Source organism: Punica granatum, chromosome 3 (assembly GCF_007655135.1).
Source record: "Punica granatum isolate Tunisia-2019 chromosome 3, ASM765513v2, whole genome shotgun sequence".
In the NCBI taxonomy this organism is placed as follows: domain Eukaryota; kingdom Viridiplantae; phylum Streptophyta; class Magnoliopsida; order Myrtales; family Lythraceae; genus Punica; species Punica granatum.
In genome coordinates, this window is record NC_045129.1 from 35,960,202 (window position 1) to 36,085,228 (window position 125,027).

At 38.0% G+C, this 125,027-nt stretch overlaps 14 protein-coding genes across 34 annotated transcripts in view; 9 read left to right on the forward strand and 5 right to left on the reverse strand.

Moving 5' to 3' along the window:
• LOC116200589 (glucan endo-1,3-beta-glucosidase, acidic-like) overlaps positions 1-1,805 on the reverse strand; it is a 4,808-nt gene extending 3,003 nt beyond the window's left edge. The window contains exon 1 of the mRNA XM_031531424.1: positions 1,449-1,805. Coding sequence (XP_031387284.1) covers positions 1,449-1,805 — 357 coding nt within the window. The remainder of the gene's footprint in view (positions 1-1,448) is intronic.
• Positions 1,806-22,069: 20,264 nt separating this feature from the next.
• LOC116199945 lies at positions 22,070-23,055 on the forward strand. Its single transcript, XM_031530540.1, has one exon. The coding sequence runs from the start codon at positions 22,362-22,364 to the stop codon at positions 22,842-22,844; it is 483 nt and encodes a 160-aa protein (XP_031386400.1). The 5' UTR covers positions 22,070-22,361; the 3' UTR covers positions 22,845-23,055.
• A 65-nt stretch (positions 23,056-23,120) lies between these two features.
• LOC116199816 (proline-rich receptor-like protein kinase PERK12) lies at positions 23,121-28,026 on the reverse strand. 2 transcript variants are annotated; one of them, XM_031530351.1, is made up of 9 exons: positions 25,950-28,023; positions 25,165-25,650; positions 24,839-24,925; positions 24,666-24,736; positions 24,496-24,572; positions 24,187-24,334; positions 23,920-24,081; positions 23,573-23,801; positions 23,121-23,485 (listed from the first exon to the last, which is right to left on the reverse strand). In XM_031530351.1, exons 1-9 carry the CDS (start codon positions 26,821-26,823, stop codon positions 23,442-23,444), a joined length of 2,178 nt encoding a protein of 725 aa, XP_031386211.1. In that variant the 5' UTR covers positions 26,824-28,023; the 3' UTR covers positions 23,121-23,441. The 2 variants fall into 2 exon arrangements, with proteins under 2 accessions (XP_031386211.1, XP_031386210.1); XM_031530350.1 differs by having other exon boundaries at positions 23,121-23,801; positions 25,950-28,026.
• Positions 28,027-31,264: 3,238 nt separating this feature from the next.
• On the forward strand, positions 31,265-32,089 carry LOC116200590. Its single transcript, XM_031531425.1, has one exon. The coding sequence runs from the start codon at positions 31,265-31,267 to the stop codon at positions 32,087-32,089; it is 825 nt and encodes a 274-aa protein (XP_031387285.1).
• A 1,166-nt stretch (positions 32,090-33,255) lies between these two features.
• On the reverse strand, positions 33,256-37,235 carry LOC116199877 (AMSH-like ubiquitin thioesterase 2). 5 transcript variants are annotated; one of them, XM_031530447.1, is made up of 11 exons: positions 37,079-37,235; positions 36,172-36,244; positions 35,751-35,837; positions 35,281-35,306; positions 34,850-35,126; positions 34,614-34,703; positions 34,408-34,470; positions 34,223-34,297; positions 34,022-34,138; positions 33,832-33,884; positions 33,256-33,717 (listed from the first exon to the last, which is right to left on the reverse strand). In XM_031530447.1, the coding sequence occupies exons 1-11, from the start codon at positions 37,144-37,146 to the stop codon at positions 33,543-33,545; spliced, it is 1,104 nt and encodes a 367-aa protein (XP_031386307.1). In that variant the 5' UTR covers positions 37,147-37,235; the 3' UTR covers positions 33,256-33,542. The 5 variants fall into 5 exon arrangements, with proteins under 5 accessions (XP_031386307.1, XP_031386308.1, XP_031386310.1 ...); XM_031530448.1 differs by having other exon boundaries at positions 34,022-34,084; positions 37,079-37,231; XM_031530450.1 differs by having other exon boundaries at positions 36,172-36,256; positions 37,079-37,213.
• A 2,488-nt stretch (positions 37,236-39,723) lies between these two features.
• Positions 39,724-52,716, forward strand: LOC116199908 (carbonic anhydrase 2-like). Of its 4 annotated transcripts, none has more exons than XM_031530492.1 (10): positions 39,724-39,895; positions 40,558-40,651; positions 48,656-48,717; positions 48,974-49,111; positions 49,612-49,660; positions 49,765-49,881; positions 50,444-50,497; positions 51,271-51,356; positions 52,123-52,228; positions 52,340-52,716. In XM_031530492.1, exons 2-10 carry the CDS (start codon positions 40,598-40,600, stop codon positions 52,502-52,504), a joined length of 831 nt encoding a protein of 276 aa, XP_031386352.1. In that variant the 5' UTR covers positions 39,724-39,895; positions 40,558-40,597; the 3' UTR covers positions 52,505-52,716. The 4 variants fall into 4 exon arrangements, with proteins under 4 accessions (XP_031386352.1, XP_031386354.1, XP_031386355.1 ...); XM_031530494.1 differs by having other exon boundaries at positions 40,563-40,651; XM_031530495.1 differs by lacking the exons at positions 39,724-39,895; positions 40,558-40,651 and adding an exon at positions 48,272-48,458.
• Positions 52,717-54,468: 1,752 nt separating this feature from the next.
• Positions 54,469-57,684, reverse strand: LOC116199833 (root phototropism protein 2-like). 3 transcript variants are annotated; one of them, XM_031530380.1, is made up of 6 exons: positions 57,367-57,684; positions 56,809-57,001; positions 56,641-56,710; positions 56,167-56,283; positions 55,304-56,029; positions 54,469-55,134 (listed from the first exon to the last, which is right to left on the reverse strand). In XM_031530380.1, the coding sequence occupies exons 2-6, from the start codon at positions 56,931-56,933 to the stop codon at positions 54,664-54,666; spliced, it is 1,509 nt and encodes a 502-aa protein (XP_031386240.1). In that variant the 5' UTR covers positions 56,934-57,001; positions 57,367-57,684; the 3' UTR covers positions 54,469-54,663. The 3 variants fall into 3 exon arrangements, with proteins under 3 accessions (XP_031386240.1, XP_031386238.1, XP_031386239.1); XM_031530378.1 differs by having other exon boundaries at positions 56,167-56,544; XM_031530379.1 differs by lacking the exon at positions 57,367-57,684 and adding an exon at positions 57,085-57,113 and having other exon boundaries at positions 56,167-56,544.
• A 3,240-nt stretch (positions 57,685-60,924) lies between these two features.
• On the forward strand, positions 60,925-63,642 carry LOC116199821 (polygalacturonase-1 non-catalytic subunit beta-like). The gene is made up of 4 exons (XM_031530359.1): positions 60,925-61,203; positions 61,305-61,759; positions 61,969-62,671; positions 62,771-63,642. The coding sequence occupies exons 1-4, from the start codon at positions 61,123-61,125 to the stop codon at positions 63,449-63,451; spliced, it is 1,920 nt and encodes a 639-aa protein (XP_031386219.1). The 5' UTR covers positions 60,925-61,122; the 3' UTR covers positions 63,452-63,642.
• Positions 63,643-69,803: 6,161 nt separating this feature from the next.
• On the forward strand, positions 69,804-72,551 carry LOC116199829. The gene is made up of 4 exons (XM_031530372.1): positions 69,804-71,033; positions 71,146-71,343; positions 71,434-71,525; positions 71,630-72,551. The coding sequence occupies exons 1-4, from the start codon at positions 70,233-70,235 to the stop codon at positions 72,345-72,347; spliced, it is 1,809 nt and encodes a 602-aa protein (XP_031386232.1). The 5' UTR covers positions 69,804-70,232; the 3' UTR covers positions 72,348-72,551.
• Positions 72,552-78,468: 5,917 nt separating this feature from the next.
• Positions 78,469-81,706, forward strand: LOC116199832 (pre-mRNA-processing factor 17). 2 transcript variants are annotated; one of them, XM_031530376.1, is made up of 2 exons: positions 78,473-80,335; positions 81,337-81,706. In XM_031530376.1, exons 1-2 carry the CDS (start codon positions 78,570-78,572, stop codon positions 81,341-81,343), a joined length of 1,773 nt encoding a protein of 590 aa, XP_031386236.1. In that variant the 5' UTR covers positions 78,473-78,569; the 3' UTR covers positions 81,344-81,706. The 2 variants fall into 2 exon arrangements, with proteins under 2 accessions (XP_031386237.1, XP_031386236.1); XM_031530377.1 differs by lacking the exon at positions 81,337-81,706 and having other exon boundaries at positions 78,469-80,339.
• Positions 81,707-82,148: 442 nt separating this feature from the next.
• Positions 82,149-85,219, forward strand: LOC116199856 (dual-specificity RNA methyltransferase RlmN). Its single transcript, XM_031530414.1, has 9 exons — positions 82,149-82,458; positions 82,538-82,620; positions 82,705-82,807; positions 82,936-83,033; positions 83,128-83,258; positions 83,361-83,469; positions 83,772-83,963; positions 84,049-84,185; positions 84,542-85,219. Exons 1-9 carry the CDS (start codon positions 82,215-82,217, stop codon positions 84,828-84,830), a joined length of 1,386 nt encoding a protein of 461 aa, XP_031386274.1. The 5' UTR covers positions 82,149-82,214; the 3' UTR covers positions 84,831-85,219.
• Positions 85,220-88,944: 3,725 nt separating this feature from the next.
• Positions 88,945-94,604, forward strand: LOC116199802 (RNA-binding protein 25). 10 transcript variants are annotated; one of them, XM_031530313.1, is made up of 9 exons: positions 89,340-89,506; positions 89,879-89,961; positions 90,143-90,246; positions 90,799-91,055; positions 91,241-91,393; positions 91,757-92,216; positions 92,394-93,059; positions 93,144-93,712; positions 93,851-94,604. In XM_031530313.1, exons 1-9 carry the CDS (start codon positions 89,480-89,482, stop codon positions 94,100-94,102), a joined length of 2,571 nt encoding a protein of 856 aa, XP_031386173.1. In that variant the 5' UTR covers positions 89,340-89,479; the 3' UTR covers positions 94,103-94,604. The 10 variants fall into 10 exon arrangements, with proteins under 10 accessions (XP_031386171.1, XP_031386181.1, XP_031386174.1 ...); XM_031530318.1 differs by having other exon boundaries at positions 89,364-89,506; positions 90,143-90,651; XM_031530319.1 differs by adding an exon at positions 90,580-90,651 and having other exon boundaries at positions 89,441-89,506; positions 89,879-90,246.
• A 1,879-nt stretch (positions 94,605-96,483) lies between these two features.
• Positions 96,484-98,059, forward strand: LOC116199898 (probable xyloglucan endotransglucosylase/hydrolase protein 33). The gene is made up of 4 exons (XM_031530481.1): positions 96,484-96,721; positions 96,859-96,959; positions 97,084-97,292; positions 97,491-98,059. Exons 1-4 carry the CDS (start codon positions 96,484-96,486, stop codon positions 97,885-97,887), a joined length of 945 nt encoding a protein of 314 aa, XP_031386341.1. The 3' UTR covers positions 97,888-98,059.
• A 143-nt stretch (positions 98,060-98,202) lies between these two features.
• On the reverse strand, positions 98,203-101,696 carry LOC116199839 (aldehyde dehydrogenase family 2 member B7, mitochondrial). Its single transcript, XM_031530389.1, has 11 exons — positions 101,526-101,696; positions 101,151-101,285; positions 100,856-100,998; positions 100,597-100,750; positions 100,277-100,506; positions 100,095-100,184; positions 99,583-99,756; positions 99,327-99,464; positions 99,077-99,214; positions 98,885-98,946; positions 98,203-98,776 (listed from the first exon to the last, which is right to left on the reverse strand). The coding sequence occupies exons 1-11, from the start codon at positions 101,614-101,616 to the stop codon at positions 98,503-98,505; spliced, it is 1,629 nt and encodes a 542-aa protein (XP_031386249.1). The 5' UTR covers positions 101,617-101,696; the 3' UTR covers positions 98,203-98,502.
• Positions 101,697-125,027: the final 23,331 nt, after the last annotated feature.

The window sequence follows — 125,027 nt, forward strand, 5'->3', positions numbered from 1 at the left end:
AAGACTTCAGATGGCTGTTTTCAGAAGCGTTGCTATCACGATCGGGATATTTGTTGGTATAAGTATCGTGAGTTGCTATCCAGGTGGACCGGATACTACAAAAGTGTTAGAAGTATGCAACGGTCAACATAACGATGATTATATGCTTGGTTTTAGCTACATAGAAATGCATCTAATCTCGGAGACCCCGCTCAGGGGTTACAGCTATTACATAGCATCCCCTTGGGAATTTGATATTGTCTACGGACATGCAGCATGTCGCGGGGAGCTTTCAGATGTCGGATGCAACGTTTGCCTAAATACTGCTTTTGACCAATTATACAATGACTGTTCTCCAATGCCTATCGGGGCTCAGATTCAACTTCAAGATTGCAGAGTAAGGTATGAGATTTATCCATTCATAGATAATTAGTACTCCAGGTGCAGGTGCAGGTAAACCGATCATTTGGTCTTCATTAGTTCTTACCCTTAAACCAACCCTTGCTTACATGAGAAATGTACAACAAAGCGAATAGTTATCGTCCTTCATATCCTATCTTTAACTGTAATTTACTATGGGTCCAAACTTCTGTAAATCATCTTGTGTTGAATCAGATTAATTAGCTAGCTTTTGCTCAAAGTGGCTCAATCCTCGTCCATCAGTAAGTTATTTCAGTCGGCTTTGAGCAACCTTGACTCATGCCAAGGGCATTCTACTGATTCTCTACTTCTGAGAATTGATGGCGCCCCAGTGGGAGTGTGCTAATCATATATTGGATAGATTAATGTACTTGGGACGATAAGTTATATAAGTTTCCTTTATCAGAACGGATGGGACCGGCACAAATCCGTCACTTGTGTTTTTACCACACTATCCGTAACGAAATAAACCTAACATTATGAAACCGAGATTTTTCCAGAACGGGAACCTATGAATGGCCTCTGGATATGCACTGATTTATATATAGAGAAGAGACAATAACATATGAATCAATATTTTATGGTGCAATTACAGCACTCGCACTGTCTTTGAATTGTGACGTGTTCAAATCACTCACACAGACTTATCCCACAAAAAAAAGGAAGAAAAAAAGCCACTTACCCCGACACTGTGATATGTTAAAATGTTCAGTTAAACATGTATGCTTATAGGACGCTCACAAACCTCGTATGTTAAAATTCATGTACTAGATCAGTAGGTAGCATGGGTAAAATTTGGTCTTTCATTGTCTGACAGCTATCGCTTGCTTCTATTTCAACCCCATTGGTCTTCACTTCGTCTCCCAGATGAATACATCATAAAACTCATAACGGGCAAGTCCATTAAGGTTGTTATAATGGGAAAAAGACACTTTTGCTGCAAGTTCTTAGCAGTGAGGCAGGAAGATTAGACCTTTTGATTTGGTATTTTAACTAGACACAGGAATACCTCAGATAAGAGTCACGGCTGGAATTTCCCTAAAGATTACACAGATTCTGCTCAAGCAAAGGAGAAAACATTGCCAAGCTTCTTCCCGATACTTTCCGAAGATCAAGTCATAGGCCTCTGCGCCATCAGCCCTGAAGATACCGAAGTGCCTCTCATACTCCGGTTCACCCTTCTCATTCTCATCAAACAGACCCAACAAGAATACCTTGAGCCCTGCCCTTGGCCTCTTAGGAGTGCCGAAATTGCCAGCCACCTGTCTCACTATGTTCCCGTTATAAACCAAGGCATTATCTGTGCCAGCTGCATCTCCGCCACCAACCTGTCTCCACCACCACCATCTCCATCCCTGGAAACCATTCCTTCTCCATCGAAAATGGGAACACATCAGCCTTCGCATCGAATAGGTTCATGTAGGTCAAATCTCCATCCCTGAGTACACTCCCTCCTGAGTACACTCCCTCCTTTGAACAGAGTAGTCCAAGGAGATGAACTTTGCATTGTTTGAATAGATAATATAGGGATACACATTCACCATAAAAGGCAAGCCCATGTCGTGAAGGAACTGCAGGAGAGGCTTAAGACTTAACAGAGGATAGTAGATTCAGGTCGAATCTCGCTGAGGATGGAGCGTAAGTGTCCAAGAAGACTGAGGCCACCAGAGGAGATGACAGCTTAATGCTTCCTGAGATTCCTAGGTTTCCTAAAGCTGTCGAGTGCAGTGTTTGAATGTCCACCTTGAACATATCAGGGAACTGACAGAAAAAATAATAATACAGCGACATCGTGGATGGGAACAAAAAGCCATTGGATTGACATAGTGGGCAACCTAGTTAGCCTCGCATAAGAAAATCAAAAAAAATTTCAATATCACAACTCCACCTCTGAACTAAGATGTATCATCAGTTTCTTTGTCATTAAAACTCCTTAGCTTATATCATACATTGGATTACCAGAAGCCTGATAGAAAAGCCAAGTATAAACGTTCAAATACTTGGAGGAAATCAAGGAGGGACAAAAATTCACTGCATCAACAACAGTATAACGCTGATGGCTACCTTATGCATATTTTCAGTAACATTAATTTATTGGATGATCCTTTATTCCTAAAGTGGTGGAACGTTCTGTTCCCATAGATATTGTCTGTGTAAAAGCGAAAAGCAAGCCAATACTTCAAATTTTTCAAAGAAAGCCCGAGGGAGGGGCGACAGAACTAGAAGACTTCAAATGGCTGCTTTCGGGAATGTTAATGTAGTAATTGCGATTGGGCTACTCTTTAGTTCAAGTAAGGTCGGCATACTGGATACGACAATAGTGTCAGAAGAATGCAACAGTCACCAGAACGAGGTCTATGGTCCTGGTTTAAGTTACATGAAAACGCATTTAGTCTCTGAGACCCTGCTCAGGGGTTACAACTATTACACAGCATACAACTGATATTGTCTATGGCCATGCAGCATGCAACGCGAGGCTTTCAGATATGGGATGCAACGTTTGCCTTAATACTGCTTTTAACCAGTTATTCGAGGATTGTCCTCCAATGGCTACTGGGGCTCAGATTCAATTTGGAGATTGCAGAGTACGATATGAGATTTATCCATTCACCGAATAGTACTCCAAGTGTAGGTGCCTAAGCGGACCACCTGGACTTCGTTTGTTTTACCTGAAACAACCCTCTTTTACATGGGAAACGTACAATAAGACGAACACTGTAGTCTTACACAAATTATGTTCATGCGACTCATTTATAATGTCCAATAAGATTCCGCAATATCATCTCAACTGAATCAGATAAATTAGGTGTTGCTAAGGTGGTTCAAATATCATCTCCCTCAGTGTGGGACCACAGATTGAACTTCAGTAGATATTGCCGATGCTGGTGGTTTCCAATGGCGGCCGTGAGCCACCTCGAATCGTGTCAAAGGGCATTCTCCCGACTCTCTACTTCTCAGCATTTGATAACATAGGTCCCAACGGGAGTGTGCTATTCCACTCCACCTTGCTATTTGAAATAACAAGTTCACCATATGGAAAAGCAAGTTAACTAATTATATATGCTAACGGCTTTTCTATATTTACAGCTGAATTCATAGTTTCATACTGTCGCATAGGGTACAGGTCGACATGTTGATGTCCACATTGGAAATTGGCTAAATTGAACCTATTTTATTTTCTTTCGGAACAGTCCTCTGAAATAAGGTCTAGGCTAGATTTTCCGTAGTATACGAGCTCAACAATCAAAACCATTCAGTGTACAATGTTCAAGCCCAAAGAAGTCATTGAATCCAACACTTAAAGGACGAGATATCCTTGACAAGATTAAATTTCAATAAAATCATACAATGTTTATGAGGATAGATGAATTTACTTCCAGTGATGGTGCGTCGATAGGCTTCTTTCAGAGGGACAAATGGACCAACATGAATCAGTCATTTTGCCTTCCTACCACACCATCGGTATCAACATAAAACTACATTATGAATTTGAGATTTTTCCGGACTAGAACCTATGAATGGCCTCTCTGTGTGCATTGATTTATATGTAGAGAAGACAGAGTAACATGCAAATGAATTTTCTATAGTACAGTAATAGTACTCGAATGGACTGAAATAAATTAAAATCTGCACACAAACTTGAGTACTCGATATGTTAAAATTTTTCAGTTAAACATGTACGTTATTATAGCATGCACACGGACAGTGATACACTGAAATCACACGCACACTGAGTGTAATACACTTGCTACTTCTTCAAACCTTTCGCCATCACTTCATCTCCCACAAATTTATCGTATCATCCAGAATAGGACAAGTCCATTAAAGTTGGCATAACAGCTAATCGATCCCGCAGATAGCGATATTGGACTGCTTGCCATAATCGATGGTAACAAGTAACTTAAAACGTCTTTTTTTTTTTTGCTAACCCGGGGTATCCGGGTTTCGCCCGACTAATCCCCGAGGCTCCGTGAACCCCGGCGGCGCACAGAACGGGTAATCACGCCAAAGGCGCTCCGATGGTGTTGGGAATTGGCGTATGCCCTAGAGACAATCTATCATCAGTTCTGTAATATGATATCTATTTCAGTATAATACGAGGCATATCTGTTATTGTGTAGATTGCGCTAAATATGATTTTACACAATAATGTCCTTGGAATAGTAGGTTCAATAGGCATCAAGTGTGACTTGATTGTGAGATCCTATAATTAATGAACATTATTCCTAAATGTCCATAGTCAAAGTATTATCGTTAATTAGGACAACGATAATACGGTTAGACTAGTGTGAGTGTTGATTGATGACCAAGTCTCATAGGTCATGGATATGGAGATATCAAATCACACCACATGTATACATTAAGAGTAATGTGTATTGGACTGACCCACCATGAGATTGCTACATGGTTTGTTACGTGATTGTCATTAGCATATCTCAAAGTGACTATAGTGTAATGGTCCTTTGACTTGAGGTCACCATAGATTCCTACATGTAATGTCATATACTTTGATACTGTCAAACGCCACTGTAACAGGATGGTTATAAAGACAGTTATTGGGTATACCACAGAGCATGGAGAGGAATGTGAGTGATCAAAATAGAATTTGTCCCTCCTACGAAACGGGAGCGATATCTCACGGCCACTTGGTGGTTAAGTCTAAAAGTGTATGCATACCCAAATGAGTCGATATAGCGATATCGAGCTCATTTGTTCTGATAGACTTACCCAGTAAACCAAGAAAGAGAGATATTGAGCCATACAAGGATGTCATCGACCATGCCTTGGGCTCAATAGAGATATAGAGGACAATGGATTATATTACACGGTAATATAGGTCACAAGGTTCGTCGAGAAATTGACTTTTCGATTACTTGAGTAACAGTGATGCATTGCTAGATGCCGCTCACTGTTTGTAATATTAAAATAGAGATTTCGATATTACTATCAACGTAATTGGGAACCTACAGGGTCACACACTACGACTAAATTGACGAGATATTTTGAAACAATAAAATCGTCTAATAGAGATTAGATGATTTATGGTGCGACTAATTAATCGGATATTTAATGAGATTAAATTTGTCGATTAATTAGACTCGATTTATTAGATTAAATGGACCAAATTGATGCACGATTAATACGGTGACACATGGGCCATACATATGTCTACATTTATACATACACATGGGCTAATTAAATGATGCCATTTACCTAGACACATGTCATGTAGGGAGCCCATGTAATTCTAATCCCACATCGGTGGGATTTGAATTTTCTTCCCTTCCTGTTTGTTATATAAAGGGTACAGAGCATACAAATATTATATAGATGAGATATATATGTATGCATGTGTTTGTGTACGTTTACATACACAAATATATAAGATATACATGTATGTATATAAATGGGCATAATTGAGTTGAATTGTTCAACTCATTAGGTCCAATTAAGTCTAATAAATTTCGAGAGTCGCACCAGTGTTTCTTTCGAGTGTTGGTCACTAGCACCGCCGATCTCGAAGACTCGTCGACAAAATCGGTGTGGACACCGGTAGAGGCGTCACGCGTGGGACGCTCGGTCGACAACTTTAAATATTCCAGGTACGCTTTTATTTACTCTTATTCTTCTAGTAGGTCTTGGAACTAGTTTCACGGGTATGAAATTTTGAATTTCTGTTCCTTTTTCGTTTCCGTTGCGCCCCGTGAAACTAGCAATTGGTATCAGAGACTAGCTAGTTAGAATCTGAGTAGATAATAGCATAAAATATGATTTTATGCTTGGTACTGGTATGATTATGTTTGATATTTGCGGTGCATGACTGTTAAACATGGACTATGTCCTAGTTATGTTAGTATAATAGTTATACGTGTGGACTATTATGTAATAGTTACATAATAGTGTATAGTGAGATCGATTAAATGTTAATCAAATCCCTCAAAATATTAAGTCCATATCCTTCCACCGTGTAACGCTCGTCAAGACCAAGATCGATGAGTGTGTAGACCTTGCCTTCGCAGGATGCCCTTATCTATCCTAGTAAGACGTTGTGTTTACCAGTGGGTCGGACTTAACTGAGCAAGCCTAATAGGATTAGGAGTTCAGAGGCATGTAGTTGGGCATAGATCTATAAGATAGATTTGAATAAAGGAGTTATTCACTCAACTAATCAAGAGTTGCATGTGATGCAATTGGGAAAGTGAGTTCCCTACCTAAATAGCCAGTTCTGGGTGAATCAGCCCTCGCTGACTCAGAGCTTGGTGAGATATGGATCTTGAGCTACTATGAGAATGATATTCTCTGAATCAATGTTGAGGGTCATTGATTTGATATAAATAGTGGGAGCAATATTTATAAAGTCCTCATTAAATATTGTTGTGTCATAATACTTATTTTGTATATTTCTATGGTAGTTACCATGGCAGGGAGCACTTCTAGTACTTTCTGTTTGCGATCCGTCCTTGATAAGGACAAACTGTCAGGGAATAATTTCCTTGGTTGGTATCGAAACTTGAGAATTGTTCTCACCCAAGAAAAGAAGCTATATGTCTTAGAGCAACCTCTTCTTGCGCCACCGCCTGACGATGCCCCCCAAGCTGAGAAAGATGCTTATAGTAAGCATCATGATGATGCCGTAAACGTCGGATGTCTCATGTTAGTCACCATGGACTCGGAGCTTCAGAAGCAACACGAGAACATGAAGGCGTACGATATGATCGTGCATCTCAGGCAGCTCTATCAAGAGCGGGCCCGACATGAGAGATTCGAGATCTCTAAAGCACTTTTTCAAGCAAGGTTGACTGAGGGTAGCCCGGTGGGTCTTCATGTACTCAAGATGATTGGGTACGTTGAGACTCTGGGAAGACTGGGATTTCCTCTTGGTCAAGAGTTGGCCACAGATTTAGTCCTACAGTCGCTGCCCAGCAGTTATAGTCAGTTCATTATGAGCTATAATATGAATGACTACAATAAACCATTGCCTGAACTGCTTAGCATGTTGAGAACAGCTGAGCATGATATCAGCAAGGGGACATCCGTTCTAATGGTCCAAGGGACCAAAAGAAAGGGCAAGAGCAAGAGTAAAGGCAAGAAGGCTAAAGGTGCATCCAATTTTGACTTGGGTGCGTTGAAGCCTAAAGCCAAGGTGGCGAAGAATGATTACTGCTTCCATTGTGGCAACACTGGACATTGGAAGCGGAATTGTAAGATATACCTGGAAGAGTTGAAGAAGAAGAAGGGAAGTGAGACTTCCACTTCAGGTATCCATGTTATAGAGATTAATGTATCTACTACTTCTACATCTTGGGTATTAGATACCGGATGTGGTGCTCATATTTGTGGAAATATGCAGGACCTAAAGGACAGTAGATCGTTGACAAAGGGCGAGGTGGACCTACGAGTTGGAAATGGAGCAAGAGTTGCTACATTAACTGTAGGGACTTATCACCTAGTTTTACCTACTGGGCTTGTATTAGATCTTAACGACTGTTATTATGTACCTGCTATTAGTAGAAACATAATATCTGTTTCTTGTTTGGACAAGAAGGGATTTTGTTTCACTATAAAGAACAAGTGTTGTTCTATGTACATGAATGATGTATATTATGGCAGTGCACATTTAAGTAATGGTCTGTATGTTCTTGATCTAGATACGCCTATTTATAATGTGGAAACCAAACGGCTCAAATCTAATGATTCGAACCCGACTTACCTCTGGCATTGTCGTTTAGGCCATATTAGCGAGAATCGCATCTCTAGACTCCATAAAGATGGATTACTGGACTCGTTTGATTTAGAATCGATCGAGACATGCGAACCTTGCTTAATGGGGAAAATGACTAAGGCCCATTTTACTGGAAAAGGTGAGCGAGCTAGTGATCATCTGGCTCTCATACATACTGATGTATGTGGACCAGTGAACAAGCTTGCTAGAGGTGGGTATCTCTACTTCATTACATTTACTGATGATTTCAGTAGATTTGGATATGTGTATTTGATGAAACACAAATCTGAATCCTTTGAAAAGTTCAAATAATTTAAGAATGAAGTGGAGAATCAGTTGGGTAAGAGCATTAAAGTTCTTCGATCAGATCGAGGAGGTGAATATTTGAGCTATGAGTTTGCTGACTATCTTAAACAGTGTGGGATTTTATCTCAACTAACTCCACCTGGAACACCACAGTGGAATGGTGTAGCTGAGAGGAGGAATCGAACTTTATTAGATATGGTTCGATCTTTGATGAGTCATGCAAACTTATCTGACTCCTTCTGGGGATATGCTCTACAGACAGCTGCTCTCATATTAAACAATGCTCCGTCGAAATCAGTTGAAAGGACACCATATGAGATGTGGTATGGGAAACGTCCCAAGATGTTTTTTCTAAAAATATGGGGTTGCGAAGCTTATGTGAAGAGATTGTCTTCGGATAAGTTTGGCCCTAAATCGGACAAATGTTACTTTGTGGGGTATCCTAAGGAAACTCGAGGATACTATTTCTATAATCCCATCGAGGGCAAAGTGTTTGTCGCTCGAACTGCGGTATTCCTTGAGAAAGAGTTTCTCTCCAAAGGAACTAGTGGGAGGAAATTAGAACTTGGGGAAGTTCTACCACAAAATGACATTGACCAATCGACGGGCGATGTTGCAGAACAAGTACCACAAGTTGTTGTGGCACAATCTTCTGCACAAGTGACACAGGAGCCTCGTAGGTCTTGTAGGATACGTCTTGAGCCCGAGAGATATGGATTTCTCGTGACTCAAGATAATGACGTATTACTCATAGATAATGATGAGCCTACAACCTATGCGGAAGCCGTAATAGGCTCTGACTCTGAGAAATGGCTGGTGGCCATGAGATCTGAGATGGAGTCCATGTACACTAACCAAGTATGGACTTTGGTTGATCCACCTGAAGGGGCAAAACCCATTGGGTGTAAGTGGGTCTTCAAGAAGAAGATTGACATGGACGGTAATGTGATTACCTTTAAGGGCCGACTTGTGGCAAAAGGTTTCAGACAAGTTCATGGTGTTGACTATGACGAAACCTTTTCCCCGGTAGCTATGCTTAAATCCATCAGGATCTTGCTTGCAATTGCAGCTTATTATGATTATGAGATCTGGCAAATGGATGTCAAAACTGCTTTCCTGAACGGGAATCTCCTCGAGGATGTGTTTATGACACAACCTGAGGGTTTTGTCGATCCACATTGTGCCGGAAAAGTTTGTAAGCTACAACGGTCTATTTATGGGCTGAAGCAAGCTTCTAGGAGCTGGAATCTTCGTTTTGATGATGCAATCAAAGAGTTTGGCTTCATCAAGAATGAAGATGAACCCTGTGTTTACAAGAAGGTTAGTGGGAGCGTAGTAATCTTCCTGGTGTTGTATGTAGACGACATACTTCTGATTGGGAATGACATTCCTTCCCTACAGTCTGTGAAGACTTGGTTGGGAAGGTGTTTCTCTATGAAGGACTTAGGCGAAGCTACCTACGTGCTAGGTATCAGGATCTATAGAGATAGATCCAGGAGACTGCTTGGCTTAAGTCAGAGTGCATACATAGATAAAGTGCTTCGGCGATTTAGCATGCAGGATTCTAAGAAAGGGTCGCTGCCTATGTTACATGGCATAAGCCTTTCGAAGGCTCAGTGTCCTTCTACTCGAGAGGAGAGGGACCGCATGAATAGGATTCCATATGCGTCAGCTATTGGATCCATCATGTATGCTATGTTATGCACTCGATCAGATGTCTCGTATGCTTTGAGTATGACGAGTCGATACCAATCAGATCCAGGTGAAAGACACTGGATTGCAGTAAAGAACATCCTTAAGTACTTACGAAGGACTAAGGAGATGTTTTTGGTATATGGAAGCGAAGAAGAGCTCGTTGTAAGAGGTTACACCGATGCTAGCTTCCAGACCGATAAGGACGACAGTAGATCGCAGTCAGGGTATGTGTTTTGCCTGAATGGAGGTACTGTGAGTTGGAAGAGTTCCAAACAGGAGACAGTAGCCGATTCTACCACAGAGGCCGAGTATATTGCTGCCTCTAACGCTGCAAAAGAGGCCGTTTGGATCAAGAAGTTCGTGACAGAACTTGTTGTGGTTCCTAGCATCGCAGACCCAGTGGATCTCTATTGTGACAACAATGGAGCCATTGCGCAAGCTAAGGAACCCAGGTCTCACCAGCGATCCAAACATATACTCAGACGCTTCCATCTCATTCGCGAGATCATCGACAGAGGAGATGTGAAGATATGCAGAATACCAACAGATGAGAATCTCGCAGATCCACTTACGAAACCTCTTGTGCAGCGCAAGCACGAGGCTCACACTAGATCTATTGGCATTAGACAAATGCCAGATTGGCTCTAGTGCAAGTGGGAGATTGTTGGGAATTGGTGTATGCCCTAGAGACAATCTATCATCAGTTCTGTAATATGATATCTATTTCAGTATAATACGAGGCATATCTGTTATTGTGTAGATTGCGCTAAATATGATTTTACACAATAATGTCCTTGGAATAGTAGGTTCAATAGGCATCAAGTGTGACTTGATTGTGAGATCCTATAATTAATGAACATTATTCCTAAATGTCCATAGTCAAAGTATTATCGTTAATTAGGACAACGATAATACGGTTAGACTAGTGTGAGTGTTGATTGATGACCAAGTCTCATAGGTCATGGATATGGAGATATCAAATCACACCACATGTATACATTAAGAGTAATGTGTATTGGACTGACCCACCATGAGATTGCTACATGGTTTGTTACGTGATTGTCATTAGCATATCTCAAAGTGACTATAGTGTAATGGTCCTTTGACTTGAGGTCACCATAGATTCCTACATGTAATGTCATATACTTTGATACTGTCAAACGCCACTGTAACAGGATGGTTATAAAGACAGTTATTGGGTATACCACAGAGCATGGAGAGGAATGTGAGTGATCAAAATAGAATTTGTCCCTCCTACGAAACGGGAGCGATATCTCACGGCCACTTGGTGGTTAAGTCTAAAAGTGTATGCATACCCAAATGAGTCGATATAGCGATATCGAGCTCATTTGTTCTGATAGACTTACCCAGTAAACCAAGAAAGAGAGATATTGAGCCATACAAGGATGTCATCGACCATGCCTTGGGCTCAATAGAGATATAGAGGACAATGGATTATATTACACGGTAATATAGGTCACAAGGTTCGTCGAGAAATTGACTTTTCGATTACTTGAGTAACAGTGATGCATTGCTAGATGCCGCTCACTGTTTGTAATATTAAAATAGAGATTTCGATATTACTATCAACGTAATTGGGAACCTACAGGGTCACACACTACGACTAAATTGACGAGATATTTTGAAACAATAAAATCGTCTAATAGAGATTAGATGATTTATGGTGCGACTAATTAATCGGATATTTAATGAGATTAAATTTGTCGATTAATTAGACTCGATTTATTAGATTAAATGGACCAAATTGATGCACGATTAATACGGTGACACATGGGCCATACATATGTCTACATTTATACATACACATGGGCTAATTAAATGATGCCATTTACCTAGACACATGTCATGTAGGGAGCCCATGTAATTCTAATCCCACATCGGTGGGATTTGAATTTTCTTCCCTTCCTGTTTGTTATATAAAGGGTACAGAGCATACAAATATTATATAGATGAGATATATATGTATGCATGTGTTTGTGTACGTTTACATACACAAATATATAAGATATACATGTATGTATATAAATGGGCATAATTGAGTTGAATTGTTCAACTCATTAGGTTCAATTAAGTCTAATAAATTTCGAGAGTCGCACCAGTGTTTCTTTCGAGTGTTGGTCACTAGCACCGCCGATCTCGAAGACTCGTCGACAAAATCGGTGTGGACACCGGTAGAGGCGTCACGCGTGGGACGCTCGGTCGACAACTTTAAATATTCCAGGTACGCTTTTATTTACTCTTATTCTTCTAGTAGGTCTTGGAACTAGTTTCACGGGTATGAAATTTTGAATTTCTGTTCCTTTTTCGTTTCCGTTGCGCCCCGTGAAACTAGCAGGTGGCCCCAAGGGGATTCGAAACCGGGCCTCGGTGCAAACTTAAGTGCACATTAACCACTAGGCCAAATCTCTTGGGGTTAACTTAAAACGTGTTAACTATAGGAAAAACCGATCATGGATGGGACCAAAATCATGGTTGGCATCATGAGCAAAAATTCTTTGTAGAATCCATCATGATCGTTCATGCCTAGAAAGTAACAAAGATTTTGATGGGACACTCTCAATTCTAAATTAAGATTTTCTTTCTCGAAATCCATATAAGGTCAAAAAATTATGCGTTCATATCGAAGCATTCACTTGAATCCATCGGTTCATTGGCATTTATATATAATTCATATATATAGTAAAAATTTAAAATACTAAGTTCTCTTTAGCTGTTATATATTATTTATTATCCAAGTAGAATCCTACTTCAGTACCTGCGACTTGATCGAAGTAAAAACCTAGGAATTCCATGATCAATCCTAGGAAAACAATCCATTGGGCAATAAGCATGAAGGGAGATCATTAATTAATTATGTGAACTTCGTAAAATGATCAAACAATCGCAAATTCCTAAAGTGGCAATCCCCCAGTTTGTGTGTATATATATGTAGGAGCAAATGAAATCTAGTACTTAGAGTGCTCAATGAAAACCTGGAACTAGAGGAAGGATGTACAGAACTAGAAGGCTTCACATGGCTGCATTAGAGAAAACCTCAGTTATCGCAGTCGGGCTGCTCGTTGGGTTGAATCTCATGAGTTGTGCGTATGTCAATAGTATGCAGTTATAATCAAGATGTGAAATATGGTAGAGCTATAAGCAGGGTGCAAAGTAATTTAATCCCTGATGATGGCCCGCTCCATGGTTATAATTATAATGTGATATCTCCTTGAAAATCTGATATCGCCTATCGGCCATGCAGCATGCAACAGGAAAATTTCAAAGACTTGCATTGATTGCCTAGTTTTCGCTCAGAATTGTTGCATTGTAGTAGGATTGTTGTAGGGGCTCAACTTCAGCTTCAGGATTGCAAGATAAGGTATGTTATTTATCCATTTGTAGAATGATACTCCAGGATCAAGTGCCGGGCACGTTCACCTCGAAAATTCTATGTATGTGACTACCATTTACCAGATGAAAGTTTTTTATGGTTTCATGGTGCATCTGAAAATTAGACATATTTCACATTATCTTTCATCCATTCTCTGCTCTCTTTTTAACCAGTCATAAATTTCACCCTAATCACCATCCAGGTCTACTTAGAAAACCGATGATCATATATATCAGTTTTGAGAAAACTGTGAATTTTGGGCACTAAAAGTGAATGTGAAGCTTTCTATCAGACCTACGAGCATAAGTGCCTTGTACATAGAAAATATAAAGTACAAGAACTGATCGTAAGGACACTGTGAGAATAGATGCAGAGAAAGGGATACAAATACAATCATCAAAAGACTGGACAGACAAACTAATACGGCGGAATTTAGTGTGTTGCGCTTCCAAACAATTTATTTGCTTTTGAAGAGGATGGTCCCTGAAGCTGAACTTGCTTTTGAGGTCAACTCGGTGGCAGCTGATTCACAGCTGAAGCCATTATACTACTACTCCGAGTGCTTGGTCTTGGTTCAGTTACTGCAGGCCAAAAGTTCCCCTGTGGGGGCAGAGCCCATTGCATTTGAAGGAAATTTGCCGAGGGGCTTCGTTGGTTAGCTGGCTTCAGTGCCACTCTCAGACTCAGCGAATGATTCGCCGCTGTTATTTACAATTTTCGGTAATAGATCTAAATTCTCAACGTATTCTTACAATTTTCATATATACGAAAGAAATATTCAGCCGTGTACTTACTGCAGAAATTCCGACATATAAGTAAAAGATAATAGAAGGGAGAGAGCTGGCAAAGGAAGTTGCGTGGTCCTTTTCTTATTGTCTCTGAGATATCACTTCTGCTGTTCCTTCCATCCCTTTTGGTTCAGTTTTATCTCCCTTGAGTTCATTGTATGACTCGTAACAGATGCAGGCATTAAAATTGTCGTAAGAGCTTCACTAATCGGACCTGGAGAGAGCATTGTTGGGTACTTCCTATCTAGAACTCCATCACAACAGAGCCTGCGCATGTACGGGACTGACTTAAACCAAGTGATTGAATGAAATGGATTATGGATGGAAAGAAAATCATGACTGGCATCGCGAGCACAAACCATGATTGCTAGAGCATAAAAATAATAATAATAATAATTGACTACCAAAAAAAATAATAACAAAAATTTTGATGTCACACCATCAACCATCCGATATATTAATTCTTAACCAAGTAGAATCATACTCTCTTTCCGGACATCTAATCGGAAAACCAATTATAAACCTTCAAGAACTGGGATCGTACATAGGAAAGAACTCAATTAGCCATAAGCATGCAAGTGAGATCACTAATTAAGTGAATTTAGAGAAAATTTATCAAATCATTGGAAATTCCTAAGCAAGCATCCCCCCTTCGTAATCGTATATATATGAATAAGCAAACGAAATTGAAGACCTGAGAGTGCTCGACGAAAGCCGGAAACTAGAGACGGCACTTACCAAACAAGAAGGGTGCTTCAATATGGCTACTTTTGCGAAAGCTGCAGTCATTGCAGTCAGGCTATTCTTTGGGTTGAATTTCGTGACCTGTGCTTATGCAGGCGGACCAGATACGAAGTTACTGAAAGTTTTATGTAATGATCAAAAGGATGAGAACGATGATAGGGCTATAAGCATCGTGAACAGTAGTTTAATCGACAATACCCCATTCAATGGTTACAATTATTACATATCATTTTCTTCGAACCTCGATTTCATCTATGGCTACGCCGCTTGCAATGGGAAGCTTGATTGATTGGGCTGCAAAAATTGCCTATTTTTTGCTTTTGAAAGATTGTTCTTTGAGTGTTCTAAGTTTTGCTCTAGGTGTCAACTCCAGTATCAAGATTGCAGAATAAAGTACGAAATTCCATTTATAGAATAATAAAACTTCGGGATTAGGTGCCCAGCAAGATATTTTTGCAAATGATCAGGTCTGGCTGGCGATACGTGGACCAGACTTTTGCTTATACGTGAAACATATATTGAACGTTGGATTCTTTCAAATACTATTTATGTAATTACCGTTTACCAGATGAAAGTGTTTGAGAGAATAAAGTACGAAATTCCATTTATAGAATAATAAAACTTCGGGATTAGGTGCCCAGCAAGATCTTTTTGCCTTCAAAATGATCAGGTCTGGCTCGCGATACGTGGACCAGACTTTTGCTTATATGCGAAACATATATTGAACGTTGGATTCTTTCAAATACTATTTATGTAATTACCTTTTACCAGATGAAAGTGTTTGAGGGGTTCAGGCTATACATCCAAAACAAGACATGTTTCGCATAATCTTTCATCCGTCCCCTGCTTTTCTTAGGTTGTCATTTCACCCTAATCACCATCTAATTCTATTAAAAAGAATCTGATACCTATATCAGTTTTGTTAAAACCGCAACTCTTCAACACTAAAAATTATATAAAGCTCTCGACTGGACCTACAAACCTTTACACGAAGAAATTATGATTAAGTGCACTATAAGATATAAAAGATGCAGAGGAATCAAAGGGAGTAATTATCAAAACACAGGAGAGCCAACCTAACATGGCGCACTTGGAAGTTCCGGGCTTCGGAGTATTTCTTTCTTCCCTATGCAAAAAGAAAGGAATAAAGGGCACCTTAAGGAAATCAACCAATAAAATGACCCCACAACCATAATCTAAACTTCTGGAGGAAAAGGTCTTGGATGTCATGTGGTGTATTTTATTAGACTCTGGATCATGCTCCAGGTAGCCTTGGTGAAAAGATAATTAAAAGGTCTGCGGATGCCGGACTCTGAAGGTTCCTGACCACTGTTCGTGGAACAGGAGGAAGGTACGGTTAGGCTTTTCATCGGACACAAGATTGGCTCATCCTGAAGTCTATTTCTGGCATGATGCTTGGAGCTACCGACCGGTCCCTTCAGTGTGTATAGAGTGCTCCGCAGAGGCTGCTCGTTGGAGCTAAATTTGTTTGTGGAACCTGGCGGCTTCCCTAGCTCTCATTTGAAGTTTCCTGGAGATAATACTCCGAGTGCTTGGTCTTGCCTCAAACACTGCACGGCAGAAGCTTCCTGTAGGGGTAGAGCCATCTGATTTGAAGGAAATGTGCCGAGGGCTTCATTTGTCAGCTGGCACAAATGTCATCCTAAGAGTGCGTTTGAATTTAGAGTTGAGTTGTGTTGAGTTTTGATTTTAATTGGTTTGTAATGATTGTATTGTTGAATTATGAGAAAAAGTGTGAAAAAATAATGAATAATTGAGAGAAAATAATGATTAAGTAATAACTGTGTTGTTGAATTGTGAAAAAATAATGAATAATTGAGAAAATTTAATATTAAAAATTGAATTGAATGATTAAAAAAATAAAAAAAGTAATGATTGTGTTGTTGAATTGAAAATAAGTGGAGTTAAGTGGAATTGAGTTAAAAAATTTATAAAAAAACAAACACGCCCTAAATCGGCTGAACGCTGAGATAAAATAACAAAATGGGGCTCGAATATATCAACTAGCAATTAACGTGAATTCTATGGAAGCGAGCTTGAAGCCAAAAGCTCAAACTCATTGATTTGTTTTTAATATTTCGATGTGGGATCTAGGATCCTTAACATTATCGGCTGCAAGGCCTCAAAGACAGTTTCATAATAAACATAAACAATCCAATAACACACATTTTCTACAAATATTTTATAAATACAATTCGAGCCCAACGTAAAAAATATAAGAAAAACATGTGTCCAATGCGCGCTCTAATATTCATTTCCAGCTAGCACTCTAGAAAGCTCAAATCTGAGAAAGGGTAAAGATGAAAGCCTTAAGTTCAATAGCCCGTAGGTAATTGATACCTAAACCAATTGAATCCACGCATGATTTTAATATCTCAAAATACGGTATACTCCCGGGCCCTTTCTCAGCTTCCGAGCATAGAGGCAGCTCCACCTTGGCATCCCCTTATTCCAGGTAGCCTCTCCTCTCGGTTGTGTTAATTTTGACCTAGGGCGCCACGGCATTTATCAATCTCCCAAACACTCGGTCCATACATATTACATATCGAACTCATCATGACCAAAAGCAGTTCGCGTTATATCGAGATTCCAAAATACATATATGTGACTTGAACACTGGCATGACCACAAATAGAGTTTAAACATTGTATACATACATTTCGAAAGGATGTAAATCCTCTATCCCATCTCCCTGTCTCATCTCCTATCCCATCAACGAGATCGTGCCACAATTCCAATCATAACGTTATAGAGAGAGGCATCTTCTCCCCACATTTTCAATTCCAAGTTTAACCTTTAAAAGCCATTTTATTATTATTTTTTCTTCTTTTATAAAACAAAATTAAGATAATATATGTGTGTGTGTGTATATGTATATATGTATGTATATACTATAAACTTTTCACTAGATCCTCCTATTTTTCGTGTGTGAATGCGTTGGAACAGTCCAGACTACCGATAAAGATGGAACCAAGATTTAGGAAATGCTAGAATAAATTTTTGATAAAGCAATGTTTATTTTCTTTATTACTTTCGTTTTTTTATTTCACGATGACTTGGAATGTGTAGACAGGAATATTTTTCATATTTTATTTTGTTATTTAAATCTAGTTTAGATCAACTAAACTAGATAGTAATTAACTTGATATTAAATTTATTTTTTGCAGATGTTTAATTTTAAAATTTATTGAATTTAATTATCTTAATGTTTGACAGTGATATGAACTTATTGAAAGTTATGGAATTTATTGAAAATTGAAATATTTGATTTATTATGTTTTCAAGGCTCATCTGTCTACTACGTTATCGTGTTTTGTAATACTATTATCGGCCGTTGCTAGACGGATATAAATTGGCATTGTGGACCGTTGCCAGCAGGTTAAACTGGCATAGTGGACAGTTATCAACAGGTTAAACTGGTATCTGGGCCGATTACCAGCGGCTAATCTGGTATTTGGGTCTATGTGACAGGACGAAGTATCACAGTAGTACAAGACAATGAGCATATAAGTTTGATAATCATCATTCTGAATCACTGAACTTCTGAGGATATTTGCAAATGAGTTGTATATGTATTCTTCAATGATTTATTAATTGGAGATTGTCTAAATATATGTTAAGTATATATCTATGAAAATTTCATTGCTGCATGGTTTAAGATAAACGTTTTGACCGAATTTATGAATGAGTTGTTTTTTTAAAAATATTGAAAAATATGAAGATTTTTTTGGTACTTGATCCGATAGAGGTGAGTATTGATTACTTGCAACCCCAAGGGATTTGACCTAGTGGTTAATGAGCACCCAAGTTTGCTCCGAGATCCGGGTTCGAATCCCCTTGGCGCCACCGGAGCGCCTTTGGCGTGATTACCCGCTCCGTGCGTCGCCGGGGTTCACGGAGCCCCGGGGATTAGTCGGGCGAAGCCTGGACACCCCGGGTTAGCAAAAAAAAAAAAAAGAGTATTGATTACTTGCTGAGCATGTTGATCTCTCACCCCTTTATTAAATTTTCACCCGATTTGGAGCCAAGAGATCACACCTTACATATAAATCCAAGATCCCCTCTTTGCACAACCGATGTGAGATTTGAGGGCATGACAAACTCCCCCTTTTAGCCCCAACGTCCTCGTTGGGTTCTTGGGCAGAGGCCACTAGGCTCTCGGATATATTTATTGGTTGTCTTTCATCAACATAGATAATTAGGAATGTAAACTATAGTTTTTTTCGGTAACAAACGAGGCCCATGACCTAATACAATGAAAAATGTAGATTGCAGTTGTCTTTCATCATTTGGATCGACTGTTGTAATGGAAGAATCTGCTCTGGCTTTTACTCTTTCTTCCATCCCTTGGGGGCCTGGATCGATCATAAAGAACGTCGTGATCGAAGCTGAGTCAACCTTGGCAGAGTGCAACATGTGATCCCTCTGCTAGAACGTTGTAGGGGAGCTAGCCTGAATTTAACTGTATAAGGACACTAAGGCTGCAACAAAATCCGTTTGAAATCCCAAGGTGTCCTCAACATGTTGAGTGAGCCTAATCGTAGCATCAACTTGCCTTGGCTGAGAAATGCTTACACTGCAGATAAAATCCAGTCACTTGACAACGCATTTTGTCAATTACATCACAACTCGTTATTTAATAGTGAGCAATTTAGAAATGTAATTAAAAATGATCAACGGTTTACGCATAAAAAATAACGAATTAAATTACATTATTAATAACTCTTAAAGATATAGCTAATATTTATATCATGCGTGGTTAGGGTCAAAAGTTTTATGTCCATATCTTAGTTTTCAGTTGATGAATTCATTGTTTCTTTCGCAATATTTAATTCTTATATTTTAATAAAAATTCAAAAAAAAATGCTAATAAGAACTATATTAAGCTTATTAATATCAATAGTTAATTGTTGTCCTAATACAATCAAACTTCATCCGGACACTTGATAGAAAAGCCAAGCATAAACATTCGAGTATTAGGAACAAGCCTCATTTCTCGATATTTATACAAGTGAGATCGATCATTAATTAATAAAATGATCTTAAAGATGATCGGAAATTTCTAAGCAGGCATAGCTCAGTCCATATATATTGGTTGGAGCAGGCGAAATCTAGCACTTGAGAGCGCTCAACGGAAGGCTGGAACTAGAGAAGGGACAGGGACTAAACGAGAAGGCTTCGCATGGCTGCCTTTGGGAAAGTCGCGATTATTGCAATCGGGCTATTCTTTGGGTTGAATTCCGTGAGTTGTAATTATCCAGGCCAACCAAATATTACTGTACGGTCACTATACTGCAACGATCAAAGAGATGAGAAGTATGAAAGGCCTGTATGGTATGTGCGTGGTTACTTGATCGACGGTACCCCATCCAATGGTTACGATTATTATGTGACATCTCCTTGGAAGACTAATATTGTCTTTGGCCATGGGGCATGCAACGGGAAGCTTATGAAGCTGGCATGCAGCGATTGCATAACTTACGCTTTCCAAAGATTGTACGAACGTTGTTCTAAGTTTGCCAGTGGCGCTCAAGTTCACTATCAAGACTGCAGAGTAAGGTACGAGATTTACCCATTTATAGATTGAACAAATGGTGCAGGATCAGGTGCCCAGCACAACCACTCGTCTTCAACTTGAACTGCTGCACACGATATGACCCGACTTTCGCTTACGTGCCAAACGTAGAACAGCAGATCAAGTCTTTCAAATTCTATGCATGTGGTTACCACATTACTAGATGAAAGTGTTTTTCAAGAGGTTTCAGGACTCGTTGTTTAAATGATCAATTTAATTTGTGAAAACTGCGATCGGCTCTTCAAAAGTGACAGTGAATACGAAGCGATGCCGACCGGGCCTAACCAAAGGTGTGCTATAGACGGAATATATATATAATGTATGAGAAGAAATGATCTATAAGGGCACTATAAGATATAAAAGATAAAATCTAAGGAGGCGTAATCATCAAAAGACGAGAGAGCCAACCTAACACGGAGCACTACATGGAAATTTTGTGCTTCCGAATATTTTCTTTTTTTCCTTTGGGAAAAGAAAGGAATAAAGGCACCCGTATGATTAAGGCAACCAAGCAAACATAATGACCCCACAAACCCATAATAATCCAATATGGCTCCTTCTTTGGGAATCGCACTGTTTCTTTACACCGATCCCCAAAAATTATCTCAGCCCACAACTTGGACTAGGACCAGCATTGACAAGATTTGACTATAATTAAGAAGATGATGGATGGATAAATCGTGTCTGCTTGGAAATAATGAGGACTTCATTGTCAATGAGAAAGCAAGGTACAAGATATACTCAACGAGAGATTAGAAGATCAACAAACAAGAGAAAGACATCAGCCAAACCGGAGATCTCGAGAAAATGTAGGCGAGGTTGCAACTCGAGCATAACCTTCCGTATATACTTTGCCGCCCAGTGCTTCAGTTTAAAGTTCTAAGCCTCCTGCCAACTTCCAAACGTCACTAAGCACGATCAAGTGACTCATCCAACGGCCCAAAAATCTCTAGCACATGACTGTAGAGACCAAACCCGCTTTTCTATTTAAACTCAGGAATTAGAGCAGAATGGAACGGCCTGTTATCGATGGGACTGAAACTACTTCTGGTTCAAACTAAAAAAGGACCGAATCGGAACAGTTCAGTCTGCGATGGGATCATTATCGGTCAAAAACTAAAGGATTGGTATCAAAATTTCCAACACATGGCCGTGAAAAAGCTCATGTGTACGCCGTTAAATTAACAATATGAAAGTGCAAGGTTTTCATTCCGACATTGAATCGCAGAAAGAACCAAGCTGAGGGGTAAAAGGCTGCTCTTTGTCTCTTAAGAGCCACTGTGATGTTGAAAGGCTCCAAAATCTCCCCTTTCTCTCCATCCAAAGCAAAGACCCCTATCAGAATATCTTTGCCTGTATAGAATTAATAACATCTCTTTATTAAAGAAAGAACAAATCTTCTCTTTATCTCTCTCTTTGAATTCAAAAATTATTTGAAAATGTAGACATCTGGTCCGACCGGGTTCAAGCTGATGTCGGAACAGGATTGGTCTCAGCCAACGAGAAAAGGATTATATACAGCATACGCATTCACACAGACACATGCGCCCAGTTGCCCCAGCAGACAGGCAACCATGTTGTTCTTCCTTCTCCCTCACCTTAATTTCCCTTTGCCTTCACTCAAAGAACATCACTCACATATAAGTCACTAAGCCCTCTCCTCTGACCGATTCATCTCCCCAGCACCACCAGCAGATCCCAAAAGGAGAAAAAAGAGCAATGTCTTCCCAGTTGCAGCAGCCTAATGTTCCGCAGCAGCCCGGGATGATGTCCCCGAACACAATCCCAGGGCAGCCTCAGCCTACGTACCACTCCCACTCGAATGGCTCATTCGGGACAGTCTTCATAGTCCTCGCCGTCATTGTTGTCATCTCTGCCATCGCCTGCTGCCTCGGGCGGTTTTGTAACCGGCGTGCCCAGGCATACACCGGGCCAAAGCAGCCCAAGCAGGCCCGGTCCAAGGCCAATCATGGTCATCCCCCTAAGGATCATGATGTCGAGTTTGGGTTCGACAAGAAAATGGGCCACGATAACCCGAAGCTGGGCAAGCAGAGCAGCCGTGTGGGGCAGGGCCCTCCCGATAAGGAGAGCGAGATCGAGTTCTCATTCGATAGGAAGATGAGGGCTCCTAGATCGGGCTATAAACCATCCATGGAAGGCGGGTACGGGAGAGGACCTACTAATCCCACTGATGATGTTTGAGCTCAGAAAGGAGCTGCTGTTATATAGAATCATTTCCCTGATGGTCATAGGATTAGCTCTCTTTTTTTTTAATTGTCCTTCGTCTATTCTAATATCCCTCTAGCATCCTGCTCGACCTGTAAGCTGATCATGTATGTCTTAATCCGCATCGGTATTATGTGTTACGAGAAATTCAGGGAAACAAGACAGATAGCCAAGTTATTCCTCCACACTGTCGGCCTGCTTAAGTTGGGATAGTTTTCGATGGAGGTGCAGAGACCAATCAGAAGACAGAAATGCCAATAGATATTGGATATGATAACAAATAACAATTGGTAAGTTCAATCTATAAGTCATTCTCAAAGGCTTGTCAAAATAAAGCCGATACACCAGTTCCAATTCTCTCTTCCGTAACTTATACATTATATATCTCCCATTAATCCCTCCCAAATACAAAAAGAGAACATTCGTTCTCAAGTTCGGATCATCCTTCACGAACCTACCTCGGTAACTTCCCTCTGATAAATTCAAGGGAAAGAAAAAACGCAATATTAAGACAGCAAGAAAGTGGTTTTCCTATACAATTATACTGAACAAACCTGAGGCACTTATTTCAGCTCAGACCTTCCTCGACAATGCTGGCAACAATGTTCCGGAAGAACCTGGACAAAAAGACGGTTAATTTAGCTTCATGTCCTAAAATCTCTTGGCAGAGTTAAGAGGGTTCATGGCTCGAGTTTCGGATTCACCACTTGTGTAATCAAACGAGTTCTCCCGTGACTTCCATGAGGTTGGGTTCGTCCCGCTGTACTCTCCACTAGTGCCGTATTCCATGCTATCATCGCCTCCGAGTGCCATTCTCCTAAACCTCATGATGTCTTGACTATATTGGCCTGAGTTATAAGCCGTACTCTGTCCGAGTTTGACCCCATTGGATAAATCGGACATCTCACTATCGCTGTCCAATGCCCTTAACACCTGAAACAAGCAGATATATCTCGTATCTCTTATTTCTGAAATCCGAAGAAGTGAAGTGGAAAAGTACCAAATCAGAATGTGTACTAGCCCCATTGATTGATCGGCGGCATAAAAGTACCTGGACCATTCGTGGCCTCTTTGGAGCTGAGTGGCGAATACAGGCAGCTGCAGCCTCGATCATTCTGAGCATTTCACTCTCCACGTAACTCTTTCCAAGACGCTGATCGACTAATTCGCTAACATCGCCCGTTTCAAGGGCTTGAATTAGAAGGGGACGCGCCTGCAAAATTCCTCTCTTTAAGTACTGTTCTTGATGTTCAGCTGGGGATGCCAACAGGAAATCGCACGTACATATGTCGAAAATGAAAAGGGCAGTCAAACTTACCCATTCAACTAAACTCTCATCACCTAAAGGCTGGCTTGCATCGACAGGTTTACGGCCTGTCACAAGCTCCAGTAGTACGACTCCAAACGAGAACACATCCGATCTGTCTGTTAATTTTCCACTAGATGCATACTCGGGTGCCAGGTACCTGGAAGCCCAGAAGCGTTCTTTTATGAGAAGAAAATCATAAAAGAGTATGGTTCAGCCAATAAAATCATTCAGATTTCACCACCTACATACTTTTAAGTTAGAACCAGTATTTCAGAAATTGTCCAAGATTTATGCTTATGTTGGACAATCTATACCTACCCAAATGTCCCCATGACCCGAGTAGATACATGAGTGTTGGAGTCATTGTTAAGTTTGGCGAGTCCAAAATCTGCAACCTGTAAATTGGGAGGGGCTATTCATAAGCCTTAGGACTTTGAAATTGGAAAAACAGCATTTTCCTTTTTCAGGCATATTAATGGTATACATGCCTGTGCTTCAAAGGCATCATCCAATAGAATGTTTGCCGATTTAATGTCCCTGTGAATGATTTTCGGATTACCTGCATGGGAGCACATCATGAACAAACAGTAAAGAATTCAGAAAAGAAAGTAAAATGGAAAATGGTCAGCAAAGGAAAAGGACAATTTAGAAAGACTCGTACAATCCTCATGGAGGTACGCGAGACCCTTTGCAGATCCTAAGGCGATCTTGACTCGTTTAGTCCATTCCAGTACCGGCATTCCTTTACCTGGCAGCAGTGACATCATATCACATTGAAATTCATTAATTTTTACGAGAAATGAACTCCCTATTCACAAAACTAGAAACATATTTTCAGTATTCCATTTTTCTCATATGGAGACTGGCAAAAATAATACGTAATTTGCTTAAGCTCACAACATCATTATATATGCCCGGTGAACAGCAAGTAAAAGGATTTTTCTATTACCGTGAAAAATTGGGAGTGACCAGTAAGAGTTCCCTTACCATGCAAGTGGTGCTCGAGGGTTTTATTAGGGACGAATTCATATATAAGCAGCCTTTGTTGCTCCGATATGCAATACCCCACCAAAGAGACCAAGTGCCGGTGATGAACACGACTAATAATCTCAACCTCTGCCCTAAATTCCCTCTCTCCCTGCCCACTTCCTGCCTTGAGCTGCTTAACGGCCACAACTCTTCCGTTGGGTAACTGGCCCTTGTACACACACCCAAACCCGCCCTCACCGATTATGTTCTGCCGAGAAAACCCACTAGTTATCTCCATCAACTCTTCATAGGTAAAAACACTCTTTGAGCCTCCTATCATGCCTGACTGATCTTGTAGCCCTCCACCGTGGTATCCATGTGCCCCCCTGGAACTCCCATAGCTGTTCCACGTCCCCGAGTGTGGGCCCTGTGAACCATAGTAGGAGTGACTCGATTGACTGGAAAAGCCCACATTCAGTCCGTTCTGCCCGTAGTAAGCTCCATCTACATGAGAAGGCATAATCAATGAAAGGTAACATCAAAAGTATTTGAGATGATTAGGTTGGCTGTTCTAAGATAAAACATTAATAGAAAAGAACGGCAGAACAGCTAGGGAATGGGATGGAATTACGGGACAAAGAGCAGTCAGTTCTAATGGGGCACGCGGTGAATAAGAAAGCCACGGAAATTCAAGTTCATGATATTTTTATCTATAGCTCAAATATAAAGAATGGGCCTACATGGTGATTTCGTTCCGAATACGTATCCATTTGTTATGTATCGAACGTGGCAATGGTGTTTACCTGCTTTCACAGCAAAGTTGGGTGGTGGCGCATACTGGGTCTTCGAACTGCCACCCTTCCTCTTTCTCTTCCGTACAAGCACGAACACCAGAGCAATCAACGCTATAACTAACACACCACCTACCGCTGCACCAACAACGGTTCCTGTTGACGTACTCTCAGTCGTTGACGAGTTGGATCCTCCTGAAGAGCTAGAGCTGCCTGAGGAAGATGATGAAGAGGTGGGAGTTGATTGTGATGTTTGATTCGAGGTTGGAGATGTTCTAGATCCCGAGGTGGCATTCCGAGATGGCGCAGGGGAATTGCTACTCAAGCTGGCAGTGGAGCCAGGTGGTGGAGGGGTTAAAGGAGGCGGTGGAGCTTTGAATTCTTGTGAAAGGGGTGGGGGACTAGCAGGGGAAGACGAAGAGGAAGGAGGAGAGCCCTTCCCTGAGGGCGGCGGAGATGATGTCGACGAACTTGAAGCCGGAGGGGAAGCTTGGGATGGAGAGGCGGAAGGTGATGGTGGTGGTGAAGGTGGTGGCAAATTTGAAGGTGGCGGTGATGATGGTGGTGGCGATGAGGGCAGCATCGATTCTGCAGGAGGTGATGGAGGGGGACTAGACTTGGCGGGCGGCGGCGGACTAGCACTTGCTGCAGGAGGAGATGCTGAACTCGGAGGCGGTGAGCTCGGCGGTGAAGATGAGGGGGGCGAGGTACTGTTGCTCGGTGGTGGGGTCTGGTCAGTGGAGGGGGTCGAATTACCCGGTGGCGAGGGAACGCTATCGGAGTTCGCAGCAAATTTATGGAAATCCAAGCTCGTGGAGTTCGACATCGAGGAATTGGTCGAATTCGAGTTCGAACTCGAAGAATTGGTCGAATTCGAGCTCGACATTATTTCCTATTCCCTTTCACAATGCTCCCCCTTTCGCTATACTTTCTTCACTCCTAAATCCAGGAATGATCCAATATCTTCCCTCCCCCTTTCCTAAAAACCAAACCGTGACGCAAGCAATAAGTAAAACCTATGATCCTAAGCAAACCTGATATCGACCAAGGCAAGAATAGAGCCGGCAGATTGATATCGCGACCCTAGCTGAGACGATCAAGGCCTAGAATTAATGCAAGATTAAGAAAGCCAACAAACAAGCAAGAAATGGGACAAGGCAACCTCTGCAGACAAAAGAAAATCCAAGAACTTGGGGTTTGTGCAAGGAGGAGGGATTCTGGCAACAAATTGAGGGGGCCTAAGTTTTAGGGGGTTGGGGTTGGAGAGGGAGACCCCAACAAAAAAGACGAATTTGAAAAAAAAATTAAATAAAAAGAGAAATGGGGAGATTGTTGGTGGCTCCAATTCTGCATCCACCACCTTCCCTTGAATTTCTCTGCTGTTTTTGGAATATATAAATGGTTTCAAATTTTTTTTCATTTTTCCAACCCTTTTTTTTTATTTTGGTCTATTATTATTTTCCCTCCTTGTTTTTGGGTACTCGCAGGCACGATTTCGTAAACGATACAGATTAACTGTCCTCCCTCTCCTCTCTTCTTCATCTTTCATTTCCTTTTTCTTCTGTATTTGAGCTGCTGCTCTCTCCTTGACTCTCTCCTCACCACGCATCAAACATATACAACACATAGACACACACACACACACGCATATGTATATTATGAGCCCTCTGGGCATTAGTTTGCCTTCTAAAGATACGAACCTTGACAAACCCACCTTCCATTAATGCCCAAAACAGGAAATTTACACCTTTAACAACGAAAGAACTTGGCATACCTATACACAACAGTCCAGGAATCGCCCTTCTCCTCGAAAGAAAATTGTGGTTTTCCAGAATTTCCTATAGCTTTAGTTCTCACGGTTCCTGCCCTACGTGCTGTGGAGAAGGGAGTTGGGATCTTTTCAGGATTTTCCTAATCTGTTCCCCTTTGTATGTTCATAATGGAATAGTACGATCTTCAGGGTAGGAATCTGTTTTTTTCTCTTTTTCCTTCCCCCTCTTTTTATCTAACTGCATAAGGATTATGTACAAATTGATTTTTTTTTTTTAAATCCCAATTCTTCAGCATATTGAATCAAAAAGTCTTTTATGAATCACTGCCTAAGGCGATCTAGTTGCTGCTGCTCTTCAAAAATTGCGAAGAAGAACGAACAAGAAAGATCTCCCCCTGTCCTAACAATTCAGGGAAGTCATTCTTATAACCAGAAAACTTGTTACCCAAGCTACTTTCATGCCCTGTGACCCAAGAAACAGATACTGCATTTCCCGTGTCAAAATCAATCCAATGAACATCTGTTCGCAGGAACTTCATATTTTGAAATTGATATATTATCCTCAGCAACTTCTACCCGCACCATCCTCCCAATTCAACAATCACACAAATCACCTAGCCCTCATCAACCTCATAAGAAAGAATTCATCAGTTGTAAACGTTCACAGCCTCACCGAACTAACTTCAACAGGAGATGTCCCTGGACGTAGCTGTTCCCCTACCCTTTAAACCATCAAAGATAAAAATTACTTCTCCATATGTGGCCTTTTCCATATGTCATTTCTTCCTAGCATATAAAGACACAAGAGCGTGACCCACGCTATGCATGGAATCAGACGAAGTTTCAATTCAAAAATTACACCCACACTAAGTTCGATATTTTGTAAAATTTGTCTCATATTTAGAAGATAACACTCTATTAGATAGATTTTGAAATTTTAAGATAAACTGTATTTAAGAAAAAAAATTATTATACACTAACTACTGCGGTGAGGATAGAAAAAGAAGAGAGAATGATGAGAATCAATATATAATATATAATTGTCAGGGCATTCACCGTTGAATGCCATTTGTCTAAAAATTCAAAATGGAGCATTCTCATTCACCGACTCTTTATATGCCTTATGTTTCCATAACTTCTACTAAAATAATTATTATTTGCATATTGTTATCATTATTATTACATCTTATATCTATATAATTATCATTACGTCAATTAAGTCAAATGGGATAATTGCTAGGGAGATATAGTTATTATTAAATCTACATATCTATAATTGTTGGGGCATTCACCGTGGAATTATTAAGTTAATTAAACCAAATTGGATAATTGCTAGGGGATATAGTTATTATATCTATACATCTATAATTATTATTAAGCCAATTAAGCCAAATCTATATATCTAATTATTATTATTATTATTATTTCAAATAGGAAAATTTCATAAAAAAATTTATTAACATATTTAACACCTAATTTTTTCCATTTAAAGTAAGCTATAGTACGTAGTGATTTCCTCACAAATAATAACTCTACGCAATACTTGGGTAAGGGGGCTAGTTGTAAAAGAAGTCGGGAGCAAGTGATTAAAAAGAGAAATAAAAGTCACATATTAGCTCTTATAAAATTGAAGAATGTACATCACCCATGATGTATGTTCCCTTGATCTCAGGGTTTTCTTCCGCGGAGAGCATTGACCCTATAATTGAAAAGATAAAAATTGGAAAAAAAAGAAAACTGCACACGCATATAAATGTAAATAATACTATACAACTTTTGACTTTTCAAACGGGGTCAACCACTCATGTTTGACAAGACTATTCCCCCTACGCGCGTGGCGCTCAAGTGAAATGAACCGGTGATGATTGGCTGGGGAAGGCTCGTCTCATCGCAAGAACAGGACAGAACACCACTCTCTTTAACACAACAGCTTCACGTGTAACCGCCAACAACTCTCTCGCCCATTTCCTCCCGAGTTCCCACAATCAAAATTGAAAACAAAAATGAAAAATATACATATAGATATAATTTTTTTGGAAATAAGGTCCGAATAATTCAATTCGAGCTAATTTAATCCACTAATGGTAAAGTAAAGCTTTCTCAGTATATATTTTTTTTCCATTTACAAGACTCAAATTAAAAATATTATTTATTAAAAAACAAGTATCGAATCGTTTAAATCAAGTCAATTTTATTTTTTATTTATTTTTTTATATAATGGTAATCATAATTTTTAAAATCAGACCAAGCCAGCCGATAGAACCGGTTCGATCAGAAACCGGACACCCACCCAGTTTGGTTCCTCATTTAACTCCATTTGCAAGTCAAATCTGGTCAAACTTATGAGAACTAGCCGATTTTCTAAAAGCTTATCGAACCCAATTGAATCGTCCTAAAAACCGAGCCTTGATTTTTTTTAAAAAAAAACGCGAACTGAGATAAAGGAATAGTGAGAGAGGGGGCAACAACAGTGACCGTCTTCATTGAGACGAGACTCCTGATGAGGGCGTAGACCCTGGAGACTTTAGGCCTGTGATGGTGGAGATCAAGCCACCACCGCTCCAATTTTCTCATTTTCGTTTATTTGAGGTTGAAATCGAGGATAGGGTCAATGAGGAAGTACAACAGCTTCGGTTGGAAGAGGCAATGGTCGAAGTGGAAGAGGAAGAAGGGAGATGGACTTAGCATAAGAAAAGAATGAGTGAAATGAAATGGTTGCTTGCTTTGAGCATCCTGCTTTTTTTATGTAAATCATAATATCCAAAAATTCAATTGAGTTTTGACTAATTCAGTCGAGTTAGATCAACCCACTAAGGGATAAATCTTTACCGACGTAAATTTTTTGTATTCATAAGACTTGAGCTTCTTGCAGTCATGGTGGAAAGAAATCGAGAAGTGAAAAAGGAAAGAGACCAAGGCTTGTTGGGGAAGTGAAGAGAGAGAGAGAGAGAGAGGGTAGCCTACTTTATCCATTTTTTAAATTTCAAATTTTCTTTGAGTTTTCCAACTTTAAAAATATGCTTTTATAATATATATATTATATATAACATATATTATAGAGATTATTTAAATGTGTCATTTTCCTATTTCATTAAGAGAAATATACATTTTCACAAATTATTTCTTTCTTTTTTATATCCCTTGAACCCATTAAAATTCGGTTGGATTCATGAACCCGTAAACCTAAGACTTGATTGGTTCGGCGTCTGATCCGGTTTTAAAAGTTTTGATTGTAATGTATTGTTGAGCAAGAAAGAGGAAATGATTATGGTAATCTAATAAATCTTCCATCCAAACCCGGAGAAAATGAAAGCTGGAGCTTCGTCATCTCTTCCGTTTCCCCACCTATTTAATTAACCCTCCACCGAAAATCTACCTTTCACTTGAAAACACCATCTCCTCTCTCTCTCTCTCTCTCTCTCTCTCTCTCTCAAACTATCAAACCATTTCATTGTCCTACACAGAACATACAGAGTGGGATTGGAGAATTGGAACATCGGGAAAGTTGGGATTTTTACCTCTGCAGGAAGAAATGCAAGCAGGACAGCCTGTGTCGATGTCGGGAACGGTCGATGCGATGAGTGAAGAGTTAGAGCGCAGTCTCAAGATTGCGGAGTTCGATCCCAAAATCGAACCTTCGGAGCAATCCGCAGAGCTCGGGGAGCAGTTGGGGTCAGATCATGAGGAAGGGGAAGGTGAGGATGAAGATGGAGATGAAGATGAAGGGGAAGAATTCGAGTTCTCGTTCCCCTGTGGAAACCCCAACAGCTCGCCGATTGCAGCGGAGGACGCCTTCCACAACGGCCAGATCCGCCCCATCTTCCCCGTTTTCGACCAGAGCCTCCTCTCCGACGAGCAGGCCGCTTCGTCATCGAGCCCCCATCAGCCTCTGAGGAAGCTCTTTGCCGAGGGGAGTGGCCGTGTTTCTACTTCAACGAAGGGGGAATCGGAGGCGGACCACTGCCCCTGGGAGGGGAAAACCGTGGAGGAGATCAAGTCGCCGGCGGCGGGGGCCCTCTGCCAGAAGAGCAACTCGACGGGGTCGTCAAGGCTGTGGAGGTTCAGGGACTTGGTTCACCGGAGCAGCAGTGACGGGAAGGACGCTTTCGTGTTCCTGAACCCCCCGGCGGCGGCGCCAGGCGACGGCGAGAGGGACAGGAAGAAGAAGGCTGCAAAGGGCAGCCAGAAGAGTGAGGAGAAGACGCTGGCGGCCAAGGGAAGGGGGAACGGTAAGAAAGCTGCAGCGGCAGCCCCACCACCGTTCTACGGAAGGAGTAAGGCGGCGCCGGAGAAGCGGCGGTCGTATTTGCCGTACAGGCCTGGCTTGGTCGGGTTCTTCACCAGCGTCAACGGGATGAGCAAGAATGTTCACCCTTTCTGATTTTCTCTTTTTTTTTTCATTTTTGGTTAAAAAAATATTTCTTTTTGGGTCAAAAAAAAAAATCATATTTTAGGTATTGCTTTTACCATATAGTTGATAGTCATTAATTGATTTGATTAGTTTAATTCCAGGGGATTAAGGCTGTACATGGAAGCCAACCGCTAGTTTTGTTGATCGAGTGATCGATTTTCAATATGTGAATATCCTTCGGTCGATGAATTATTAACGAGAACTGCTATTCCTTCCGTTTCGGCAAATGTGGGCTCTCTTGGTACCATCTGATCCCTAGCAAATCTCATTCTAATTTGCTAGCACCAAAATATCGATAGCTGGAGTTATAGTACGATGCAGATGACCGATTTATTCAGAAAAATGCAGTGCCGTTGTCGTAACTTCTTATCGTATATGTCAAGAATTGTGAACGCCATATATTGTTTCCTCAATTTTGAATTATGTCTTGAAAGTTGCTGGAAACAACTTCGTGCTTTGCAACCTAATAAATGAATTTCCCGTGCTCTTCTTTGACCATATGAATAATAATAATAATAATAATAATAATGTGTTAATTTCATTATTTTTATGGAGAAGAAATTTCCAAGCCAAGGAGGAGGGAGAAGAATGAACTTGGAAGCTGCCTTGACTTTTCTTTCCCTCCTTTGTTTGGCACGAAACTATTGCCATTGTTGTTCCTTTCTCCTTTTCTTGTTATCGAAACAGTTTTCTTTCCCTTTCGTCGAAAGCGATGCGAACCAAAAAAACATCGCTTCGAGCTGAACTACTGTAAGTGTTCATGACAGCAGACTCTACGCACTGTCTGTCGTCATATTAACGGCACACACATCGCGCGCGTATCTGTTATTATCAGTCTGTATCAAGTGACTGCAGTAAAATTTAAAAGGAGGGAAGAGGAGCGGAAATGGGGTCTGCTCGATTCGGCCTTCTCCTTTTCGGGTCGCTTTGGTAGAACAAAGACCGATGACTTACATAATGGAAGAGATCTTTTGGGGAAGACTAGATTGAGCAACATCTGCTGCGTTCATACTATAAATCCAACCACCCACAACAAAATGGTGGAGGCCATGTTCTTGTCGTGTGTTTCACATTGACAATCCGTTGTTTTAATAATCTCAAGTTAAATAAACTAATTGTAATCAAGTGCGGTTTGATTAGTCTAAAGTAGTTGTCCTTTTCATCCAATTTTTAATTTAATATGTGAATACGAGAATATTCCTGTCAGGATAAGATAGCAATCGGGACCACGAAACTCCCTAGCAAGGAGACAGAACAATACACCTCTAGGACAACATTTAATAATCGAAAACTGAACAGTTCCTACAATAATTTTCATTCGACTTCCTGCGCGGAGCAGAATGACTTTTCGGTTCTTTGCTGCGGGCATCTTTGTTCATGTTTGTGAGCTGATTTCACTTATCTCGATCTCATGCACCTTAAGTCAACGCAGATCGAAAATCTCGAACCTCAGATTTGAGTTCTTGTAGACGTTGGTGCACTGCTGAAAAATAGGGATCCCACCGTCTGGATCCTTGTGAGGGTGAAATCCCGTCTCTCGGCACTCTCTCAAGACGTCCATCCCACCTGGGTCGGATAGTCGGAAAATTCCATAGCTCCTAAAGACACAGTATCAAACACAATAAGTTTTTCTTCTGTGATATATCGAGCTGTCCTATAGTTTGTCATCTAAGATCACACAGCCATTCAGAACGTAAGACTCATCTGTGCACCTTGAGGCATCAGTAGGAGCCATGACAATGGCAAAAGCTTCGGGTACCATAACCTGGAATCAATCATATGGAAAGTGAAGGTCGCATGAGCAGACTTATATCATCCCTAGTAAACCAATTGAGCGTGGTAGTGCAAAGATCAGTTAATAAGCTTAGGGCGCAAACTGCAAAGAGAGGTTGTGTGAAGTACCTGATATGAAAATTGAGTGTGCAAATCGATAGATGACATGAAACAGCTCTGAGAAGGGTGTGTCTGAAAATGTGTATGATCAGAAAACAGAACCTCAGTCCGCATGAAACGAAAAAACTGAAGAGGAAAAACTGTACACAATCAGCAACCATGGGTACGATCAACATGTCATTCACATGAAGTGGGGGAAGAACATCATACATGGATCCATCCTACGGGGAACAGTGAACGTCCATGTTGTATTGCAAAAACTTCTTCCTCGTTCTTAGCCTGACACTGCCATTGGTAGAACCTATGATGTCAAGATAGGACTTTCTGAAGGATACCTCAGATTCTTAATATTAGAAAAACTGTTGAGATCTGCAGGAGGTTCATTATGGACTCACGGAATTAGAGGTTGATTCCTGTTTGGGTATTATCAAAGTTGTCACATAGAAGGTTCTGCTCTCCTGCACCGACAAGGAAACAAGAGTTCAGCTGCAACTGAGATTTTCCGACAGACATAAGACATAATTATACATTTTTATAAAGTATATGCAATAATCATGAAGCAAACGGTTACTTGTGTCCTAAAGTAAGGCGTGATTCTTACAAGGAAAGCACCAAGAACACCACAGGTTTCGAGATCCTTCTCCGTATTATCCTTAGCAAGTTCAAGAAAGTCCTCCATCAACCGTTCAGACTAATATAAAGGAAGACCATGCAGACTTTGTCAGCCTATCGTTTCCCAATATATATTCATAATTAGTCTCTGGGTTGCGGGAGAAAATCAAGATCCGCATTACCAATAGGCTGACAATATAAAGAATTGGATTGATAAAACCTTACTATGTGTACATTCCTCAGCAATGAAGAACTAAGATCATTGCTTGAACTTGAGTTTCCACATTCGGTATCAGTAGTCTTAATGCGAGAAAGATGTGAATCTCGAGATGCATCTTCTACATGGCAGGTCAAAGGAGAAGGAAATGACACAGTAACAGCGTGGATTTGGCAATATGTACTAAACTCTGCAGAAGAGTATGGATAAGGCAATTCATGGAGGCATTGGTCACTGCAAGAAACAGCTAAAGGTGCGAGGTCCAATTTGCCCTCATTTTGTCGACTGTCCAACAAGAAAAAGCAATTCTCACATGACTAGAAAAGCGAACTATGGATCTTAGCGAAAATGAAGCTATATCAAATCATCTTTGCACTTTGCAGGGAGAAACAGAGCAAAGCAAGACTGAAGCATGTAATATGAATAGAGAGTGGTCTACCTTTCACATTTTGGATCCACAACAACCTGTGTCATCAGAAAAAGTTAAATGAGAAACAGCATCTATAGTATGATATGAGAAATAGTCATGTTCAGCAGTTATGCTCATTAGCATCTCAAATTTATTAAGTATACTTCAACTGAGAAGAAAATGAAATGATGAGCACACACAATCCCACATGAAAATCTCTAGATTACATAGCAAATTAGCTGATAAAACACCGAAAACCCCAAAATATCTACAAAAATTAAAACGTGCTTTTTTTCCAGAATGATGAACATGTGCTAGAGATGCGATCAGTATAACAGAAAGTAGGACTAGTACTGAGAATGCCTCGAACTGAAGAAATTGATTTAACAGAAGAGGTATAATCAATTCATCTTCCTACTGAGATGCAATGGCAACATCCAGATCCAGCTAATGATATGCAATCGCAACAACCAGAATTGCATTTATTTCCTCTTCCTCACATTTGAAGCATGAGTGACTTCAGATGGTGAATCATTCCTCGGAGGCATTGCCAAAGTTTGCAGCCCTTCTGCAAGCACAGTGTACATCTGGAAAATGATGGCAAACTCATTACCTGTGATGTCCTTACTAACTAGAACTGTATTTATGACCATTAGAAGAACAAGACAACTGTAGCATTTGCTTTTATTGTGATAAACATCTATATGAAGCAACAGGATGCTCCTCCAGGCCCTGAAAAAATAAATTTGTAGCCTTGACAAGTTTCACAAAATTCAAGCTGGTGTATATTGTTGAATAATTCTTTTGAAGCTAATAATCTTTAAATCACATTATTCATGCACATATCCGGAACCAAATAACTATAACTTTTTATTTGTGAAGCATAGTTGGAAGCATTCAGAACTCATAAAAGATGCATACCCTGTTATGGTGAAGCTTTTCTTGTATTGGGTAGAGAGAATAACTCCAACGTTTGTGTATAACTTCAAGAGTTCTGTAAGTTCAACTTCAATTTGACAAATGTATCAGACAATCCTTCTTTGTTCCATGAGCATTTAATCAAGCAAGTATACAAGTATTTATTGAACTAGTATATTGTTCAGGCTCCCATTGGCATCTAACCAAGCACCCTTTCCCCATAGATTGCTTCTTAGGGACAACCAGCATTATACGAAGAAAGAACAACCTAGCTAACCCGAGGGACTTTAAATGTGCTCGGCCTAGTTAACAGGGGGATCCCCCAGGAAGTTTTCCCACAAAAAGGTCCAGGCCCAAGTATGTGAAATTGGAAAACAAACTCAATTCTAGACGGCAGCAGGTCAGCCTTCAGGTAATAGTTGGACAAAATATAGCATCTGGAATGGGCTCGGTAACTTCAAAACAAGAACTTCCGCAAAACCATATGTTCCAAACTCAAACTTTAGCATTTATAATCAGAATGGACCATCATTAACCAAATGCTGCGAAAGGTTCTGTTACAGGGTGGCCTTAGTCCGCCCTTAGGCCTCGAATTTTGACAGTCAACAACAGAGTTCCAACTGATCAAACAAGGTTGGAACAGCCAAGAAAAAAGGGTAAATATGATAAAGCAAGAATATACACACACACTCACACACACACACATAAAAGAGCAGGAACCCGTTAATCATAACATAAAGGAAACTGATTGGGGCGGATATCTTAAATAGTTCAGAACAAATTGATGAGATGTCCCAGAGATAGATGTCCCAGAGATACATTAACAAACGAATCAGACAGCTCAATTGGCAAAGTGGGACTGGTAATCAACAAATCATGAAGGGACCTTTAACGAGAAACAGGGCTTCACCTGGTCGATGTATTGGGCAGCGATCTTGAAGAAGATGAAAAAAGGGAGCCCTTGTAGAGGTTTATCATCACCCACCATTTCTGCTCAGTTAGCAGCAGACCAGAAAAGAAAGCTTCATCTTTTTCCGCAGCAATCAAACATTCGAGCCTTTTTTATTTATTTATTTATTTTTGGCTCAGATTTCATGCAACCCGGTATTAAATTTTCATTGAGTTTATACGAACTCAAGCCCAGTCCGACACCCAACTTTCATATAAACCAATGGATATTTGTTTATCTTTTTCATATCTTTTTCATGTGGGATTATAATTCCCAACAGTTGTCCTTACATGTAAGGTGTGGCCTTATTTCTGCTTACACGTTGTCACGTGCGCTCAAACACCGGCCCTCAACAACTGATCTCGAGTTGAGCTCATTTTCCGTGCTCTGATGAGAGGGGTCTACCATGAGGCGCTCTTTTTGGTTGTCCTTACATATAAGGTGTGGTCTTATTTCTGCTTACACATTGTCACGTGCTCTCAAACACCCGCTCTCAACAACTGATCTCGAGTTGAGATCATCTTCCGTGCTCTGATGAGAGGGGACTACCATGAGGCGCTCTTTTTGGCTGCTCTCGGGTATACTGGGCTTGGCGTGGCGCGAAGCATGCGTAAATGCATGTGAGCATGCATACGCATAACATGGACTCTGATACCATATTAAATTTCCATTGAACTTACACAAGCTTGGGCTCATTTCTACTTAAAAATTCAAGTTGATAAGTGGTAGTACTCAAGTCTCATATAAACACATGAATATTATTTCATCTTTTCCATGTGGAATTTTGTAATTCTCAACATTCGCCTTCACATGTAACGTGTGGTCTATTTCTGCCTACACATTGTCACGTGCCCTTAAGCACCTGCCCTCAACAACTGATTGCGTTGATGATCATATGGTTTGGGATGGTTCTAAACGGCGCATGAGTGAACCATTTCTCTATAAAGCAAAAATTATTTCTATGTTAGTAGAATCAGATAAATTTTGGTTTGCATCGTTAGATTTTAGGGTCCGCTTGATTCATGTAAATTGAGTTGGCAATTGGAATCGGAATCATTCCGATTGTTGATATATGTTTGCAGGGGAATCATCCATTCCTGGGCCTGCCTGGGAATAAAGGCGGGGAATGAAAATTAATTTTATTCGTCTTTTTAATAAAATTTTGTTCATAAATTTTAATCGAATAATAAAACAAAATCATGTGATTGGTCAGTAAATGAAAAGATTTTTCTAATCAGCAAACATCGTCAACTAAGATATCACACTTTATTTAATTTGATTTATATGTTTTGAATAATTACGGAACTATATTCCAGTGCTTTCTATGAAGTTCGACCAAAGTATTTGTTTTTAGTTAAGTATAGTATATTATTAGTGTGTATTTTTAAAGCTTACAGTCAAATGTCATAGTGACTTAAATGAAAATGTGAAACTTGATCGTAAAAGTTGTGGTCCCTCACTCGAGGAAGCAAAGAAGTTCCTCGTAAAGTATTGGGCTGAGAGTGGCTTCATGGGCTGCCTCTCAATAGGACTCTTTCAGGGGCTACCTCAACATCCATGGGATCAGTCATATCATGAACTCTAATAGCACGGGTGAAGGCTTGGATCAAGACGATATTCCGATTTCGTGCGAACACAGTATCCATATCGACATGTTATCGACGCTTCCATACAATCACTTTCCTTGATGTTTGAAAAAACATCATTTCATTTTCGTTTTTATAATGTTTTTGAGAACTTCATCAATTGATTTATTAAGTGTTGATATTTTAGATTGCAAATTCGTTTGAGATTATGTTTCAATAAATTATTTGGTATAATTGGCACACGAATTTGATAGGTCATCTCCATGGTTAAATATTTAATAAAATAAAAATTAAAACTCAACCGCTTTGACCATGGTCAAAGAATTGACCAGTGTTGACCGATCAAATCGAGTGAGTGTGAGTTCTTTGTCATTGCTAGTGAAAGAACTCTAGGCTTCATTATATCTCGAGAGAACCTTCGTCATTACCCTCTAGCAACTTCATGTGGGAGCGGATGAACCACTTTAGAAAGCGTTAATTCGTGCATCGAAGTCTTTCTCGATCCAAATAAACTTAGTGTTTGAATTTGTTCGTGATCAAGAGTAGCTCGTGTTTTGTTGTCCATCGTGTCGGTGAATACGTTGCCTTCGCTTCTTCCGAATCTCCATCTCAAAACAATATCCCTAACAGTTAGAACATCTCTTACTCGATGGATAGTATCTATCTATCTATCTATCTATATTGATACTTTCTAAGTTAGATTAGAAGCAAGGAGAGGAGGAATATGTCATTCTCTTTGTCGCACGTAGCATGTAGGACGGAAGATTAGGAACGGGCCAAGGTTACTCATGGGCTGGCGGGCCCATGTCATGGCCAGACAGAGCAATGCCATTTCCCATTCCAGCCATGGATAGGGTAAAGACGAGGGAGAGGAAAGGAAGATGAAGAAGAGGATGAAAGGAATTTAAGAGGGGAAAGATTCTCAGCCTGAGGTTAGAATCTGCCATTGTCTCATCTCCATGTCTTTCATTGAGTCCCCAAATCTCTTCGGGCTTTGGTTGGCTCTTACTCCTCTTCATTCTTTTGTTGTCTTATCAATTCCCGATCAAATCCCCTTTACCCCTCGATAGAGAATTGTCACACGCTCTCTCTCACGCACACTCCACCAAAGGGTTATTGAGAGGAAACAACCATTGCCAATTGCATTGTCATTCCCAAGCTCAAAGCTCAGTCCTCTCCAATCCCAATTTTGGTACTTCTATCCCTCTCTCTCCTTTGCACGATTGAGTCTTTTCCTCTCTCTCCATGCGTAGTCTGTATCATTATTATATCAACGGAACGTACATGAGATCGCTATGAATAAGAGGTTACTCTAGATATTAGTGATGTGGGTTAGATTGGCAATTTACGAGACACGTATAAGGTCCTTCCAGAGTTAGACATGTATCGGAATTGGAATTTGGACCGTCTTGCTTATGAGAAATTGATCATGAGTTGCATCCGGACTCGTCGTGTGTCGATAAGACAAGTGATTGTTCCGTTGTCCATCGTACTATATATTGAATCAAAGATACGACTGCAGCCGTCTCCAGGATCGTATGAGTTCTTTTTCTCCTTTGAAGGAGGAAGATCGTTTAGGTTATTTTCTAGCCTGATTGGGCCCGTGGAAACAATCGATCCATGAAAGCTCAAATTATCATGATTGGGCAAAACCTTACGCACATTAATTCCCCTATGTATTGTATACCGCAAAACGGTTCAAGTTTTTTTTGTTTGTGCGCGCATGATTAGATTTTCGTGTACGTTCGCATCCTACTTCAAAGTAACGATTCATGGTTCGTTATAAAGTCTCGAATAATTTAGTCAAAAATTTCATAAGGTTAATTAATTTCGTTATATCCTATGGTGTTTTAGGACAGAAGTGGAAGAGGATAGAGAGAGTGACGACTGAGGAATGGCGGGAAAATTGAGCAAGTGCGTGATGCTCTGCTGCCCAGGAAAGCTCCCGGTATGAGCCTATACTCTTCAAAGTCTAATATTTCAGGTCTCGTTGAAGTTCCATGTAACACATCGTACCCGATAGAATGAATCGATCAGAAGATATAGGTCCATGGACTATATAATTATAGATAGGGAGTGCCCGGAGAATCTCAGAATTCTCTGTGAATATGCGATATACGTCAACCGGATAGCATCCTGCGTATGTACAAAAACGTTATAGGTAGGAGTAGGATTCTCTTGCTGAAAAAAGCCATGACCATCAAAGTTTGGATTAATTACTCCAATGGTACAAAATGTAATGTTTGTTCAATGTGATACTTTAGTACAAAAAGAATTTTTGGTAACAAGAGAATCAACTCCATGTAAATTGATGGAAGTTGACTGCGTTAGAAAGGCACTTGATGGAATGTACTTAATTGAAACAAATTAAAATATATTGTATCAAAACGTTACCAAAAATTCTTTTTGTAGCAAAGTATTAGATTGACCAAACATATTTACTACTGAAGTAATAAACGTCAAAGTTGACCACCTTCAACTTCTTTTGGTAGCAAAAACCTTTAATTGATTCCTATGGGATCCACAAATAATTTCCTTTTTTATTAACTCCTTTTTTTTATAAAGAACCATTAACTTCTTATAAAAGACGAACTAATTTGGTATAAAATATTTATAATTTAGAAAGTTGAGTCATGTCATGCTCCTTCATCTTCAAGAGATGGACCCACCCCAATCAGTTATTTTTGGGAAAAAACATTAAGAAGTGGAACATTGACATGCACACACCCACACACACATATATATAATATCCTACCACCAGCACGGTGGTCTAGCGGTTAAGCATCAAGCGCTCCACTTGAACATCACGAGTTCGAACTTCACTGAGGACGTAGAGCTCGCCACTATGTGGGTGTATTATGGGATGGCGGTGGCCGACCCATAATGCTTGATCCAGTAGACGTTGACTTAATTCACTAGTGTGTTGGTGGGGCTGCGGTGACCAAATTGGGCTAAAGTCTCAGCGAGCTATGGTAAAAGGAACATTCCGTGGCGGTTAGGTTCTCTTAGTTGAGGCAGCCACAGCGGGCTAATAACCCAACCTAACCTTTATATTCAGCGAAAAAATATATATATAATATCCTTTTGAATAATTATTCACCAATTATTTTTTTTGGTGAATATTCACATATTATTTAAAAACTACATACATGTCCGCCTGATTGGTGGTGCGTAAAAAAACAATAAAATTCAATCTATTTGATATTTTTCAAAATCTTTTTAATATTTATTTGTAAATCGATTTTTTAAAAATATTTAATGTCCATTCACAAATCGATAATTTTTAAAAAAAACTTTCAATTAATATAAAAATGTAGTGTATCTATAATTTAGCTAATGACGTTAATTATTCGAGCAGCCATAAAGACCATGAACTGCAAGTTATAAAATTTGGGTAGTGTGAAAAAATCACATCTGGCGTCTGAATTTTTATATATTATAATTAATTGATTGATGTGTCACTACATTACTATAATTATGTCCGTTGAGACCCCAGGGGCAGTAATCCCGTTTTCTGCTGCCTTTCTTTTCTTTTCTTTTTCTTTTTTGTTTGGAAAAGGAATAGTTAATCAGTACTAAGAAGAACAAAAAAATTAGCAATTTATTTAATGGGCAGACAAAGGGTAAGGCAAAGGTATATATTAAAATAATTGCGCGTGCCTCGAAGAATTATGTGGACGGTCTGCTTCTGGACCGGCCGTAACCGGTTTTCCACTCTTTATCGAGGAATTCTACGCATTCAATCCAATCAAATGCCATTTGAATTGAATCGACATTGACCTTGGGACGTGGGTTGATGGGTCTAAATCTCATCATTTTTCCGACCCTCCCGTTTGTCTAGTTTTTCCAATTCGATGTAACCGAGAGAAATTGGAATACATGAAATTTGATTTGATTTCGAACATCATAATATTTTATCGTTAATGTTCGTGAGATATTGGATATCGGGTTTTGTTTATCTTCTATATTTGAAGAGAATTCCCGCCTACTATATAGATGATAACGCGTAAAATATCAATGGTATCTAGACCACGCTGATTTCCTCATTACAACAGAGACGTCCTATATTGGTGACGAAGAGACATTTCCATAGTAGATCGGAATTACTGCATTTCTAATTCATCAGGAACGGATTTGGACATAGCCTTTGGATCATACGATAAGGTGCAATTGCCGATCTAATAGCTATCATCCCTTAAATAGAAACTATCTCTTAAGAGTACTGAATCGGGTATCGGTTGATACAATTCCAGCTAGCATTCTTACAGTCCTTTCCTTTCGGATAACTAATGATACGTTTGTTTCTCCGTAATGAAATTAATGACGAATGTGATGAGTATTTATGCATCTATATATATATATATATATACAGTTATACCTCCATAATAAATAGGATTAAAAAAGTAATTTTATATATAATATAAAGTCTTAAAAGTAAATTTATATATATATAATTTATATCCCATAATAAATAAGGCTAGATAAGTAATTTTGTATATAATATAAAGTCATAAAGGTAAATATCTAAATAAACAAATGTTAATGTACATATAATTAATTTTATATATAGTATAGGGTTTAAAGTTAAATAAATAAATATATATATATATATAAGTTGTATTCCCATAATAAATATGGTTAGAAAACAATTGTATATATAGTATAAGGTCATAAAAATAAATATTTAAATAAACAAATAGAATTGCATATGTATTAGGGTTAAATTAGTAAATGCATATAAATCATTAAATAAATAATAATTTTATTATATAAACACATTCTTGATTTTAAAAAAAATGTAATTTCAAAATTTATTTAGAAAAATAATTTAATAAAATAATATATCTATAAAAAAAACTTTTCGACATAATTAGTAACTAAAAGAAAAATTTGCTAATATACAATGAGTATGGTTTTTGAACACTTTTAAAATAGTAAAAGATAAATCTATTTAAAAATTATTAAAAATAATAATTTGAAAGAAGAATCTATGATAGTAGATGATTTGCATTTCTTTTAAAAAATACATGGAAGTCATCTATTACTATTTTTTAGAATTTGATATTCAATAAAATATAATATGTTTTCTAGTAATTTCATTTTCTTCCTCCATATTTAGTATTATAATTCATTTTTAATTATCCTTAATTTGTTATTGTATGCACTAATATCTAAATGGTTTCAACTTAAGAGTATAAATAGTTTAATGAACATTTTAATTTTGATGTAATTTTTTAAAAAAGGACTTATTATGCCAGATATCTCATGGTGTCACCCGTTTCTCAAATCTATCATATGGTTTAATAATAACCAAAAAATGCCCATGATTTACATATGGTTCCAAATCCACCATGGCGTTAATTTCTCTGTCAACAATTAACAATATCGCTGACGTGGAATATAAATGGGCTCATTCTTGCCATTGTGACTCTTTACCCATGATAGATTGAAAAAAAAAATTAAAATTATAGGATAAATTTGAGAAAAAAAATTAAAATGATGTAATAGGTTTGGAGTCGATTTACGTTTCATTAACGAATAAATTGACAGCCTAATAGATTTGGAACAAGATGTAAATCATAGGCCTTATTGGGTAATTTTTAAAGCATGAGATATATTTGAGAAAACGATAAAATCATGGGATATATGACGTAATAATCCGTCTTAAAATAACTACTCTAACCAATAAGTTATGCATCGCAGGCGCAAAAAAGCTATTACTTAATATAATGAAGATTACATATAAATTTTTTTGTTTGGATTGATGTGATAGGGAAATGGGAATTATAATCATCAAATTTGGCTTATGATATAAGTACAAAATTACCCTTCCTAGACAAAGAACTAAATGCCCATATCCAACAGATATTTGAATTTCAACCAAAAAACAATAATTATAATTTATTTAAAAGTAAATATTTAAATAATATTTAATAAAAAAGCTAATATTCAAAAAGTAACCTTTTATATATATATATATATATATATATATATATATATATATATATATATATATATAAACTTTAAAAGAAAAGGAGGAAGACACCGGAGTTTCGGTGAACCTGTGATGCCGAGCCACCTGAGGCCTCACTGACCCAGGGATGGGTTCGCCCAGGGCTCGCTGACCCAACCTTAGGGTTCAGGAGCCCCGATAGAGTGAACCCAGGGTTGGAAACCCTGGGCTCATAGAGAGAGAAATGCTTAGAAATCCTTACTTGGTGGTTAGCTAGTTCGGGTTCATCTCAATTTCCCTTCACCATCTAGAGTAAGGATGAACCAAAGAACACCGTGCATTGATGGGCGATGAGGTCCATATTGACTATCATGAGGTCTTTTCTTATAATTGTTACATTCATAGGTTATTCCTCGACTCATTCATCATATGACTATTCATCTATTACATTTTCATGGAAATAGGGACAAGAAAACTCTATGAAAAAATGGTGGTTCAATTTGATGTTGTCTAAAGGGAAATCAGAATATAGGTGTGGCCTAAGTAAATCAAGCGATAGACTTGGTCCTATTTAAAATACCAGTCTAGTTGAGATCTCAGCTATTAAAGCTAAATTTGTCAACTCCAAGGGGCTAAATCTGTCTTCACGGCTTTGAGACTGGCCAGAAATGTTGTTCTCCGCCATTGGAGCTGAAGTTTGCCGGAGCGGCAGAGGTGGTGGCGGGAGAGTGGCAAACTTAGAAAATTAAATGAACACTTGAGGGTATATTAGTAAATTGAGTTTCTATTACACACTAGAATCTCGATTATGGAGGGGGTAATAAAGCATGGGTATTCAGACTCTATTACAGATCTGAAGCTCTTCTGTAATCGCAATAACCATTACTGAGATAAACAAACAATGTAATAAGAATTACGTACGTAATAGATACGCAATGTAATTCTTATTGGATTAAACCAAACACACCGTAAGTGATACGCTCATCTAGACAAATTCTTTTCTGCACGTATATGTTCTACAAAAACCCATCCATTCCCATGGAAAAACTAGCATCTCATCTCCATTACCTTAATATATATATTAAGGTAGATATGAATTTTCCGACTCACTTTCATCTTTTCAAAATACTTTTAATACATACGGTTTAATTTTTACAGGTCACTAGATTAAGGATAAAATTATAAATTTTGCAATATAATTACCAACTTTCCCTTCTTCTTTTTTCCTCCACTTTTCTCTCACTCTCTCCCTCTTCCTCACCCCAAATCCTACGTGCAACACTTACTTCAAAAAAAGAAGAAATAATTTATTAATATTTCCCATAATTTATTACAACAATTTTAAATTTTTATTACAAAAAAACCCAAATTTAGTTGTGTGTAAAATATAATAAGATTAAAAAAATTACGGTAACCGATTCATGAGGTTTAGTGAAACCCGTGAGTGGTGCAGGTATTCATCTAGTATATATATTTATATATGAATACTCACAGAAAAAAAAATTTAAAAAGAAAATTCTTCAAATTAAAGAATATATGAACTAGAGAGAAATATATCCTCCCATTACAATGGCCTTTCTATTTTTTGATAGCTTCTACAGATATAATTGTGGCCCTACACTACCTTATAGAGGCCAACTTGTTCATGTTTTATCATTATTAAATTCCAATCATCATATTTGTGGATTCCAATCGCCGAAATTCCAAAACTTTGGGCTATTCTTTTTTCTTTTCTTTTTTTTCTTTTGACTTGGTCGTGGTCCTAGAGGCCACAAAAACGTGAGTGTGGATCGGGATGATGAGTCCCTCTCCTCAATCCGACAGCGACTTGATAGATGGCCTCGGTCCCAGCCTTTCCGGTCTCCTATCCTCTTCGTGCTCCAAAAATTTCTTTTCCTTATGCATTTGGCGCTTCGAAATCCATAGAAAAAATGGTACTTACAACAAGTAATTAAACATAGTGCTATCTTTGCGAGATTGTCCCATGTGATAGATGTTGATTAAAATATAAGATATGACGCATGTTTCTGTTATGTACACTTAAAATATTTAAAATATGCAATTGGTACATCAAAATGAACCATTTCACGTGTAGGTACCTTTTTATTAGGAAATATATCTATTTATCTGCATATTCAGAAACATACAGAGATATATTTACTAATATTCTTCTACTCTTTCGTACCATAAATATAGGTCTCCTATCTTTGCATTTTCATCTTATTCATCCTATTTTAGGCTCCAAAATGAAGTAAAACCGAGCCGTACAAGTGGTAGTTTCATCTTACGGTCCTAGTTGGCTCATTATTTCCAAGTAAGATGCCCAATAATCCCCAATCAAGAAGTTCCGACTCGAGTCAATGAAATAAGCTAGTATATATTCCCAGTATCCTCTTCTATCTGTCTACAAATTTAAGCACAAAATTCAAGATCTACTTTTCCCTCTCGTAATTATTCAAAAGTGATAAAAAAATATTGCAAACCGAAAAGTTCGTTTCTCGTGGTGCAGTTATTGCTTTTGGAAGAGAAGGGTGCAATTCAAGTGCATTTTTAACGACACCATATTCTTAGTCACATTTTAACTTAAAAAGATGCTTTTTTTTTTTTATAAGTAAAAGGGGTCGATTTTTTATTAATTCACCCCAAGGCCATAGGAGATAAAAGCTTATCATCAATCAACCAATCTTTTTAATTGCCACTCTCTTCCAACTTTTGAGCAGCAAACTGTGGCCTTTCCTCTTCCCACCTTAAGAATAGCAAAGCAGATCCAATCCATCAATTCATCATCACCCCTCAAATCCCAATTGAAAAGGTCAGCTTTTCACCCACCCCCCCGCCCCCCAAACCCATCTGATCGGGTCAGGTGGATCCTCTCGGATCATACACCCAATTTCTTTAATTAAAAAAATAAAAACGAAATATTAAAAAAAAATTACTTTCTTCTCTTTCCACCCCCCTACCACGTGGGATCCACTATAGGCGATCGGTTGACTCTGTCCCTCACCGAAACATGCGGGGACATATGACTACAAGTCCCGTGGGCCCCGCGGATCACATCCACACCGACCGTGGGATCATATCCGACGGTCTTGGTCCTGTCTCTTGTCCTACACCCATATCGCACTGGATAACTCTCCATCCAACATTGTCCCCAACTTTTAAATTTATTATTACAATACAATGTCCCAAAAAAGTCCAGCCTAAGCAAATGAGAATTAATTTCAACAAATAAATCGAAGGCTTCCCGTCGTTCCATCGTAAACCGAAGAGTCACCGATCGCGTCTACTACGGCAGTACAGTCACTTTACATCGATTTATCTGATTTCGGATTCAAGTCTTTTTCGCATTCGGTGGATCAATAATAATATCATGGGCCCTTCCCAAGAAAGCGCAGGTTCCAATTATTAGTCCTCCTATTTGGAGTTTTTAACCATAAGTCCACAAAATCCCAAAAGGGTTAGTACACCACATAACTTTTTCCTTGTAACAATTATTGTTAGTCCTATCAAAATGAAAAATCATACAAAAAAATTATTTGTTATTAAAAGACAAAAAAAAACGAAAGGGTAAAAAAAATATATATATATATATATAAATGCTGTCCGAAAGGTGGCACTCTGTGTATGTACCCTTCGCTGCCGTCCTTAAAAGGGCAAGAGAGAAACAGAAACAGAAGTCTCTGACTCTGAGAGTGATTCATGATTAACTCCTCTGTGAAAGCCTGTGAAAAAAGAAGAAATTCTCCTCCATAACCAAACATTCTCGACTGCAGCAGCTCCCGAATCTCGGCTCAATAAAAAGGTTCGTACTCCGTAGCCGCCATTGTTCTGTCCCTCAGATCGGTCCCCTCGGAGTCCGACGACTTATCTTATATCATTTTGCTTCCTCCTTTTGCAAATGATCTGTATCCATACTATCGGATAAACCGGTGATCGAGACGTCATTTGTTTGGCTTGAATTTGGATTGTAACGACTTGAATTTTTCGGTGGTGTGTCAGAAGGAAGACATGGCAACTGACAAGTACGATCAAGCCATTGCCGAGCTCTCCAAGCTCCTCAGGTAAACGACGAGATCTATACGTCCTTTTCTGAGAGTTTTCTCGAGGTGATTTCGCCTTCAGGGCATGTCCTCGATGGTCATTCACACTCACTCCGAGACAAACAAGTTATCTCGTCCACGCGTTACTCAGACCCCCCCCCCCCCCCCCCCCCCCCCCCCCCCCGCGCGCGGGGTGGACGAGACGGCCGGCCCGCCCGGTTTCACGCGTTAGGATGATGAGGTGACGATCTGACGGCTGCTGTTGGTTGTTTTGCAGCGAGAAGGCCGAGCTCCAAGGCGTTGCCGCCGCGAAGGTGAAGCAGCTGACGGCGGAGCTGCAGTCGGCCGCCCAAGGATTTGACCCAGTCGGGCGGGTCAAAACCGGGTTCGCCCATTTCAGGACCGAGAAATACGAGTACGTCACCAAAAAATAAAAACAAAGACTAAAACAAAACCGGAAGCTTCTCTGCCATTTTCATATGTGCATAATAATTTCTTTTGACCTTTTGCAAAAGTTTTCCTTAATTGCTTCATGTGGTCCACCTTAATCATGAAACAATTTTACATGATTTCAAGGACAATTTACTTGTCCGAAAATTCTTTGGATATACGATAGGAGATCACAACAATGTCTCGAGAACCAGTCGATTGCTGGAAGAGAAATAATCGGAATATGCCACTTGCTAGTATAGTTTATTCTTTCATTGGAAAAAGCTCTTTATCTGATGTAGTTTTGAAGATGACAATGATCAAATGACTACTTTGTTTTCCCCTAATTGTGTGGGAGGATGCACTTTTGACGGGGAGATGACAAGTAGATTAATGGAATATTTGTACTTAATTTCAATTAATTAATTAATTAATTATGCCTTTTGATTTGATTTAATTAATTTGTGGAAACCTGGCCTCTTTCAGAAAGAATCCTGATTTATACGGACAGCTTGCAAAAGGCCAGAGCCCAAAGGTAATAATAAAATTAATGTTTCGGTCATTCTTTTCGCCCAGTGTTACGAAACTCGCAAGAGATCGGTCCGTGAATGTGTGTTGTGTCTGGATGGGTGGGTGCAGTTCATGGTGTTCGCATGCTCGGATTCAAGGGTCTGCCCATCGCACGTCCTTGACTTCCAGCCGGGGGAGGCCTTCATGGTCAGGAACATTGCGAACATGGTCCCTCCATATGACAAGGTTCGCACAAACATATATATGTTCATAAATAATTATCTTAATTATTTCTTGGGCAGCTAGCTCATAGTTGACCAAATTAATTAAAACATTTTATCAGAATATTGCTAATTAAATTAAATCAGATTAAATTAAAGTGATTTTTACCTCAAATGGTTCGTGATTTATCCGTTTTGTCAAATTTATCATATACTCTCTTTTTTATCAGATATATCACATAGTTTACCTTTTGCATCAAATATATCCCGACGTTATCTTTTCCGTCAACATCTAACGGCTGTGCTGACGTGACACGTGGAGGGATAGTGAGCCACACTTGCCACGTGGGCACCACGTCAACATGCCCGTTAGATGTCGACGAAAAAGATAACGTCAGTATAGATTTGATGTAAAAAGTAAACCATGAGATATGTCTGACAAAAAATAAAATATATAATAGATTTGACAAAATAAATAAATCATTGATATTTTAAATAAATTTTCCTAATTAAATGACATGACATATTATTATCGGATATTGTCTGACTGTGTGGCCGGGGGTTATGTTTGAATTTAATGAGTGCAGACGAAATACTCGGGAGTGGGGGCAGCCATTGAATATGCGGTTCTGCATCTCAAGGTGAATACCAATTAATTTCATAACAGCCACTCCTTTTTTTCTGGATAAAGTTGATCCCTTCACTTTCCTTATTTATTTATACCCAAGTTCGTTAGCTCGTATATATTATTATTTTATTATATTAGATTAGATCTCTGCCAGCGCTATGGAAATTTTTTTTATCGAACTAGTAGAAATTCGACCTCTGCATAAAATCAAATGGTTAGGATAAAAATGCCGTCGATAAAAATTTAATCCAAATGGATAATATATATCGTGGAGTTGGATTTTGGATAATCAATTCGGTGAAGAAGTGTGCATATGTATCCTGTTATCTGCGAGACCCGGTCTAGTTCGATGCGCAAGATCACGTAGAAGTAGCGATCTGCGTCGGCATGACCGAACGGAGAACGAATCTGTTCGGGGATTTGTATTTTCCCTATACGGACACACACAAAAGTAAAAAAGCGAGCTTCTGTCTTTCCTTGTGCTCTGAGACGGAGCATCAATGGAAGCCTCCCCGCGGTGGAGGTTTGCTCGATGTCAAGTCAAGAACGTGCCAATTTCCAAGCCAAACTTTCGGTAAAAATTGGGGCACTGATCGTTCTAGGTTCGGGAATTCACCCGTACCACCGGATAAGTGACTCCTCGTCACACCGGAATAGCTACCCCTGAGTTTCGCTCCTTGCACATCCGCAAATTCCGAACCCCGTAATTGTATTTCTGATGGGAAATGGTTAGTTGATGGGAGAGGCTAAATGACGATTGAAATAAATGGTCATATTTTTTTGCAGGTGGAGAACATTGTGGTGATAGGGCATAGCTGTTGCGGAGGTATAAAGGGGCTCATGTCTATCCCCGACGACGGGGCCACCTCCAGGTAACCTAATCATTCGATTCATTCATTCATTAGCTGTCTTTTAATTTCTGTCTTTGCTCCAAATAATTCAAAAAATTGGAAAACAAATTCCATTAGGATCGGCATATGCTGAACTGAATCACTACACTACTCCAAGTGGTAAGATGCCCGTGACTGTTGATAGTTACCGGCATGTCGCTCGGAGAGAGACTCGATCGGCACGGATTAGTCGAAGAAAATAGTTAATCTCATGGACCATTACCTTGAAAAGAATTCAAGTGGTGACGATGCATGCAGGCTGCCCCATATTAGCTTACTTCGGTCAAAGCAAAAGTTAACTAAAGGAATAATTCTTCTTCTAAAAGCTTCTTTTCAGCAGAAAAAGAAAAAACAGCTGACCAGAGGGTTCCTGGGTTAATATCAGGCCAATACTTTTGGGTGGATTTTGATCTTCTGATTCTTAATGGCACAGTCAGATATTGTGTTGAGGACAGAGACTCGATGCATGCCCAGCGCGACCCATTTTGTCCTCAATCGGAAAGTTTTTTCGACATAGACTATAGTTTTAGTGTGTGACATTTTCAATATTTTCATTCAGATAAGATCACAAGCTGTTCAATATCTGCGGGACTTACCTGATCATTGGATATTCATCTATTCGTCATGAATAGCATGGGGATCGGCATCCAGACTTTCACATCTTCGCCAGTTTCTGTTCATGAACTGTTTTTTTTTTTTTTTTCTTCCGACTGTATTCGCTAACTTTTGGGGTGGTGTGAAATTGCAGCGATTTCATTGAACACTGGGTGAACATCTGTGCACCGGCAAAGTCCAAGATTAAGACCGAACACAGCAGCCTGAGCTTCGAGGAGCAGTGCCACAACTGCGAGAAGGTAAGTCAAGTTGCCTGCACTGGCACTGGCCATTGGATTTAAACCCGTCTTTGTCAGTGAAGTATGTGCAAAGATATACTGAATAACAATTCATGTATGAAAATATTGCAGGAGGCCGTGAACGTTTCACTTGGGAACCTTTTGACATATCCGTTCGTGAGAGAAGCAGTTGTGAAGAAAACTCTGGTTCTCAAGGGAGCTCATTATGATTTCGTCAAGGGAAGCTTCGAGCTGTGGGATCTCGACTTCAAGATCTTCCCTTGCTTGACCGTCTGAGCAAACCGGCCAATTGTGTCTGCTGTATTCAGTAGTTCCCGTTACATAGCTAAGGTGTCTGCGACTGTGTACTTTTGTACATGTTATTGGCGGATGGATAATAAATTTTGTGAGCAGAACTTGGCTCCTTTTTCTTTCTTTTTTTTTTTCAACTCTGTAATAAATATTATTCTCGTGTTTGCAATAACAAATTCCTGCTGTTTCTGCACCAAGTATTGCTCCGGTGATATCGATATTCGATGCAAACTCATGCTTTGAGTCCGAGAGTAATGGCGACTGTTGTCCTAGTGAGTCCTTTCCCTTCAGCTGCCTTGAGATGGCAAGGCAAGCAGATTCATCCTGCTGCTTCACAATTCCGGGCGTCTTGGTTCTTCACTTGATTGTCCGTTCTTCCAGGAACCCGACCTGTAACCGAAGACCACCTACAGGAAATTTACAACTTCACATCTATTTTCTTCCATATTTAGCGCGAATTACAGGCAGAACTTGTCCGTCATTTGAAGTAGCTCTACACTGGATTCCGAATTTTTCATTTGTTTTGAGTAGAATAACAATTGACAGGCATGAAAAGGACAAAAGACCTGCTTCCGAGCAGCTCATGGAGTCTGATGATAACGTCTTCTTCCTTCGATCACTCCCCGTGCTTGGCCCCCAATGATCAGACTAAATATCCGAAAAGTATTACTCATTCACTTTGAATGAGTAAGAACCAATCAAAATGCTTATAAGTAGAGACTCTAGGGCTCATTATGGGGCCAGTTTTCTACTTTCGAATATCTTAATTGGATATTACACATCTAAATGGATGAATAGTACTCACTCAACATTTACTTTCATGGTCGGGTAGTTTAGCTACCTTAATCTGCAGCTCTCCCCACATCTCTTCAAGCGCTCAACTCCATAAGCAGAGACAGGAATCAAAGACGACTCTTTTCACTCAATATAACTCATTCTTCTTCGCAAATCTTGTGGCTCTAATGTCCCATGTCTCTTTTGGAGTAGCGGCGTACCTGATATGTTCAAGCATGTCCTCCTCGATTGATAACTTAATGGCGAATATGGCCTTCCCGGCCTTAATTTTCCATTTCCTTAGCGCGTTGGTGTCTTCTGTGAGTGGTGTGGTCTCACTCCAATAATTTTCCATAGGTCTTGTCCCAGCAAATATGATTCCATGCACGTCTTCCACATGCTGTGATTCTGGTTGTTCAATTTCTTTACGCTGCCGATGGTATTGAACTAGTTATTTGTTCGGTCCACCACACCCAAATGGAAAGATTACTCGATTAGCGTTCAAGAGAGCTCCTATACGAACTCCTGGACTTGCTGGTTGACTTAGGAATCCAGTCCCACGGCCCTTTCCCCCGCATTCTCACATATACTCGAGCAGGACATAGTCCTCCTCTGTCCATAGCCCTTTCTAGTATTGGCTCTTGATCTCCATCAATTAATGCATGCTTAGAAAAGAAAAGAATTTCGGAAATGTGTCATGTGCTTCCCCGATGGCATAAGTGCTCTATCACTATTGCCCACGGTCCAGATTTCCCCACAACAGTCGAGCTTTCAATTTATCCCAATGATCCAAGATTCTGTAATATCAGGTTGCAGGCCATGACCGGTAAGAACAACTTTTTCTTGTAATACATGAATGAAAACTACTTCCAGAATGTTGTGAGCCTACACAAATTCCATGCAATTAACACTCGTCGCTTGGGTAAGGGCTACCTCCATTTCCTGCACAGGATTTTCCGGGAGAAGTTTCCCGACTTTGTGTGTGTGTGTCTGTGTGTGTTTTCTTCCCAACTAATGCCTACTCATGGAAAGATTTGAGTTGCAGGGCTCCTTTTTATGAGCTGCTCTCCAATAGCTTGGGCCTACATACCGTTTGTTTTCTTGGATGTAGGCTGATATACGTTATGTTTCAAGTTGCAGAAGTCAAGCACCCCGACGAGCAGAAGGGAAAGAACGATGCGATAATAAACCAATATATTTATAGCAAACTCAAATGCCAAACAATGAACCACGGACAGTATAAAAAATTCATCAAGAAAAAAAAAAAAGATACGAGGAAAATAAAACAAGAAGAAGCACATTCACAAAGCATCACAAACTTGTTCAGACTATACACTTCCTATACCTTATTTGACAAAAGGGCCACCAAATCAAGATATTGAGAACCTTCTCCTTCTCGGCTTCTTAACCTCCTCAGGATCATCGACGATATTAGAAGTGTCCTTCGACCCATGGCGGAAGGGATTCAACTTTCCCAGCGTCTTGGACATGGATGAGAAGAACGTGGGACGCCTTGTCAACCCTTTGGGCCCATGGCTCTTCTGCAGGTCCGAGATGTACATCTTCATCATCGTGAGCTCAGATCTTAGATCCTCATTCTCCCTGACAAGCGAAACGTCGGCCAGAACTTGGCTTCTCATTGTCACGGGATCTTGCTTGTTATAACTCTCTGAGGTGCCGCTTCTAATCTTGAGCTGGTCATAGTAGAGGGCGTGCAGGACAATCTGTACGGGCAGTCTCTTGTTCTGGGAGGCATGGAGCCGAGCTTCGTAAGACAGCTTCAATGGGTCCATCACGCTGCAAACCTTTTCCCTCTCTATTTCATCAAGGTTCGGGTGAGCCTGCAAGTAAGGAAAACAATGTGTATCATACGAAGATATTGAATTCATCTGTCAACAAAGCTAAATAATTTCTCCAATAAACATTTCTAGTTACTGCTTCGGTTGGAATTGGATCTTTCCTGCTTACTGGTTAGATTTTCTAAAATCCAACATGGACTTGATTCCCTACCTTCAGGTAGATGTCAATGGCTCGATAGAGATCATCATCAACTTTCCGTGCTGCCTTAGGCACGAGATTCGCTATGCCATTGAACTTCGAGATGCTCAGGTCACTGTAAATTGCAATCTCGCCTAGATACACATCCACAATCTTGGCCACTCTCTGCAAAGTAGAAGAGCAGAACTCCCTCAAATCGTTCGCATTGAAAACAGCCACGCTTTTCTCCTTCTCTACGAATCCCGCTAAGATCCTCCTCACACTCTCGAGATCAAAGAGCCTCTCCCCATCATAAGTGAATGAGAGCACTAGAAGGTCGTCCACAGTTACGTGCTCGAAAATTGCTGAGATCCTCTTCTCAAGCTCCTTCTTACAGCCTGTCGAGGCTTTCACAAATATGGCACATCGGAGAAGGCAGCATAGGAAGTTGATTGGGAAAGCAGCCTTCTCAGAGGGCAGAAGGGCAACTATGGATTCCACAAGCTTGCACTGTTTGGTCATGTGTTCGTGGTCAGTGGGAGCCGATGACCTGGTCCCATTGCCAGAATGGTCCCGGACAAGATCCCTAAGGTTCCTCTCGGTGTACGTCATAATAGACCTTGCCAAGACTACGGGTTTTGTGCCCCTTGCTCTCATGGCACTGATAATCCTCCCGAAGAAAGCCACATCCAAAATGGTTAGCTCCTCCATCCACCAGTTTGGTGGCGAACGGCTCGGAAAATCAGCCTCTTTACATGCCTGTAATCGAAACAGATCATATTAATTCAGATGAGTCTTTCCATAGAAGTATGAAATCTTTAAGCTTGATCAACGATTTATGCGAACCAAAAGGGACCTAAACGCATCGATCAACAGTACAATTTTTATGTCTCTACCTCAAAGATTGCAGCTTCAATGCATCTATCAACAATTTTGAGGTCTTCCGCCAAGGGGAGGAGATCCTCGCATGACTTTAGAACTGCAACTGAGCTCAAGAAGCTTGAAAATCCAACCTGTGAGAGGAAATCATCAGTACGACCGGCGAGATTGTCATCACAATAATGATCTGTCATCTGAAGATACTCGGCGGCACAGCGAAGGGCAGCCACGTTTTGAACTGTGATCTCAAAGTTCACACCATAGGAGAACTTGGCAGCCTTCTCGAAGGTATTGGCGCCCCCAGGGATGCCGGAGAGGTCGATCTTAGTCAGATCTTTTTCCCCCGATTCCATCACGAGTTTCCTGATGTGGTTGCTCTTTGCCACCAGCATGAACTGTTTGTTGCAACCCGGTTAAGAGTGAACTCTACTTCCTCAGTTATGTTTGCCAAGGATAATTGTCATGAAATAGGAATAGATCGAATTTCACACCTTATGAAGGGAAAAGTTCGCTTCTCCGACTTTGATAACCACATCAGTTGGAATTCCTTGAGACATGATCCTGTATAGAGGTAATGTGTAATCAGTAATTGGTACAGAATACTGAAGCTTTGATCCGAAACAACAAATCGTTTCACACAGGGGATTAAAGTTAACTACCATTGGGCAGTCCTCTCCATGGCGAAGGAGACCTTTCTGTTCTTTGTAGGAGCGGCCATGACTCTGTTGGCTTCCACTTTACACGAGCTGAAGATCAGAGGAGACCTCTTCACCTGAGAGAGCATCACCTCTCTCAAAACGAAGTGGTATATAACTTCGGTAGAGAGAAGATGACGCTCGCCGTGCTATCCAACTGCAGGAGATGAGTTTACAAAGATTTTAATCTTCTTTACTTGACAGCAGATTGTAAAATTATCAGAAGATTACAAAAGATACCGTTCGAGCAACTATGCTATTGTTGTTCCTTCAAAGAGTATCGAGACAAACCAAACGAGCAACAAATGAGTTCCTCCCTCGAGAACCATTGACACATCAAACAAGTTATTACTATTGGTTCGTGATAAAAGTGCTGAGTGAAACAATATGGACTTCACATGCATGAATATACTTGAATGACTCAAGAAGACGATGTGTCATATCATTCCGGGGAGCCAAACCGAAACATTGATTCTTTCAGTGACATGACAAAACTTCAGAATCTAAGCAGCGAAGTCATACCTCTTTGGGTTGGCAGTGAAACCTCGGAATGGATTCACAGTTTCATACGATAAGTTGATGAGGAGTTAATGCAAGAACAAGCGTCCAGCTTTACTTATAGAACTAGGAAAAAGGTTCCATTACTGCCTGACAAAGGACATGTCATCCTGGCCCAGTTACAGCAAGTGGTTCCAGAGACCCGGACCACATCAACGCAGCCGAATTCCCGGCCAGACCGAACTACAACCGTTGATCATTGTAGGTCCCATAATGAACGACGGGTGCAGCAGCGGATGATCCAGTCATCCAATATGGATGCCTACTGGGTCACAGCAAACAATGCCACAATAGCGAAGAAATTGAAAACAACAGGATGATGAACAATAACGAGGGGTGGGCTCTCACAGGAATCAGATGCCCTCCACATCTATCAAATGATGGATGTCCACGTTGGATTATCTCTTCCCTTATCATCCACTCTCCTTCCAGTGTTAGATATCTAATGGAACCCACCACCAACGCCTTTATTTTATCTAATTTTTGTTTTCTATTCTTGGTATATAATTGCCCTCAAGGACAAATAATTGACCATTTCTAAATTATTGATTACTAATATGAGAATAATTGACCATTTCTAATTCGACTCATGAACGATGTCACTACATCAAATTAATCTCATCTCTAAGAAAATACACATGCCCTATGGACCTTTCCACGCATATATCCAATGAGATTTTGAGAGGAGCACTACTCATATCTGCAAGCCTATAGTCAAAAACTACTACTGATTCGAAGTATAACTATACTAGGACTCAAGAGTTTGGATTCGTCACCTCAACTCCAATAAGATTTTAAAGGAACGCCACCCATCTGCAAGCATTTCAATGACAAATAAGGGGACCTTCCCGTCTTATTTGCTCCCAAATTTTCAAGGAGACTTAAACCGAGACTTATTATTGAGAAGTTGTATTTGAAACAAGCTATTTCATTTGATTGGCTACTGAATAAGATTAATTACGAATTTCTGGCCCGTAATATTTAGAGAAACAATTGCACAGTGTCACATGTCGAATAACATATATACCACAAGCCGGATCACAGAAGTTGTAAGCCAATCCACGTACAAGCTTGTTTATTATCATGTCGTATATATTGGAAATTGCGCAGGGTCTCCCGATTCTGAAAACTAGAAAACAAGAGATGCCTTGTGGATGATCTTATCACGAAGCAGGAAACCGAAACATATAGATAAAAGTAACGTAGAAGAAAGACGTACTTAGACAACTTTGTCTGGGTTGGAAAAACAAAAGCCAACAAAGTAACATCTTAATCCACTTATCTATGTGGTTGTAAGCATGCATGGCTCGATTGGGGGCCCATATGTGAAAATTCATCCATAAATCAATCCATTATTAGCTAAGGTAAAGTCCGCGTATCATTATCATACCATTTGAAAACATATGTAGAAAATGGGAAAATGAATTCATTGAAATGACATTCGCTCTTAATTTAAAGACGTTGTCTCATAGCAGAAATACTTGTATTCCTTACATTTCCCATTCCCCTTCTAAGCTTATAGGTATCCCTTAAACTTGACCTAATTGTTCATACATTTCCATGGAAAAGGATAAGATCATATCCTAATATATATCATGGATTTTCCATCCGAATAGATGATTGTATTGTATCCAAGGAGAAGAGTGAAAATCAATGAAGAAAGATGATCATAGTCCGCTCCTTCCGGATCGATCGGGTGCATCCAGTAGAACTTTGTGATAAATCAAAATCAAGTTTGGTCCCATGAAGAGACACTAAACAATAGACCAAGCAAATAATGCTCAATGTGTGTACTGTGTAGAACTTCCGTGTGGATGTAATTTAAAGATGCCTCCTTTACATTTCCCGTTCAATGTCCCTACCTGAAAGTGTCAGTTCTGTGAGGCCTTGCGGGCCTTCACTTTATTAGCCAACACACATTTTTCCATAGTCCACTGACCAGCCCGTATGCAAGCCTAAACTAACGTAACTCGTATTTCACCGGAAAAGGAAAAAAAAAAATATATATATATATATATATATATCCATAATATTTTGCAGGAAGCAATCAGGATAATTTTTTTGGGTTACAACAGTCGGGATAATTTATTAGGTCTATAGCACATTCCTTACTGTACTGAACAGAATAACCACCGATAAGACTGCATAACGCGAAGAGAATAAATGGCGACAACAATAGATGGAAACAATTCGACATCGTTCTTTTCATTCGTGCTAGGCATACTTTCTATCTATTTGCCTACGAAATTCGCAGGTTAGTAGACTCTCTTCCATCCGGAAGACAATTCGTACGCACACTGTATAGATTTCCAGTTCGCCTTCCATATTTGCTAGCAAAATCGGTTCAAACCAAATTTTCCAGAAGAGTCAACAAGGTGAGGCGAGGAGATCAACCGCCCTGTGCTTGTAAGTTCTCGGCAGAAAATTACTGGAAAAGAAGAGAAGACAACGCTGCTTCTGTTTTAACGGCAAACCTTGTGAGGAAGCTTGAGAAAGTTACCGAAGAAGAATGTAGCTAGCTGAATCCGGTAAACTGTGCTGGACCGGATGCGTTTAACATAGGTTATACCTGTCGCTGGCTCGTACTTATGGGTAGTTCTCTATTGTGACGATTATCTTAGAGACGTATTTATGGGTACTTCTCTATTGTGACGATTATCCGGCCCGTCTCTAAGAAAGTGAATCCTTAGCCTACTTTTGTTGTAGTGTGTACACTGCAAAGAGGATCACTGCCAATTCTTCCAATCCAACATATCCCGGGGGTTCCTTACGGGGCATGGTTGGGTAATTGTCTAAATAAACACCGAAAGTTTTGCCACAGAGGGAGATACCAGCAGATTGCCGAACCGGAAGAAAACAATCTTCACTAACCCGAACTTAAAACAGAGGAACAACCTTTGTATTCATTCATCACAAGCCTTGAACTGCTGACTAAAGGACTGTTCATTCCTAATAATAGTAAAGCAGCAAAATCACGAAAAAGCCGTCCATTATTTACTTTTCATTATTGCATTGAAACAAAAGCATTAGCGGCTAAACCCCGTTTGCCCTAGGGCTCATAGGAGATGGGAGGGGAGGGTGACGCTCGACCAATAGGAATGTGCCAAGTCAGCAAAATGCGGCAGTAGTCCTTATTTGGCTTCTTCTCTTCTCTGTTGTCCCGCCTTTGCCAAGTTCCCTTGCGATCTCAGCAACGACTCAAAGCTCTCTTGACCTCTGCTTGATATGGCCAGGAAAAAAAAAATTTCTCTACTTGATATGATCATCTTGTTACAGTTAACGTTATATGCTGTTGTATGCACTTTTACAAATTCAAATTAAATGAATCCGATCGTTGAGATCCATACATGGCTCTCTTTCTCTCATCTTTTCTCTTCACGGTCTGCATCTGCGCCTGTTTGCACTAACACCCCACATGGCTACGCATCGAAATGGAAATGTTGAACTTCCTACATGCTACCATATAGTATAATGCCCATAACTTTTCCATTTTCATTTGAAGTTCCTCCCCGTAGTCTTCCGCCCCATATTGTCAAGAACACATTTAATCCCACATTATTTACTTCCCCCATCTACCTAGTCCTTTTTTTTTTTTTTTTGCCTTGTTTTCATATAAAAATAACAAATGATAAATAAAGTGATATCATATCACATAAATTAATTGTTCCAAGTCCAAAAATCAGAGCTCACCAACATTCCCACAACTTGTTCTCCCCCAAAATGCAGGAGAAACAAATCAATCTCATGGCCTTCCAAGTCCACTCCTTCCTGCTCTTTTTCTTGATCCCATCTCTCAACCATGTAAGCTGCAAGTGTTCACTCATTAAAAGTCTTCACCTTTTCTACCGAATGATAGTAATGTATGTGAAGTTTGAATTATTCTCTTCTCTTGCATAATGCAGGTTGCTGCCACTGGAACCGGGGCCAGCTCTGTCGACTACCTCAATGGAGAGACGCCGAATCCATTCACCCCGAAAGCATATGTAATCCGCTACTGGAACAAAAGGATCACCAGTAACCTCCCACAACCCCCTCCATTCCTCTTATCGAAGGCATCCCCGATGAACATGGTTGATGCAGCAGCTTTCACGGAGCTGGCAGCCCAGGGGGCCATCTCCAGCCACCTCCCTGCATTCTGCGCTGCTGCACGCCTCCTCTGCTTCCCCGAGCTGTCCCCTAGCCTTGACAAGCATGACAAGGACTCCAACTTCACCACGTACATCCAGAGAAATTTCACCAATTATGGGACGGGAAAGCTCGGTGGGATGGACTCGTTCAGTGGCTACGCCGATGGGGCTAACATGCCGACAAATCTGTTTGGGCAGTACAGCCACAACTCGGCGACGCACCTTGATAGGTATAAGCACCGCGCATTTTTAAATCCTTCCCAAAATTTTCATTATTCTGGAAGCATATCATAGTTGCATATCGGTTATTACATTCTAGTTGAAATCTATGAAAATACGTATAAATTGCTAAGATATATTCATGTTTCAAAAGTCTTGCTCTGATATATTCATGTTTCAAGTGTCTTGCTCTGATATTTGAACTGATATTCCCGACAAGATTCGAGAACTATGGCCACGATGGCAATGTGGCAGACCAAGGATTCAACGGGTATGGAGCCAGTTCAACTGGAGGGAGAGGCGAGTTCCAGAACTACAACGAGGAGGTGAATGTGCCCAATCTCAAGTTCAACAACTATGGATCCGATGGGAATGGAAGGGCACATACCTTCTCTTCCTACACCAGGCTTGACAATTCCGGGGACGAGAAATTCACAAGCTACGGGAGGAACGGGAATGGAGGCCCTGATGAATTTAATTCCTATGGTAATGACTCCAATGCAATCCGTTCCAGTTTCACTGGCTACAGTGAGCGGGCTAATGGGCCTAATGACACATTCACTAACTATGGGATCAATGGTAACATGCCGGAAAACGATTTCAAGCGATACAGCAAGGGGGGGAATGCGGGTGGTGAAAAATTCTCAAACTACAGGGAGCATGCCAACGTGGGTGATGATCTTTTTACTTCGTATGGGAAGGATTCAATCGCGGGCAAGGTCAATTTCATGAACTACGGGAAGTCATTCAACGGGGGAACTGATACATTCACCCGGTATGGTCACGGTTCCCGGGAGCAGGAAGTCGGTTTCGAGGTCTATGGGATGAACAGCACCTTCAAGGAATACAGCAGGAAAGTGGCCGTCACCTTCGCAAGTTACACCAACAAAACAGTTGCCTCCACAACGGCAACGAGGGATAAGGTAATTAGAACATTTTCTTAAATTTCGTATTTGCTCCAACATTTTCTTGTTGTGTATCAAATTTAAGAAAGTTCTTTATATATGTATCATCTCTACCAGGTGATTAATAGGTGGGTGGAGCCTGGCAAGTTCTTCCGAGAGTCGATGCTGAAGAAAGGAACCATTATGCCGATGCCAGACATTAGGGATAAAATGCCCAGAAGGTCATTTTTGCCTCAAAGCATCTCCTCAAAGCTACCATTTTCTTCCTCCAAGCAGGCCGAGTTAAAGCAGATGTTTCATGCCGGTGATGACTCATCCATAGAGTCGATGATCTCAAGTACCTTGAATGAGTGTGAGAGATCCCCAAGCAGGGACGAGACCAAGCGCTGTGTTGGCTCCATCGAGGACATGGTCGACTTTGCCAGCTCGGTCCTGGGCCGGAACATTACTGTCCGATCAACGGAGAGTGTGAATGGGTCAAACCAGGACATCCTGATCGGCTTGGTTACAGGTATAGACCGTGGCAAGGTCACGAAATCCGTATCTTGCCATCAGAGCCTATACCCTTATTTGCTCTACTATTGCCACTCGGTACCGAAGGTCCGGGTCTACGAGGCGGATATAATGGACCCCAAAACAGAGGTCCGGATCAACCACGGAGTTGCCATCTGCCACCTTGACACATCAGCCTGGAGTGACACTCATGGGGCTTTCTTGGCACTTGGGTCAGGCCCGGGTCGCATTGAGGTGTGCCACTGGATATTTGAGAACGACATGACATGGACCACGGCTAGTTAATCAGATGACTCGTTCATTAGAACAGTCAGCATTTTGGTGATTAGGAGGGCCTGCTAGAGAGCCACGACAGGGAAAATCCTTTTAGGGTTCAAGGAGATGATATGCTTCAGTTGTTCGGGACCATTCAGTGAATTTAGAACTCTTGCGGGACAAATTGAAAGCTTGTGACAATATAATTTCGGCTTCTAACATCTCACGTTTCTTAGTTGATTAAATTCGACCAAACATCCTGTTTAATTTATGCAAAAATAGAGTTTCTAATAAAAATACCAACGCTTGACAATATTAATTGAAAATTTTGTTCCAAGTCATGAAAATATGATTTTAGGACTAGAATTCAAGAAAAACAGAATGTCATACATAATTGTGCATGTTAATACTCTAATGGGGCAACCGAGGCTTATTGATAAAAATTCAGACTATCTAGTCGTTCATGGAGATCAAGTTATTCGCTAGCCAGCTCGATGTGGACCATCAAATATCATGATTGAGTCTCGCCTATCAATTCCTAGCAGAGTCCCCGATCAGCTCTACTAGTACGCGGTAACCCGTCAAGCGTTACAGCAGGAAGGCACCGTATGCCAGTGAAGGAGGTAGGCTTGCGAGCAGCCACCAATGTGTGGCCATGGTGCTACTCGTGGGGGCGCGTGGGTCCACCACCGTCTGACTGTCAAGCCAATTCCGGCCATTCTTCTTCCATCTAACCCGCCATTAAATTCCGGCCAACTTCTGGGACTGGGAGGGTATTTAAAATGTCATCAGAGAGAAGAGGACGTCCTATGACTGGTGCAGCCATGAAGGCTTTGCTTGCAATCCTCTGCCAAATCTTTTCAGTTTCTTCACTCAATGGTCCGGACGGTTTGAGTCAGTGATGCTCGATCACAATAAAGGCAGTATGGAAGAGAACGCCCTCTTTTTATTACTTGAAATTGAATGAACTCAGACGACAGCTTGCTCGCAATCAGTTTTCCCACTCATACAGTACAATGTGTATTTGGATTGAACCAAAAGAACATGTAAACCCGAATGACGGGTTATATTAGTTTGCGTTTGGTTTTCAAGTTAGAAATGTTTTTTTTTTTTTGGAGAAGTAAAAAAAGACATAGTAAGAGATCGACATAAGATCTTTCAATTGATCGATCAAACCCAAGCATGGCAGTACAAGATGGACATATAACTTTTTAGACGCGGTTTTATTTTTGAGAATTAAGTACGTGAATTTGAGCTTTCAATCGATCGATCAGACCCATGAATGACTTGTGAGGATTCAAAAAAATGCATAGTACAAGATCGACATAAATGACCTTATGATGCACAATAAGAGTGCATTATTGTGGGAAGCTTCATGAAGGACATGCCGCTCCTATTTATTCATTTATTCGTTTATTTACCGATTAAAAAAGGGAAGTTAATGATGAATCGATGATAATAAAATAGAATTCTTAATAGTTAATAAAAGGACTAGGAAAGTCTTATAATGAAAATTAAACCTATAATTTTTTAGTTGATAGATGAGTGCGTATCTCATTATGCTATTGAAATACTCTCTATGATTAATTTTTCATGAATGAGCCAACCAAATGAAACAGGTTGCGGGTCATAATTCTTTTTATTTGTTCTCTCTTTTTTGGAAATGTGAAGCATAAGACTGTAGAAAATAATTCTCATGAATGCGATGGTACGGTGAAGGTGCCCCACTTGAATCATACCGGCCTGTATACGAACTAGGTTGAGCTTTAATTCAGGGGGAAAAAAAAAGGAAAGAAACTTATCGTTACACCTAAAAACAGAACCAAATATCTAAAGAGAATGTACTGAGACTCGTTATTTATTGACTTGATCTTGATCACGAAGTGCCTCGAGTGAATTTGAACTTTTACATTACACATAAAATTCATCTATTGAAAAATTAATTAGCTATTGGCTATATTCTCGTGGTTAAATTTTAAATCAATTGTACTAAACATTTAGATCATCGAACATTCTTCTAAATGTTTGCACATGATGCTACTCACATTTTCAAAATTACTGAGCACACAAGTGGCACGGATCAATTTCATATGATATTCAAATGTACCAACCCTCATAAATAGGCTTCCTGTCTCTTATCTTTGGTCGTTTGAGCCCACATTGAATTATTTGTCCACATCAATAAGTAAAATCATGACGTCACGGTAAAAATTACAAGAAAATTGTTTGGTGTCTAATGAGTTGAATATTCGCTGAGTAACATTTTGTTCTCGAAAGAGTATAGTATAATGGCGCACGCTCGGGTTATTAAGAAGTTTTAAAATTTATACTCAGTGAAATTATCCGTGCGCATTTATTAATTATAAGAATTTCTATTTTATTATACTAGACCCGCGGATATCCCTTGTTTTTGTTCCCGAAATAAGAAAAGCAAGTGCCGGACGTTTCAACACGAATAGTGTCTTACTCCCATGGCAAAACCAAACGGCTTTGTGATGTGCACCCCTTTAGGGCCTTTGTGGACTTAAACAATTATAATGTTGGACTTGATCGTTTGGTGGTAGCCCATACAAGGCTGGCTTAATGGGCTTCCTGTGGGCCAGATATGGCTGCCTCTCTCACCGAATAATTTCATCATTTACTAGTAATAGATACTGACTCGTGCTACCCACGGCACGTATTGAATTCATGTGTTTTATTAAAAATTGAACTAAAATAAAGAAACATATTTTGTTTCCCTTAACTCTATTTTAAGTGTGGTATGCAATAGCAATTATTATGTGAAACTAAAAACAAATTCGATTGCAATGTGTGAAATAAAAGTATTCATCGGTTACCTTCTCAATTTCGCTTTTCTCCTCTCTCTCTCTGCGCCTCTAAACAAAAAACCTTAACTGAAACAAGCTCCCATTGTCGTGCGTCCTGCTCCGGGCGAGCACGTCGAGCTTCACAGCCACCGGGATCGGAAAGTCGAGACTTCCTTCTATCTCCCAAATATTTCCGTTCCCCGGTGGTCCTCCTCTCTTTTCTCCCTCTCTCCTCTTCTTCCCCCTTTCCTTTTCTCAAACGGACACATGAGACCCTAATTTGGGGTCACCGCTCGGCACCGCTGCCCTAAGTCAAGGCGGCGGTCTCCTCATGACGGCTAACCTCCAATCTAGTCGTGGGACTTAGGATCCTTCGCGTGGTGGCTCCTTAAATAGTATGGTAGGGTCTCGGACCTCAACGACAATTGTCTCGCCGGCGCCAGACCCTACCTCAACTCTCTGACATCAACAAAGGCCTTCAACCTTAGTTTGGTCCTGTCATCCCGATCTAGGCATGGCGGAGCATTTCCCAGTCTTGGTCCAGACGACACATGGGTCATGGCACTATAATGTCAATGTGCAATGCGAGTTACATATTAGAGTTCCCTCTCGTGTGGTCGTCCTCTACTACAATTTAGTGCAAGTTGCATGGCACGGTGTTCCTATGCTGCTCTCCAACGTCTCCTCCTCAAATCTGAGGTGGAGTATGTGTTAAATGGCGTCCTAGAAGCCATAGCGGTCATCTTCCTCTTCCTCTTCCTCTTCCTCTTCATTTCTGGCAGTGCGTAGAGGTGACCTCCCAGATGGAGAAGTCTCACGCTCCCTACTGGGGCCACGTCATTTTTTTCTCCGAGTAGACATGTGGCAGGGCATGAAGCCAACCTTCAATTCCTCGGTCGTTAGCGACTATGCCAGCAAAGATTCGCCGATCCAACTATAAACCAACTGTGGCTGACTCGAGATGGCCCGTACTAACTCGACCCAATGCTGATGCGATTGTTGCTGCCTTGATCCAGACTGTCCCGCTCCAACTCCACAGACTATGTACCGACCCGACTGACTAGATCGGACTACCGATAGATCGCCACTAACCATTTGTGCAGCAGTGTCGGCTTCCCTGCCTACCCGACTCCCTTCCTAAATGGCGGCTTCTTTTTACAAACTCCTGTCATCCCCCTGCGATGGAATCTTTGCCATCCATGACAAAGGATCGTATTCTCAGCCGTGTTGGTTGTATCAACCACTTACAAAAGACCAGCCTTTTGTGCCTACGCCTTTTTTTTGTTGGTTTCTATAGGTTTCGGCTCCCCGACGACATTCACCAGTTTAAATTGATCGAGGAAGCCAAGTATTTTGATTTGGTAGTTTGGCTGATTTTGATTAGTTAGGCTACCAATAGTTTGAACCGATCAAAAGAACTTTACTGAATTGATTTGAACATCTAGGGATTTGGCTTATTAGGATTAATTGTTTGAATCGGTATAGAGATGCAATTCGTGAAAGGTTGCTGCGCCGGATACTGGTTCAAGACTCCTATTGGCTCTGCCATTCTATGTAGCAGTCTCTATATGGATTGTGCTATGCTCTGTTTTTTGCTTTTCACTAGAGTTTATATAGAGTATAGTCTCAAGAGCTTGAGAATGATTATAGCATCTGAATAGATTTCTGCAATCGTACCCAAGTTCAAATGATATGCTTTAGTTACATGTTATCCTCCTTTGCAGTGATATAGGTGGAACTAATGTATTTATTGTCTTTATAATGTACCTATTGAACATTTTCCCATTGTATTCGTTTTTGTGATCAATGACATTCATTGATTTTTGAGCAAAAAAAATTGCAATGTGAAATAAAAAGACACGTCTAATGGGAGGATTTGAACGGGAAAGAAGAAAAGGGGAATGGGATGATGGAGTTACGAGGGGAGAGAGAACAAGACAAAAAGTCAAAGAGAGTATAGAGAACGGAGCGTGTAGTTATTTATTTAATTTTGTCAATATAAGCTTATTTTAGGGACTTATATAAAATATCAAATATGAATAATTGTTGAGAGTAAAGATTACACCAAAAGATTTTTTCTCTTTATAATACTATATATTTATATATGTGAAAAGCATTTCTATTATTTACTAAATTGAAGCTATTGAATAATAAAAAAGAAATAAATCTACCATTTGGTTTTGTATGAGTTAAAACTGTCATTTGATATTTTTCTCTATCGAAAGAACATGTTGGATTGGAGGAAATCTGTGTATCACTACGATGAAATTCTATCATTCATTTTTCGTATCGTCCCTTAGCTCATTAAGACCTATTGAATCAACATGGAGCTCGTCATGATATAGTGATGGGAATCCGCTTTACTGGATGATGATTAGACGATTGCATGACTATGTATTGGGAATCCGCATTAATAGTTCATCTAAGAGTCTTTATTTTAAATTGTGTGTTTTATGAGTTTTGCTCTCGAGAAAAAGTGTAACCACAATCGATATAGTGAAGGTGAGTCTAAGTTTGTAACGTGGTTTTTTTCCCTTATTAGAGTTTCCATGTAAAAATCTCGGTGCCTATCTATCTTCTTTATTATCTATTTTTAAATTCCATTTTGATCACACACAATTGGAAAAGAATAACTCACTGCATAGGTATTTGGTAGCCTCTCCTAACAAGTGATATTAGAGTTTCAGGTTAACAAGTTTAGTTTTTCTGTGTGTCAAGATGAAAGTTCATGGTAGGATTCGTAAACCTAGCAAGGGAGAGACAGAAATACTAAAAAAGTTTAGCTGTGGAAAGTTGATGCTTTCATAAGATTTATTGGCTATCGCTCGAGAGCATAAAAGGTTGTGTGCTAAAGTAGATCGCATAGATGATGAAGATCCTTGTGTAGATAAGTGGCATGCAACAATTGAGATGCCTATGAATGATGGGGGTGAAGCATGAGACTCAACAAGTACATACAGTCAAACACTCCGTATAGTCAAAAGTAGAAGTTTGTTGGGAATATCCCTCTTATATGTAGGAGAGAAAATCTGTGAATTCAGATTGTTGGAGTTAGTCCATAATAAGATTATAGAAATATTACTTGTATTTGTGTGGATCCAAATTGGATAGTAAGAAAGCCTGATTTGGTAACAATTTCTTAGATTGCTTAGGTCTAAATAAGGAAATATAGATATTCAAACTTAGATCAGCCATGACTATAAATGTACTTGGAAGGGATGGGAAAATGTAGTGAAAATGTGAGGAAATATCTCGTATTGGGTGATGAATAATTGATCTAAGAGTGTTCAACTTATATTGGGTTTATCCGATAGCTTATTCTTGAAGAAAAGTGCAACCACTATTGATATAGTAAAGTTGAGGCGAATTATAAAAAAAAAAAAAAGTTAAGTCGAAATTTGGCCTAGGCTTTTTCTCACGTTGGGTTTTTCTACATGAAAATCTCGATGTCCATCTAATATTATCTGCCTTCAAACCCTATTTTGATTACGCAAGTGAAGGAAAAGAAAAGAAAAATGACGTGAAAAAAATTTCAAACTGGTTGGTGCAGAAAAGAAAGACGCAGCTTCAGACGACCGTTGCCACAACGTTCCAAAAAATCGACCGATTGAATTTTTGAAATATCCGACCTCTTTCTGTCCTTCGTACCGTTGGCAACGGCCACAGCCACTCCCCGTCCTCCTCACCTCCTCATCTCTTTCTTCCACTTGCAAATTCAAGAACTCCGATCACAACCCCTCTGTTCAAAGTTACCAGACTCCATGCCTGACTGAGAAATTTGCTTCCTTTCTTGAAATCCGCCGGCTGAATTTCTTGAAATTTCCCTTTTTTGTTCCGGTAGTCGTCCAATCGCAGCCCGGAACCCAAAAAGATCGCACCTTCCCTTGTCGGGTCCCTCTGTTTCTTCCCCGATTTCATGCCCATCTCCTCAATTTCTTGAGCGCTCGATCGATTCCGGAACGCCCAATTTCTAGGGTTCGTGTCGAGTTACTGCTATTTCGGGCATGGCGACTTTGGCGCCCGGAATTCTACTGAAGCTCATCAATGGGATGAACACCGGGGTCAAGCCCACCGGCGAGCACCGGAGCTCGCTGCTGCAGGTGACTGACATCGTCCCTGCGGACCTCGACGAGAAGAATCTCTTCCCGGAGCACGGGTTCTACATCAAGGTTTCCGATTCTTCCCACTCGATCTACGCGACACTCCCCTCGGACCAGGACGACTTCATCCTCAGCAACAAGATGCAGCTCGGTCAGTTCATTTACGTGGAGAGGTTGGAGCCTGGGTCACCCGTACCGGTCATGAAGGGCGCGAAGCCACTCCCGGGTCGGCATCCACTGGTCGGCACTCCGGAACCACTAATGGGCCTTCGAGAGAAGGGCGAGAAAATCGACCCAAGATCGGTGTCGAAGATGTCTGCTTCAAAGAGAGGGTCTTGGGGCACAGGTCCTGGGGGTGGAGTAGGAGATGCTATTAATAGTAATAATTGGGGCTCCTCCCCGATGGGCTTAAAGCTGGTTCCTTTGGACTTTGATCAGTGCACTCCGATAAAGGGCCGGCCTACTTCAGTGAGGAACCCTTCGGTCTCGCCAATGATTCGGTCTAGACCACTGAAGGACATGAGCTCGGGTTCAGCTGTTCGGTGTTCTTACGGAGGAGGGCTCTTGGCAAAGATGGTGGATGTGAAGGGGGAGAGCCCTTTGCTCAGAAAGAGCTGTGCAACACCATTATCATCGAAATTTCCGAGGAGCAGGAGTGTGTGTGATAGAGATTCGAGGATTGTCTCAGGTTCCTTAAAGTCAGCTGTAGGTACATTTTTCCTCTGCGGTGATTGAGGTCCAGGCTGTTTATAATCAATGTGCTATCCTAGAAAGATGGTCTTCAGCTTGTTCTAATTTATCTGGATTTGTGGTACAGGACAAAAAGAGCGCAACCCCACCCCCGAGATTAAGGAATGCAAGAGCCCCATGCCCGTTAAATATGGATGGAGATTCTCAGAATGCCTCAAAGCCAAAAATGGATTTGAATTCGCAGTCTAGGTCTTCTGATCCAATGCCTGATGAAAGTACCACTATGTCCATGAATTTGCCTGGAAAGCTTAGCATGCTGTGCAAGGTGAGGGCTTACTAGCTTTGATATATCTTCTGTTGGGATAGATTAAAAGCAGTTGTTATAAATTGGGCTTTCGACTTTTTTGCCTCACAGGAAGCGGTGCAGCAGCGAGAAACGGCTCAGAAGGTCGCCCTTCAAGCTCTTAGAGAAGCTTCTGCCATGGAAAATATAGTTCGGTCACTCAAGTACATTTCTTCTACTGTCTTTGTTCCTGTAAAATATCATATCTTCTGCTTTGTCTTCAAATATGAAATTTTAACAATTTTCTTGCGGTGGCCTCACCTGGCAGGATGTTTTCTAGTCTAAGCAAATCTGCTCGAGTGGATGCTCCAGCTTCGTGTTTCGGTAGGTTCCTGGAATTCCATCAGCAGATTGTGCAGGCGGTGATTGATATGGTTTCAATTCAGGCTGCAACTCAGAACACGAACCTTCAAGATAAAGAACAGCCCGAACAGGAGCCAAAGATCTTACAAGAGATAGCACACAACTCGATCAACCAATCCCGGAACCCCGAGCTAAGTTCCTTGAAAAGACGAAATCCTCTGTACAAATCAGTTGCATCAATTCCTGAAAGGGTCGAGAATAGCGGAAGAACTCTGAGATCATCCTCCAATAACCTGAAGACAGCTTCAGAATGGAAGGGGACGTCACTCTCACTTCTCACTACAAAAGCACCACTCAATACTATTGGGGAGAACGACGAGAACAGGAATCCACCTCAATCTCCTTGCAGCCTGGGCAACACGATCAAGCTGGGAAAGCAGATCGAGGCTGAGGCAGGAAGGTGGTTCATGGATTTTCTAGAGAAGGCACTGGAAGCGGGCTTCAAGAAATCGAAGGGAGCGAGCAATGACGGGGATCCTAAGAATGCCGTCCCGCAGTCGCTCATTCTCAAGGTGATCAACTGGGTAGAAGTGGAACAATGCGATAACAGTAAGCAGCAGACCGTTCACCCCAAGGCGACACAGATCGCCCGGAAATTGCGAATAAAGATGAAGAATCCTTGAGTTGCTGCTGCATCAGCACCATAAGGATTGAGACCGTAGTAGCTTAAGCTTATGTAGTGTAACGAATTGTTTGAATCTGATCCCAATGTGTTTGGTGTGGTTTGGTGTTGGATGTTTCAGAGACATTGTTGTACTTTGTGGAATTTTCACCATTGACATAGAATTAAAGTTCTATCAAATTCATTCTCCCTCTGATTTTGAGGATGTTTGTGCTCGGTTTGTAAGATTTGCATATATCTATACATATGTGCATATATATGCCCGTGGATATTGGATCCATCCGCGATGGAAGTATGATCCATATTGTTTCGCTCGCACAAGGTCATCGTTTAATTCATTCCTACTACTTACTTCATGTATCTGAAAGAATGACGATATCCTAACTGCACATATGAAAAGTAATTATTTTTCTATAAATAATTTTTATCAATATTTGTGTTTTGGCATTTACTATATGTAAATAATATTTATATTTATTTTACAATACATTTTTTATTTATAATACATAATTTAGAATTATTTTAGAAACAATTCTCAATATTGTACAGTTGTTTTATAATATCTTTCTTGGTGAACATTATTTCATAATAGTTATTTTATTTATTTTACAATTACTTGGACATTTAGTTTGTTCCTTTTTTATATTACTGAAAACTCAACTTTGTAATTTTATTCTTTATTTTGGACAATTTTTGCTCTAGTGATTTATTTTTTTAAAAAATAAACTTTATCTTTCATTTTCTATTTACAATTATTTCATTTTCAATTTATTTTTAGCGATTCCAATTACGAGTTATTTAATCAAGAAAATCAATACTATGAAGAAAATAAATGAAATATTCTGCTCTCAAGGGTCAAGAAATACCGTATAAATTACAACTGCCCACACTAATATATATCGAAATATTATTTTCTACATAAATATGTTGGTTTGAGCAAATAACAGTTCGAGGCAAAAAAAAAAAATTTAAAACGAAAGTTTTATTTTGTCATAATCATAACAATGAGCACTAAATTAACATATAGTAGGCACATTGATTTATTGTTAGAAGAAGTCCGACAAACACGGAGTCTCAGCATGTATCATTTCATATAATGAAGGATAAAATAGGTCGGATTAGTTTCGACCCAAGAAGTTGATGCAATAAAATAGTACAATTAATTACAACCAACTGTTACGGAGAATAATTTTGAATTGACTATGAAACGATCGCTTTCTCGAGCAGTAATTCCAGTGTCTTTTATTGGTCTGACTAATATGCTTTTCTACATGAATAGTTGGCTCAACTCAACAAATGACGCAGTTAGTTCAAGATGGTATTGCAGTGTAATGACATATATCATCGCATTAAAACCTACATGTCACGGGTCTCTATGAGATTCAAATTGGGCAAATCTCAATAGATTGCAGTTCTAATGACGTTGCTCGATGCTCCAACGACGCTCCAGAGGCCTAAAACATGAAGGGAAGTCGGTGTTTATACGAGTTATCTGACGAGTAATGTGGCTCAAGTTTTTATGTGCAAGTTGACGGTTTCGTCGGATAAGTAGAGTGATCAAGTAAGTGGGTATCGGGAAGTATTGTTAACTGGTCATATACGCGGGGGTTTTTGGATTTTTATTTATATTGATTTTTTTTATGAGTTCGTGGATATTGTTGTGTTTACAAAAAGATATGAAATAAATAATCTCATCGAAAACATCCAATTAAATTAACACATTATGGAAATTTGAAAATAAGTTACGGAAATTTGAAAAAAAATTGAGGTATATATTGATGGAGAGACTTGAAGGGACAATCAACCACGAGTTGAGGGTTTGTCAAAACAATTACGTGACAAACTCTTCTCACGTGCGAGGTAAAATTCCTTGAGTATAGTTCGAATTAATTAATAAACTAAAGGAGACGGGTACATACCCAAAATTAAAAGATTTGTCAGAGAATGACATTCTTTTTTATTAGTCTTTCGGCAAAATAACTAAATTAGATAAAAGGTCCGCGCAAAGTTCTCAGATTAAGTAAATAATCATTGGAGTATTGGGATGATAATTATGAAAAATAATTTATATAGATGACAAAGTGAATAAATTATAATCAACAAAGAATATATTCCTCATTATTTAAATGAGTAAAATAAAAATAACAAAAATGCGATTCTGAAGAATTATTACTTCCCAATAAAATTTAAACTTTCATCTCCATGTATGTTTAGTAAAATAATATTTGTTGAAATCAATCATATCTAAATTTTTACAATATCAAATAATTACTACAATTCAATCATAAAAATTTGTCTAAAATATGGACTTCCATAATGAAATTTTTTTGCTCTAGTTTTTCGTATTATTGGTATAAGGTCTATCTTTAATGTACACAATTGGAAAATGTTTTAGAATTTTAAGATGTTGTAACAATATTTAGCTTTTATATGTAACTAAAAGACTCACCTGATTACTAAGAACTTCTTCGATGTGGCACGGAATTCTATCAATTGTCACATTCTTATTGGTGATGACTCCAAAGGATAAGCCTGTTGTAAACACTAAATAATAATAATAATAATAACAGTATTTAATTCAACATGAATGCAAAATATAAATATGTGATTCATGGTCTTTCATTTTGGTTTTCAAAAGTGACCTAGCGGCATGATATTGTACCACTCGTCATATGCTTATTAGTTATGACACGAAAGGTCACGCAATGCAAATACTCATCCATCCTATGTTGCATTTCAAGACGCATCAATCCAGCTTTTATAATTGTATATAGATGAAAGAAAATGAAGGGTCTCTTTTTAATTGGTTTTTTGGGTATATTTAATTAAATGCAAAAAAGAGGAAGAGTCAATTGCTCAGGTACTCCTAAAGTTCTTAAATGTTGATGTGGCATATTTTGGTTACATGAATGGAGGCCTCCTATTATACAATGCCAGGTAGTCAAAATTAAATATTTATATGTATAATAACATATTGGTGACTTTGAATGGTCCATATCACATTTGATTTTTTTTCCATATCATTGCATTAAAAACTATGTGAATACCTACACGTTGTGTGTGTGTTTCTGTTAATTAAATATTAAATATAAATAATAACAAAGTCCCGAACTGAACTCTCAAGTCACCACGTATTCAAAAATATAAAATAGATGTTACCACAGCATTATTAATATGCTAAATAAAATTTTATATTCTTTTATAAAGATTATCCTAATTGAACATACGCATATTATATTGTAAAAAAATGCATAATATATATTGTTATATAATTATTAAGGAAATAATTATATATAGTGGATGTATATTTGACAAATATACAACAAATTTATACTGAGAAATTTTTTATCATTTATTAAAATATATTTTTATTATGGAAATATTCTCATTTAAATCGTTCAAATAGAACATGCTCATAATATTTTTCATTTAATTATTAAGGAAATAATTATATAAAGTGGCGTAAATTGATATAAGAAATAATTATATAAAGTGGTGTCAACTGATATATAGTGGATTATGCATAATAAGAAGATTTTTCGGTATGCATACACGGGAGGTTGATTATCTATATTGCATGGGTGAAGACTTGGTTATTTTGTTTATATATATATATAGAGAGAGAGAGAGATATAGATCTGAAGAAATATATTGCAATGTTAGAATAGTTAATTATATCAAATGCACTTTTAGAACATAAATACATGGAACTTTTTTTCCTTTATTTTGTCAAAAAATAATTTTGAATATATATATTTTTGGATGCAATATTTTTAATATATTTTATTATATTTAGTTTCATTATTTAGTAAACATATATTTTATCTCAAAATTATTAAATTTCAAGATTGATTCTAGGAAGCTGCAGGTATCCTAATATATTCTTGAGTTAGATTTCAATGATTTATTTTTTAGGCTAACATGCATGAAAATTGGGTAAATTAGTTTGAATAATATTCATGATAAACTATGTATGACTACATAAATAATTAAAGTATATATCGGTAATTGAAAATTTGGACGGAGTGTAAAGTTCTTGAATATACTTTGAATATATGAAAAGTTGAAGGAATACAAAAGAGTTTGTTAAATTAGTAATTGCTTACGGTTTTTTTTTATTATCTCCTTGCAAGTTTAGTCGGAAGAAAAGATCATACTTGTCTTTGTTTACGTTGCGCTTCAAATTATCATCCTCCTCTATAAGATTGATACACACTATGCCTCATATTACTTAACCATGCCATTTGTGTTATACATACATACATACATACATACATACATTTGTGTTATATATATACACACATATGTTGAAATTGTCGCACTCACTGTTATTGGGGATATATTGATTTGTATTAAATAAGGAACTTGTATATATGCACACGTTGACATATAAACTTTATGTATACGAGCGTTGATATATATATGCATATGTCATCTATTTGCGTGGGGCTAAATACACAACTATATGGCTAGATCACCCCTTTTATAGTAGATCGACAAAACTACTTTTAAAAAAGTGAGCCCTACAAGATTAGATTTTATAGAGAGGTGAATAGTAACTTTATCCATTTATTATAAAAAGGATGACCCTAGTCATATATGGTGTGTATTTAGCCCCCAACATATTTGTTTTTGTCATGTTATATAATATATTTAAGTTTAATGCAAACGACAACAAATTATTATATAATATATGGTATCTATTTATATTTAAGTTTAACTTTATTAAGTTGTAGATAATCTATATATTGCATAATGTTTATATAATGTATATAGCCTGTTGTATATTTTGTTCCACTATATATATATATTATGTCGGGCTATATGCATGGATTATATGCATATAATATATATTAGCATAAAATCTATATATATATATATATGAAACAAAATTCGAAATGAATTCTTACACCGATATATTATCAAAAATATAAAACAGAGCTCTCTCGCGTTACAATGCCATCACTTATGGATTACGAAAAATTTTTATATTCTTTTTTCGCTAATTTCATTATATATATAACAAAATATATTGAAAATAATAAAGTTTGAAAAAATCATAATTTAAGTTTAAAAAACTTTTTGCGGGAAGTGCTACATTGTTTAATTTTTTAATTGTTTAAAAATTAGAACAAATTAAAAATGTATTATAATAAGTGGTTAGTGATAATTTGAATTGACAAATAAGATATGAAAAACTATATTAAAGAAGCATAAAAAGACATCATTCTAATATGCATACATAACAACATTCTTTATTTTGAATTTTGAAGTGATATATTATATAAAATTAGAGAATCCAAAAAATTTACAAAATTTATTTAGCAATCCAAACATTTTAGAGCTATTACTTGTACAAAAGTGACGAAAAGGAAAACAATTAATTGAAAAACACACATTCGTATCTAATGATAAACAAATTTTTTAAAAAAGGATGATATTGGTTTATGTTATTTTCATACTTTTGAAATTGAGAATTTGAAGTAAAATAATAAAAAATAAAAAAATCTAACGCATCTCGTGCTTGTGGTACTTTTTTAGATTTCACGTCTAGTGGTGCTTGTGATAGACATACTCTATAAGAAATCACCTCTAGTGGTAGAGGTATGATTTTATGTGGGTGATGTTTTTTATTTATAATGTATTATACAAAATCTAAAAAATATATAATCTGATTTGTTTTTAAAAATTAAATATGTTTTATGTAATAAAATATATGATGTAATCCAAATAAATAATATCAGTTCATTATATATATATAATATTATATTTAAGGATCACTCAACAACACCAAATCATTAAAGAATGAAGTTATTTTAGAAAATATCTTTAGAAAATTCCATAAAGATATTTGTAGTTTATAAAAACTCATTAAAAAATTAAAAATTAAAAGAATATTAAAAAAATAAAAAAATTCCATTTTGAAACCTTAGGTTATTAGGTGATTTGGTCGGGCTCACCTCAATCCTGCTTTTATATATATAGATATAGATATAGACGTTGGAGTGATGGTTTTTTTCCCCCGGTGGTAATGTTGGATTGATAATTTGGTAATCTCATATAGAGTTCTAGGCCCGACCCGAACCGACCCGGTTTGCTGATCTCCTCACCGTTTTGATAAACCCTCCCGCCTTCTGGAAACAAACCATCTCTCGACAGTCCGTACAATTCAATCAATCTGCCCCGTTAGGGTTTCTTCTTCGCCATTAATCCACCTCCAGCCATGGATCTCCTCCGGTCCTACGCCGACGGGAACGACGATGAATTAGATGCTGCGGGAGAGCAGAAGCCCCAAAACCCTACGTCTCCTTCCCCGGATTCATCCCCACCGCGACTCCTCCCTGCCAAATCCGCCGCCCCGAAGGTCGACGACACGATGCTGGCCCTCACGGCGGCTGCCCAAGCTCACCAGACCCTGAACCGGCCAATCGACCCGACCCAGCGCGCCATCGTCTTCAACCCGACCTACGACCAGCTGTGGGCCCCGATCTATGGCCCCTCCCACCCCTACGCCAGGGACGGGATCGCCCAGGGCATGCGCAATCACAAGCTCGGCTTCGTGGAGGATGCCGCCATCGACTCCTTCATCTTTGACGAGCAGTATAATACTTTCCAGAGATACGGCTACGCAGCTGATCCCTCGGCTTCAGTGGGTTACAACTACGTCGGAGATTTGGAAGCTCTGAAGCAGAACGACGGCATTTCGGTGTACAACCTCCCCCATCAGGAGCAAAAACGGCGGAGGGTTGATTCGAAGAAGGAAACAGAGCAGGACGAGGGTGGCGAGGAGGTCGACCATGCAGAGGTCGAGAACCCGGCGACTGACACTTGGCTGGCGAAGAACAAGAAGTCCCCTTGGGCGGGCAAGAAGGAGGGCTTGCAAGAGGAGTTGACAGAGGAGCAGAAGAAGTATGCAGAGGAGTATGCTAAGAAGAAGGGTGAAGAGCGTGCCGGGCCCTCAGAGAAGGGCGAGGTTGTTGCTGACAAGAGTACTTTCCATGGTAAGGAGGAGCGGGATTACCAGGGCCGGTCCTGGATTGCTCCGCCGAAGGATGTCAAGGCTAGCAATGATCACTGTTATATTCCAAAGAGGTTGGTCCATACCTGGAGTGGGCACACAAAGGGTGTTTCTGCTATTAGGTTCTTCCCGAAGCACGGTCATTTGATCCTCTCTGCTGGGATGGACACTAAGGTGAAGATCTGGGATGTGTTCAATTCGGGTAAGTGTATGCGGACTTATATGGGCCACTCCAAGGCTGTTCGGGATATCTCATTCTGCAATGATGGGACCAAGTTCTTGACTGCCGGGTATGACAAGAACATCAAGTATTGGGACACCGAGACTGGGAAGGTTATATCCACTTTCTCTACCGGGAAGATTCCTTATGTAGTCAAGCTTAACCCGGATGATGATAAGCAGAATATTTTGTTGGCGGGCATGAGTGATAAAAAGATTGTCCAGTGGGATATGAACACGGGGCAGATTACCCAAGAGTACGATCAGCATCTAGGAGCAGTGAATACGATCACATTTGTCGATGACAACAGGAGGTTTGTTACCTCGAGCGATGACAAGTCCCTTCGTGTGTGGGAGTTTGGGATTCCTGTGGTCATTAAGTACATTAGCGAGCCCCACATGCACTCTATGCCTTCCATTGCTCTTCACCCCAACACAAACTGGCTCGCGGCACAAAGTTTGGATAATCAGATTCTTATATACAGTACGAGGGAGAGATTTCAGCTCAACAAAAAGAAGAGGTTCGCGGGGCACATTGCGGCTGGGTATGCTTGTCAGGTTAATTTCTCTCCCGATGGGCGATTTGTTATGTCGGGAGATGGCGAGGGTCGGTGCTGGTTCTGGGATTGGAAGAGTTGCAAAGTGTTCAGGACTTTGAAGTGTCATGAGGGAGTGTGCATTGGGTGTGAGTGGCATCCACTGGAGCAGAGTAAAGTGGCAACTTGTGGCTGGGATGGCTTAATTAAGTACTGGTAAGTAACTTGTCTCACTCTCTACCTTTAGCTGGTTCTGTATTGTTTTTATTTATAGATTTCGTCGCCTTTGGCTTTATGGTATTGCTGCCTTTTGCTATGATTATATCAAAACTTGATTGTTAGGATACAGCGTGGTTGGGATATCTCCCATTTACAGAGGCTGTAAGAAGCAACATTGAAACAATAATAGGATGGCCTTTTTCCTTATAATGTTGATGTGATGTCAACTGGTTTAGAGATCTTGATTTGGGTTTGTTGCGTCATGTGCTGATTTGTTACGACATGGTATTCCCCTAACTAATCCCCGTTCTTACTTATCCTATATTCCTTTTCAGCCCACATTCCTGTACGGTACTCAGTATAGGTTCATACTTAAATATGAGCAAGAGGTTAAAGGAAATATGCAGAACCATAATTATCAGCACCCATGTGGACTTCCCAACTGGTGGAAGGCTGAAATGGCACTCTCAGATTGTGCATAGTTAAATCTTCTAGGAAATATCCAAAAGTAGACTAGTCCTCGACCTTTGTATCACAAAATCATCTATGGTTTAGTGCATTAAAGCTGCTTCTGTTTGGGATCTTTGCTTTTTCTGATGAGTGTTATTGTAGTTATTAGTGAAAGTAGGATGGGAGGAATAGGTACAGTTCAGCTAATCTGGAAAGCTAGGATTTTCTACCGCTGAATGGGAGGAATATTGAATGGGCAATATTGATATGCTTCCTTGCGGCAGTGATCTTCTCTTTTCTACTTAGATTACTGTGCATGCTTTTCTTTTCCCTGCAAGGTGTATGTCTCTAAATCTTGTATGTTCGATGTGCAATATGGTAATAGCTTCTTGAAGTTGAATTTGAGACTAGTTTGCAAGTAAAGGGAATCTCTTTGTGCTTTTTATATCTGGAAGTTTGGAAAACACAAAGAAAAACAGCCTGTAGCCTTATAAATTCTTACAACAAGCATCGGGGCCCTTATTCTTATTCTTTGGCATGTTTTGCAGGGATTAGATCCTATTATGGCTCTTTCTGAACAGACATCACTTAGCGGCGACTGGAGATAGCCGAGTTGCTTTCCCGAAGCTACCCTGAGCAAACTTGCCAGGATGTACAGTACTGTCGTATCCATAGAAGCTTCGAGGGAAGTGCTAGCAAAATTTGCTCATGGCAGTGTTGTATCTTAGAGCTTTATTTTATGCTTATTCTGGGATAATAACCTTTTAAGTTCATTCTCCCCCGGCCAAAACTTGTAACAATCACCGTTCCTTGGTAGATTATTCAGAGAGCTTTCTTTGCAGCCATCACAATACATCTGTACCTCGCCGCATTTTCTGTTCTCTTTGTAATGCATAGATGAGTTTTTTTTTTTCCCGATTCTCCAGCTTGATATTCTTGAAGTGCAATGATCTGTGTAATACCTGAGGCGGATTTGGAATTGCTGGTATGCGCCGAATTCTCATATTCCTAATGGTTCTTGAAAACAACCCGACAATAATGAGAGTACAGTTGATTACAATGTTATGCTAAGAACTAAGCCCCGAAACAAGAGAGATAAACATGAAAATGGAGCTGAACTACGTGGTCATACACGCAAATTAACATTTTTTTTTTGCCGAGTAACATGTAAATTAACAAGAACGTAGCGAGTTGTTGAGCACAAAGCCAAGATACCAGAGCAATCGAACCAAACAGCCCGGCAAGGGCCTAGGTAAATCACTACTGGACCTGATCATGGACTGAAAGTAATAGGCCCAGCCCAGAAGTCAGGTCTTGGCCCAGGCCCAACCAATTCCTTTCTTCTCCCTTTCATCGGTTTACAGACCAATCCATTGCCCGGGGAGACGACGAAGCGGAGCTGAGCTGAGCAGAGCTGAGGAGAGCAATGGAGATGGGTTGTGTGTGGATGAGAAGAGTGAGCTCCGGCAACGCCCTCTCTGCGCTCCTAGTGAAGCCTCCATACTCAGTCTCGTCCCCTTCTCTCCTCTCCTTCCTCCATCTCAAATCCCCGCCGATTTCCTCCGTCGGCTTCTCCCCTCCCAGCCGCCTCCCGCTCTCCACCGCCGCATGCTCTTCCTCGGCCGCCCTCGTTCCCGACGACGAAGACAGCTTCTCATCTTCCTCCCCTCGTAAATAGAACTCCCTCGTCATTCTTGCTGTGAGAGGTTTTAGTTAAACTGTCTTAACATTATCGCCTTTTCGCGGCAGGACTCGGAAGCTACGGGAAGAGTGGAATCCCTGTGAAGCGCTCGAAGGTGTTGCTGAAAGAGATGAGATACGTCGAGCTTGAGGTCAGTTCAGAGCTGCTTCTCTTTTGCTGTACTCTCTTCTATCTTAACCAGAGACGTATGATAAGCTGTGAAATCTTCTGGCAGAAATGGGTTCAAATGCAAGGATTTAGGCCTTCTCAGGCAATGATGCTATGGAAACGCTTGTATGGAAACCATATTTGGGCACATTGCGTCGATGAGTTAGAAGGTAGTCCAACTTCTACCGTAGTAATAGACAGCCAGTTTGCGCCGGTTTTCCTTTTTGTCGTTGCCCCTGTCTTTATCCAAAGCTCATATGGTGTGTTGAGGAGTTGGGTTTGTTGTCTAATTCTCTAGGTTTGAATAAAGATTTTAAGAGAATGTTAGCCGAGTATGCCGAATTTAAGGCATTGTCTTTGAAAGGGATTCGAACAGCAGCCGATGGGACTAAAAAGGTGGGTGCTTTCTTCTCTATACTGCAATATGGTTCCTATAGTCGATTGCTCTCAAGGATCTTCTGATTAATTTGCGGCTCACAGGAGGTTGCAGATACTGTTCTCGCTGGAAGATGGTCTAGTGATTGAGACTGTTATTATACCTTGTGATAGAGGCCGGAACACTGTTTGCGTGTCTAGTCAAGTTGGATGTGCCATGAATTGCCAGTTTTGCTACACCGGAAGGTAGTCACTTTTTCTTCTGCGAGGACTTGTGCTTCTGGGTCTGATTACCATTGGGGTGTCCTGTCTGATATGTGGTTTGGTTGTATCTGCTCCTTTTCGCAGGATGGGTTTAACGAGACACCTCACTGCAGCTGAAATAGTAGAGCAGGCAGTATTTGCCCGACGCCTCTTCTCGGAGGAAGTTGGTCCCATTTCCAATGTTGTCTTCATGGTGGGTTCACTTGTTTTAAATGTCCGGTCCCAGCTTAGGAGCTGAGTGAAGCTAATTGACATGACAATTTCCATGTTGGTACTCCATGTTGTCCTCCCTAGGTTTAGTAAATTTGAAGGGAGACTGCATTTGAACTTTTTTAGGGATGTATTAGTATTTACTCTTAATTTTATAGCGCATCTTTGCATGTTAAACTTTATAAGAATTACCCTGCATTTGCAACAGCAAAGTCCAATTATTGTTGCTTGTTTGACGGATTGAGTCTTAAGCTCTAAATTTGAATTATATGGACGAATTTTCAGGGAATGGGAGAGCCCCTACACAATGTTGAAAATGTAATACAAGCTGCTCATATAATGGTGCATGAGCAAGGCCTTCATTTCAGTCCCCGCAAGGTCACTGTCTCAACTAGCGGGCTCGTTCCCCAGCTGAAGCGCTTTCTTCACGAATCCAATTGTGCTTTGGCTGTCAGTCTAAATGCCACGACTGATGAGGTCCCTCTCTCTCATTCTCTCTGATTCTCGCATATATATGAACTTTGCCACGGGATTTTACTCATTTTTGTTGATATGGCTGCAGGTTAGAAATTGGATAATGCCAATAAACAGGAAGTACAAGTTAGATTTGCTCCTTCAGACCTTGAGGGAAGAACTTCATCGCAAGAAGAACTACAAAGTCTTATTCGAATACGTCATGCTTGCTGGAGTAAATGATAGGTCAGACAAAGCCTTCATCTTAGGCCTATAGCTCGGGCTATATTTGAGATTCAGAAAATTCCATTCAACATTGAGAAGAGATTTTAATCAATGGCAAATCTGTTAACATTTTAATGAAACTGATTTCCATTAGTTCGAAGTTAAGTGAGAACCAAGGGGTAAAAAAGCAAATTTGAAATTATGGAAACCAGTTCATTGTTTCATAATATATCTTTACGAGCGTCTATGCTAAAGATCAAAAGCTTCCTCATTGGTTGTAATTACGAATAAGATGATTTTAGTAATATTGATGGTAGAAAACTATTCATCTTGTAGGATATTTGACATATAATTTCTGGATCCGTGTTTACATGCAGCATTGAGGACGCAAAAAGGCTAATTGATCTAGTCCAGGGCATTCCATGCAAGATCAATCTCATTTCTTTCAACCCTCACAGCGGATCCCAGTTCCGGCCCACCCCCGAAGAGAAGATAATCGAGTTCCGTAACATATTGGCAGAAGGTGGCTGCACAGTCTTCTTGCGGCTCAGCAGAGGCGACGATCAAATGGCTGCCTGCGGACAGCTTGGCAAACCAGGGCCCTTGCAGGCTCCTCTTCTCCGCGTCCCTCAGGAGTTTCAAATGGCTCTGAACGCACCAGCTTAATGAAGTCCTGCAAAGATTCAAAAAAGGCCCGTCCGGTGCGTTATCTTCATCAAATACAATAACTGGTCGTGCAGTCAGATGAGTCGATGTTTACTGGAGGCTCTTCTGCCGTCTGAGGATCAGCAGTGTCTGGAGATCAGGTGACAACAGAACATACTACAGCATTCGGTTGCTAGACAACACGAAGTCTTAGGATTCTTCAGCAGCCCTCGATTTATCTTTTTCCGATGAACAGCTTTTCTAGTATGACGATTGCATAATAGGCACCGAAGACCTGATAGGGATCACATTTCAGAGTTTGCTTTCTATTATAGTCCTGATTTTGTTGTTGTAAGAATGTTTTTTTGATGAAATTATAGTTTGCACTTTTAATTTCGATTGGTTGGTAATTAACTCGTCCTGCCCGGATTATATGTCAGGTTCAGTATTATGATGTGAAGGAAACATAATGGAATTAAAATGGAACAAACTAATACTGATTTGTTGATGATGCGTGCACAGTGCAGTTTGAATAATTTTTTTGTTACAATTAGTCTAAATAATTTTATATGTCATGCACGAATAAAATTTAGTGAAAACCAAATGAATTGTGTCGAGGATGTCAATAAATTAGGAAAAGAATTATTCATATTGATTAAGTTAAATGATATCTTTATTTTAATAAATTAGTAATTATTTAATTTTGATTAATAAAAATAATATACTTAGTCAAATACACAAAGTCTACCACTTTACCAAGGAAAATCATATCAAAATTAATTATTTCCTTATTTTTATTCGGTCCCAATTCTTTTAATATATAATAAAACATTATACCACTTTAAAATCTATTAAGATATAGATAAAAATAAATGATAAAAAAACTTTCATGCAAATATAGTAGTTCTAAGTAAATAATAAATGTGCCAAATAAATTAACATCCAATTTAAAAGATAACATTCTAAATAAATTACTTTTATAAAAAAAATACGTAAATTTAACGACCATGAATTTCGAGAAAACCTGACAAAGCCTAGTGAAATACTAGTGAGTCTTTCGAATAGACCAAATCGATATAAGATATTAGTATTAGTATATCGAATAAACATGTATAGTGTGTATATATATATATATAGTACAGATTATATAAAAATTCCAATATACTGAAATTTTATTTTAGTAAACAATAGTTTAAGTTCCACTATACGATATATACGGCATATATATATAATCGGTAATAGTAGTCTAAATCTCAACGTATGATATATACATATATATTTGTAAGTTAAAGATTGTACGCATGAGTTCCAGTATATACATTATTATAAAGTAAATATACACTACACTTTTCTTGTATAAAACGGCATATAAATAAATATTTATATTCCTATAATACAAGATTTGTATGTTATCTTCTAATTGTATATCAAATATTTTAGTACATATTCATTGTATATTGAATATTTCATAATTAAAACAATGACGTGATTTCGATGTGTCATGTTATATATTGCGTTGAGCTATATATGGATATGATCTATATACTCTACTATAGATATTAAATAAGAAAGTATTACGAATATATTTGCTTGGTGGATAAATATTTATTGCTAAAAGAATATAATTTTTTTTTTACTATATAAATGATGACATGAGATTTCTAGAGAGTGCCTTTTATATTTTTGATAATATGACGGAGTGAGAATTCAACTCGAGACTTTGTTATTATATGCATTTATAGAATCTAGATATATAGTTTCCTTTTTTCTTTTTTCTTGAATTTTTCCTTTTTTTTGATCTTTTAATATCTATATAGTAATTTCTCGTTAATGGACATATAAGCTACCATAGACATTAGACTATTTCTAATGCGAGAGACTCCATGGGTCTCTAAAGTGGCCCGACTTTTGCCATATAGATGAGAGACACCTCAAAAAAAAAGAGAGACTTGAAACTCTAATAGTCGGTCTTCGATCGGATCTCTATTGTGGTTCCACACTTTTTTTGGGTAGTTTTGAAAGCCTCACACTTTTTTAATTGTCTTAATAAATTAATATGCAATACAGATTTTAAATAACAATACTAATAATAATATAATTATAAAGAAATAAATATATTCAATAGTAAATGTCTTAATAAAATTAAAATGCAATGTAAAAATTAAGTGGGAATTATTTTTACAAATAAATAAATAAATACAATAGTAAATGTCTTAATAAATTAATATACAATATAGACATTAAATAATAATTTTTATTGTCATTAAAAAAATAAATATATCCAAAGAAATATATTAATCACTTATTGTTATTCCATAGGTAAATAAGTATTCGTAATTTTTAAAGATTTCATTAGTAAAGAATTATTCATAATTTTAAGGACATTGAGAACATTTAAAATTTAAAAATAAATTTTAAAAATCATTGTTAACTTAATAAAAGTACAACCAAGAAATCTTACATCGAAAATATTTTATCAAAAAAGTTATTCAAACTCACGAAACTTAATACATGATTTAGAATAAAAATTAGCTTAATACTAGCTTTAAAATTTTATAGATTTTATTATTATTATTCTTCAATAACATAATTATTACTTTTTTTAATCTTATTCTTTAATTTAATAATAAAAATTTTCAACTATTTTTTTCTTTATCCTGTAAAAGAAAATAAAATCATAATTATACTCCGTTAAACGCACTAAATTGTGATTATGTATATGAAGTATTTGACATGTATTGTTTGTTCGAACTCTTTAATTAATATTATTTACAGTTTGAAATTTACCATTTTGAAGTTTACATAGTGTAAAAAATAAAATTTATATACACTAATTTAAATTATAAAATGATAGCAATTGTTGTCTTCATATTTAAATTGTTATAATAAATTTTTTTTTATAAAACTCGTATAACGCACGTGTTTAATAACTTAATCTCTTTAAAAAAGAAAAAAGGAAAGAAAGGTAAAAGTGGTTGCATGCAACCGTTTTTGACATGAACCGTCATGATTAGCCTTTTTGGGTCTCTGTAGAGAGATGTGCTCTCTGTATAGGGATGGATGAGGCAATGCACGGTGCACGTTGCTCCACTCTAGCGGAGAGAAATGGTAAAATCCCCAGCTGTTGATAATTTAATAACTTTCTTTGGCAAACATTTCATACAGAAAAAAAGTCATATTAAGTCGACGTTAATATTAAGAAAAAAAAGCTTTAAAATAAGATATATAAGGTAGTGATAAATTTGTATTTTCACATCATGAATAAATACTAAAACGATATTATTTTACATATTATTTAATAAGTTAGTCTCTTATAGTGTGTTTGATTTTAGAGTTGAATTGAATTGAGTTTTGATTTTAATTGGTTCGTAGTGATTGTGATGTTAAATTATGAAAAAAATGTAAAAAAGTAATGAACAGTTAAAAAAAGTAATGATTGTATTGTCGAATTGCGAAAAAAAGAATAGTTGAAAGAATTTATTATTAAAAATTGAATTAATGGTTAAAAAATTGAAGAAAAATGAAAAAGTAATAATTGTAATGTTGACTTTTATTAGTGTAGTGAGTAAAATTAAAATTAGAGTTAAAATCATAAAATCGAATTGGGAAATCAAACGGGTTATTAATATTTATTTATATCGCTTTTGTTCAAGAGTTGATACAGTTATCGAATGTTACCCCCTTTCGACGATCCCGAATTCCTTTGGTCTCCATCCAACGGTCTCGATAGCATAGTCCGGCTCCTGATGTAAAATTTTCCTTCTATTTTCATTCTAATTTCATATTAATTTATATTTTTTTATATAAATAGGAGAAGAGTATAGAGTCTAGAGACCTTTGTAGCGTGTTTGGTTTTAGAATTAAGTTGAGTTTTGATTTTAATTGGTTTATAATGATTGTAATGTTAAATTATGAAAAAAAGTACGAAAAAGTAATAAATAGTTGAAAAAATTTATTATTAAAAGTTAAATTGAATGATTAAAAAAATTAAATAAAAATAAAAAAATAATTATTATATTGTTGATTTTTATTGCGTATTGAAATATTAAAATTAGGTTGCTGGATTTCTTGCAAATTTTCCCGCAATAAGTACGGCGGCACCCAATAATAATTCTCGATCTATTCTAGGGCTCAGAAATTCAGAAATAAGTCCAAAGCTCACACCCCTCCCTCTCCCTCTCTATCTCTCTCTACCCCTCTCCCTCTCCCTCTCCCTCTCCCTCCCCCCTCTCTCCGAGTGAAGCTCCAGAGCTCATCCATGGCGGAATCTCTCTCATCTCCTCAACCAATCAACCCCCACCCCCCCGAATCCGACAACCCTCCCTCCCAGCCCGAGTACCCTCCCCAGCCCGTACCCTCCGCGCCGACACCGCCCCCGAACCCCAGCCCGATTTCCAATCCGCCGACTGTGCCCCCAGTCCCTGGCCCTGTTCCATTATACGCTCCGCCGGCGTTGTCGGGCGCCCCCGTGTTCAGGCCACCAGTGCCGCAGTTCACCCCCGTTCCCGGCGCCGTCAATTACCAGAACCCTAACGTCATCTCTGCCCCCGGAATGGCTAATCCTGCAGCGCCCGGACAATTGATGCCATATCAGGTCCAGCACCAGGTCCCGGTTCCTGTTCCCGGTCAGCCGCCCAACCCGACTCTGAGACCGTACATGCCCGTCCACAATGGCTACGCAGCTATGCCTCCGCCTGGTGGGTTATTGCATCTCTCTGTTCCTCTGTAACTTTGTCTGAATGTGTTATTATGTTTCTCTCTGTTGATAACTGTCTTCTTTAGAGATTCCGTCCGTGCATAAAGCTTTTAGTTCTGCTTATTGCTGAGTATCGTTTGAGCTCTTTATGGCTCCAAGGTAGCCATATTGAAAAATATGGTTTTTTTCTTTTTTTTTGGTCGCAATCAGTTTTTCGAACCACAGCTGCTTGTCAATCCAAATGTATGGAACCTAAGTTTGAGTGTCATTGAATGTAGTTCTGTAATGAATCGGGTTAACGGTACTTGGGGAAGCCTAGACAATTAAGACAATTGGGTGGTCCTGTTAGATGACGGAGTGTTTTCTCCTACAGTGGATCTTCAATGATTATGGTGAGAATCGTTGGAAGGCTTCGTATTGCTTAGAGACACCCCGTCTTCTACAACTGCTTTTTTGGTATGCACATATCTGCTCGGTCTTTTTTGGTTTCGCCTTTAGCAGTTCGCTATTATGCTCAAAACTACCTAAACAATGAATAGCACCGATGAAATGACAAAAAAAAAAAAATGTGAGCTAGAGAATCTTGGAATCCTCCATTTATCGCTAAGTAATTTCTCCCTCTGTCATCTCTTTTTAGTGGGGTACCCCCCGGTAGTCAATTAGCATCCTTTTCATGGATCTATGAACTGCCGCCACCAGATCTTCTTAGCATCTGTGTGCTCATTGGCCTTGTAACCCGAGGTACTATATCTTTTCCAGCTGAACTTCTTTCTCTCTCTCATTCGCCCGTTCTGTCTTCTCTCTCGTTCTATCTCTCTCTGTTCATATTCTGACAAGGGGGACTACTTGTCGAATTCTGAATGAGAAAAGTAATAGTTTGACGTCATCAGCTTCCCCACCTGCATTTATAATATGATAGAAGTCTCTTTTATTTTTTCCCTATCTCAAACATTTCTGCTTGGTGCTTGGGATGGTCCAAGCAAGCTACAATATTGCAATCAGATGCATAAGGTATGCCACTTGTCATCTAATGATTTTTTACAATCAGCACGGTTTGCTTAATGTTTCCTTCAGGTTATCTATTCGGCTGGTGATAGTTACCATTCCATGCCTGTGCTGCCATCTCTAATGTGCTTTTGATGTGTGGTAACAGCAATTAATCAATCTCTGCAATCTCTTTTTTCTTTTTCCGTCAATATTATTAATGACGATGTTGATAAAATACAATGTGTATATGCACTTCATGAACGACCTCTGATATATTTGTGGAGATGTATTTCTTGGCTATTTCAGGACTTCCTGGTTATTCTGCTCCGTATACGACAGTAGCACGACCTGCTTTTCCTCCACGACCTCATGGAAATCTAGGTGTTCTTACAGCGGTTCCACGTCCCCCAATTTCTCTTATTCCTGGAGTTCGCCCTATCATCCCTCCTGTCGTGAGGCCTGGGCTTGTCCCTGTGACACCTGCTGAAAAGCCACAGACGACAATTTATATTGGCAAGATTGCACCAACTGCAGATAATGATTTCATGCTATCACTTCTCAAAGTAAGCTTCAGTCTCTGAGATATCTAGCTTGTTGATGTAGCCCTGTAACTTGGGTATTCCAAACTGTTTCTAATCTTTCAATCACCATTTTAGGGGGAAAAAGGATAAAAGGAATTCAATCTGCACAAGCTGAATTTTTAATGTCAAATCTGCAAAGCTGACTGTTTATTTGTTTTGGCTTGAAGCTCTGTGGGCCTGTCAAGAGCTGGAAACGTGCTCAAGATCCAACAGATGGAACTCTTAAACGCTTTGGTTTCTGTGAATTCGAATCTGCTGAAGGAGTTCTTCGTGCATTACGCCTTCTGAACAAACTTAATATAGATGGGCAAGAATTGGTGGTATGTCCTCATTCGTAAATGCTTTGCATCTTCAGTAGATTTCTGTTATGATATTTGCTGCGTGATCATTAAAGTATGTGTCTCTAACAGTTAGCTACATTTTCACCATTAGGTGTTGGCTTCTTAATACCATCCTAAAGGGATGATTAGGCGATATAACTCTTGTGCACGTCAAAGATGTATTTTGCGGACCAAGTGTTTAATCTTAATTTGTAAAGCATTATTCTTTCTGAAGTTTTGAATGCTTTGACTGAATGCTCCATTGTGGTTGCGTTTTGAAGTTACTTTAGAGCTGTGTTGAATTCCATGGCCATGCGAATTTGGTTGCTAACTGGTCGTGCTTTTGTTATTATTTATCAACAGTTAAATTTAAACGAAGCGACAAAGGGATATCTTTTGCGTTACATTGAAAAGAAAACTGAAAATGCAAAGAAAGATACAGAAACTGAGGCTGCTTCTACAGCTGAGATAGTAGGAGGTGCTGTGCCTGGTGCTGAGAATAATGAATCTGCCAAACGCAGTGTGGACTTGAAGAAAGATGACTCTGCCGCTGGGAAAAGAGATGATTCTGACTCGGGGAAAAAGGACGAGTCTGACTCAGGAAAAAAGGAGCTAGACTATACGGAGTTTGGACTCGTAACAGATGAAGATAGAGAAGCGGACAGAGAAGCCTTGGAGAAGCTCACAGGCATGATTGAGGAGAGATTAAAATCTCTTCCTCCACCCCCTCCACATGCTCCAGCAGATGTTTTGGGAATCACAGACTCAGAAGCAGCTGCCAAATCAAAAGACAGGGACTCTGATGCTGATCTCGTGAAAAATGGTGAGTAATTATTAATGGGATTGGGTTAGTTTTAGTTTTGGTTGATTCCTTGAAGGGAGAATTTTGTACGATCTTGTTTACTCTTGCAGAGTGTTGTTAGGCTCCCTCCATTTAAACTGTCTAATATATCACTCTGATCCTGAAGTACCATGTTTTTTACTTGCCTTGTTTTTGCAGATGCAGAAGATAAAGATGATGATGAGACGACTAGTGATAACAAAGCTTCAAGCGAACATGACAAGACTGAGACTAGCTCACCAGACAGAAGTAGGAGGTATGACAGAAGAAGCAGGGACCGGGACAGAGATAGAGACTTGAAACGGGAGAAAGAAAGGGAAATTGAGAGATATGAAAGAGAAGCAGAACGAGAGCGCATCCGCAAAGAAAGGGAGCAGAGAAGGAAGATTGAGGATGCTGAGCGAGAGTATGAGAAGCGTCTTAAGGACTGGGAATACCGAGAAAGAGAGATAGAGAAGCAAAGACAGTATGAGAGGGAAAAGGAAAAGGAAAGGCAACGCAAAAGGAAGAAGGAAATCATGTATGATGAGGAAGATGGAGAAGACGATTCCAGAAGGTGGAGTAGGAGCGCGGTAGAGGAGAGGAGGAAGAAGAGACAGAGGGAGAAGGAGGATGACTTGGCTGATAGAAGAAAGGAAGAGGAAGAAATAGCTGAAGCCAAGAAGAGGGCTGAGGAAGAAGAAAAGCAGCGGCTACTGCAGATAGAGGAAACGGAACAGGTTTCAGATCGTGTAGTGAATGGAAATGAAAACAGTGCGATGGTTGAAGAACCAGTAGCAGAAAGGAAAGATGCCGAGGATGATTATGGTGGTGGGAATCATATAGGTAATTTCTCAGTTGTTTTTCCTTTCATTCCTCGGCTTCTTTATGTTTATCCTGTTTTACGTGGATGTGGTTTTGGATTGATAGGTGAGGAAGCTTCTCGAATTGGCATCGGGGATGGATTGCTGTCAACAGTAGATGCTGCCTCTGATGTGCAGAATAATAACAATGCTCCTGCGAAAAAGCTGGGATTTGGTCTTTCAGGTTCTGGAAAGCGAACAGCTGTCCCATCTGTTTTTCAAGAGGATGATGATGATGATGCTCAGAAGGAGAAGAAGATGAGGCCCTTGGTTCCTATTGATTACTCGAATGAGGAAATGGAAGCTGTTCAATTAGCTGCTGGAATGCCACAACCAAATTTAGCTGCTGCAGCAGAATTCGCAAAGCGAATTTCCAACAACAGCACGAAAGAAGAGAAACCTGAATCCGAGAGGGAAAGAAGTAGACGGTCTCATGATAGGCCGAGCCAGCGGGAGAAGGACCGTTACAATGATGAGAACAAAGAGAAGGGTCTCCATCGCGAGCATGGATCTGAAAAGTCGAAGACAACACCAGATAATAAGAAACTATTGGATGCGAAGCAGTTGATCGACATGATCCCGAAGACAAAGGAGGATCTTTTTTCATATGAGATTAACTGGGCATTGTATGACCAGGTTAGTCATCCTTCTTTAGATCAAGCTGGCTATTGTTTCTTGAAGTGCGAGTTCAAAAGATGGTGGATACGTAGCACGACTCTTATTTCTTGATTACATGATTGTTACAAAGCGTTGATTTGATCCAATTTCCTGCAGCATGAACTACATGAAAGAATGAGGCCGTGGATCTCAAAGAAGATTACGGAGTTCCTAGGCGAGGAAGAGAAATCACTGGTTGATTACATTGTAAGCAGCACCCAGGAGCATGTGAAGGCATCGGATATGCTGGAGACGCTCAAGTCCATACTAGATGAGGAAGCAGAGATGTTTGTGCTCAAGATGTGGCGGATGCTCATTTTTGAAATCAAGAAGGTTGAGACGGGTCTTCATATGAGGTCAAGAACCTGACTGAGAACTCGTGTTATATTGTTTTCATGTTCTCCCCATCATCTGGTTATGATGTGATATGATGTGATCAACCCTGTTACACCAGCTAGACCCGATAGGACCACATCTGCCTTTCGCTTGACTTTTAGGTTCTTACTGGTAAAATTCTAAAGCCAAAATGCAAATGTACTTGCCAACATTTGCATCAGCCGGTCTCTTCTTCTGGGTTAGGGAAATGCATGACTGAGATTGGCAACAGTTATCCTGATCCTGTCTCGTGTTATGTTTCGTTGAACACCAGAGATCTCTTATTTATTGATGGATTTTTTTGTCAATGACAATTCAGCCTTTAGTTCTCGGTCATATTTTTGCTTGGTCTTGAGCTGCAGAGTTCGGCTCGGAACTGCTTGCTAGTACAATCCTTGATGCATTTATAACACTACGGTGAAGTGGTTTCATTGGATCCCACTGCCGAACTATTGCTTTTATTTATTATGAGGATGAATGGATTCGAGATGTAAAAGGATTGTCCCTATTCACCCTTCCATGTATCGATTGCCATCGGGTACCATTTTTAGTTGCCCTCACAAAATAACTGCACCGTCTAGTTGTCTTCGAGATCTGTCCATAATATTTGATGTTCTATGAGATGCAATGCCAATTTTTTTTTTTTTTTGGTATTTGGAAAAGGTGCACACGGCTTTGCATTGCATGTGTTTGGCACTGAATAAAGAGAGATTCGAAAGAGAGAATCCAGGTTTCATGATATTCCCCATCACGCAGCTGTAGATGAAGTGGACATGGCTGCCAATATGGTCGTAACTGGACTACATTAGAACGAGGTAGAACATGACAAAAATGAATTCACCGTTGCCCAGCTCGTGCACTCCAAGCTCTTACGATCGCAACTTGTCTATCCACGGAAGTTGCCGAAGCGCTCCTTCGTGTCCCCGACCATCTGAAGGCCACATCAATATAAGCAAGTAAAGAGAATGTGAATTGGCAATTGAATTGACCCAATGAGACCACATAAGATCATCAAAAGACCTAACAACAGTGGACCCGGACTGGCCCATTCTGCATGACCATCCTTGTCTTCATTTCCGCCTTCCGCTTTATATTAATTTCCATAAATCTCTATTATTGATTTTTCAATGAGATCACAAGATATTCTCAATTGATCTACCAAGCCAAATCCGAGCATGACTTTGCATGTGCATGCTCTATTATTAATTTTGATTGATTAATTATGCAATAAGACACCGAAAAATAGATTGGGGGGAGATTTTATTGTCTGAAACTCCTCTCAGCTCATTTATGGCTTTCCGTGTCAATTGGTTTACTGTCAAATCCCATCCGTTATCGCAGCCAGCTATAAGCTTTCTGGCAAAGCTTGACATTGAACTTCAAGTGGAGACGAAATGGCACATCCATAATCGGTCCACCCTCCCTACACGTCTCTAGTTTGTACTCTTGCCTAACCGAATCTCCCTTACGGGTCCATCGGCCAACCAAGCGCTCGATAACCATCCGACTAATTAGCAGTTCAGCTCGGAAACGGGAAGGAGCGGTTACCACACATAATATATAGCCTCATTCGGTAAGGTTTCATCTCTGTATTGATAGGCGTGGCATTGAATCTTAAACAACACCTCGAGTTTTTATCGAATCTTAAATCTTTAGTCCCTAAAAAACAGACATAATAATCAGTAAAAAAATGTAACTGACGAGAGACAGAAAGTGTCAGTGCAGATTCGGGGCTGTTTCTTTTATTAATCTTGGCCTACAACCTAGGCAGAGAAATTGAAACCATTTATGGCAGTTTGGCCCCAATTGACTTGAATGAGGAAAACCATTGTTCCCACCAAACATATGCCGGAATCAGATGATCACATGGACATGGACTCCTCTAGAGCTTTACTTCCCTCAGATCCAGACCGATCCCCATGAACGGTCGAATAAATTAAATAAACAAAAACATAGACTACAAAAACATAGATTCTCGCCTGACCATTTTCGATACCCGGAAAGGATCTTTCCAGTTTTAGCGTGATTTGAGAATCGACACAACGTTTTCAGTGCAGATAGTGATACTGATTGTGGGCAGGAATCCGGGAAAAAGGGAAGGCCGTGTGCTGGTCTGTTGAGGTTCTTGGCTAACCATTTATGCAGAGCAAGGAATAAGGCGGATCGGTATGGGCTTCTTGCTCATTCCGCGGATTGATGGAACTCGCGGCATACTAGATACGGACCATAGACAAGGACGGGACCTTCTGCAGTAAAGAGATCCCGTAAAGCAAAAGGCCGAGTTGCCAGCTGTTGAACAACTAAGCAGCATTCAGGATCTCTTCCTCAAACAGCATATATAGTCAGCAAACCCTCTTCATTAAGTAGTTACAGCAATGGCTCTTCTTCAGGGGAAGTGTTTGCTCCTCTCACGCCTCTTAATGCTGCTGTCTTCCATGACTCCATCGGTTTCTTCACACAGCAGGCACTACACTGCCCCGAGTGTCACTCGCTTGACAGATCTGTTCTCCCACGTCTCAATCGACCAAGCCTTCAACAAGGTGTTCGGGGCCTCGAACATTCAGCTTATGAGCAATGGGTCCTCTGCATATATTTCTCTCAACAAAACATCAGGTGATGTCTTCGACTAAGTAACCCCCACCCCCACCCCCCCCCCCCCCCCCCCCCCCCCCCTTTCGGTACTCGGAATAGGAGAGTTCTTGTTATCGATATGGAACTTTGTGTGAAGTGTCTTTAATGGATGTTTTCAGGTTCGGGATTGGCCTCCCGGAATAAGTACTACTATGGGTTCTTCAGTGCTGCCATCAAACTCCCTGCTGGTCTCACCTCTGGAGTAGTTGTTGCTTTCTACGTACGCTTCTTTCCTCGAGCATATTCCAAGACTTTCTTTCGACAAAACAGTGTGTCAAACTAGTCCTAACAATGCTGGCGAATGCTACCACCTCGAAAAGAAGTCTGACGGATTCTATATTCAGATGTCCAATGCAGAGACTTTCCCTCACAACCACGATGAGATAGACATCGAACTGCTTGGACACGACAAGAGGAACGACTGGGTCCTGCAGACGAACATCTACGCCAATGGAAGCGTCAGCACTGGGAGAGAAGAAAAGTTCTACCTTTGGTTCGACCCGACTCAGCAGCACCACTACTACAGCATCATCTGGAACAGCCATCACATTGTGTAAGCCAACCCGAAAATTATCACGGAGGACATTAGTTTCCATTTACTCACTTGCGATAACTAAGGGCCAATATAATCATGGCACCTATCTTGCTAAGTAATAGCAAAAGATCCTGGGTTCTTGTAAATCCGACTCCCTCCTTGGCCAGCTTACACTTATCTGATCTCGAATCTGAATACAAGTGGATATGGTTGCAGGTTCCTCGTGGACAACATTCCAGTGAGGGAATTCCCTAACAATGGAGCCTTCTCCTCCACATTCCCATCAAAGCCCATGTCCTTGTACGCGACGATATGGGACGGTTCCGAGTGGGCTACTCACGGAGGAAAGTACCCGGTAAATTACCGCTATGCTCCTTACGTGGCTTCATTTGCAGACATGGAAGTGGAGGGCTGCGTCTCGGATCCTAGACTACCATCGCCCCCGTGTTCAAAGAAGAACCCCTCGAGCGTAGACCCTGTCGAGGGGCAAGGTTTCGCAGCACTCTCGGAGCAGCAGCTCTCAGCCATGAAGTGGGCCCGGAGTAAGCTCATGTTCTATTCCTACTGTAAAGATACTACCCGGTTTAAAGTCTTACCCCCCGAGTGCAGATAACGGGACCGAAAATTATCTCACAATAAATAATTTTTCTACTGACACATCGTACACTTCGAAAAGAAGGCAAGATTATCAGATCGGTTGGTTTCGTATCCCAAATCATGAGATAGCGCCAACACTTATATCGAAGTATATGAGGTCTTGGTTCGGTTCAATTGCCTTATTCATATTCGTATATTTTCATTCGCTTTCATTGATCAAATGTATTGAATACGATTTGTGACTTTGAATGCGTTGATTATAAAATGACGTATAAACGAATGAAATGAAAGTGGATTTATTTGCTCACCTACACATCGCATGGCATGCTGATGGAACCATAAAGCATTTGCATTTTCCATTATTGAGATTCAATTAGATGAAAATAGAAGCCATCAATAAGACCCGTTAATGAAATGGGCCACGCCATGAATGATGAAAAAGGTACATGAAAACGGGGTACTAAAAGGTACTTTCATCAGCTTTCATCGTCATGAGTCATCGTCGTCGTCCAAATTGGATCAATCACAGCCTTCAACAACCACAGTCGGCACGTCTTATGTTCGAGTCTTATTCCTTGAGGGTGTGAATCTAAGAAGTAGAACGGAAAACGAAAGGGAGGGGTTTTAGAGCTCAGAGCCATGCCGCGTTCTTTAGAGGAGTAACAACTGCCTTGACCTGCAAGTAATTCTTGAGACCGTACTCTCCCTTCTCCCTCCCAATTCCGCTCATCTTGTACCCACCAAATGGGATCCCCGCGTCAAAGACATCAAAGCAATTGACCCAGACAGTCCCCGCACGTAAAGCCCGGGTCAATGTGTTAGCGGTGTCAATGTTCTTTGTGAAGACTCCTGCAGCTAGCCCATACCGAGTGTTGTTCGCCCTCTGTATCACCTCATCGAGGTCCCTAGGAAGAATAAACCAAAACACCTACATTAGTGAACCAAAACTGAAGGAAAAGAGAACACGAGGGGAAAAAAAATCGCAGAGGCATCTGAAGAGAGAGTTCGCTCACTTGAATTTCAAAATAGATTGCACAGGACCGAATATCTCATCCTGAGCAATAACCATATCCTCCTGAAACAGAAGTAAGAAAGTAGATGAGTTAAAAATGGTAATAGGTGCTCAATGTGCGGAAAGGATTCGATTCAGGTCTCTCGTATAATGACATTACGATGATATAGTTGCTTTGTGTTTGAGCATATACCTTCACATTTGAGAAAACTGTAGGCTGAATATAGTATCCCTTGGAACCAAGCCTTTCTCCTCCAGTTTCAAGGGTAGCTCCACTTTCAATTCCTGATCTTATGTACTTCAAAATCTTCTCGAATTGTTTGTTATCAATCTGATCAAAAAAGAGATTGAAGGATAAGATTAAATCATCAGAAAGGAGAATTAACAAGATTTAAAGAAAGCCAAAAGAAAGCCAAATGATGCAGGTGGAACAAGAATATTACCTGAGGACCTTGTTCAATGCCCTTCTTGAATGGATCGCCAACAATACGCTTCAGGGCACGAGCCTTAGCTTTCTCGAGGAATTCATCATACACGCTCTCATGGACATAAGTGCGAGATCCAGAACAGCAGCATTGTCCCTGTTACGGGAGCATTTCATTTAGAGCCAATAAACGTTAGGGAGTAAAAGGCACAATGGAGAAGCTAACTTCCCGAAGAGATAAATATTAGTTGGGAACCGAGCATTCATGGACTTACCTGATTGAAGAAAAGAGCAAAATGGGCAAGCTCAACAGCCTGATCGACATCGGCGTCCTCACATACGATAAAGGGGGATTTTCCTCCGAGTTCCAGAGTCACTGGCTTGAGGTTGCTCTTTGCTGCCAGTTCAAGTATGACTTTCCCGGTTTCAGTTGATCCCGTGAATGCCAGCTGTAAGATGGAAGTAGGATTGCTTATGTTTCGTACGAAGAATTTCCTATCATTAGAATAATCAACCCTATCGCAATTTGTATTCCCTGCACCAGAAGGGTGTGTTCACAGATTAAAGACAAATTTCCTAGCACTTTAAGACCGTAAACCGGTTATCAAAAGCCTCCAATGTATCACGATAAAATCCCACTTTTTAGTTCGCCACCACTCATTTATTACGGATCCCATCGGAGTGATGAATTGTTAGAAAGAGAAGACGATCCTAAATGCACACTTTCAGCAGCATCAGTTTGAAAGTTTATGGGAGGATCTCCAGAAAGTCAAAGTCAAACATTTACCTTGTCCACATCCATATGCCTGGCAAGTGCTGCTCCAGCAGTTGGTCCGAAGCCTGAAATCACATTCACAACACCCTCGGGAAGCCCAGCCTGCCATAGAAGAGTCGTGATCTGAGTAAACTTTACAAGACTCATTATAGCTGCTAATACAATTCCGCATGTATTAGGTACTAACTGATTACCTCATGAAGCAGCTTAGTTGCATATAAAGCAGAAAGGGGAGTCTGCTCTGCGGTCTTCAGTACAACAGTGTTGCCACAAGCTAAGGCAGGGCCGATCTTCCACGCAAACATCAACAAGGGAAAGTTCCACGGGATGATCTGACCGGCCACACCGATCGGCTCATGCAAGGTCTGAATATGATAGGGCCCATCAGCTGGGACTGTAAGCCCGTGAATCTTATCCGCCCAACCTAGAGAAAAGTAGGACTCAATCTCTCAGAAATATCGTTCTTCAAAAGGACAAAAGCAGAAACATATAAGATTTGAAGTGAAGAAGCTACCTGCATAGTACCGGAAGAGGCGTGCGATCATCGGGAGTTCGATTTTCGCAGCCTGTTCAAATGGTTTTCCATTGTCCCATGTCTCAAGCGTTGCTATCTCATCGTTATGCTTTTCCAGCAAATCCGCGAACCGCAGAAGCACCATTGATCTTTCCTGGAAGTGTGAATCTTAATGGTAAAAAATTCCACGCATAACATCCCATACTACAAACAAAATCTTGAGACTGAAAATTTAGTTGGCGTAATTAGAAAGACTTACATATGCTGTCATTTTCGGCCATGGCCCTTCATCGAATGCCTTACGAGCAGCCGAAACGGCCCGGTTCACGTCCTCAGCATCCCCTTCAGCAACATGGGCGATCACCTCCCCTGTCCTCGGGTCCAACGTCGGGAAGGTTTTTCCTGAACAAAAGGAACACCAACGCTATGAATCAGAAACACACGGGAAACCAGGCTGAACCTTAACAGCCAAACACGAAAATTTCCTCCGCGGGGGACAGTGCACATGGCATAACATATTGTTCAACAAATTCAAACAGGTCACGAAAACTGACCTGACGCTGCATCCACGAACTTTCCATTAATCATTAGCTGAGTGTAGTTCACTGAGACGCCCGGACTTATCGGCTCCTCGAGGACAGCAGCGGTGCTGTGGTTCCTGATTCCTGATTCAAAGCCTGGTTTATTCCCTGAACAAATGATTGTCATCAACTTAAACTCAATGAATGAAGCCTCTCTGAGCATCCCATATGAAAAGCAAAAGCAGATAATGGTATCGGAGATTAACTCGATCACCAATCCAGACCCATCAAACAGAACACTCTAAAGATCATCACTTTTTCATCCGATCCGATCGATCAATCTAACAGCAAAGTTTGAAGCTTTATTACGCAGGAAGATGAAAGGAGACTGTGAAGTTGTGAACCTACACTTTCCATTGCGCAGCAGAGCACGGGAGGAGGCGGTTGTGCTGGATGGGATAGAGCGGGAGAGCAGCGATGAGATCCTCCTGGCGGCCATGGAAAAGGCGATGATGGTGAGAGAGAGAAAAGCTTGCTCTCTCTTTCTCTCTCTCTACTGTGCTACTGACTTTCTCCTCTCTTTTTTTATATATAGAAAAGGAGGAGGAGGAAGACGAAGTGGAATAGTTCATATCAGTTGGCCGACAATGGCGCTATTCGACAACAGCAGCATCGGAATAGTCCGAAAAATGGACAAAGTGTGACGTCGACTTTTCGGAAAAATGGCTTCCCATTTTGATTTCCTTGCCAAAAATGGTGAGGCTCCGAAGATTAAAATTGCTTGCCATCATTGAATTCCATCGCAGGTCCAATTGTCCAAGTCAAATCACACTCGAGCAGTTCTTTGATTGGAAGCCATGTCTACGTTATCATCCGAATTCGCGGATAATCCTTCCTGCCTCGTCAGCATCATTAAGGATTATCTAAAATAATAACCAGAAAAACACTAATTAGAACGATATGGTGTCAGTCGTGCCTTTTTTTTTTTGTTAAGTAATTGTACATGCGAATGTTACGGATTATTTTATTCGAGAAAGAATCCGATTGAGTCGTCGTTGGAGACGAAAAAGATACGAGAAAATGCAAGATTTGTGTTGGAATTAAGATATGGCGGACAATAACAAGATTTCATTAGCTTAATTCAGATGACAGTGATTAGGTAATTTGATCCCTAAGATTAGGGACCCAATTGACGTAACACCCTGATATCATAATCAAATTGCCCATTCGCTCTTCAGACGAAGCAAAATCCGTGACTTTTCTACTTTTTCTTTTCGAGGGAAGAAAAATCTTTGATTTTTTAATATTTCAAATACTTTGTAAATATATAGAAAAGAAAGGTCGCAACAAGAAAGGAGTGGGAGTCATGTTTGTCTTTTCCTCCCTCCATAACGTCCATTCCACTTTCCATCTTCTACTGGATTGGATTGTAATCATTTCCTGCAATAAATTGATTTCAAATCAAATAGGGTGCCAAGATTATTTCTCCAGATTTTTATCCACTTATTATTATCATCGGTGAAGACAACTTCAAGCTTGAAAAGGTAAAGAACAAATAAACACATTTACCATATTACCCAAAAAAATAAACACATAACCAATAATTTCTCTCTTATCGAGGATTTTAATTGTATTACCATAGAATTCTTTGTATAAATACGATAAGGTGGATATATATATATATATATGGTAATAATTAAAAAAAATAATCATATCAAATTTAATTTTACAGAGAGTGCATGACGAACCCACTTCTCACCAACCCTGAGTCATGGATTATTGCTTTTATGGAATATTCTAGCTTTAGGTAAGTAGTCCATTATAGGTGGTTGTTTGAAAAATCACACCAAGATTTAATTAATTATATATCTCGATTTTTCCCGATAAAGAATATTTTTTCCCGTTCTCTCGCATGATGGGAAGGTCATTTTATTGAAATGGATGTCTAAGGAAGGTCTCAAAAGCAAATTAAACCCAAAAATGGTATAAAGACAATGGAATAATGATCATTAAAAAAAGAAAAATAAGGCTTATTTCGTGTTTTGTGTACGTTCTAACCGATATGCCGAATTCTCCTCAAAAGCATATCTAATATAACTCCTAAGTTCACATATATTATATAGTCATTTAGATGCGTAAATTACAATTCACGACACTATAAGTGAGATTTGTCAATTAAAAGAATTTTTAAATTGATTATAAAAAAAGTATTTTCGACCAACCACCTATAATGGGCTACTTACCTAAAGCCAGAATATGCCATAAAAGCAGGAATCCATGGCCTGGGATTGGTGAGAAGTGGGTTCCTCATGCACTCTCCGCAAGATTAAATTTGAGATGATTATTTTTTTTAGTTACCACCTAATATATATATATATATATCCACCTTATCATATTTATACAAATAATTCTATGGTATACAAACTTATCCAAGCAACTTTGGTCAGCTGCAGAGCTTATCTGTGCATGGGAAGTCTTGAACGGCAAAATAAGAAGTCAATGGGACATTAATCCATCAAGTATATCATTGATCCAGAATCTCTCAAAATAAATAAATAAATAAATAATTGACGCACACTATAATAAAATATCAGTTTGATATATCTTTTTTATAATCAATTTAAAAATTCTTTTAATTGATAAATTTCACTTATAGTGTCGTGAATTGTTATTTACGCATCTAAATGACTATATAATATATGTGAACTTAGGAGTTTATTAGATATGCTTATGAGTAGAATTCGACATATCGGTTGGAACATATAGAAAATACAAAATAAGCCTTATTTTTCTTTTCTTAATGATCATTATTCCATTGTCTTTATACCATTTTTGGTTATAATTTGCTTTTAAGACCTATTTTTAGAAATCCATTTCAATGAAATGACCTTCCCATCATGTGAGAGAACGAAAAAAATATTCTTTACAGGAAAAATAGAGATATGTAATTAATTAAATCTTGGTGTGATTTTTCAACTAACCACCTATAATGGGCAACTTACCTAAAGCTAGAATATTCCATAAAAGCAATAATCCATGGCCCGGGGTTGGTGAGAAGTTGGTTTCTCATGCACTCTTTGCAAAATTAAATTTGAAATGATTATTTTTTTAGTTACCACCTTATATATATATATCCACCTTATCGTATTTATACAAATAATTCTACGGTATACAAACTTATCCACGTAACATTGGTCAGTTGCAGAGCTTATCTGTGCATGGGAATTCTTGAACGGCAAAACAAGAAGTCAATGGGACATTAATCCATCAAGCATATCATTGATCCAAAATCTCCCAAAATAAATAATTGACGTGCGCTATAATAGAATATTAGTTTGCTAAACCCTTTTTATAATCAATTTAAAAAATCTTTTAATTGATAAATCTCACTTATAGTGTTGTGAATTGTTATTTATGCATCTAAATGACTATATAATATATGTGAAATTAGGAGTTTATGAGATATGCCTCTGAGGAGAATTCGGCATATCGGTTAGAACGTACATAAAACACGAAATGAGCCTTATTTTTCGTTTTTTAATGATCATTATTCCATTGTCTTTATACCATTTTTGGGTTTAATTTGCTTTTAAGACCTTCCTCAGACATCCATTTCAATAAAATGACCTTCCCATCACGTGAAAGAACGAAAAAAAATATTTTTTACAGGGAAAAATAGAGATGTATAATTAATTAAATCTTGATGTGATTTTTCAACCAACCATCTATAATGGGCTACTTACCTAAATTCAGAATATGCCATAAAAGCAGGAATCCATGGCCTGGGGTAGGTGAGAAGTGGGTTCATCATGAACTCTCCGCAAGATTAAATTTGAGATGATTATATTTTTAATTACCACCATATATATATATATATATATATATATCCAGCTTATGGTATTTATACAAATAATTCTACAGTATACAAACTTATCCACGCAACTTTGGTCGGCTGCAGAGCTTATCTGTGCATGGGAATTCTTGAATGGCAAAACAAGGAGTTAATGGGACATTAATACATCAAGCAGATCATTGATCCCGAATCTCCCAAAATAAATAAATGAATAAATAAATAATTGACGCACACTATAATATAATATCAATTTGCTATATCTTTTTTATAATCAATTTGAAAATTCTTTTAATTAATAAATCTCACTTATAGTGTCGTGAATTTTAATTTACGCATCTAAATGACTATATAATATATGTGAAATTAGGAGTTTATTAGATATGCTTCTGAGAGAATTCGACATATCGGTTAGAACGTACATAAAACACGAAATAAGCCTTATTTTTCTTTTCTTAATGATCATTATTCCATTGTCTTTATACCATTTTTGGGTTTAATTTGATTTTAAGACCTTCCTTAGACATCCATTTCAATAAAATGACCTTCCCATCATGTGAGAGAACGAAAAAAATATTCTTTACAGGGAAAAATAGAGATATATAATTAATTAAATCTTGATGTGGATTTTCAAAAAACCACCTATAATGGGCTACTTACCTAAAGCCAAAATAAGCCATAAAAGCAGGAATCCATGGCCTGGGATTGGTGAGAAGTGGGTTCCTCATGCACTCACCGCAAGATTAAATTTGAGTTGATTATTATTTTTAGTTACCACCTTATATATATATATCCATCTTATCGTATCTATACAAATAATTCTATGGTATACAAACTTATCCATGCAACTTTGGTCAGCTGCAGAGCTTATCTGTGCATGGGAATTCTTGAACGGCAAAACAAGGAGTTCACGGGATATAAATCCATCAAGCATATCATTGATCCAGAATTTCCCAAAATAAATAAATAAATAAATAAATAATTGACGCACACTATAATAGAATATCACTTTGCTATATCTTTTTTATAATCAATTAAAAAATTCTTTTATTGAAATGGATGTCTAAGGAAGGTCTTAAAAGAAAATTAAACCCAAAAATGGTATAAAGACAATGGAATGATGATCATTAAAAAAAGAAAAATAAGGCTTATTTCGCGTTTTATGTGTGTTCTAACCTATATACCGAATTCTCCTCAAAAGCATATCTAATAAACTCCTAATTTCACATATATTATATAGTCATTTAGATGCGTAAATAACAATTCACGACATTATAAGTGAGATTTATCAATTAAACAAATTTTTAAATTGATTATAAAAAGATATAGCAAACTGATATCCTATTATAGTGTGCGTCAATTATTTATTTATTTATTTATTTTGGGAGATTCTTGATCAATGATACACTTGATGGATTAATGTCCCATTGACTTCTTGTTTTGCCGTTCAAGAATTCCCATCAATAGATGAGATGTGCAGCTGACCAAAGTTGCGTGGATAAGTTTGTATACCGTCGAATTATTTGTATAAATACGATAAGGTGGATATATATAAATATATATATATAAGGTGGCAACTAAAAATAATAATCATCTTAAATTTAATCTTGCGGAAAGTGCATGCGGAACACGCTTCTCACCAACCCCAGGCCATGGATTCCTGCTTTTATGGCATATTCTGGCTTTAGGTAATTAGTTCATTAGAGGTGGATGGTTGAAAAATCATATCATGATTTAATTAATTATATAGCTCTATTTTTCTCTGTAAAGAACATTTTTTTCGTTCTCTCACAAGATGGGAAGGTCATTTCATTGAATTGGATATCAAAGGAAGGTCTTAAAAGCAAATTATACCCAAAAATGGTATAAAGACAATGGAATAATGATCATTAAAAAACAGAAAAATAAGGCTAATTTCGTGTTTTATATACGTTCTAACCGATATGTCGAATTCTCCTCATAAGCATTCTAATAAACTCCTAATTTCACATGTATTATATAGTCATTTAGATGCATAAATTTCAATTCACGACACTATAAGAGAGATTTATCATTTAAAAGAATTTTTAAATTGATTATAGAAAAGATATAACAAATTGATATTCTTTTATAGTGTGTGTCAATTGTTTATTTATTTTTATTTTTTTGGAGATTATGGTTCAATGATAGGCTTGATGGATTAATATCCCATTGACTTCATGTTTTGCCGTTCAAGAATTCCCAGGCACGGATAAGTTCTGCAGCTGACAAAAATTGCATGGATAACTTTGTATACCGTAGAATTATTTGTATAAATACGATAAGGTGGATATTTATATATATAAATATATATAAGGTGGTAACTAAAAAAATAATCATCCCAAATTTAATCTTGCGAAGAGTGCGTGAGGAACCCACTTCTCACCAACCCCAGACCATTGATTCCTGCTTTTATGGCATAATCCGGCTTTAGGTAAGTAGCCCATTATAGTTGGTTGGTGGAAAAATCACACCAAGATTTAATTAATTATATATCTCTATTTTTCCCTATAAAGAATATTTTTTTCGTTCTCTCACATGATGGGAAGGTAATTTTATTGAAATGGATATTTAAGGAAGGTCTTCAACGCAAATTATACCCAAAAATGGTATAAATTCACGACATTATATAGTCATTTAGATGCGTAAATAACAATTCACGACATTATAAGTGAGATTTATCAATTAAACAAATTTTTAAATTGATTATAAAAAGATATAGCAAACTGATATCCTATTATAGTGTGCGTCAATTATTTATTTATTTATTTATTTTGGGAGATTCTTGATCAATGATACGCTTGATGGATTAATGTCCCATTGACTTCTTGTTTTGCCGTTCAAGAATTCCCATCAATAGATGAGATGTGCAGCTGACCAAAGTTGCGTGGATAAGTTTGTATACCGTCGAATTATTTGTATAAATACGATAAGGTGGATATATATAAATATATATATATATATATATAAGGTGGTAACTAAAAATAATAATCATCTTAAATTTAATCTTGCGGAAAGTGCATGCGGAACACGCTTCTCACCAACCCCAGGCCATGGATTCCTGCTTTTATGGCATATTCTGGCTTTAGGTAATTAGTTCATTAGAGGTGGATGGTTGAAAAATCATATCATGATTTAATTAATTATATAGCTCTATTTTTCTCTGTAAAGAACATTTTTTTCGTTCTCTCACAAGATGGGAAGGTCATTTCATTGAATTGGATATCAAAGGAAGGTCTTAAAAGCAAATTATACCCAAAAATGGTATAAAGACAATGGAATAATGATCATTAAAAAACAGAAAAATAAGGCTAATTTCGTGTTTTATATACGTTCTAACCGATATGTCGAATTCTCCTCATAAGCATTCTAATAAACTCCTAATTTCACATGTATTATATAGTCATTTAGATGCATAAATTTCAATTCACGACACTATAAGAGAGATTTATCATTTAAAAGAATTTTTAAATTGATTATAGAAAAGATATAACAAACTGATATTCTTTTATAGTGTGTGTCAATTGTTTATTTATTTTTATTTTTTTGGAGATTATGGTTCAATGATAGGCTTGATGGATTAATATCCCATTGACTTCATGTTTTGCCGTTCAAGAATTCCCAGGCACGGATAAGTTCTGCAGCTGACAAAAATTGCATGGATAACTTTGTATACCGTAGAATTATTTGTATAAATACGATAAGGTGGATATTTATATATATAAATATATATAAGGTGGTAACTAAAAAAATAATCATCCCAAATTTAATCTTGCGAAGAGTGCGTGAGGAACCCACTTCTCACCAACCCCAGACCATTGATTCCTGCTTTTATGGCATAATCCGGCTTTAGGTAAGTAGCCCATTATAGTTGGTTGGTGGAAAAATCACACCAAGATTTAATTAATTATATATCTCTATTTTTCCCAATAAAGAATATTTTTTTCGTTCTCTCACATGATGGGAAGGTAATTTTATTGAAATGGATATTTAAGGAAGGTCTTCAACGCAAATTATACCCAAAAATGGTATAAATTCACGACATTATATGGTCATTTAGATGCGTAAATAACAATTCACGACATTATAAGTGAGATTTATCAATTAAACAAATTTTTAAATTGATTATAAAAAGATATAGCAAACTGATATCCTATTATAGTGTGCGTCAATTATTTATTTATTTATTTATTTTGGGAGATTCTTGATCAATGATACGCTTGATGGATTAATGTCCCATTGACTTCTTGTTTTGCCGTTCAAGAATTCCCATCAATAGATGAGATGTGCAGCTGACCAAAGTTGCGTGGATAAGTTTGTATACCGTCGAATTATTTGTATAAATACGATAAGGTGGATATATATAAATATATATACATATAAGGTGGTAACTAAAAATAATAATCATCTTAAATTTAATCTTGCGGAAAGTGCATGCGGAACACGCTTCTCACCAACCCCAGGCCATGGATTCCTGCTTTTATGGCATATTCTGGCTTTAGGTAATTAGTTCATTAGAGGTGGATGGTTGAAAAATCATATCATGATTTAATTAATTATATAGCTCTATTTTTCTCTGTAAAGAACATTTTTTTCGTTCTCTCACAAGATGGGAAGGTCATTTCATTGAATTGGATATCAAAGGAAGGTCTTAAAAGCAAATTATACCCAAAAATGGTATAAAGACAATGGAATAATGATCATTAAAAAACAGAAAAATAAGGCTAATTTCGTGTTTTATATACGTTCTAACCGATATGTCGAATTCTCCTCATAAGCATAATAATAAACTCCTAATTTCACATGTATTATATAGTCATTTAGATGCATAAATTTCAATTCACGACACTATAAGAGAGATTTATCATTTAAAAGAATTTTTAAATTGATTATAGAAAAGATATAACAAATTGATATTCTTTTATAGTGTGTGTCAATTGTTTATTTATTTTTATTTTTTTGGAGATTATGGTTCAATGATAGGCTTGATGGATTAATATCCCATTGACTTCATGTTTTGCCGTTCAAGAATTCCCAGGCACGGATAAGTTCTGCAGCTGACAAAAATTGCATGGATAACTTTGTATACCGTAGAATTATTTGTATAAATACGATAAGGTGGATATTTATATATATAAATATATATAAGGTGGTAACTAAAAAAATAATCATCCCAAATTTAATCTTGCGAAGAGTGCGTGAGGAACCCACTTCTCACCAACCCCAGACCATTGATTCCTGCTTTTATGGCATAATCCGGCTTTAGGAAGTAGCCCATTATAGTTGGTTGGTGGAAAAATCACACCAAGATTTAATTAATTATATATCTCTATTTTTCCCTATAAAGAATATTTTTTTCGTTCTCTCACATGATGGGAAGGTAATTTTATTGAAATGGATATTTAAGGAAGGTCTTAAACGCAAATTATACCCAAAAATGGTATAAAGACAATGGATTAATGATCATTAAAAAACAGAAAAACAAGGCTAATTTCGTGTTTTATATACGTTCTAACCGATATGCCGAATTCTCCTCATAAGCATATCTAATAAACTCCTAATTTCACATGTATTATATACTCATTTAGATACGTAAATGACAATTCACGACATTATAAGTGAGGTTTATCAATTAAACGAATTTTTAAATTGATTATAAAAAGATATAGCAAACTGATATTCTATTATAGTGTGCGTCAATTATTTATTTATTTATTTATTTTGGGAGATTCTGGATCAATGATACGTTTGATGGATTAATGTCCCATTGACTTCTTGTTTTGCTGTTCAAGAATTCTCATAAATAGATGAGATGTGCAGCTGACCAAAGTTGCGTGGATAAGTTTGTATACCGTCGAATTATTTGTATAAATACGATAAGGTGGATATATATATATATATATAAGGTGGTAACTAAAAAAAATAATCATCTTAAATTTAATCTTGCGGAGAGTGCATGCGGAGCTCGCTTCTCACCAACCCCAGGCCATGGATTCCTGCTTTTATGGCATATTCTGGCTTTAGGTAATTAGTTCATTAGAGGTGGATGGTTGAAAAATCATATCATGATTTAATTAATTATATATCTCTATTTTTCCCTGTAAAGAATATTTTTTTCGTTCTCTCATAGGATGGGAAGGTCATTTCATTGAATTGGATATCCGAGGAAGGTCTTAAAAGCAAATTACACCCAAAAATGGTATAAAGACAATGGAATAATGATCATTAAAAAACAGAAAAATAAGGCTAATTTCGTGTTTTATATACGTTCTAACTGATATGCCGAATTCTCCTCATAAGCATATCTAATAAACTCCTAATTTCACATGTATTATATACTCATTTAGATGCGTAAATGACAATTCACGACACTATAAGTGAGATTTATCATTTATAAGAATTTTTAAATTGATTATAAAAAGGATATAGCAAACTGATATAATATTATAGTGTGCGTCAATTTTTATTATTATTGTATATTTTGGGAGATTCTGGATCAATGATATGCTTGATGGATTAATGTCCCATTGACTTCTTGTTTTTTCGTTCAAGAATTCCCATGCATAGATAAGCTCTGCAACTGACCAAAGTTTCGTGGATAAATTTGTATACTGTAGAATTATTTGTATAAATACGATAAGGTGGATATATATATATATATATACGGTGGTAACTAAAAAAATAATCATCTCAAATTTAATCTTGCGGAGTGTGCATGAGGAACCCACTTCTCACCAACCTCAGGCCATGGATTCCTGCTTTCATGGCATATTCTGGCTTTAGGTAAGTAGCCCATTATAGGTGGTTGGTTGAAAAATCACACCAAGATTTAATTAATTATATATCTCTGTTTTTCCCTGTAAAGAATATTTTTTTCATTCTCTCACATGATGGGAACGTCATTTCATTGAAATGGATATCTAAGGAAGGTCTTAAAAGCAAATTAAATCCAAAAATGGTAAAAAGACAATGGAATAATGATCATTAATAAAAGAAAAATAAGGCTTATTTCGTATTTTATGTACGTTCTAACAGATATGCCGAATTCTCCTCAAAAGCATATCTAATAAACCCCTAATTTCACATATATTATATAGTCATTTAGATTCGTAAATAACAATTCACGACACTATAATTGAGATTTATCAATTAAAAGAATTTTTAAATTGATTATAAAAAGGATATAGCAAGCTGATATTCTATTATAGTGTGCGTCAATTATTTTATTTATTTATTTATTTTGGGAGATTCTGAATCAATGATATGCTTGATGGATTAATGTCCCATTGACTTCTTGTTTTTCCGTTAAGGAATTCCCATTTATAGAGAAGCTCTGCAGCTGACAGAAGTTGCGTGGATAAGTTTGTATATAGTAGAATTATTTGTATAAATACGATAAGGTGGATATATATATATATATAAGGTGGTAACTAAAAATATAATCATCTCAAATTTAATCTTTCGGAGAGTGCATAAGGAACCTTTTCTCACAAACCCCAGGTCGTTGATTCCTGCTTTTAATGCATATTCTGGCTTTAGGTAAGTAGACCATTATAGGTGGTTGGTTGAAAAATCACACCAAGATTTAATTAATTATAAATCTCTGTTTTTCCCTGTAAAGAATATTTTTTTCGTTCTCTCACATGATGGGAAGGTCATTTCATTGAAATGGATATCTAGGGAAGGTCTTAAAAGCAAATTAAATCCAAAAATGGTATAAAGACAATGGAATAATGATCATTAAAAAAAGAAAAATAAGGCTTATTTCGTATTTTATGTACGTTATAACAGATATGCCGAATTCTCCTCAAAGGCATATCTAATAAACTCTTAATTTCACATATATTATATAGTCATTTAGATGCGTAAATTACAATTCACAACACTATAAGTGAGATTTATCATTTAAAATAATTCTTAAATTGATTATAAAATGATATAATAATTTTATATTCTATTATAGTATGCGTCAATTATTTATTTATTTATTTATTTTGGGAGATTCTGAATCAATGATATGCTTGATGGATTAATGTCCCATTGACTTCTTGTTTTGCCATTCAAGAATTCCCATGCATGGATAAGCTCTGCAGCTGACCAAAGTTGTGTGGATAAGTTTGTATACCGTAGAATTATTTATATAAATACGATAAGGTGGATATATATATATATATATATATTAGGTGGTAACTAAAAAAATGATCGTCTCGAATTTAATCTTGCGGAGAGTGCATGAAGAGCCCACTTCTCACCAACCCAAAGCCATGGATTCCTGCTTTTATGGCATATTCTGGCTTTAGGTACGTAGCCATTATAGGTGGTTGGTTGAAAAATTACATCAAGATTTAATTAATTATATAACTCTATTTTTCCCTATAAATTTTTTTTTTCATTCTCTCACATGATGGGAAGGTCATTTCATTGAAATGGATTTCTAAGGAAGGTCTTAAAAGCAAATTAAACCCAAAAATGGTATAAAGACAATGGAATAATGATCATTAAAAAAAGAAAAATAAGGCTTATTTTGCGTTTTATGTATGTTCTAACCTATTTGCCAAATTCTCGTCAAAAGTATATCTAATAAACTCCTAATTTCACATATATTATATAGTCATTGGGATACGTAAATTACAATTGACGACACTATAAGTGAGATTTATCAATTAAATGAATTTTTTAATTGATTATAAAAAAGATATAGCAAACTAATATTCTACTATAATGTGCATCAATTATTTATTTATTTATTTTGGGAGATTCTGAATCAATGATATGCTTGATGGATTAATGTCCCATTGACTTCTTGTTTTGCCGTTCAAGAATTCCCCTGCACAGATAAGCTCTGCAACTGACCAAAGTTGTGTGGATAAGTTTGTTTACCATAGAATTATTTGTATAAATACGATAAGGTGGATATATATATATATATAAGGTTGTAACTAAAAAAAGTAATCATCTCAAATTCAATCTTGTGGAGAGTGCATGAGGAACCCACTTCTCACCAACCCCAAGCCATGGATTCCTGCATTTATGGCATATTCTGGCTTTAGGTAAGTAGTCTATTATAAGTGGTTAGTTAAAAAATCACATCAGGATTTAATAAATTATATATCTCTATTTTTCTTTGTAAAGAATATTTTTTTCATTCTCTCACATGATGAGAAGGTCATTTTATTGAAATGGATGTCTAAGGAAGGTCTTAAAAGAAAATTAAACCCAAAAATGGTATAAAGACAATGGAATAATGATCATTAATAAAAGAAAAATAAGGCTTATTTTGTATTTTATGTACGTTATAACCGATATGGCGAATTCTCTTCAAAAGCATATCTAATAAACTCCTAATTTCACATATATTATATAGTCATTTAGATTCGTAAATAACAATTCACGACACTATAAGTGAGATTTATCAATTAAAAGTATTTTTAAATTGATTAGAAAAAGGGTGTTGCAAACTGATATTCTATTATAGTGTCCGTCAATTATTTTTATTATTATTTATTTCGAGAGATTCTGGATAAATGATATGCTTGATAGATTAATGTCCCATTGACTTCTTGTTTTTCCGTTCAAGAATTCCCATACATAGATAAGCTCTGCAACTGACCAATGTTGCGTGGATAAGTTTGCATACCGTAGAATTATTTGTATAAATACGATAAGGTGGATATATATATATATATATATATATATAAGGTGGTAACTATAAAAATAATCATCTCATATTTAATCTTGCGGAGAGTGCATGAGCAACCCACTTCTCACCAACCCCAGGCCATGGATTCCTGCTTTTATGGCATATTCTGTCTTTAGGTAAGTAGTCCATTATAGGTGGTTGGTTGAAAAATGAAATCAAGATTTAATTAATTATATATCTCTATTTTTCCCTGTAAAGAATATTTTTTTCGTTCTCTCACATTATGGGAATGTCATTTCAATGAAATGGATGTCTAAGGAAGGTCTTAAAAGAAAATTAAACCCAAAAATGGTATAAAGACAATGGAATAATGATCATTAAAAAAAGAAAAATAAGGCTTATTTCGTATTTTATGTACGCTCTAACCGATATGCCTAATTCTCCTCATACGCATATCTAATAAACTCCTAATTTCACATATATTATATAGTCATTTAGATGCGTAAATAAAAATTCACGACACTATAAATGAGATTTATCAATTAAAAGAATTTTTAAATTGATTATAAAAAGGATATAGCAAACAAATATATTATTATAGTGTGCGTCAATTATTTTTATTATTATTTATTTTGGGATATTCTAATTCAATGATATGCTTGATGGATTAATGTCCCATTGACTTCTTGTTTTTCCGTTCAAGAATTCCCATGCATATATATGCTCTGCAACTGACCAAAGTTGCGTGGATAAGTTTGCATACCGTAGAATTATTTGTATAAATACGATAAGGTGGATATATATATATGAGGTGGTAAAAAAAATAATAATCATTTCAAATTTAATCTTGCGGAGAGTTCATGAGGAACCCATTTCTTACCAACCCCAGGCCATGGATTCCTACTTTTATGGCATATTCTAGCTTTAGGTAAGTAGCCCATTATAGGTGGTTGGTTGAAAAATCACATCAAGATTTAATTAATAATATATCTCTATTTTTCCCTGTAAAGAATTTTTTTTTTCGTTCTCTCACGTGATGGGATTGTCATTTTATTGAAATGGATGTCTAAGGAGGGTCTTAAAAGCATATTAAACCCAAAAATGGTATAAAGAAAATGGAATAATGATCATTAAAAAATGAAAAATAAGACTTATTTCGTATTTTATGTACGTTCTAACCGATTTGCCGAATTCTCCTCAGAAGCATATCTAATAAACTCCTAATTTCACATATATTATATAGTCATTTAGATGCGTAAATAACAATTCACGACACTATAAGTGAGATTTATCAATTAAAAGTACTTTTAAATTGATTAGAAAAAGGGTATTGCAAACTGATATTCTATTATAGTGTCCGTCAATTATTTTTATTATTATTTATTTCGTTAGATTCTGGATAAATGATATGCTTGATAGATTAATGTCCCATTGACTTCTTGTTTTTCCGTTCAAGAATTCCCATACATAGATAAGCTCTGCAACTGACCAATGTTGCGTGGATAAGTTTGCATACCGTAGAATTATTTGTATAAATACGATAAGGTGGATATATATATATATATATATATAAGGTGGTAACTATAAAAATAATCATCTCATATTTAATCTTGCGGAGAGTGCATGAGGAACCCACTTCTCACCAACCCCAGGCCATGGATTCCTGCTTTTATGGCATATTCTGTCTTTAGGTAAGTAGTCCATTATAGGTGGTTGGTTGAAAAATGAAATCAAGATTTAATTAATTATATATCTCTATTTTTCCCTGTAAAGAATATTTTTTTCGTTCTCTCACATTATGGGAATGTCATTTCATTGAAATGGATGTCTAAGGAAGGTCTTAAAAGAAAATTAAACCCAAAAATGGTATAAAGACAATGGAATAATGATCATTAAAAAAAAGAAAAATAGGGCTTATTTCGTATTTTATGTACGTTCTAACCGATATGCCGAATTCTCCTCGTAAGCATATCTAATAATCTTCTAATTTCACATATATTATATGGTCATTTAGATGTGTAAATAACAATTCACGACACTATAAGTTAGATTTATCAATTAAAAGAATTTTTAAAATGATTATAAAAAGGATATAGCAAACTGATATTCTATTATAATGTGCGTCAATTATTTATTTTGGGAGATTCTGAATCAATGATATGCTTGATAGATTAATATCCCATTGACTTCTTGTTTTTCCATTCATGAATTCCCATGCATAGATAAGCTCTGCAGCTGACCATAGTTGCGTGGATAAGTTTGTATACCATAGATTTATTTGTACAAATACGATGAGGTGGAAATATATATATATAAATATAAAGTGGTAACTAAAAAAATAATCATCTCAAATTTAATCTTGTGGAGAGTGCATGAGGAACCCACTTCTCACCAACCACAGGCCATGGATTCCTGCTTTTATGGCATATTCTGGCTTTAGGTAAGTAGCCCATTACAGGTGGTTGGTTGAAAAATCATATCAAGATTTAATTAATTGCATATCACTATTTTTCCTTTTAAAGAAAATTTTTTTCGTTCTCTCACATGATGGGAATGTCATTTCATTGAAATGGATGTCTAAGGAAGGTCTTAAAAGAAAATTAAACCCAAAAATGGTATAAAGACAATGGAATATTGATCATTAAAAAAAGAAAAATAGGGCTTATTTCGTATTTTATGTACGTTTTAATCGATATGCCGAATTCTCCTCATAAGCATTTCTAATAAACTTCTAATTTCACATATATTATATAGTCATTTAGATGCGTAAATAACAATTCACGACACTATAAGTTAGATTTATCAATTAAAAGAATTTTTAAATTGATTATAAAAAGGATATAGCAAACTGAAATTCTATTATAATGTGCGTCAATTATTTATTTATTTATTTATTTTGGGAGATTCTGAATCAATGATATGCTTGATGGATTAATATCCCATTGACTTCTTGTTTTTCCGTTCAAGAATTCCCATACATAGATAAGCTCTGCAACTGACCAATGTTGCGTGGATAAGTTTGCATACCGTAGAATTATTTGTATATATACGATAAGGTGGATATATATATATATAAGGTGGTAACTATAAAAATAATCATTTCAAATTTAATCTTGCGGAGAGTGCATGAGGAACCCACTTCTCACCAACCACAGGCCATGGATTCCTGCTTTTATGGCTTTAGGTAAGTAGCCCATTACAGGTGGTTGGTTGAAAAATCATATCAAGATTTAATAAATTGCATATCACTATTTTTCCCTGTAAAGAATATTTTTTTCGTTCTCTCACATGATGGGAATGTCATTTCATTGAAATGGATGTCTAAGGAATGTCTTAAAAGCAAATTAAACCCAAAAATGATATAAAGACAATGGAATAATGATCATTAAAAAAAGAAAAATAAGACTTATTTAGTATTTTATGTACGTTCTAATAGATATGCCGAATTCTCCTCAAAAGCATATCTAATAAACTCCTAATTTCACATATATTATATAGTCATTTAGATTCGTAAATAACAATTCACGACACTATAATTGAGATTTATCAATTAAAAGAATTTTTAAATTGATTATAAAAAGGATATAGAAACTGATATTCTATTATAGTGTGCGTCAATTATTTTATTTATTTATTTATTTTGGGAGATTCTGGATCAATGATATGCTTGACGGATTAATGTCCCATTGACTTCGTGTTTTTCCGTTCAGGAATTCCCATGCATTGAGAAGCTATGTAGCTGACCAAAGTTGCGTGGATAAGTTTGTATACAGTAGAATTATTTGTATAAATACGATAAGGTGGCTATATATATTTATATATAAGGTGGTAACTAAAAAAATAATCATCTTAAATTTAATCTTGCGGAGAGTGCATGAGGAACCACTTCTCACCAACCCCAGACCGTTGATTCCTGCTTTTAATTCTGGCTTTAGGTAAGTAGACCATTATAGGTGGTTGGTTGAAAAATCACACCAAGATATAATTAATTATATATCTCTGTTTTTCCCTGTAAAGAATATTTTTTTCGTTCTCTCACATCATTGGAAGGTCCTTTCATTGAAATAGATATCTAGGGAAGGTCTTAAAAGCAAATTAAATCCAAAAATGATATAAAGACAATGGAATAATGATCATTAAAAAAAGAAAAATAAGACTTATTTAGTATTTTATGTACGTTCTAATAGATATGCCGAATTCTCCTCAAAAGCATATCTAATAAACTCCTAATTTCACATATATTATATAGTCATTTAGATGCGTAAATTACAATTCACGACACTATAAGTGAGATTTATCATTTAAAATAATTCTTAAATTGATTATAAAATGATATAACAATTTTATATTCTATTATAATATGCGTCAATTATTTATTTATTGATTTATTTTGGGAGATTCTGAATCAATGATATGCTTGATGGATTAATGTCCCATTGACATCTTGTTTTGCCGTTCAGGAATTCCCATGCATGGATAAGCTCTGCAGCTGACCAAAGTTGTGTGGATAAGTCTGTATACCGTAGAATTATTTGTATAAATATGATAAGGTGGATATATATATATATATAAGGTGGTAACTAAAAAAATAATCATCTCAAATTTAATCTTGGGAGAGTGCATGAGGAACCACTTCTCACAAACCCCAGACCGTTGATTCCTGCTTTTAATGCATATTCTGGCTTTAGGTAAGTAGACCATTATAGGTGGTTGGTTGAAAAATCACACCAAGATTTAATTAATTATATATCTCTGTTTTTCCCTATAAAGAATATTTTTTTCGTTCTCTCACATGATGGGAACGTCATTTCATTGAAATGGATATCTAGGGAAGGTCTTAAAAGCAAATTAAATCCAAAAATGGTATAAAGACAATGGAATAATGATCATTAAAAAAAGAAAAATAAGGCTTATTTCGTATTTTATGTACGTTCTAACAGATATGCCGAATTCTCCTCAAAAGCATATCTAATAAACTCCTAATTTCACATATATTATATAGTCATTTAGATGCGTAAATTACAATTCACAACACTATAAGTGAGATTTATCATTTAAAATAATTCTTAAATTGATTATAAAATGATATAATAATTTTATATTCTATTATAGTATGCGTCAATTATTTATTTATTTATTTATTTTGGGAGATTCTGAATCAATGATATGCTTGATGGATTAATGTCCCATTTACTTCTTGTTTTGCCGTTCAAGAATTCCCATGCATGGATAAGCTCTGCAACTAACCAAAGTTGTGTGGATAAGTTTGTATACCGTAGAATTATTTATATAAATACGATAAGGTGGATATATATATATATATATATATATATATATTAGGTGGTAACTAAAAAAATAATCGTCTCAAATTTAATCTTGCGGAGAGTGCATGAAGAGCCCACTTCTCACTAACCCCAGGCCATGGATTCCTGCTTTTATGGCATATTCTGGCTTTAGGTACGTAGCCATTATAGGTGGTTGGTTGAAAAATCACATCAAGATTTAATTAATTATATAACTCTATTTTTTCCTATAAAGAATTTTTTTTTTTTTCATTCTCTCACATGATGGGAAGGTCATTTCATTGAAATGGATTTCTAAGGAAGGTCTTAAAAGCAAATTAAACCCAAAAATGGTATAAAGACAATGGAATAATGATCATTAAAAGAAGAAAAATAAGGCTAATTTTGCGTTTTATGTATGTTCTAACCTATATGCCGAATTCTTCTCAAAAGTATATCTAATAAACTCCTAATTTCACATATATTATATAGTCATTGGGATGCGTAAATTACAATTGACGACACTATAAGTGAGATTTATCAATTAAATGAATTTTTAAATTGATTATAAAAAAGATATAGCAAACTAATATTCTACTATAATGTGCATCAATTATTTATTTATTTATTTTGAGAGATTCTGAATCAATGATATGCTTGATGGATTAATGTCCCATTGACTTCTTGTTTTGCCGTTCAAGAATTCCCCTGCACAGATAAGCTCTGCAACTGACCAAAGTTGTGTGGATAAGTTTGTTTACCATAGAATTATTTGTATAAATACGATAAGGTGGATATATATATTTATATATAAGGTTGTAACTAAAAAAAGTAATCATCTCAAATTTAATCTTGTGGAGAGTGCATGAGGAACCCACTTCTCACCAACCCCAAGCCATGGATTCCTGCATTTATGGCATATTCTGGCTTTAGGTAAGTAGCCTATTATAGGTGTTGGTTAAAAAATCACATCAGGATTTAATAAATTATATATCTCTATTTTTCTTTGTAAAGAATATTTTTTTCATTCTCTCACGTGATGGGAAGGTCATTTTATTGAAATGGATGTCTAAGGAAGGTCTTAAAAGAAAATTAAACCCAAAAATGGTATAAAGACAATGGAATAATGATCATTAATAAAAGAAAAATAAGGCTTATTTTGTATTTTATGTACGTTATAACCGATATGGCGAATTCTCTTCAAAAGCATATCTAATAAACTCCTAATTTCACATATATTATATAGTCATTTAGATGCGTAAATTACAATTCACGACATTATAAGTGAGATTTATCAATTAAAAGAATTTTTAAATTGATTATAAAAAAGATATAGCAAACTGATATTCTATTTTAGTGTGCATTAATTATTTATTTATTTATTTATTTAGAGAGATTCTGAATCAATGATATGCTTTACGGATTAATGTCCAATTGACTTCTTGTTTTTCCATTCAAGAATTTCCATGCACAGATAAGCCTTGCGGCTGACCAAAGTTGCTTGGTTAAGTTTGGCTGTGTTGATTTTAAAAGTCAATCGAGTCAAGAAGTGCTATTAATTTATGAAACCGACTTTGATGAAAAGTGTATCCAATTGATTGTCTTTCTCTATAGTTGCCTTTTTCTTTGCCTTTTACTTTTCCTCTCTCTTTCCGCTAAAATATCATAAACGGTCCCGGCATATTTTGGAAACATCATAAAAGAATAAGCTATCTACTCATTACTCCAAAAACATTTCAATCAATAATAGGTATTTGAAAATATTATCCTAATGTTACGTCGATCTATCAACCTGCAATAATTGTCGATGCGCTATTACAAGTAGGTGTTGGCATCTATGTGGGTAACGATACGATCTAACTCCATTAATTTTTTTTTAAAAAAAATCTACATATAAAGAAATAAACGTCTTTTTTTTTGTAAGTACTCTGTTATCTTCCTCGAAGTAGAAAACAAAAGTTACAAGTACAGAAATTAGAGTAAAATATAGATAGCGGCCCAAACCTATCTCGATAGACCTCTAGGAAACATGGGATCAGGAACTTAACCATCTGTAGTAATCCACGGACTCAATCAATGGTTCTCCATGCATGGTGTACACTATATAGGAGATCGGTTTGACAATAGAGTTAATTTTCAAAATTTAACTTCATTCTCATTTAAATATGTAAAAGACAAATAAATATATTGGTGAAATATATATATATATATATATATCTTTAAGTGAGATTGTAATAATGGGATTGAGGAATAAGATAAAATAATAATTATTGTGTTGTTGAATTATGAAAAAATAATAAATAGTTAAGAGAATTTAATATTAAAAAATTAAATTGAATGATAGTTAAAATAAATAAAATTGAAGAAAAAGATAAAAAAGTAATAATTGTGTCATTGAATTAAAGAAAAAATAAAGTGAAGTTAAGTGAAGTAGAAAAGATTGTTATTTCAAACGGACACCACCATTCAAAATTTAACTAGTGGAATTGTGTTAATCAAATATTATATATCTAGGATGTGGTGGGACCATGGGATGAAAATTCGAGGCGCCCTTAGATAGAGGATATTGATCTGTCGGCTTAGCACGGTAACTACTAATTAATGAACCAAATCAAAAAGGATGATCTTCGCATTAACAAAGGTTACTCGTTATTTTAAGTCTACTAATTATAATGCATAGCAAGTTACAGTCCGCAGATGTGACAACTAATAAAATTATTTCATTAATAATATATTAACATCAAGTTAAATCTATGACCCTGCCAAGTGCCACGTATCATATATTACATTCTAAAAAGAAATAATGAATCTTAAGAAATAATGCGTTATCTTCGAAAATGGTCTCCATCAACAGAACGTGGTGCCTCAGCCACCAAATTGCTCCAACTCCAATAAAGATGGACTCATCTCCATTGATCATTTAGCTATGTCTTATTGTTTTACTAATGATTTATCATCTCTGTCATTGGGGGGCGATATATCTGTCGGGTTATTACTCTCTTTTCTGTCTCCCACGTGATAGTATATAATTTCTGCACCAATTTCATTATTATACATATATAAAGGCTATTCCATTTAAATATATTGTTTTATACACAAAAATTAAGAAAAAAATTACAAATTTATATGAGATTTAAGTCCAATAATCTATCGGTTTAAATTTTTAAGTTGTAGATGGGCTCAAATCTATATAAATCAAATTGAGAATTTTACACACACGCATATATATACATGTACAGCAAGATGACTTTAGGATAATATATAGTGATAGTAATAGTTGATATATGATAGGAAATTTATTTATTTGCCAACATGATATGTAGTGCTTGTACTTTTATCGAGACATAGCAAGCTGCAATGAGAAAGAGCAAAAACTTGAAGAGGACACATTCAAAAGTTCAATTGTAGACATACTAAAATAAATTCATGTGCATGCGAATATTTTATAAAGTATCATACGAAATAAAGTTTATACATGGTACCTCTGCTATTTATAATATATCATACGGGAACATAATATAAATAATACGTCTATATCTATAATATATATGTATATATATGAATTGATTTGCTTTTGAAAAGAAAATATATCACACATCATATTTATGAAAATATTATCTAATTTACTTTTTAAAAAGCGAATATGATGTACGTGACTTGTTTTATCTATACATTACATGAAACAAGGGTGTGTTTGTTTTCAGAAAAATATTCAACTCAATTCAACTCAACTCCATTTATCTTCAATTCAATATCACAATCATTACTTTTTTTATTTTTAAAACTTTTTTAACCATTCAATTCAATTTTTAATATTAAATTCTCTCAACTATTCATTATTTTTTCACAATTCAACAACACAATCATTACTTAATCATTATTTTGTCTCAATTATTTATTACTTATTCACACTTTTTCTCATAATTCAACCATACAATCATTACAAACCAATTAAAATCAAAACTCAACTCAACTCAACTCTCAATCCAAACGCACTCTAATTTAAAGTTTTGATTTGGAATATATAATAGCATAAAAAAATCTTGATAATTTGTCTCAATTAAAGATCCATCCCCATGGATGTTCCAATAGTTTAAAAAGGACTTCTGTTTTTAAGAATTTGCTAATATGATATTGGTGTTGCCACTTTTCACGGCATTTTAACAATATAGAGGTGTGTTAAAAATTTAAAATAATAATGCTCGTCCGAGAATCGGTTTGGATTTATGTCCCTTTCCCGCCCAGATTTGATTGGATGGAAAGGCCCTGTTTTTTATGTCCATTGCCGGCCCATTGTAAGCTTGATACTGTCCTTTTTCATCGAACAAGCAAAAACAACGAGCAAAATCCTACTTTTGGACCAGGTTGTAACAAGGTTCATGAGTTCAACTAGCACATCCGGCAAGAGAATTGCATTGTTTTCCCGATTTCACCGCGTTACGATCTTTACCCACTTCCTCGTCCGCCCTTATTTTAATATGACCTTCACATCCGGGAAGCCTAACTGTGAAAGGGACCAATCTCATCAAACGTCCAGGAGGCGAAGGAAGTAAAACCAGAAGACAGCAGGGGCCAATCTATCACCACTCGATGCACCGAGGCTGGCCAGTCAAGATCTCACTGCCAGCACGAAGAACACAGTGGACGGGAACAAGGTTACTAGTCCAGCCATCTTCTCAGAAATGGGCAGAGAGCATCAATGCTCTTGCCGCAGGAGTCTCCTCTTAATATAGAGATCACCGTACGCGTTCTTGTCATTGCGCTTATCTCCAACCATTTTTTGTAGTAAAACCTACAGAGCCTGCTCGGTAAGTAGGAAAGTGACTACGTACTCAAAGTTATTGCCACTTACCTTCCTCAGGATCAAGGAGTACACGATGACTATCCAAATCGATCTTACCAGGAAACATACTGAAAAGAACGTCACATAAAGCATACTGATGGGTGCCCTAAACTTCGCTCTAAAATCCGACAGCCGGGCAAACACCTCAAAGGTCAACAGAGCTTCTGCACGCAGAGTTCCGACGAAGCATGCTCTACAACTATCATGGGATAAGTCTCCAGCAGATGCAATGCTAAAAGCCACATAAGTCCAAGGAGAATCAAACTGTTGGAGTGAT

Bases quoted from the DNA above. Each gene is read 5' to 3' on its own strand.
- LOC116199877 (XM_031530447.1), bottom strand. From the start codon at position 37,146: ATGATAAACCTCTACAAGGGCTCCCTTTTTTCATCTTCTTCAAGATCG. The intron at 36,245-37,078 runs GTGAAGCCCTGT...TTGAACTTACAG, and splicing joins CTGCCCAATACATCGACCAG to AACTCTTGAAGTTATACACA. The intron at 35,838-36,171 runs GTATGCATCTTT...ATCATTTTCCAG, and splicing joins AAAAGCTTCACCATAACAGG to ATGTACACTGTGCTTGCAGA.
- LOC116199802 (XM_031530311.1), top strand. From the start codon at position 89,068: ATGGCGGAATCTCTCTCATCTCCTCAACCAATCAACCCCCACCCCCCC. The intron at 89,507-90,798 runs GTGGGTTATTGC...TGGCTATTTCAG, and splicing joins CGCAGCTATGCCTCCGCCTG to GACTTCCTGGTTATTCTGCT. The intron at 91,056-91,240 runs GTAAGCTTCAGT...TTTGGCTTGAAG, and splicing joins TCATGCTATCACTTCTCAAA to CTCTGTGGGCCTGTCAAGAG.
- LOC116199816 (XM_031530350.1), bottom strand. From the start codon at position 26,823: ATGTCGAGCTCGAATTCGACCAATTCTTCGAGTTCGAACTCGAATTCG. The intron at 24,335-24,495 runs GTAGGTATAGAT...CTGGGCTTCCAG, and splicing joins CGGGTCATGGGGACATTTGG to GTACCTGGCACCCGAGTATG. The intron at 24,082-24,186 runs GTAAGTTTGACT...GGAATTTTGCAG, and splicing joins ATGAGAGTTTAGTTGAATGG to GCGCGTCCCCTTCTAATTCA.
- LOC116200590 (XM_031531425.1), top strand. From the start codon at position 31,265: ATGTCGGGAACGGTCGATGCGATGAGTGAAGAGTTAGAGCGCAGTCTC.
- LOC116199832 (XM_031530376.1), top strand. From the start codon at position 78,570: ATGGATCTCCTCCGGTCCTACGCCGACGGGAACGACGATGAATTAGAT.
- LOC116199898 (XM_031530481.1), top strand. From the start codon at position 96,484: ATGGCTCTTCTTCAGGGGAAGTGTTTGCTCCTCTCACGCCTCTTAATG. The intron at 96,722-96,858 runs GTGATGTCTTCG...GGATGTTTTCAG, and splicing joins TTCTCTCAACAAAACATCAG to GTTCGGGATTGGCCTCCCGG. The intron at 96,960-97,083 runs GTACGCTTCTTT...TTCTATATTCAG, and splicing joins GAGTAGTTGTTGCTTTCTAC to ATGTCCAATGCAGAGACTTT.
- LOC116199839 (XM_031530389.1), bottom strand. From the start codon at position 101,616: ATGGCCGCCAGGAGGATCTCATCGCTGCTCTCCCGCTCTATCCCATCC. The intron at 100,185-100,276 runs GTAATCAGTTAG...CTTCTATGGCAG, and splicing joins CAACTAAGCTGCTTCATGAG to GCTGGGCTTCCCGAGGGTGT. The intron at 99,757-100,094 runs GTAAATGTTTGA...TCCATCTTACAG, and splicing joins GGCATATGGATGTGGACAAG to CTGGCATTCACGGGATCAAC.
- LOC116199908 (XM_031530492.1), top strand. From the start codon at position 40,598: ATGGCGGGAAAATTGAGCAAGTGCGTGATGCTCTGCTGCCCAGGAAAG. The intron at 40,652-48,655 runs GTATGAGCCTAT...GTGGTGTGTCAG, and splicing joins GCTGCCCAGGAAAGCTCCCG to AAGGAAGACATGGCAACTGA. The intron at 49,661-49,764 runs GTAATAATAAAA...GGGTGGGTGCAG, and splicing joins CAAAAGGCCAGAGCCCAAAG to TTCATGGTGTTCGCATGCTC.
- LOC116199856 (XM_031530414.1), top strand. From the start codon at position 82,215: ATGGAGATGGGTTGTGTGTGGATGAGAAGAGTGAGCTCCGGCAACGCC. The intron at 82,621-82,704 runs GTCAGTTCAGAG...ATCTTCTGGCAG, and splicing joins TGAGATACGTCGAGCTTGAG to AAATGGGTTCAAATGCAAGG. The intron at 83,034-83,127 runs GTGGGTGCTTTC...AGGAGGTTGCAG, and splicing joins CAGCCGATGGGACTAAAAAG to ATACTGTTCTCGCTGGAAGA.
- LOC116199829 (XM_031530372.1), top strand. From the start codon at position 70,233: ATGGCGACTTTGGCGCCCGGAATTCTACTGAAGCTCATCAATGGGATG. The intron at 71,344-71,433 runs GTGAGGGCTTAC...TTTGCCTCACAG, and splicing joins AGCTTAGCATGCTGTGCAAG to GAAGCGGTGCAGCAGCGAGA. The intron at 71,526-71,629 runs GTACATTTCTTC...CTCACCTGGCAG, and splicing joins AATATAGTTCGGTCACTCAA to GATGTTTTCTAGTCTAAGCA.
- LOC116199833 (XM_031530378.1), bottom strand. From the start codon at position 56,933: ATGCTCTCTCAGGTGAAGAGGTCTCCTCTGATCTTCAGCTCGTGTAAA. The intron at 56,711-56,808 runs GTAGTTAACTTT...ACCTCTATACAG, and splicing joins ATGGAGAGGACTGCCCAATG to GATCATGTCTCAAGGAATTC. The intron at 56,030-56,166 runs GTAGAGACATAA...TTTCGATTACAG, and splicing joins TTGAAGCTGCAATCTTTGAG to GCATGTAAAGAGGCTGATTT.
- LOC116199945 (XM_031530540.1), top strand. From the start codon at position 22,362: ATGTCTTCCCAGTTGCAGCAGCCTAATGTTCCGCAGCAGCCCGGGATG.
- LOC116199821 (XM_031530359.1), top strand. From the start codon at position 61,123: ATGCAGGAGAAACAAATCAATCTCATGGCCTTCCAAGTCCACTCCTTC. The intron at 61,204-61,304 runs GTAAGCTGCAAG...TGCATAATGCAG, and splicing joins TGATCCCATCTCTCAACCAT to GTTGCTGCCACTGGAACCGG. The intron at 61,760-61,968 runs GTATAAGCACCG...ATTCCCGACAAG, and splicing joins TCGGCGACGCACCTTGATAG to ATTCGAGAACTATGGCCACG.